The 136,754-nt window shown below is 55.3% G+C and overlaps 6 protein-coding genes and 1 non-coding gene across 13 annotated transcripts; 3 read left to right on the top strand and 4 right to left on the bottom strand.

Annotated features, from left to right (window-relative positions):
- The first annotated feature begins 17,340 nt into the window (after positions 1–17,340).
- L1CAM (L1 cell adhesion molecule) lies at positions 17,341–30,179 on the top strand. Of its 3 annotated transcripts, XM_063083409.1 has the most exons (28): positions 17,341–17,416; positions 20,355–20,369; positions 20,967–21,072; positions 21,288–21,490; positions 22,285–22,407; positions 22,501–22,671; positions 22,965–23,076; positions 23,234–23,418; positions 23,591–23,722; positions 23,844–23,987; positions 24,454–24,565; positions 24,662–24,828; positions 24,931–25,087; positions 25,308–25,432; positions 25,566–25,676; positions 25,939–26,136; positions 26,392–26,462; positions 26,641–26,863; positions 27,467–27,582; positions 27,780–27,981; positions 28,065–28,187; positions 28,274–28,444; positions 28,537–28,656; positions 28,759–28,914; positions 29,035–29,169; positions 29,316–29,388; positions 29,474–29,485; positions 29,951–30,179. In XM_063083409.1, the coding sequence occupies exons 1-28, from the start codon at positions 17,341–17,343 to the stop codon at positions 30,177–30,179; spliced, it is 3,768 nt and encodes a 1,255-aa protein (XP_062939479.1). The 3 variants fall into 3 exon arrangements, with proteins under 3 accessions (XP_062939479.1, XP_062939480.1, XP_062939481.1); XM_063083410.1 differs by lacking the exon at positions 29,474–29,485; XM_063083411.1 differs by lacking the exons at positions 20,355–20,369; positions 29,474–29,485.
- A 23,867-nt stretch (positions 30,180–54,046) lies between these two features.
- On the top strand, positions 54,047–79,219 carry PDZD4 (PDZ domain containing 4). 2 transcript variants are annotated; one of them, XM_063083597.1, is made up of 8 exons: positions 54,047–54,117; positions 73,195–73,430; positions 74,554–74,644; positions 75,074–75,172; positions 75,931–75,993; positions 76,455–76,556; positions 76,870–76,980; positions 77,129–79,219. In XM_063083597.1, exons 1-8 carry the CDS (start codon positions 54,058–54,060, stop codon positions 78,674–78,676), a joined length of 2,310 nt encoding a protein of 769 aa, XP_062939667.1. In that variant the 5' UTR covers positions 54,047–54,057; the 3' UTR covers positions 78,677–79,219. The 2 variants fall into 2 exon arrangements, with proteins under 2 accessions (XP_062939667.1, XP_062939668.1); XM_063083598.1 differs by lacking the exon at positions 54,047–54,117 and adding an exon at positions 59,147–59,191.
- TRNAI-GAU (transfer RNA isoleucine (anticodon GAU)) lies at positions 66,818–66,891 on the bottom strand. The gene has a single exon. It is a non-coding gene; the product is annotated as a tRNA-Ile (tRNA).
- A 3,713-nt stretch (positions 79,220–82,932) lies between the features above and the next one.
- On the bottom strand, positions 82,933–87,299 carry SSR4 (signal sequence receptor subunit 4). Of its 3 annotated transcripts, none has more exons than XM_063083236.1 (6): positions 87,220–87,299; positions 84,929–85,044; positions 84,028–84,102; positions 83,741–83,830; positions 83,322–83,387; positions 82,933–83,108 (listed from the first exon to the last, which is right to left on the bottom strand). In XM_063083236.1, the coding sequence occupies exons 1-6, from the start codon at positions 87,239–87,241 to the stop codon at positions 83,004–83,006; spliced, it is 474 nt and encodes a 157-aa protein (XP_062939306.1). In that variant the 5' UTR covers positions 87,242–87,299; the 3' UTR covers positions 82,933–83,003. The 3 variants fall into 3 exon arrangements, with proteins under 3 accessions (XP_062939306.1, XP_062939307.1, XP_062939305.1); XM_063083237.1 differs by lacking the exon at positions 87,220–87,299 and adding an exon at positions 86,823–87,125 and having other exon boundaries at positions 84,929–85,047; XM_063083235.1 differs by lacking the exon at positions 87,220–87,299 and adding an exon at positions 86,823–86,991.
- Positions 87,184–95,189, top strand: IDH3G (isocitrate dehydrogenase (NAD(+)) 3 non-catalytic subunit gamma). Of its 2 annotated transcripts, none has more exons than XM_063083233.1 (12): positions 87,184–87,320; positions 90,429–90,470; positions 90,983–91,080; positions 91,493–91,605; positions 92,795–92,855; positions 92,958–93,090; positions 93,370–93,503; positions 93,773–93,875; positions 93,978–94,124; positions 94,441–94,535; positions 94,616–94,676; positions 94,981–95,189. In XM_063083233.1, exons 1-12 carry the CDS (start codon positions 87,240–87,242, stop codon positions 95,080–95,082), a joined length of 1,170 nt encoding a protein of 389 aa, XP_062939303.1. In that variant the 5' UTR covers positions 87,184–87,239; the 3' UTR covers positions 95,083–95,189. The 2 variants fall into 2 exon arrangements, with proteins under 2 accessions (XP_062939303.1, XP_062939304.1); XM_063083234.1 differs by lacking the exon at positions 87,184–87,320 and adding an exon at positions 87,508–87,639.
- Positions 95,190–95,227: 38 nt separating this feature from the next.
- Positions 95,228–99,932, bottom strand: SRPK3 (SRSF protein kinase 3). Its single transcript, XM_063083232.1, has 15 exons — positions 99,816–99,932; positions 99,614–99,744; positions 99,322–99,430; positions 99,127–99,214; positions 98,766–98,853; positions 98,075–98,181; positions 97,836–98,001; positions 97,711–97,736; positions 97,071–97,194; positions 96,745–96,984; positions 96,553–96,653; positions 96,080–96,187; positions 95,943–96,012; positions 95,770–95,862; positions 95,228–95,626 (listed from the first exon to the last, which is right to left on the bottom strand). Exons 1-15 carry the CDS (start codon positions 99,872–99,874, stop codon positions 95,442–95,444), a joined length of 1,695 nt encoding a protein of 564 aa, XP_062939302.1. The 5' UTR covers positions 99,875–99,932; the 3' UTR covers positions 95,228–95,441.
- A 1,467-nt stretch (positions 99,933–101,399) lies between these two features.
- Positions 101,400–116,065, bottom strand: PLXNB3 (plexin B3; the record flags this gene model as incomplete). Its single annotated transcript, XM_063085061.1, has 35 exons — positions 101,400–101,731; positions 102,056–102,130; positions 102,257–102,332; positions 102,408–102,472; positions 102,617–102,764; positions 103,106–103,266; positions 103,427–103,605; positions 103,994–104,087; positions 104,191–104,294; positions 104,448–104,775; positions 105,145–105,211; positions 105,407–105,585; positions 105,744–105,967; positions 106,043–106,143; positions 106,260–106,411; positions 106,484–106,645; positions 106,735–106,974; positions 107,119–107,314; positions 107,412–107,588; positions 107,897–108,027; positions 108,740–108,845; positions 109,078–109,229; positions 109,446–109,615; positions 109,695–109,788; positions 110,060–110,176; positions 110,255–110,380; positions 110,521–110,635; positions 110,719–110,827; positions 110,915–111,071; positions 111,254–111,386; positions 111,979–112,079; positions 112,169–112,297; positions 113,005–113,184; positions 113,621–114,664; positions 116,033–116,065. Coding segments are annotated over 35 exons (5,730 nt in total), but the record flags the coding sequence as incomplete, so codon positions are not given.
- Between the last annotated feature and the right edge of the window lie 20,689 nt (positions 116,066–136,754).

Raw genomic sequence — 136,754 nt, 5'->3', positions numbered from 1 at the left:
AAGCAAGAAAAACGGACTAATACAGGAAACCAGTACCAGAGAAGTGGGGTGTTGCTTATAACAGATACTTGAAAGTATGGAAACGGCTTTGGAACTGGGTGCTGAGGAGAGAGGTTGGAGGAGTTTGGAGGACTCAGAAGAAGACAAAAAGATGAGGGAAAGTTTGGAATATCTTAGAGATGGTTACATGGTGGCTGGCAGAATGCTTATGGAAACATGGACTGTAAATATCATTCTAAGGAGGTCTCAGATGGAAATCAGAAGTTTTTCAGAAACTGGGGCAAAGATCAACCTTGCTATGAACTGGCAGGGAACTTGGCTGCATTGTGTCCATGCCCTAGGACTTTGTGGAAGTCAGAACTTAAGAGTTGTGCACCAGAGCATTTGGCGGAAGAAATTTCTAAGTAGCAAAAGAAGCTGCATTGGTACTCCTAACAGCCTACAATGTGTTATGGTGGCAAAGGCATGACATGAAGCCAGAATTTAAAAGGGAAGCAGAGTGTAAAGATTTGGAAAATTTGCAGCCTGGCCATGTGGTAGAGAAGCAGAGATTATTTTCAGAAGAAAAATCCAATGATGCTAAGATTAGTACAAAGGAAAGGGATTATCAAGAGAAGGGGAAAAGGGCCCTGAAGGCATTACAGAAGCCTCTGGGGCCAACCTTTCCATTTCAGGCCCAAAGGCCTAGGGAGACAGAATGGTCTTGGGGAACAGGCTTGAGGCTCCCTCCGTGGGCTCACTGCCCAGGACCACATTGGGAAGCTGCTTCTCACACCCCTGCTGCTCCAGCCTTGGCTAAATTGGCCTCAGGTGTGGCTGGACCCACAGCTTTGAAAGATACAAGCTGGAAGTCTTGGTGGCATCCATGTGTTGTTAAGTCTCTAGGCTGGCAGAATGCCAGAGCTGGGAAGGCATGGGATCCTCCACCCCAATTTCAAAGGATGTATGGAAAAAGCTGGGGGCCCAGGAAGAGATCTGTCGCAGGGGCAGATTCACTCCATAGAGCCTTCTCTAGAGCAATGCTGAGCAGAAATGGGGGTCAGAGTTGCAGCAGAGAAACCCCAACAGTGCCATGCTTAGTAGAGCCATGAGAATAGGGCCGCCATGGAGACCCCAGACCTGTCGAGCTACCAGAGTGGAACAATAGCCTGGGAGAGCTGAAGTGTGGCCTCAGTCCAGGAAGCCATAGGAGCAGAGCTGCCTGAGGACTTGGGGACAACCCCCCACACCAATGTGCAGAGGACACCGAACATGGAGTCAAGGTTCATGATTTGCCAGCTTTGAGATTTAATGCCTGTCCTGCTGGGTTTCAGACTTGTTTGGGACCTGTTACCCCTTTCTTTTGGCCTATTTCTCCCTTTTGGAATAGGAATATGTGCCCTCTGTTTGTCCCACCATTGTACCTTGGAAGTAGATAACTTGTTTTGACTTCACAGATGGGACTTTGAATTTTGGACTTTTGAGTTCAAATAAGTTAAGACTTTGGGGAAGAAATAAATGTATTTGCATGTGAAAAGACATGAATTTGGGGGGGCCAGGGGCAGAATGTAATGGATTGAATTATGTACCCCCAAACTCATTGAAGCTTGAATTGTGTCCTCCAAGTTTTATGTATTAGAAACTTGGCCCCCACTGTGACTGTTAAGAGGGTGGGAAATCCTATTAGGATAATTGAAAGGTAGAGCCTTGAAGAGGTGATTGGATTGTAGGACTGTGCAGTAGTGAATGGATTAAAGATGGTGGTCAGGGGCATGGTTCTGAGGGCTTTCAGTCTCTCTTTCTGCTCTCTCTGCCTTGCCATTTTGCAATGTGATATCCAGCTGTCACTGAAGTCACCACCAAAGAAAGCCTTCACCAAATGTGTTCGCTGGAGTTTGGACTTCCTAGCCTCAGAAACTATATGCAATGGATTTCACTTTCTTATAAATTACCCAGTTCCGTGTATTTTGTTATAAGCAACAGAAATGGACTAATACAACGTGGTTTTCTCCAGCTTGTGAGGGGCAGCAGAGAAGTCAAATGGGCAATTCTCGAAAGCCTGGGGCTTTGTAGGCTGAGTATAAAGATAAAACAGGAGAATAGATGACTTCAGTGTGGTGAGATAGGCCAGGCCAGACACAGTGCCTACCAAGACACAGCTGCCTGCTGCAAGAGTGCCACTAGCCAGTGACTCACACATAGACGGTGTCTTAGAATGCTTGGCTGCCATAACAAAATACACAGACTGGGAGGCTTAAACATTAGAAATAAATTTTCTCACAGTTCTGGAGGCCAGAAGTCCCAGATCAAGCAGGGTCAGGTTCTGGTGAGGGCTCTCTTCCTGGTTTGCAGACGGCTGCCTTCTAGCTGTGTCCTCACATGGAAGAGGGAGAGAGAGAAAATGAGCAAGGGTGTTCTGGTGTTTCTTATTAGTACACTAATCCTATGGGAATCAGAGCCCCACCCTTATGACTTCATTTAATCTTATGTACTTCTTTAGAGGCCCCTTCTCCAAGGATAGCCACATGGGCAGTTATGGCTTCAGCATATGAATTTGGGGGTAACACAAACATTCAGTCTATGACACAGGGCCATACTGTGTGTCCTCAGCTGTGTGGACCAGGAGCCAGCACCTGGCCAAGAACAGGCAGCCTATAGGCAGGTTTGTCACTTGACTATGAGGCTACCTGGCATGAAGGCTCCGCCCAAATAAGGATGGTGAGTATTTGGGCCAAGAAGCTTCTTTCTCTTGGAATTTGAATTGCAGTGAGGTTAGAAGCCAAAAGACACGTGCAAAAAAAGCAACGTGTATTTGTCATGAAACAGTAGAAGCCAACGGGAGGCAGAAACTAGGATTCAGCAGAAACAAAGTGATGAAGAAAAGGCAGACACAGAGGAGAGGGGAAGTACTTGGCTGGTGGGGACAGAAGCAGCGGGGCTGGTCATCATAATAGCTGCTCAGTCACGGGTGTGGATGAGAGAAGCTGGTCGCTAGAGCTGATCTAGCGGGCGAGTGAGCACTTCTCTGGGCCTCAGTTGCCTACTCTGCAAAGCCAGGGGACAAGAGAACCTACCTCAGATGGCTGGCATGTGATCTCAGGTACACGTTGTGTAGGACAAGAGAAGATAGATCTGTTGCTGTGAAACTAATTGCTCCAAAACCTAGTGGTTTAGAAAGCCAATAGCCATTTCTTATCTCACAATTTCCGTGGATCAGGGTTCAGGAGTGGCTTAGCTGGATAGCTCTAGCTCCAAGACTCTCACGTGCTTGCAGGAGGCATTTTGGGCAGGACTGAGTCATGTGCAGGCTTGGCTGGGCTGGAGGACCCATTTGCAAAATGGCGTACTCATGGTTGTTGGCAGGAGACCTCAGTTCTTCTCCATGTGAGCCCCTCCATGGGGCTGTAGAGTGTCCTTGCTATGTGGCAGCTGGCTTCTCCCAGAGAGAACAAGCGAAGAGAACGAGGAGGAAGCTGCAATGCCCCCAAAGTTACATACCATCTTCTGCTTTATTCTGTTGATTAGAAGCGAGTCACATAACACCAAGGTCCCGGCTTCAGTCCCTGTACCGGCTAGCCACCAAAAACAAACAAACAAAAGAAGCAAGTCACCAAGTTCGGCCCATACTGAGTAGGAGGGGAATTAGGCATCACCTCTTTGAGGAGAGGAGCATCACAGAATTTGTAGACCTGCATTACAACCACCAGAGCAGAGGTATTGATTAACTTTACGCTTTGTTAAGAATTCATGTTAAAACAGCTAGAGTAACGACCACTAAAAAATTCATACAGCACTTCTAAACAAACACAGGGAAAAATGACATGAGAAAATAAATTCAACTCACCTAAAAGGTGACCAAGGAAGGAGTGCATGCCTGGGCATGCCCACACGTCCTCCTGGTGTGCTTTGGTACTTACTACAGAGGCCAGATGTTTCCCAGAGACTTCCCTGCAGCTGGCTCTGGAAGGCAAATTCGGTTTTGCCAAGCAGGTGTGCGTGCTCATGTGAGATTGGGGCAGCTGAAGGAGGGGGAGGCCGTCCTTCTGCGGCTGGGGCTGTGCTTCTGCTGGGCTTCAAGGGGGTGGTTGCTGGGGGCAGAGGCTTCCTGTTCGTAGCTTGCTGATCCCTGGGTCATGACTATGGCAGTATCTTCTTGGACTCAAAGGTTACACTGGTGGCATCCCGATCCCCCATCTCATTGATAGCGGCAGAGGTAGCAGCTCCCTTGGGGTGGTTCTGTCTGCAGCAGGGTTCTGGAGACCCTGCCCAGAGCCCACTCGTCTGGCCCATCCAATGGTGGAGTAGGCACCTGATTCCCTGGACAAAACCCCTTTCTGTTTAGGATCCCTAGAGGGATTTCTGCTTCCCACCCTGAACCTTCACTGCTATAAAGTGGGTGTGGGGGACAGAAATTGTGAAAGCAGGGCAAATAGAAAGCACGTAATAAGCTGTCATAAGTAAGTCCAAATATACCAGCGGTCGTTCAGAATGTAATCAACTGAACTCTATGGTTAAAAGACAAAGATGGGTAAACATAAATTTGTCATATGACCCAGCAACCCACTCCTGCGTGCTGTCTTAGAGAAATGAAAATGTGCGCTCACGCAAAGGCCCGCACACGACTGCTTAGAGTGGCCCGGTTCATGGTTGCCCAAAGCTGGAAACAACCCAGACATCCTTCGACAGGCGAACGGCTGTGTAAACTATGAAATGCCCAACGATGGAATACTACTCCGCGACAAAAAGGAACAAACTATTGATACAGACACACATGGACATCACAGCATGGACGAATCTCCAAACCTATGCTGTGTGAAGGAAACCAGACAAAAGAACACATACATACTGCACGATTCTACTTGTCATAAGGTTTAGAAAAGGCAGAAAGCAGATCAGCAGTGGCTGGGGGCCAGGGGCAGGGAGGTTTGGCTGCAAAGGGGCATGAGGGTATTTGGGGAGGTGACGAAAATGTTCTGTAGCTTGATTTTGGTGGTGGTTACCCGGTATTTATCAAAACTCATTGAACCATGCACCTCAAAAGGGATGATTTTACTCTATGTAAATTATACTTCAATAAAGCTGACTTTTTAAAAAGACAGGAATTGTTAGACTGGATCAAACCAAACCCAAACCCAATTATATGTTGTTTCCAAGAGCTACACCTAAGGTATAAAGACACAGAAAGCTTGAAAGAAGACTAGAGAAAGATGTCAGGCCCCGGGCCCACTCTGCTGTCTGCTGTCACTTTCTTCCTGCCCTCCTGCTGGCTGGCTTCTGTGACTTCTGCCCCATCATCCCATGGGGGGTCTGGCAAGACTCTGGGGAGCTGCTCTTGTCCAGTCAACTGTGCCTAAGAGGGGTGGATCACAGGGAGTGGAGTGTGGCCCCCAAACTGCAGAGGCTGTGAGGAGCACTTGATGTGGAAGGGCCTGTAGGTGGGCAAGACACAGTCATCTCTCTGTCCAGTGTCCCCCCCACCACATCGAGCATGTGGCAATGGAGGGATGGCTCACGTCTTGCTCAAGGCCAATCCTTCCTGCTTCTCCTGGGACTTGTTTTGCCCATGGTCCTCTCTTACTCCTGCTCTGGCTCCCATTGGCCCCTTCACCTCAGCAGGAAGAATTGGGAGCATGGCCATCGCAGTCAGGCAGAAGTGACTTGAAATCCCAGTTCTGCCATTTACCTTCCAGGTGATCTTGGGAAAGTCACTTGACCCTTCTGAACCTCAGTTTTGTCATCTGTGAAATGGGGGCAATAAGAGTGCCTCCTTTGTAGAGAGGGGCTGAGGAGTAGGTGAGCACAGAATGCAGGGGGGATGCTCTGCACAGCGCCTCCTGGCTGCATGGCCGCCTCTCTCCCGAGGACCTCGGGCTCCTGACCTGGAGGGTGAGGATAAGAACAGAATCATGGGGTCATGTATGGATGCAATGAGCAAATGCAGAGAATGAGACTTCCTAGCCGCGCTCGCTGAGCGCATTCGTCAAGCTCTTTGGGCTTCAGTATCCCCATCTGTAATATGGGGCTAATGCTTGGGCAAAACTCTTCAGCTTGACGTGCAAAATACATGTGGTAATACTTGAAACATAACAGTGCCAGGTCCGTGCCCACTAAATGTGATTTCATGGAATAATAGTAGTTAATATTTTTATAATAAACGGAGGTGCATAATAAATGGGTTCGATTCCCTTCTTACTTCACTCCTGTCAGTGTCAGTGATCAGCCCTAGATTAGGTAAAGGATTTGCAGAAGCTGAGGCTTGTGGAAAAGGCTGGAAACTTCAGGGGATGGGTGGAGGCAGCAGCTGGAGAGGAGAGAGACCAGCGGCCAGCTTCTGCTCAGGCCTATCGGAGCTCCGATCAGCGCAGGCAGGGAGCCGACCACAGCTCAGTGCCTCATGGAAAATACCCCCCTCTCTGCCCAGCTCACGGGCCCCCTGGCCTTGTGACCCAGACGGGCTCAGTCTCCTCTGCTGTCTCCTGAAGATGACGAGCCCTGCCAGAACCCCCTCTCTGGGTCCACTGGAACCAAATGATGGGCGCCTGGAGCCCCCTTGGCTCCCCTCTCCCTAGGCCTCCACCTTCACCCAGGCACCTGGTTTTGTCCATCCTCCTCCTAAACATCCCTAAAAACATCGCATCCAGACCTTCTCTGACGCAGGTGGGGCCACCCCAATGCTCCCCTTCGAGGAGGACGTTAGCTGGCACCAAGTGATCAGACGGGGGTGGGGAATCCAGGTCAGGATGCCAGGGCCGCTCCCGTGAGGAGGAGGGTCCGGCACGACTGGGGGGTCTCGGGAGGCTGAGCTGAGGGCCCCCGCAATGCTTCACCGGGCAACAGGCATGCCCATAAAAATACCATGGCCACCAGGGCTGCAATCTGCCATCTGGGCCCTAGGCCTTCCTTGCCCTGCGGCTGCAGCCGGCTCGGCTCACTCCGGAATTCCTGGCCCCTCCGCCTCGCCTCGCCTCGCCTCGCCTCTCCCCGGAGGTCAGGGCCATGAGCCTAGGTGGGGGCGCTGGGGAGGAGCTCCGTGCTTCCCGACGCTTCCCGTTCAGGGCTGTGGGAGAGTGGGGCAGCGGGAAAGGTCGGGACGAGGTCAAACCAGAGGACAAAGAACTAAGACCCTGGGCCTGGCAAACCTGGCGGGAAGTCGGGGAAAGGTCTAGGAGCTGGGGGTGGCAGCTCGAGGGATGCTCCCTCTGCGACCCTCTGGCTCCAGGGTTCTGCTCCCGCCCCGCCGCCCGCCGGGGCTCCGGGGTGCGCAGGAGCCCGCGCCCCGCTGCGCCTTCCCGGCAGGCTGGGGATCGAGGCCTGCGCCTCCCTCACGGAAGGACGCGGACCGGAGGGATTCGGGAAAGGGCTCGGGGACACGGGAGTCCTGCCCCGGGTGCGTGCGGGGAGAGATGCGTCCAAACGCACGAGCAGCAGGGCGCGGCCGCACCGCGTTGAGCACGGTGCACATCCTGGCCGGCACCCTCGAGGGCCGGGTGAGCGCTGGGGGGCATCTTTTGCCCGCCCGACTCCTCTGTTCCCGACCCAGCCCCGGGCCCCCGGGAGCACCCCCGCCCCGCGATTCCCGCTCCGAGCCTCCCCGGTGGTCGGGCTGGGGGCGCTCCCTGGCCGGGGACTCCGGGGCTGCGGGTGCGGGTGCGGGGGGACCCGGCGACGGGGGCCGGGCTGGGCTGGCACGAGGGGCTGGGGCGCGGCGAGGCGGGGCCGCAGCGGGGAGGTGATCTCACTGCCCCCTCCCCCGCCTGCCCTGCGCTCCCCTCCCCCACCCTCCCCCTCCCGCCCGCGCGCCCGCCCCGCCCCGCCCCGCGCCGCCGCCGCCGCGGCATCAGCATCGGCGTCGCAGACGCGCTCGGGCGGCGGGTCCGAGGCCGGCGTGCGCGGAGGCTGGGTGGGCAGCCCGAGCGGCGGCCGCAGCGCAGGTAAGGCGGGCTGGCCTGCCCTTGCGCCCGGGCATCGGCTGCGACCCCCAGCGCCCCTGCCCCTGCCCCGGCCCGGGAGGGGAGAGGAGGGACCGCCACCCGGCCCGGCCCGCGGTAACCGGCGGCGCGGTCGGAGCCCCACCCATGCCGGGCACCCGGCCCTGGGCCCCGCGGACGGGAGCGGAGCGGGGGAAGGAGGCCGGGTGCCGGAGCCCGACAGGTGAGGGGTACCTGGGCGGCGTCCAAAATGCCGACCTGCGGAGGGACACGGTGTGGTGGTCGGCAGGGTCCATGTGGGCAGGTGGGGGCCGAAGTTAGCACGTCGCTGTGGGTTCCTGCCCGTGCGAGAGAGAAAGGAAACGAGATCGGGGTGAGTGCTCCCCCATCGACGCCGCGGGGTGTGATCCTGGGCGTGGCTGCCCCTCATCCCCAGTCGAGGGCCCCGTTGGCTGAAAACCCGGCCGCCAGGGCTGGGGTGGGGCAAGGGGCGGGAGATTGGGCTAAGCTGCCCCTGTCCTGGGGGGAGGGGACGGACCAGGGCTGGGCGCTGCCTGCCCCTCCGCCCAAAGTGGGGGGTGGGGGGTGCTTTGTTCTCTCCTTTTTCATTCTAAATTCCAGCCTGGGCTCCGCGGGGCTCCCCTTAAGCCTGCCGCAGAACCGGGGTCCCTCCCTGGAGGCCCAGGGCGGGTCTGGAGCCTGTTTCCACAGGCTCCGTGGCCAATAAAGGGTTCACTGGGTGAGGTGGGTTTGGGCAGCCCTGATGAGCCTGCCTCCTGTGCACACGGGCGGGCCTAGAATGTGGGTCCAAGGTAGGGGTGAGGGACAGAGGGAGGGCCTCATAGGCTCAAGGCCAGCGACGTCTGGAAAGCAAAATGCTTGGGCCTCTGTCCCTGCCCACTGCGGGGCTTTTGCACACGGCCACGTCTTCCTGTCTGTGTTCCATTATGGGAGGGTCTGCAATTACTGTTCCCTTTTCCTAGACAGCTTTTGGGGGTCTTTTGGTTGGCGAGGATGTCAAAGAATACCTAGTACAACCCGGTGCCCCGACACGGTCTCTGGAAACTCCTCCATAACTGCCAGTCTCAGGGGGGAAAGCCCACAGCCATCTGCGCGCCCCAAGGAGTGGGGCCTGGCACTCCCCTGCAGGTAGATGCCCTACTTTTGGTTAACGCCACCCAGAGAGCAGGGGCTTCTCTGCTGACTCATGTGGCCCTGATGGGTAATAAGCCCAGTCAGCCTTTCTTCCCATGGGAACTACTGCCCAGCCCCATCTTTCATGTCCCCTGTGGGGTGGCTGGAGCCGGGGCCTGCTCAGGGTCTCTCGCTTCTCATCTGCTCTTTGCTGCAGGTGGTGGGACTTGGCCTGGCCTCTCACCTGCCACAGCACCCTTGCAGCACCCACACATGCACACCCTCAGGCTCCTGAGCCTTCAGAGACTCTCCTTCTGGGACTCTCAACTGATTATGGCCACATGGAGAGTTCCTGGCAGGGTTGGGACTGGGACTGGGACCTCTCCACCTTCAGGCCATTTGCTGCCAGTCTCTCCCTCTCTCCATATTTATTTATGTTGTGAGTGTGCAATCCCAAAAGTCATCTTGTTATAGTACAATTGAAATGTACAGAAAAGAACAAAAGAGAGGAAGACTCGCTGGTGGTCTGATCAACAGGAGGCACGCCCCAGCCTCCCTGGTTTGCACAACCCACTTCTGAGAGGCTCCTCCCCAATGCACAGCCCCAGCCCATGCATAGCATCACAAGGGCACACAGCACCCAGGTCCCCTGCTCTGTGGCCAGGCATGGGGGCTGCTCTTGCAGCTAACTCCTCTGCCCAGGAACTCACTAGCCCACTGGCAGGCACACATTTGCTGGGCAGCTGCTCACTGCTAAGTGACTGCTTGAACCAGCTCTGGGCTGCCCATGGAAGAGCCAGTAACCAACTGGACCAACACTCCCGTCTGCATGGGGTGCGGACTCACTTTTTCTTTATGATTACCTGCAGGGGAAAGGGAGGCAGAGAGTGAGGAAGGGTCTTTTCTGAGGGCTCCTCCAGTGAGCAGTGGTGCTTGGGCTGTGCCCCAGATGGGCCTCCGCCAGGTCTGCTCTCTTTCCGCTGCTGGCCCAAGGGGCAAGTGCCTTCTGTGACACGTGCTTGGCCAAGATTGGCTGGTGGAGGGTCGAGGAGGCAGCCCCATGTGCCATATTGGCTATTACCTACCCAGCCAGTGACTTGGGACAGTCAGTCCCTTCCCTGCTTTGAGCTTCAGCTTTTTCTGCTGTCCCATGAGAGGCAGACCTGTTTATGTCCAAGGTCTCTTTGAAGGCAAACAGTCTCTGGTACCACTTGAAATGGCTGCAACTGAGTGACCGTCTGGGCAGTGACAGACATGTGGCCTTGCACAGCAGCCCAGACCGGCCACTGCAGTCACTGCCTGCAGCACAGGGCCAGGCTCCAGGGGGGCATGTTCTGGGGGAGAGAGTGCAGTAGAGGCGGGGTCCTGTGCAGAGGTCTGCCAGGATGGGGCTCCCTCTGTGGGTGTGAGTGGGGCCTTGGACCTGTGCTTTAGACCCGGGGGGGGGGGGGTGGAAAGCAGGCGGTCTGAAGGCCTCTAGGGTCCTGAGCGGGCTGCTGCCTTTGCCCTGCCCCTGCTCCCATGATTGGGAAGGCTGGGGTTAGGTCCCCAGATGGGGCCCCTGCCCCCCGAAATCTTTCTGTGTCCCCCTTGCTGTGATGTGGCCCATCCTAGACATCCCCCTTCTGCCTCCCCTAGCCCACTTGCTCTCTCCTCAGCCTCCCACGATGTGGGGGTGAGGGGCGCAGCACTCTGCCCCGCCCCTTCCCGGGCTCTGCCAGGTCTCTGCTTCCCCTTTTGTCTGTCTTCTATCTCTCTGTTCCTCTTCCCAACCCCCAGAGCCTCTCCTCTCAGGGCCCAGCTGCCCATGCCTTGCCCCTGATGGCCCCGAGTGTAAGCCTCAGCTCTCTGCTGCCCTGTCCCACAGCCACTCTGCACACTTCATCTGGGCTCCAGGCCTTTGGGTTGGGCCTGGACCCCCGTGGGGGCTGTGTCTGACCTGGAGGGTGGATAGGGGGTGCTGGTGGCCACCAGCCAGACAAGGACTGGGGGAGGTAACAAGCCCAGCCTGCCTTCTCCCCAGATATCAACAGGGTCTTTGTGGCTTCCTAAAGGCTGTGGTTGGAGAGAGAGGGAGGAGCTGGGGCAGGGTGGAGAGTTCCTTTGCAGGAGGAGGGTCTGGACTGCTGGTCTTTCTAGAAGCTTTTCTTTGTCCAGAGCCCCCCACCCAAGGCATCAGGAGCTTGCCTCAGCCCTTCTGTGTTCTCCCTACGTTGGAAAGCTGGAGAGGGATGCTAGCCACTGTCCCCTGCTTGGCAGCTCACGCTGGTCTCTGGCCCCTGAACTCAGCAGGGGCAGCTCTGAAGTCCAGGCATTGGGTGGGGCAGGAGGTGGCAGCATTCTGGGCTTCATGCACCTAGCCAGAGGGGACTTCTGAGCCCATCCATTTCAATGTCAGTCGGAGGATAGAGCTTGAAGGAAGTGGATGAGTCCCCAGGAGCCCCTCCGTCCCCAGCATCCAGTGCCAGGCAGATGTAGGGAGAGGGCAGCCCCAGTCCGGAGGTTTGCATGGGAGAGTTGGGTTGCTGGGAAGGCTTTGGGCGCGCGTGCGTGCGTGCGTGTGTGTGTGTGTGTGTGTGTGTGTGTGTGTAGCTTCCACTATGTATTCCTATTTGCCTGTGTGGGGCTCGTATATCTGGTTGCATGCATGCGTTCGTGTGTGTGTGGTCATGAGAGAGAGCACACATGCAGACATCCTCATGTGCCCACATGGGTCCCCTCCGATGCCCAACAGGTCCTATGCTGGGAAAGGGTGGGGCTGAGGATGGTGGCTGCAGTGGCTGGCATGTAGTGCTGCATGATACGGGGACAGGCTTGCGGCCCCCTCCCCTGGCTGTCTGCGTTCATGCCTTAGGAATGCTGAGGCCCTGGGGAGGACAGAGGCTCCATTGTCCACCCCCAGGCTTCCTGTGTCCCCTCCTGCCCCCTAACCCTTTGGGAATGGGGAGCCCCGAGGGGGCCGGTGGGGCCTGGCAATGTCTGAGACATTTCCAGGCACTGCCCCCCCAACACACTTGGGCCAGGTGTCCCAGGACTGGCCAATCTGAGCAGCAAACCCCAAGGCGTGGGCCAGGGTCCCTCCTTGCTCCAGGCTGGGCCCCTCTCTGCTTGGCACCCTCACCTGCTCCATGCTGCCTGCCTGTTCTGCAGCCCATAGCCCCAGGAGCAGGATGCACGAAGCCCCCTCTGGCCTGGCCCCTGATGCCCCCTCCAGTGCTGGGGTCATCCTAGCTCGCTGGGGGGCCCAGGGGCTTGGGAGGGGCCTGTTCCCCGCCGCTGCCTCATTTGTCTGAGTGCTCGGCTGGAGGCGTGGAGTAAAGTCCCACGGAGCCTCAGGCGAGGGGACCGCAGCTGAGGGGCAGGAGAGACTGCTTGGCGTCGGGTTCCTGCTCTTTGCTGAGACGTGATGTCGGTCACATCCTGCTTCCTCATGGCCTCCATCCCAAGGTCTTACTCCCCACCCCCCACATTTGCCTGCCATCTGCCTAGCAAATAGTTCCCTCCCGAGGGGGCCTGATGGCTTGGAGGCCATCCTCGTCCAGGCCCCTGACCCCCTGGGAGCCCAAGCAGGCACACGCGTCAGGGTGCCAAGGTCCTCTGCTCCCGGTGAGCGCCACCCCTGGGGAGCGCCAGCGCTAAGCCTTGCACGGAGCTCTCAGGTTCTCTGAGCTTCAGTTTCCTCATCTGTAAAATGGGGATAACGGTAGCACCTTGTTCATGGGGTAATTCTGAGGATTAAATGAGTCTGTGTGCAGAAAAGCGCTTAGAAAAGCCCTCGGTATGTGATAAGAGCGTCTGTGAGATCACGGGGGTGGGGAGCGGCCAGCCAGTGGTGACAGCCCTCCCTTCCTTCTCCAGTCGCCCACAAAGGGTTAAGCTCTGTCCACCCCCTACCCATCTTCTAAGCAGAATGGTCCCTTACAGGTGAGCTGTAGTTGCCTTGGAGACCAAAGCATCAGACAGGATGAATGGGCTGAGGGCGCAGCCTTGGGAGCCCCCCTTTGGGAGGGGTGAACCAGGGAGCACAGGGGACCACGCAGTAGCCCTTTAAGACTTCTGGGCCCCCAGGGTACCTGTGGGGCTCCTTGGAGCAGCCTCCTTTATGTCCTATCTAAATAACCCAATAGGCTACAGCAAGCCTTTCCTCTTGGCTTCCCCCACCTCTGCTAGGGAGGGAGTTGGGCTCCATCACCATAGCAACCCGCCAGCCACAGCCTGGGGGCGAGGGTGAGAGAGAGCCTTAAAGGGACATGGTGCATGGGGTGTGGGTGACACCCGCACCCTCATGTACACACTGACAGGCTCCAAGTCCCCTACACTCTCCCCAGGCCTACAGGGACATGGACCTGGCACCCACACTCTGACCCTCCCACGCACCCAGGTGCTGAGCCCCCAGCCCTGCCCCCACTCTGGCCTGCTAGTCCCCAGGCACTGCCATCCCTGTGTAGACACAGGGCAAGAGGGCCAGGAGGTTCTTTGCGCCTCCTCAGAAGGGCCCTCTTGTTGCCTGTCCTTTGAGAAGGACCTCAGGCAGGACCTGGGAGCTGGCGGGCATGGGTGCAGTGTGCACACAGGGCACCCTTGGAGGTTCCCAGGTGTGTGTGTGTGTGTGTGTGAGCTGGCGGGCATGGGTGCAGTGTGCACACAGGGCACCCTTGGGGGTTCCCACGGTGTGTGTGTGTGTGTGTGTGTGTTTCCTTGCTCAGGAAGGGAAGCAGCCAGCCCAGGTCTCAGCCAGGCTCCAGGACAAGCCGCTTCCAGACAGTGCTCTGCTCCCCAAGGGCCCTGGGTGGGGCTCGGGGGGGGCAGGGCTGCTCTGGGCCCTCGCTGAGCCCCTCCCTGTAGGCTGACTGGGTCTCCCTGGGTCTCCCCGGCCTTGTCCCTCTGGGTACCTGCCACGCCCTTTCTCTCCGCCTGTGCCCAGTGCGGGGTGGGGAGGGGGTGTCCGGGCTGGACTCACTCAGGAGCGGCCCCACCTTTGTCTCGCACACAGTCGTGCACACAGTCGTGCACGCGCATGCACACGCGCGGACGCACAACCGCTGTGGCGCCTGTGCGTGCGTGTCACCTCCCCCCAGCCAGGCGGCTGCTTACTCCGCGCCGCCGCAGCAATGTGGGAAGGATCTCCTGGGATCCTCTGGGTACTTCTCCCTCCCCCCAATCCTCTCCCTTGCAAGGCCCCCACCTGTTCCCTGGACTGCACAAGTTGGCCCGCAGTGGGTCATTTATCTTGTCTTACAACCGTCCCCTTGCTCCAGAGCCACAAGTGGGCAGGGATGTGCCGCTCTGTCGCTATAGGGCTTTGTCTGTCTCTCTGGCCCTAGCTCACAGCTTCTTCACTCTGTCCCTCCGCCCTGACCTCCAAGCCCAAGAAGCCCCCCTCCACTGACCCAGGCCCATGTTCCTTTCTTCCCCTCCCCTGGCACACCCCCAAGGGACAAGGACGCTGAGGAGGCGTCACTCTGCCTGCCTGCGCGCATGCGCGCACGCACAAACCCACCCCTCACCTTGCTCTTTCTGCCGTTTCTCAGCAGCGCTTTCTTTGCCTGTCTTGCCCTTTGTACTCCTTTTTCCTCTTCTCTCCCTCTGCCTGCTGCTCAGGTCTCTGTTTCTGGATTTCTCCGTCTCACTAACAGTCTCCATCTTGGTTATCGAGGTCTTCCAATGTCTGTCTTTGTCTCCAGTTCCTGGCCTCACTTCTCAGCCTCTCCTGCTCCCTCCTGCCTCTTTCTCACTCTGTCTGTCACCTTGGCAGATCCGGCCTTGACTCCATCTGTGGAACACTCCCCCCTTCCCCTGCTCCCTTGCCCTTGATGATGCTGATGGGGGATAGGGGCCTGCTGAGCTGACAACCCTAGCCGCTTGCTCTGTAATTGCCTGAGGAACGGTGAGAGATCAGAGGCCCAGCAGCAGTGGGAGGGGAGGAGGGGGAGCCCCCTCCCAGCTGTCAGGGGCCTCTCAGCCTTCTGGTTCCTTCCTGCCCATCTCTGAGTGCCCTGGGTAGTGGCGAGTTCAGTGGCAAATACCAGCAGACCAAAAAAGAGGTTGGATGTGAGGCTGTGGGGAGTTGGGATGGGGCTAGGATGGGGCAGAGAGTAGGGACCAGGGAGTTGGGAATATTGTGTTTCCTCTGCATGCACACCCCAGGTATACATGCCAAACACCGTCCAGGAACCTAGATTTGGAGGACAAATGGAAGAACCGGCATGGCAGAAATCATTCCAGCAGAGTAGCCAAGCCTCCCCATGTGCCGGAGGGTCCTTCTTTGAGCTTCCTCTTGCTCCAGTTTCCTTCCCCTCCCCCCTCAAGACCAGTGTTCAGAGCTCCCAAGGCTGCTGTTTGATCGTCTGCTCTCTGATCTGAGTCTCCTACTGCTTCCTACAGGCCTTGAAGTGGAGGCCAAGGCCGCCTGGGGCCCGCCCTGATCGCATTGGCTTTGTGGGAGGAGGGGTGGTGGTGGATCAGATCCACTGTTGCTCCTCCCGTCTGGGCCCCAGCTCAGCTCTTCCAGGCTGAGAAATGGCCGTTCATTCTCCACTTCTTACCCTCCAAGTCATTCTCTTGGCCTCCAGGCCATCCACACTGACCCATCCTGGTGCTTCTCTACCCCCCTCTCCAGCTTTGGGTGGGAGATTCAGAGAGCTCCCAGCTGACTGCTGTTGTCCATTCTCCCTGCCCAGTCCCCAGGCCATCTGCTGCATTCACCACTCTTCTTGAGTGACCCCCTGACACCAAACAGATTTGTGGCTCCTGGTTGCCTCTTGATAGAGTCCAGATGCCTTCGCGTGGCACTCCAGGCCTCTCTATCCACCCTTTTAGTGTTCTGGATGAGGCTCAGTCACCCTTTTGATAAGGTCCTGGCTTGGCACAGGCAGGATGCCCAGTATGGATTTGGTGAGGACCTCCAGACCGGGGCTCCAGCCTCCAAGCTCTCAGTCACCCAGCAACACACCCCTTGCCTCTCCTGCACTTTGACTGCTCACATCTCTCTCATGTCCCTTTCGGTTTGGAATCAAGAGTCTGTTTCCTGTTGTGGTCATTGTCAGAGGAGCCCCTCTCCCGGACCCTGAGTCTTTGGGGCCGCTTACATGCAGGCGGAATGTGGGCATGGCTGGCATTGCATGGGTTTGGGGTGGACACATCTAGCAGTTGAACCCTGAAGACTCAGAAAAAGACCCAGAAGCTGGGACTGTCAGAATCACTGTCTTGGGAAAAATCCCATAGCTTTCCCTGATCCCTGCCCTGACCCTGGCCTGGAGCATTTGAAAGGAGGGAGGACACAGTGACTTCTATTGCCCCCCAGGGGGCTGAGGGACAGCAGGGAGGTACTTTCTTCCTTCCCCATTCTTCCTTTTCCTGAACCTGTTCTGTGAAATGCAGCCATCTTGGGCCCATTTCCTCCCTTTACTATCCCACTTTCCAAGCTCCCCTCCCCCACCAGTCAGCTTTTTAGGCCTGAACAGCACCCAGGAATCAGTTGGCTCTGAAAGCCACAACAGTGAGGCTACGAGAATTCTTTTCTGCGGATGTGTGCGTGCACGCTTGTGTGTGCACACAGAGATAGCAGACTCGGGGATTCACTCCACACACATACATACAGCAGACACACAAGAAGACACACACACATACAGCTAACAGAACCATGTATTGATTCCCCCAGACACAGACACCAGCACACAGTCACTCGTGAGTGCACCCCTTCTCAGAGAAGTCACATACACACGTTCTCATGCATGCACGCACAGCGCTACATAAATACGCATGTGCACATTTGGCTCACTCCCCACATGCAGATCCACATCCACACACATGCCCACGGACACCTGCTCACAGGCACATTGAGACACACATGGGGATGGCATGCACAGAGCTTCCTGTGTCATGCACAGGGGAGCTGACTGGGGCAACAAGTTGGTGCTGGGGAAGCAACTGGCGGGGAAGGCGCAGACAGAGAGTAGGAAGGAAATGAAAGACAACCTGGAGGCCCAGCCAGGGCTGTCTCTTCCAGGTTTCTCTCTCCAAAGTGGTGGAGAGGGTGAGGAGGGAGGGACGGGGAAGCCAGCCGGCTGGGGGCGGGGCTGGGGCGGGGCCAGAAGCCCGGGCTCGCCCAAATGTTAGTCACTAACGTCCGTCCTTCTCTCCTCTCGCCTCTCCCCACCTTCCCTTTCCTCCTCCCCACTTCCAGTACGCCCCCCACCCCCCAGCTCCCGCCCCAAGCCGCCTACCAGTCCCCTTCCCTCCAGCCGGATCCTGAGCCGAGCCCGGCCGGCTGTGCCGCGCCGGCCGCCGAGCCGGGAAGATGGCCGTGGTGCTGCGGTACATGTGGCCTCTCCTCCTCTGCAGCCCCTGCCTGCTCATCCAGATCCCTGAGGAATGTGAGTAGCTGAAGGGAGCCTCGGCGCCTCCCTTCGCCGTTGTGCTGGGTCCCGTTTATCGTCTACCTCCGCATCTTCCTAGACCTGATCCTCACCTCTCACCCTCTCCTTTCCTGGGCACGGGTAGGCAGAAGGTACTCAGTACGCTGGGTACCTCTGGAAGAAAGGGTAGAGGGCGCGGGGTATGTCAGCACCACGGACAGGGACACGCGCGGGCGTCCCGGTGTTGTTTCAGCACCACGGACAGCGGGCCCGGCGCAGGGGCCGCCTTCTTGGGCCTCTTGTGTGCTCTCCCTTTGCCCGTCCCACCCCACTCCGACTCCTCTTTCACCCCCCAAAGGGGTGTGGCTGGCAGAAGAATGGGGCATCCCCAGTCCTCAGCTAGCTTGTGCAAAGGCCTGGATTCAAGTCTTGCCCCGAGTACACTTGGGTAATCCTGAGCTGGTTCTTTCCTATCGTGGGCCCTTGGTAGCCCTGTGTGAACTGAGACAGAAAGAGACACCTTGGAAACACCAGGCCCCCACCCAGCAGCCTTCTGGATCCTTTTTGATGTGTAGTTATTTGGTGAGGTTGGGCAGTGGGGCTGCAGGAGCACGTGTCTATGATTGCAACATTTGTGGGGGAAGTCACAGGTAGGTGTGGGGGTGTTGGGGAGTGTGGCTGTAGGGTTGTGACAGAACATGAGTATTTGTGTGAGCTTGTGAGTTGGGCAGACTGTATATTTGTGTGTGTGAATGTGTGTGATTGTGATTGACTAAGCATGGATATTTGTGAATGTGATTTTGATTTCCTATATGGGTAAGTTTGTGAGTCACTAATAGCTATTACTTATCGACCCAGTTGCTGAAGGTCTGGAGGTATTTGAGTGCAACATTTGATTATAGTGGTTGTATGTGTGAGTGGGGCTGAAACTGAGTACACGTTTGCACGTGGGGGGTGTTGTTACTGTGTGGTGTTTTCTCCTGACTGTAGGCAAGAATTGCCAATACGCTGCGCTAAGTGGCTGTTAGACTTTGTGAGTGGGCATTTCACAGGGTATCATGTGTGAGGGCATCTGTGTCTCTTTAGCTACGAGACTCCAATCCCTTCCCCACCTCACCTTGCCACCTTTGTCTCCCAGCCTGTACATGGAAGAGGTCAGTGTCACTGAGAGACAAGCTGGGGGCTAGGGTGGAGAAGACTGTGCCAGGAATGGAAGAGTGGCTGAGAGAGGTGGGTTCGGGAGGCACCTGGCATCAGGGGCAGTGAGGGTTTGGAGGAGGTAAAGAGGGGTTGACAGGACAGCTGTTGGGGATGCCGCCTTAAACATGCTCATAGAGGTCCACACAGTCACGCCCATGCAGACTCGCCCGCCACAGGTTCAAATGGACACACACGTTGGGGTGGACACAGATGAACCAGTCACCTTATCCAACCAGGTGCAGTGATATGAAAGGGGCAGAGACACTGAGGGGCCACACAAACAGAAACACACACAAGTGAGGTTTTTAGACACACAGGCCCAGAGGTGGATATACAGTAGAACGTTGGGCACTGCAAGGCAGGCTTACACGAACAGGCCAACAGATGTCCTCTGGCAAGTCATAACCACATGCAAACCCACTGGCGGATACTCACAGAGCCTGCTGCAGCACACCCCAGGGGGCCACGCAAGTGCCTGCACCCCCACTTTCGCACGTTCATAGACATGCACTCGTCCTCCTCCTCTCCCCGCCTCCTCTCACTTGCTTTTCAGGGCCTGCGTCCTGGTTTGCAATGCCAGGGCCTTACCCTGTGCATCAGCCTGTCCTACCAGGTGGGCTGGGCCTTCTTGACCAGTGTGTGTGTGTGTGGTGGGGGCAGGGAGAAATCAGAGAAAGATGGAGTGGGGAGAGAGAAATAGGCCCAAGACTACAGCAGCCCCGAGGCTGCCCCAGGCACTGACCAGCACCTGTTACAGACCCTGTAAGGTATAGTGGGCGGCTGCAGTGGCCGGAGGCCTCCTTGTTGGAACCCACCCTTCATCTCTCCCTCCCCAGCCACTCCAGCTCCTTTGTCTTTTTTCCTGCTTCCTCCACTGAGTTGATTTTCCACATCTTGTCTTCTCTGTCATTGTCTCTTGCTCTGCACTGGCCCCTCCCCAGCTCAAGGCCCACTGTAGTGTCCCCAGGGAGCCCCCTTTTCTCTCCCGGGGGTCCTTACACTGAGGTCTTCTGCAGAGACAAAGCATTCAGAGGCAGCCCACTGCTCCCCTCCCGTCCCTCCCGCACTCCCTCCCTCCTGGCCTGCCTTCCTCTGGGCCACCCTGGCCAGTGCTGGTCTGAGCCCTGGGGCTGGTGCAGTTTCTCTGGCCTCTGCCCCGGGGAGCTTGGTGGCTGCTGGGAGGAAGGAAGAAGGGCTGGTGCTGGCCCTGCGGGCTAGGGAAACTCAGATGCAGCAGGGACTTTGGGAGGGTTTGAGGGGGAGGGGCAGCTGGGCTCTGAAGGCCGGGCCTAGTAATTGAAAACACTGAGCTGTGCTAATTGGATTAGGAGGGAAGTGGGCTGGAGCAGGGGAGGCGTCCCAGGCGGTCTGCCTCCCAACCTTCCGAGGCATCCTGGGCGCTGTGGGGGTTGGTTCTGCAGGCCCTTGGCCCTGCCAGGGGGCTGCAGGGAAGCTCCTTGTTAAAGGCAAGGATTTCCCTCTGCCTGCACGCTGGAGCCCCGGCCTGGCTCCCCCTGAGCCTATAAGCCTTTGTCTCTCTCTGGGGAGCCCCTCTCCCTGGGCAGCGCCCTGCCCGAGGATGAGTTATCCAGGCTCTGTCCTGTGTCCCTGGGCTTGACCTGCCACTACTGCAGGCCCGCGTGTGCCCCTTGTTGCCAGCGTCGCAGCCTTCTCTCCCCTTTCCCTGCCATCGGCCCCAGGGGGCTGCCTTTCAGCATGTCTCTCCCTTCTCTCCCCCGCTGCCCGGATGCCTCAGATGAAGGATACCATGGTAAGTTGGGGGAGGGGTTGAGGGTTTTCCAGAAGGCCAAAGACAGGGAGTGGGCCCCTGGCCAAGCCCAGTTCAGCTTTCCCTGCATGCCGGGTACCGGGTGCTGCGTGCAGGCAGGGAGCTGGCTTTTCTGCCTCTTGGGTCCCTGTTCCAGCCATCTCAATCCTACGGCTCTTCCTCTCTGTCACCTGTGTGGGGCTCTTTGCTCTGTCTCTCCTCTCACCTGGCTTTGCTCGCCACTCTCTGTCCCTCAGTCCTCCTCTCTGGTCCCCTCTCTCCCTGTCAGGGCTTTGTCCTTCTTGGTTTTGTGTGTCTGGCTGTTACCCTCTCTTCTTTCTGTCACACCCTTCATCTCTCTCTCATGTGTCTTTCTTTGCAGCTTTTGCTGCTGTCTTCTCGTCCCTATCTCCTCCTACCTGTGTCCCTTTCTTGCTCCCTCTTTTCACATCCTGCAAGCCCTCCCTCCCTCCCTCCCCCCTATGGCCATGGGGCCTCTAAGGGCTGCAGACCCTGCTACCCTCATGAAGGGACAGGGGTCCAGGCCATGGTGCGAGCCAAGCACCATCCTCACCACCACTCTCCCCATCCTGTCCCCAGTGATGGAGCCACCCGTCATCACAGAACAGTCTCCACGGCGCCTGGTTGTCTTTCCCACAGATGACATCAGCCTCAAGTGTGAGGCCAGTGGCAAACCTGAAGTGCAGTGAGTGACCTCTGCCCTCTAAACCCTTGTTGCTGCCTGCTGACCTCAGCCTCCAGCCCTTACATCTCCCTGTGCCACCTAATTCTGAGCCCAGAAGCCCCAGACCTCCCTCAGCACCCAGTCCTTGCCCTCTCCTGGTCCCTCCACCAGGGCCCCCTGGCTGCTTCCAGTCCCTGTCCCGGGATCAAGGCCTCTGAGCCCTTTTCTGCCCACAGGTTCCGCTGGACAAAGGATGGCGTCCACTTCAAACCCAAGGAGGAACTGGGTGTGACCGTGCAACAGGCGCCTCACTCCGGCTCCTTCACCATCACTGGCAACAACACCAACTTTGCCCAGAGGTTCCAGGGCATCTATCGCTGCTTTGCCAGCAATAAGCTGGGCACTGCCATGTCGCACGAGATCCAGCTCATGGCCGAGGGTGCGCGGTGCTGCGGGGACCCGGGAGGGCCTGGGGCACATGAGACGCTCCCTCAGCTGGCTGCTTAGCATGCAAGGGGCCTGGGTGCCCTGCCAGCTCCCCCACTGTGCTCCCGGTCACCGCATCCCCTTCCCTCTCAGTCTTCCTCAGTGTCTGCCTCGCGGGAGCTGCAGCTGCGTGGGCTGGGGGCTGGCTAAATGGGCAGATGACTGGTTCAGGGCCTGCTTTGTCCCTCCCTCTGGCCAGCCCTGTCTGTCTGAGTCACTGCCCTGGCTTGGGCTTAGTGGCTTGTGTTTCTGTCCCCCTTTGCTTCTCCACCACTCTCGGGTCGCCTCTGTCCATGTGCCCCATTCATCTGACCCCTGTGCCCTCTGCCCTCCCACTCTCCGTCTCCCCGCACCCCTCTCCCCCGACTCTGCTTCTCTGTCCTTCTCGGCTCTGTCTTCCCTGGGGCTTTCCCTCCCCGTTCCATCCTCCCCGAGCTTTCTGCCTCCTGAGCGCCCTCCCCTCCTCTCCCCTCCCCGCCCCTCTGGTTACCTCGGGAACCGTTGCCTTGGTTTCCGTGTCAGGATGATGGAAGGGTCTGTGGCTCCCGCATCGTCCTCAGCTCCCCTCCCCCATTGCAGCACCTCCCCTCCCCCTACCCATTCTCCCCGCACCGTGGGGGGCTCTTCCTTCCTGGGAGCGCCAGACCTAGGCCCCTTGCCCCTCCCCAGGATCGCCTTCCTCCTCCTTTCTCCTGTCCTGCACTTCCTCTGCTGGGAGGAAAATGTCAGCCTTACTGTCCCTTCTAGGTGCCCCCAAGTGGCCAAAGGAGACGGTGAAACCAGTGGAAGTGGAGGAAGGGGAGTCGGTGGTCCTGCCTTGTCACCCTCCACCCAGCGCAGAGCCGCTCCGGATCTACTGGATGAACAGCAGTGGGTGCCGCCAGGGGCTGCTGCCTAGGGCCGGGCTGCCGGCGGGAGTCTTCCCACACGGGGGTCCTGGCCTCTGCCTCCTTGCCCCCACAGAGATCCTGCACATCAAACAGGATGAGCGGGTGACAATGGGCCAGAACGGCAACCTCTACTTTGCCAATGTGCTCACCTCGGACAACCACTCAGACTACATCTGTCACGCCCACTTCCCGGGCACCCGAACCATTATTCAAAAGGAACCCATTGACCTCCGGGTCAAGGCCAGTGAGTCCCGAAGGCTCTGACACCCCCCCACTCCTCTTTCACCCTCAGGCATGGCCCTTCCCACTATACCTCCCAATCTTCTTCCAGGACAGCTTGGCTCCTGCCTTGACCCCTGCCTTGACCCTGCCGTGACCCTTTTCCAGGCAGCAAGAGCAGAGATGGGGCATTCTCTTTAACAGAGGAGGAAACAGAGGCCCCAGGGCTTCACTGGGGTGTCCAGAGTCACCCAGCAGTGTGACTCCATGGGTGGAGGGAGAAGTGGGCCAGGCCACCCACCCCCTTTCTCCTGGCAGCCAACAGCATGATTGACAGGAAGCCACGCCTGCTCCTCCCCACCAACTCCAGCAGCCACCTGGTGGCCTTGCAGGGCCAGCCATTGGTCCTGGAGTGCATCGCCGAGGGCTTGTGAGTCTGGGCACCCAGGGCGAGGGAGGGTGAGGGTTAGGGCTGGGTGGCCCCAGCGGGGACTCGGGTCTCAGCTGGGGGGCTGGGGTGAGCAGCCTTGTCCTCTCTCTCCTCTGCTGTCTTCCCTTGGCCTCCCTGCACCATGGCCCCCGGGCAGCCCCACGCCCACCATCAAGTGGCTGCGCCCCAGCGGCCCCATGCCGGCCGACCGCATCACTTACCAGAACCACAACAGGACCCTGCAGCTGCAGAATGTGGGCGAGGAGGACGACGGCGAGTATCGCTGCTTGGCCGAGAACTCGCTGGGTAGTGCCCGGCACACCTACTACGTCACTGTGGAGGGTATGAAGCCTCTGCCAAGCATGCCTGCCCCCGGTTGCCCCAGGCTCCCCAGAATGATCTCCCGGGTTGGCTGCCTGTGACAGCCACTGGCACGGGGCAGGGCAGGGCCTGTGCTGAGGGCAAGAGCTAGCTGCATGCTGCGGGCTCAGGGCGGCTCTCCCCTTCTTCGCAGCTGCCCCGTACTGGCTGCACAAGCCCCAGAGCCACTTGTACGGGCCAGGAGAGACCGCCCGCCTAGACTGCCAAGTCCAGGGCAGACCCCAACCAGAGGTCACCTGGAGAATCAATGGGATCCCCGTGGAGGGTGAGCAGAGGCAGGGGCAGGGAGTGTGGTGACCCTGGGCACTGTGAGGGAAGAGGAAGAGGAGGCTGAGGAGGGGCCTCAGCGCAGCTCACCTCTGGGGCCCCACCTGCTGCACGCACAGAGCTGGCCAAAGATCAGAAGTACCGGATCCAGCGTGGCGCCCTGATCCTGAGCAACGTGCAGCCCAGTGACACGATGGTGACCCAGTGCGAGGCCCGCAACCGGCACGGGCTCCTGCTGGCCAATGCCTACATCTATGTTGTCCGTGAGTGCCAGCCACGCCGCCCTGACCCCCTGCCCGCTCTTAACTCCCAGTCGGTCTCTGCAGCCCACTGGGCAAAGCCACCGGAACGGCCCAGCCAGCAGCTGGTGTGTCCTCAGCCTACTGGGGCTGTCTCTCTCCTTGCTAAGACCTTTGTCCCCATCTCTCCCCAACCCTCTCACAGCTGGGGGAGGTGGAGGCAGGGCAGGGTCTTGTTGCCAGGATTGAGCCTCAGGGAAGACTAGGGGCTGGGCCGAGGCGGCTTTCTGGAAGAGGCAAAGTGCCAGCTGGGTCTTGGATAATTGGTAAAACTTGGATGGCTGGGACCAGAAGCACATCCACGGCCGAGGGGACAGGGCGTCTGAAGGCGGGAGCTGGGAGCAGGGAAGCAAGATGTGCCGGGCTCTGGGGGCCTGAGGATGCCGGGGGACAGTACTGGCTCCTGTCTCCTGAGGCCATTCCTCCCCAGAGCTGCCAGCCAAGATCCTGACGGGGAACAACCAGACGTACATGGCAGTCGAGGGCAGCACTGCCTACCTTCTGTGCAAGGCCTTCGGAGCCCCTGTGCCCAGCGTCCAGTGGTGAGCGCTCCATCCCAGTAGGGGGATCTCTCAGCCACATGTGGCCCAGGGAGCCCAGGCCAGTGGGTCTGAGCCAGGCCCACCCTGCTCATCTAGGCTGGACGAGGAAGGGACAACAGTGCTTCAGGATGAACGCTTCTTCCCCTATGCCAATGGGACCCTGGGCATCCGTGACCTCCAGGCCAATGACACTGGACGCTACTTCTGCCAAGCTGCCAATGACCAAAACAATGTGACCATCGTGGCTAACCTGCAGGTTAAAGGTCAGATGACTCCCCCCACATTACTGGCGGCACCTCTGGGAGGGAGGGTCAGGGTCTCTGGAGGATATCAGAGTGACCTTCCTTCCCTTTCACTTTCCTCAGATGCAACTCAGATCACACAGGGGCCCCTGAGTGCAATCGAGAAGAAAGGCTCAAGGGTGACATTCACGTGCCAGGCCTCCTTTGACCCCTCCTTGCAGCCCAGCATCACTTGGCGTGTGGATGGTCGAGACCTCCAGGAGCTTGGGGACAGTGACAAGTGAGGACCCAGCGCCAACCTGGGCTTGGTAGAAGGGGCAGAGTGGGAAAACCTGAAAGCGCCAGGCTTGTCCATGAGGGGAGCTCCCTGCTTTGAGGGGGAAGGTTCTGGCAGGAGGGGGAAAAGGAGGTAGGTGAGGAGGAGGGGAGAGGAGCCAAGCTGGCAGGGAAGTGATTGATGGCTCTGCTGGGAGCTGAAGGACAAACGTGGTCCCTCACAGGTACTTCATAGAGGACGGGCGCCTGGTCATCCACAGCCTGGACTACAGTGACCAGGGTAACTACAGCTGTGTGGCCAGCACCGAGCTGGACGCAGTGGAGAGCAGGGCACAGCTCTTGGTGGTGGGTAAGTCCTAGGATGGTGTGGGCGCACAGCCTGGGGGCATGAGGGGGCCCAGGCTCATATTGCCAGGCCCTTTCAAGTTGGGGGGGTATGGCTCTTGAGGGGGCCAGAGAATCCACCCTCCAATGGCCCTCAGGGAGCCCCGGGCCGGTGCCTCAGCTGGAGCTGTCTGATCGGCACCTGCTGAAGCAGAGCCAGATGCGCCTATCTTGGAGCCCCGCTGAAGACCACAATGCCCCCATCGAGAGTAAGAGACCTAAGTGTGGTGCCACCTCCCCCTTGTCACCACTGCCAGCCCTTCCTCCTCCCGAGTCCTCCATCCTGGGGTCGTGGCTTCAGGACTGCCCGCCATAGTGGACACGCTTGTGTTCAGGGGTTCATGGTTCCTCACGCGAGTCTGGAAATGCCAACTGGCTTAGGTGCCCACAGAGAGCCAGACTCGTACACCCCCACTACCCTTCCCCTAAGCCACATGCCGATTACTCCATTGCTGGTTCTCTTCTTGGCAGAGTATGACATTGAATTTGAGGACAAGGAAATGGCGCCTGAGAAATGGTACAGTCTGGGCAAGGTACCAGGGAACCAGACCTCTACCACCCTCAAGCTGTCGCCCTATGTCCACTACACCTTTAGGGTTACTGCCATCAACAAATACGGCCCCGGGGAGCCCAGCCCCGCCTCTGAGACTGTGGTCACACCTGAGGCAGGTGAGCCAGAGTGGTGGTCATTCCCGTGCCACCTGGAAGGGAGCACCAGTGGCCAGGGCCCCAGGCTCTGACGGGAGGGCCTAAAGAGGCGCTGTGTTCAAGCTCCAGGGGGAGTTGGGGGTGCTGGGCTCTCTTGGGGCTGTTGGTTCATGGCTTCCAGGGCCAGAATGGGCCATTTAATTGTTCCTTAGTCCTGGCCTTCGCAGCCCCTGGCAGGAGGCTGCAGTGTTGATGTGTTAACACGTTACTTTCCAGCCCCAGAGAAGAACCCTGTGGACGTGAAGGGGGAAGGGAATGAGACTAACAATATGGTCATCACGTGGAAGGTGAGGGTCCCTGGACGAGCTCGCCCCTGGACAGGAGGCCGGGACCCAGGTGTTTGCTGCTCCCCCCTGGCTGTGCTGAGGAGGCCGCCGATGACTGGGGATGCCAGTCAGGGCTGGGGGGTCACAGAAGGCGGGTGCTCTTGGCCAACCAACTGCTCTTCTGCTTGCCCCGCTTCAGCCGCTCCGGTGGATGGACTGGAACGCCCCCCAGGTTCAGTACCGCGTGCAGTGGCGCCCTCAGGGGACACGGGGGGCCTGGCAGGAACAGATTGTGAGCGACTCCTTCCTGGTGGTGTCCAACACGTCCACCTTTGTGCCCTATGAAATCAAAGTCCAGGCCGTCAACAGCCAGGGCAAGGGCCCTGAGCCCCAGGTCACCATTGGCTACTCCGGGGAGGACTGTGAGTATTGGGCCAGGCCCCGCCCCCGGCCCCGCCCCGCCCCGCCCACACCCAGACTGAGCCGCGGGGCGCACTGCTGTGTGCGCATGCGCGGCCCATGCCCGCCCAGCGCGCCAGCCCCCATCGCTGAATACTTCAGTGCGCATTTCCCGCGAATAAGGACATTCTCGTACATAACGGGAGTGACGCTTCACACCGACACAACACTTTTCCGTACCTGGCAGTCGCTATTCTCATGGTATCCACCGATGCCGTCTTCTACAGCATTCCCTCCCTGCGGCGCGGGGATCTAGTACAAGCATCTGGTGCTCTTGCCTCTTTTGTTTCCTTGAATCTGCAGCATTACCAGATGTGAACGTTGATCACCTGGTCAAGGTTTTGTCAGGTTTCTCCTTGGGGGTAGTTACTATTTTCACCTCTGCAGCTAATGAGCAGTCCAGGGAGAGACCTTGAGACCATGCAAACGTCCTGCTGCTCGTCAGACTGCCCCCACTCCCCGCATCCAAATCCAACCCGCAGTCCTTCCCCTGTGGGAGGCCTCGGGCTGGCCTCAGGGCCGGGGGAAGGGCCTGAGGCTCTCTCCAAGTCAGTGGCTGTTTCCAGACCCCCAGGCGAGCCCTGAGCTGGAAGGCATCAAGATCCTCAACTCAAGCACAGTGCTGGTCAGGTGGCGGCCTGTGGACCTGGCCCAGGTCAAGGGCCACCTCAGGGGATACAATGTAAGGGTCCAAGGGGTGGGGTGGGGAATCCCTGGGGTGAGTGACGGGAGTGGGGGCAGGGCTCTGCCACCTGCCCTGCTGGAAGTCTTGGGTTGGGAGGAAAGGGTCCCCATCGAGGGTGGTGGGGAGCACGCGCTGGGGGGCCCTACTGGACACCTTCTACTCCTACGTACGAGGTCTCCTGTCCACTTGTGCAGGTGACGTACTGGTGGGAGGGCAGTCAGAGGAAGCACAGCAAGAGGCACGTCCACAAAAACCATGTGGTGGTGCCCGCCAACACCACCAGCGTCATCCTTGGTGGCCTGAGGCCCTACAGCTCCTACCATCTGGAGGTGCAGGCCTTTAACGGGCGGGGGTTGGGACCCGCCAGCGAGTTAACCTTCAGCACCCCAGAGGGAGGTGAGTCCTGCCCCCCATGCCTCCATCCCTGGCCCCTCCTCCTGGACCTGGGCGAGGACCTGCCGCTCGTGTCTGCCCCGCAGTGCCTGGCCACCCCGAGGCGTTGCACGTGGAGTGCCAGTCGGACACCAGCCTCCTGCTGCACTGGCAGCCGCCTCTCAGCCACAACGGCGTGCTCACCGGCTACGTGCTGTCCTACCACCCTCGTGCGTGCAGTGGCCAGTGGCCAGGGCGAGGGGCGTGGGAGGGGCAGAGTTGGCAGCCAAGACCAACGCCCTGCCTGTCCCCGCAGTGGCTGAGGGGGGCAAGGAGCAGCTGTCCTTCGACCTTCCGGACCCCGAGCTTCGGACACACAACCTGACCAACCTCAGCCCCCACCTGCGCTACCAATTCCAGCTTCAGGCCACCACGAAGGAGGGCCCTGGCGAGGCCATTGTGCGGGAAGGAGGCACCATGGCCTTGGGTGAGCTGGAGGGAGGTCCTGCCGGGCCCAGGAGGGTGGGCCTGAGGCTGCCTGGTGGGCCGCACACCCTCCTTTCACCCCCGCTCCTCCAGGGATCCCGGATTTTGGCAACATCTCGGCCACGGCAGGTGAGAACTACAGCGTCGTCTCCTGGGTTCCCAAGGAGGGCCAGTGCAACTTCGGGTTCCACATCTGGTTCAAAGCCTTGGGAGGTGAGTACGAGAGGGGCCCGGTGGCGGCGGGCTCGGGGGTCTTGCCCGCCCGGCGGGGCCGCCCGCCCTCGCGCTCACCCCGGCTGCCCTCTCTCGGCGCAGAGGAGCCGGCGGGCGTCCCGCTGCGGCCGCAGTACGTCAGCTACAACCAGAGCTCGTACACGCAGTGGGACCTGCAGCCCGACACCGACTACGAGATCCGCCTGCTGCGGGAGCGGGTGCTCCTGCACCAGATGGCCGTCAAGACCAACGGCACGGGTGAGGCGCCTGCCCTGCGGGGTGGCCCCTGTCCCAGCACTGGTGCGCGAGTCTCACCCCGGCCCGCGAGTCTCACCCCGGCCCGGGCTCTGCGCCCTCTGCCCTCCCGTCCTCCCTCAGGCCGCACGAGACTCCCGGCCGCCGGCTTCACCAGCGAGGGCTGGTTCATCGGCTTCGTCAGCGCCGCCATCCTGCTGCTGCTCATCCTGCTCGCGCTCTGCTTCATCAAGCGCAGCAAGGGCGGCAAGTACTCGGGTACCTCCCGACCCCCAGGACGCGCGGGCAGGGCAGGCGGGCCGGGGGCCTCGGCTGGGCCATGGGGCCCACCCGGGAGGGCTTCTTGACCCCCCAGCCTCAGGCTGGGGAGGAGAGGAAGCTGGCCCCTCTCTGTGTGTCTCCAGTGAAGGACAAGGAGGACACCCAGGTGGACTCCGAGGCCCGACCCATGAAAGACGAGACGTTTGGGGAGTACAGGTGAGCGGGCGGGCGGGGCTGCGCGCGCCCCACCCTGACTTGTCACCTCACCCTCTCTCTCCTCTGTGCTGCCGGACGACGTCAGGTCCCTGGAGAGGTAAGGTGGGGATGGTGGCCGTGGGCTGTCAGACCCCGATGGCAGGGACCCCTGCGGACAGTGCATGCCTGAGAGTGCCCCTGTCCCCTGATTGCCTGGCAGCTCCCAACATGCCCCAGCTCCTCCCCACGCTGACATCCCAGCTTCTGGGCCCGCCTGTCCCCTTCCCAGCCCCCTCTCCCCAAGGGAGGCCCCAAACAGTGGGTACACTGCAAGGGCTGACAGCTGGCCTGGTGTCCCCGTCAGGATCACATATACATCTCCAGGGGACCAGGCAAGGAGCCTGGCTTCCCTGGTGGGTACATGTCGCCTGCCCTTCTGGGTATGTGTCAAGGATGAGACCCCTGGAGCTGCCCCTGGGGCCAGAGCACATGGAAGGCGGGTGGGAAACTGCCCTGCCCTGGCCAGGGCCCCTGCCCGGGCTCAGCAGCCCTCCCACAGCCACTGTGCCGTCTGCCCCTGCAGTGACAACGAGGAGAAGGCCTTCGGCAGCAGCCAGCCGTCTCTGAACGGAGACATCAAGCCGCTGGGAAGTGACGACAGCCTGGCCGATTACGGGGGCAGCGTGGACGTCCAGTTCAACGAGGATGGCTCCTTCATTGGCCAGTACAGTGGCAAGAAGGAGGAGGCGGCAGGAGGCAACGACAGCTCAGGAGCCACCTCCCCCATCAACCCTGCCGTGACCCTGGAATAGTGGGGTCCAGCCAGCTGTGCTGAGGCAGGGCTTGGCCCAGGGCCGGAGGCAAAGGAGAGCCAGAGGCCAAGACGCCCCAGCCTGCTGCCCGCGCTGCGCCCCTGACCTGGGGACGGAGGCCCCTCCCACTCCGGCAGGCCCCTGGGAGGCCTGAGTTGGAGCAGAGGAGAGGAAATCACTGCCTCTAATCCCCTTCTTACCACCCGGTCCCCACTTTATTGCCAAAACCCAGCTGCACCCCTTCCTGGGCACATGCTGCTTTGCCCCTGCTCTGGGGCAGATCACCCACACATCAGGGCCCTCGGGTGCTGCCTTGCCAGCCTGTTTGGGCAGAGGGGCTGTGGTGTGGGGCAGAGGAAGTAGGGGTGGCCTCCTCAGGACCAGGGTTGGTGCCTGCCCCTCCCCCAGCCCGTCCTTGGCCACCCTGGCTGGGACTGGGGAAAGAACTTGGTGTCCCCACCATCAGCTCCCTTTCCTTCGCCATCTCTACTCCAACCGGGATGAGAGCTGGGCAGGCTGGCCATGGGTGCAGGGGAGGCCATCCGGAGAGCCCAGAGTCCCTGCCCCCCAACATTACACCGGTTGACAACCTTCCTCCCACCGCCCACCCCGGCCCACGGCCGGCTTTCAGGAGCTCCATACACACGCTGCCTTCAGTGCCCGCCAGACAACATCCAAGTGGCCTCTGTCACCGCCGGGGTGCGGGGCGGGCACACCTCCTCCCACTGCCCACCGCATCCTGGGACCCTTTAGCAGCCCTGCCCGCCCCCAGCCGTCTGAACAGTTCTCTTCCTCAGTCTCCCCCGGCCCCCGCCTTGGGAATGTAAATACACCGTGACTTTGAAAGTTTGTCCCTTACCCTTTCCCCATATGCCACTAGTGTGTAGGCAGATGTCTGAGTCTCTAGGTGGTTTCTAGGTTTTCTAGCAATTAGCTTTGATGATCCCATCCCAGGAAAAATAAAAACAGACAAAAAAAAGATTGGTTCTCCCAGCACTGCTGTGCCCTGCCCAGCAGTTACGGCCTCCCCGTATGCCTTTGCTTGGTCTGTTGATAAGCCCTCTACAAAAAACAGAAGTATATATATATATGTACATAAATATCAGAATTATAACAGGCAAATAAAAACCTGGACATGAAGAGAACCTCTCGTCATCTTCCCGAGCACTTACTTCCCCCATCTATGTCCCACACTGGCAGGTGCTGGGAGCCAGGCTCTGTCCCTGCACAGGACAGGAGGCTCGTCCCTATGCAGGGGCCCCTGAGACCTGCTGCCAGCTGGCTCTGCAGGCCTGCCTGGTGTGGCCCAGCCCCACACTCCTGAGCCTGCCCTGCCCCTTCTGGAGGCCGGGCATTACTTCCACCTTGCCAGGCCTTGCTGTGTGTCCCCTCAGGTGTTGCTGTCACACTGTTGGTGGACCTCAGGGTCCTCTCATCCCTGGCAGCCACTGAGACCAAGCTCTGGCTCTCACCACCACAGTTGGGCCTCTCATTCCTGCAGGGGGCAGTCATGGGAGCACAGTGTGGCCGATGACCGCAGCCTGTTGGCCAGTGCCCAGGAGCCTCTTCCCTGTGTAACATGACAGCCACCTGCAGCCACCTGAGAGCATCGCCTGGCTCCCTGGTTCAACAGTAGTGCCATGAGGTGCCCTGGTGGAGTTGTCCTCCCTGGGGTACCTAGCCCTATAAACCAGTATGAAGCATTTTAAACTAATGACCACAGACCCCAGGTGGACACACAGGGTAGCCAGTGTTCCTCGGGAATTTCTGGAGTCCATTTCCTCCCAGCTCTCCAAAGTCTTGCACCTTCCCCCATCCCCCAGCCCCTGCACTCTCAGCTGAGGACTTTGTTTCATCTTTAACTGAACAAGTAGAAAACATCAAAAGAACTTTTTTCACCATGTTCCCACTGTCAAATCTGTCCACCCCCAGCCCCTACCGGGGGACAGCCCTCCATATGGGCACCAGCACCCGGCGCCCGTGACCCACTCAAACATTCTCCTGCCCAGTCTCGAATTCTCTTATCTATATCTCTCATGTTTCTGTACCCATCGAATCAGTCCCATCAGCATGCAAACACGCGGTGAGAGCTGCTATCGCTAGAAATGCCACGTGCCCCTCCAGCTCTCACCCTGTCCCTCTGCCCCGATTTACAGCAAAACCCCTCGAGGCTTGTCTACACTCATCGTCCCCACTTGATCTCCACCTGTGACTGCGTTTGCCTTTTGTTCCCCAACATCTGTTTTCCTGTTTGGGCTTGGGGACAGGGCAGCTCAGGTGCAGACCCACTGCCCAGCCTCCGGTGCATGGTCCAGGTGGGTGGCATGTGGGCCTCACAGGATAGAACATGCCTTTGTGGCCCCTTCCTGTCTCCTCCTCAGTCAGGACACACATGTGATGGTGGCGCCAGGACATTGAGGGAACCTGTGGGCCTGAGGATCCAGAGTTGCGGTGTCATCCTGGCTGCCTCGCCAGATTTTTAAAAATTAATAGACTTTGAGCAGAAAGTAGAGTTTTCATACACCCCTCCCTGCACCCCCCAGTCCCCCTTTTGTTAACATCTCGCGTGGGTGTGGCACAATTGTTACAACTGAGCCAGCAGGGAGATGTGGCTGTTGACTGAAGTCCACAGTTGACATATCCAATATTGCGCATTCTAGGGGTTTGGACAAATGTCTAATGGCCTGTATCCACCACTACGGTGTCATACAGAGTAGTATCACTACCCTAAAAAGCCGCTAGACAGGGCCGGCCTGTGGCCCACTTGAGAGAGTACGGTGCTGATAACACCAAGGCCGTGGGTATGGATCCCTGTATAGGGATGGCCGGTTCGCTCACTTGGAGAACATGGTGTTGACAACACCAAGTCAAGGGTTAAGATCCCCTTACAGGTCATCTCTAACAACAAAAAAAAAAGTCGCTAGACATGTCTCTGTTGAGGGTAAGTGTGCATGCAATAAAGCGCGCCCTGGCTCTTTTACCCGCATACCTGAGCAGGCACCCACTGCGCCACCAGGCCGCGGCGCCCTCCCCTCAGCCCCGGCTTTGTCATGTCCCCTTGTCTGTGAGACTCACCCATGCCGCCGTCTGGTCTGTGTCCGCTGTTCCCTCCCGTGCGTACCTGAGTGCTGACCATTGCACAGTGCACCACAAGGCACTTCTCCATTCTCCCGTGGGTGGACATGTGGGGTGTTGCCAGTTTTAGCCATCATGGATAAAGTGAACATATGCAATCATTTCTTGGGATCTGTGTCCTAGGAGGAGAACTGCTGGGTTGTAGAGTGGATGTGCCAACTCACTTGTCTGTCCTCTTCTTTTCATTTCTTTGGTGACTGGCCAGTATGGGGATCCAAACCCTTGACCTTGGTGTTAAAACACAACTGAGCTAACTGGCCAGCCCTGCTGTCTTCTTGGTGACACCAGACCAGGGATGTTCATACTTTGTCCCTGTCTCCCTCTTAGACTCTGCCAGCTGGGGGTGTTCCAGGGCTAGAAGGGAAGAAGGGGCTTGCTCCCTCCTGTAACTGCCACTCTGGCAAGGCTCCTTCACCCTAGCAGCAAGCAGCATATTTCCATGGCAGCAGCTGAATCCAATGTTCAGATTTTCCAACACTTGCAAAGCCCGCTTCATTGCAACACACCTGGGAGACACCAACACCAGGCACCCGGTACCCCCTGCTCAGAGGTCTGAGCATGAGGCAATCCTCTGGGTCAAGACCCCAGCACCAGCCAGCTGTCTGAAGAGGCCTGGGTCCCAGCCTCGCCGGTCCCTCTCCTGAGCTCAGTGACCCCAGCACCCCCACCCCAGAGACTGAGCTTCGGCTCTGGGGGCCCCTCCTCTACCCTTTCCCTTTGCTCCCCAGCCTTGGGGGTCTATCAGTTTGCTAGAGGTGACATAACAAAGTAGCAAGTGAGGAGCTTTAACAGCGCAAGTGGATCCTCCCCCAGTTCTGGAGGCCAGGGTGTTGGCATCAGGATGTTGGCAAGGTCGTGCTCTCTCTACAAACACTAGGGAAGGGGCTGTCAGCGCTCCCACTTCTTGATTGGATCCAGACTGATAAAGAAGTTGGTACCTGGGGTGGTATCAGGAATCATATTCTGAAAGATGGGGTTTGGGGATTGGCCAACATTTCACAAGAGACATGTGGCAAGGCTGGGAATTCAACTCTAACAAACAGTCTACTTGGTTGGTTGACTTAAACTTGAACTCAACTGTATCCTAAATTCAGTGATATCGAGATGCTGGAACAACCCTGGCCTGATGTAGAGGAACAAAGCCACAGTTCTAATTCTTAGGGGAGTTGCAGAGACAAATGCCTTGAACTTGAAAGTTGCAGGTGTGATATCTCTCATATGCCTTATTGTCTATTTGGCCCTGTGCAGAAGGTGGATGGCTGTTAGAGAGTGACCATGGGTTAATGTAAACTTAATCAGGCAGCGAGTCCAATCATAGCTGCACTTGCAGATGTAGTCTGTTCACCGAAGCAAGGCATCATGGCCTCCGGAACTGAGTATGCAGCTACTGCCCTGTCAAGTACTTGCACTCCATACCAATTTGCAAAGGCCACCAGAGCTCGCTTGTTCCCCCTGGCAGGGCCAGCAGCACACCTTCACAGTCTTGCCTCGGCTGTCGGCTCTCCTTCCCGACAGGCCACAGTACTTGCAGATTTTGATTGTCTTGACATTCCTTACAGCATTGCACTGCTCCCCGACACTGATGACATCACCCCGATCGGATCTGATGAGCAAGAAGTGAAAAGCACTTTAGGTGCCTTACCGAGGCATATGCAGACCGGAGGGTGGGAGATACACCCTGTGGAAGCATAGGGGCATCAAACCTCAGTGAAGTTTCTGGAAGGTCAGTGCTCTAAAGCATGTCAAAATATCCTCTTCAAGTTGCAAGACAGGGTCCTGCACCTTGTACCACCTGCCTCTGAAAACCGCGCTTGGTGGACGTTTCTGGGCTTTGGAATCTACATCACATAGGAGGCTGCCATGTTGGCCCATTCACTGCGCCTCTCATGAGGCTGCCGGCTTTGCATGGGGACCAGGGCGAGGGATAACTCTGCAGCAAGTCAGGCTGCAGGGCAAGCTGCTCTGCCGTTGTGACCCAGCAGATCTGGTAATACTCAAGGAAGGTGTCTTGTGTAAAAGGGTGGGATCCGGTGGAGCCTCTGGCAAGCACCAGTGGGGGAATCACTGTGTGGACCTCTAGGGTTTTGTAGAAAATTCGTGCCTTCTTCTCCTTCTGAGAAACACACTTGACTTGTTTTGAGGGCCTGGGGGAGACGGAACTCTGAAGACTGCAGAGACCACATGACCCGAGCTTTCTGACCCATCAAGCCACGGGCTGGGCATTTGTAGCAGCAGCAACAGCAGCAGCAGCAGCAGCAGCACCTCATCCAGTGGAAACAGGGTGACAGACAGCTCAGCTGCTTTCAGAGGCACCAACAGTTGGCACGAGCAAGCGGCTACGATTCCTTTGACACCAACTGGGAGACACAGCCTCCTCTCCCTCAGTCCCTGCCTATGGCTTTCTGGATGTTCAGTAGGACCAGTTGACTGGCTTATGGCTGGTGGCTCTGAAGGACAGAGGCAAAGGAAAAATCCTCCAAGTGCGCAGAACCTTGAGCTGCCCAGTGGATGGTTCTTTCTGATGGGACTGAGAGATGGCTGGAAGAAAGGATCTACATTCATTCATAGGACATTGTTGATGATTTGGCTGAATGAGTATGGACTTGGAAAAACAAGGTTGGCAGTTTGGTGACAGAAGGTTTGGGGAAGAGAAATGTGAATGGGCTGCTCAGAAGGGCGTGCACTGCAGAGGAGACTCTTGATAACCAGCGGACAAGAAGATGTGCTCTGTGGATGCCAGGTGGCTTCTTTCCCCAACCACGCCAGTGCTCAATGTGCCCATGAGCAAAGTGGCCATGGCAGCAGGGATGGGGCCATGAGTGGACTCCGCAACATGAACTTCCTCTCATCAAGGCCGACCTGGCTGTCACTGCTGCCTAATGAGCTGACAGCAAAGATTAATACTCTGGCCAGACAGGTGAGACAGTGCCCAGATAAGCAGGACCACGGAGGACTTGGGCCGTTTGGGAATGAAAGTTTGAGTCACCCCACCAGGTATAGAGAGCCCCAACCAGTGAAGGTGCCAGTTGAGGGCAAAAGAAATATGAAGAAAGTAGTTGTCTTAGACTGTTTTGTGTTGCTGCAACAGAATCCCACAGACTGGGTAATTTATAATGAACAGAAATTTATTTGGCTCACAGTTCTGGAGGCTGGGAAGTCCAAGATCAAGGGGATGTATCTAATGAGGGCCTTCACGTTGTGTCATAACATGGCAGAGGGCATCACATAGCCAGAAAGAAAAGAGAGTCGAACTAACTTTTATAACAAACTCAGTCTCGAGCTAGCAAACCCACTCCCGTGACAGCAACATTAATTAATTTATGAGAGCAGAGCCTTCATGGCCTAATCAGCTCTTAAAGGTCCCACCTCTCAACACTGTTGCATTGGGCATTAGGTCTCCAGCACATGAACTTTGAGGGATACATTCAAACCATAGCACTAGGAGAAGGAAATTATAAAAATCAATTTTGGGTTTCTGACCATTATAGAAATAAGCAGTGTTACAGGTATGTATAATTTCTTAATTATATTAGTGAAATATATATATAAAATATATATGATTGACTAATTTCTGCTCTCTTTTCTTCCTCTTATTACATTATGTAGCAATTGTTTTGATGGTTAACTTTACAATTTAGCATCTAGGTCACAGAATATTCAAGTGGGACTATAACCTTTTTTTGGTGGCTGGCCATTAGAGGGGAAATAAATATCATCAATATTGTGAGTGTCATTCCAAGATGATTACAAAGACTGTTGGGACTTTGTATCTCCCCTCTTGGGGAGAGGGTAGGAGCATATTTGTACGAAAGATACTGGCATCTTGTTAGGCAGAAGCATAAAGTTGTCATCACCACCAATGGAAGTTCAAATATATGTAGAAGGCTCTGAATTGATGCTGAGAAGCCAAAAGTGGTGGCGGGGGTGTGTAGCTCTGCTCTACTCTGTGGCGCTGGCACCGGGACACTGCACCCACATTTATCCTAGAAGGAGATGAAAGGCTGGGGAAGGAGAGAAGGGTCTTGCTCCTTCTTGTTTGCTTTCTAGTTCTGTTGCTGTAGTGCCAGCCTTGCCCCGTAGTCTAGCAGCATCAGTTTGTTTCAGTCTTCAGCTGATTTCAGCATTCTCAGAACTAGCCAAGTGACGCCCCCTCCTCAGAGGTCTGAGTCCAAGCTCTGTGCCCGTCCCTCCCTTCCCTGCACATGTTGGCAGCACAGCAGCAGCTGTTCCACACCCTCTCCCCAGAGGTCTGATTTCCAGCTCTGAGCTTCGGATTCTGATAACCAATATCTTCCTTTTCTTTTCCCAGTCCTAAAGGTGGTAGCTGCTTCCTGCTGTTAACACCTCTGTGTTATCTCACTTCTTCCAATGCTCAGTCTTCAACTGCCTGATTAACCAATTCTCTATATTAAATTCTCTCTGTTGAAATACTTCATGCAGTTTCTGTTCTCCTGGCTGGACCCTGACATATAGTGTACTTTAATTTAAAAAAAAAAAAAAAAAGGACAAAGCATATGAAGAGGGAGTTTACAGAAGAAAAATCCCAAATACCAAGAAGTACAAAAAGAGGATGCTAAAGCCCATTGATTATCAGAGAAATGAGAATTAAAACAGCAATGAGATATCACTTTACACGCATTAGATTGGAAAATACACACACACTCCTGTAGAGATGCAGGTGATAGCAAATGCTGACAGGGATGTGGGGATACAGGAGCGCTCAGGTACTGCTGGTGGGAATATAGACTGGCACAGCCATTCTGGGGAATATGTCAGTATCTAGTCAAATTAAATATACACTAGGTCTAGCCTAAGACTGTGATTCTGCTCTTAAGTATACGTCACAAAGAAATTTTTACACAAGGCATAGGTGGCCTTTGTGAAAAAGTTCATTGTGGCATTATTTGCAGTGACTGGGAGTTGAGGCAATCTAGATATCCATCACTGAGGAAGTAGGTAAAACATTAGGAGGCACTTTGCAGAACTTTCAAGAAAGATTATATGTAGACCCAGAAATATGGAGCCCCCAAACAAAGCGCTGAATGACTCTTGTGTCTAGTAATGATAAAGTAAGTAATTTGAACCACAGCTCCCACTGAGAACAAGACAAGCTCAACAAAATAGAAAAAAGATTTGATTGAAAATATCCAAGTGATAATAGGCAGCAAAACATTATAGGACCAAGATGTAAGAGAAAGAAGAAATGTTCTGAGAGGTGAGCTCAGCATTTAAGGCTGCTTATCCCCCAAGGCCACCTTCTAATTTCAAAAGAGGCAGTTGAGAGCCCGAGAAGCTGAACAGAGTGATTGACAGATTTACGAGGCAAGGGGTCAAAAATGGAGTTCAGGGTTGACCCAGAAGGAGGGCCCTGGTGAATCCCCCGTGCTTTGGGTTGGAAACTCAGAGGTCTAGGCGTAGGTGTAAACTGGAAATAGACTAGCCCTCTAAAGCACTGTAGTCCTGTCCCCTAAGGGGTTAATGTTCAAGATTTGATCTTTTTCAATCCCTGGCAACTGGATTAAGGTGACCCAGGATTTCTAGTGCTCCAACTGCCTGCCAGAAGGAAATGTAAATCTTCTTTGAAGGATGATAACATCGTCCTTGTCTTCAAATGATGTATAGTTTTCCATATACAATGTCCAGCACTTGATCAAAAATAACCAGGCTATAGGGAGAGAAGAAACATAATAAAACTAAAATTAGAAAAGCAACAGATAATAGAAACAGAGCCCACAGGGGACTCTAAATAATAGCATCATCAGACACAGACTTTAAAATAAATATATTTAATACATCCAAGGAAATAAAAGATAAAATTGAGAAATTCAGCAGACAATTTGAAACTGCAAAATGAATCTAATAAAAATTCTAGAAACACAAAATACAGTAATCAAAATTAAGAGCTCAATGAGTGAGTTACACAGGAGCTGAGGAGAGAATTAGTGAATTAGTTCACTGGAAGATAAGTCATAAGAAAATAACCAGAATAAAGCATGGAGAGGTAGAAAGATAGAAAAGACGGGGCCGACCCCGTGGCGCACTCGGGAGAGTGTAGCGCTCCCGCCGCGGGTTCAGATCCTATATAGGGATGGCTGGTGCACTCGGTGCGGCCGGTCACAAAAAAAGAAAGATAGAAAAGACAAGGTGAAAGGAGGTAAGAGACATAGGGGATGCAGAAATGATGTCTGTATATGTTTTTCCATTCCTGGCAGCATATCACTGTTTTTCTACCATAAGGTTTATTCAAACAAAACATTAAAATAGTTGAGATATACATTATCCTCTGTGAGCAACCTAAATTCAATAAGATAGCAAACAAGAAGCAAGATAATTTACCAAATTAAAAAACTTTAAATATTAGTACATATAGTATTCATTCAAAGTGCAGAAGTAGGGGGCCGGCCCATGGCTCACTCGGGAGAGTGCGGTGCTGATAACACCAAGGCCCCGGGTTCGGATCCCATATACGGATGGCCGGTTCGCTCATTGGCTGAGCGTGGTGCTGACAAAGTGCAGAAGTAGGTATTTAAAATGGTGCATTTCTATTTCATTCATCACTTTAAAAAACTAGACTATCTTTGAGAGCAGTTTTAGTTTCACAGCAAAACTGAGAGGAAGGTAGAGAGATTTCCCACATACCCGCTGCCCCACACATGCACAGCCTGTAAGAAAATAATCGAAGTGTGATCCATTTTCAGAAATAATTCAGGCCCAGCCCGAAAGTTGTCTGACTGGTCCAGGCCCTTTCTGGGGGGTCGCTGAATAGACAAAGCTCTCCCTGAGCTGGCAGTGAGTTACCAGTCCTTAACTGTTTACTTCCAATGGATAAAGTTGCCCTTGAGATGGTAATGAGTGAATAGCCCTTTATTGTTCTCCTCATTTCCTAACGTTTCTCCTTTCACAGGGTCTTGGGGGGCCTTTTTCGTGGGCTTGTCCTGAGCCCTCAGACAAAGATAATTTCTTACAAGGGGGTCATAAATCGGGGCAATCTTAGACATCATCTGACATCCCGCACCAGAGCGGTACATTTGTTACAACCAGTGAGCTTACACTGACACATCATTATCAACCAAAGTCTACAGTTGACATGAAGGTTCATTGTAATGTAGGGGACCTGGTGCCAGTTGGATTTCAAAAAACTAACACTTGTAAAAAGTAAGAGATTTTTGTCTATTATAGTGTGCCTGACATCTGGATGGCCTGAAGGCTTTCCCTCTTCAAAAGCCAATGCTGGGCTGGCCCGTTCTGGCCCGTTAGCTTACTTGGGAGAGTGTGGTGCTGCTAACACCAAGGTCATGGGTTCGGATCCCCCTACCAGTCAGCCACCAAGAAACAAAGAAGCAAAACAAAATAAAAGCCAATGCTCAGGCAGTGCGTGGTAGAGTGGTAAGGACTCTCTCAACAAACATGATTCCCACTTTGGAATACTCAGGGCATTTGAATCAGACAGAAAAAGTCATTTTATTTCTACTGTCATCTGGAAGGAAAAAAATGAACAAATTCATTACAAAATTAACAAATCCATTACGAAATTAACAAATCAAACTCAGAAAGACCCACGGGCTAAGATTCTACTATATTAAGATGGCCTAGAACTTCACCACTAGCTTTGTTAAACATTAAAGTGACCCTTTTAAGCAAGCGTGGTCTAGCTCCCTCTGGACTTATGTTTGGGAGTTCAAATGTAACTTGGGTGTGAGACCAAGTCCTGTGCCTGATTTACCTGAATCCTGCCATAATCATACTCAATACATAATAGGGCTTCTCTCTTCCTTAGAAACCACGGGGCTTAAAGTCAGAAGGATCTGGAAGGCTCCCTCCAAAGAAGTCTGCCAGCCCAATTGGCTGGGAGGTTTCCTCTGCATGGTACCCTTCTCCTGGGAAAGGCGGGCTGCCACTGTGCTGGGTGGGACCCTTTCAAATGTCACTGATCCCCCATACGGCCATCAGTGGGAAAGACCCAGTTGGATCCGTGCTTTCCCCGCGAAGCCAGCCCCTCTGGAGGGCTGGATTGTGGTTCCCATAAAAGACTTTTCTAAAGTAACTGATGTTGGTACTGAAGACAATGGAAAGAGGAGGTATTCTAGCGAATTTAAGATTGTTCTCATAGGCTGCCTGGCTGCCCTATTCACGGTAGTGGTTATTTGAATTACCGTAAAAAGAATCACATTTTACTAACAAACATGTTATTTGTTAAAGTTTGAAATTGGTCTGCTTGAAATAGTTTAATGCTGGGAAAAAATAATCCCATCAAACTCTCAGAGGCCCTCACTAGTATATTCCAGCAGCAATTAGCTATAAAATAGCTCTATGATAGCATCGCTAATTAAATATTACAGGATTATTCATGTTTAAGGAAATAGTGAGGTATTGGGACCATGACAACCTGAGTGAGATGAAAGGATCGTATAGAAAACAAAAGCATCTAATTAGTAGACAAATAGAAAGCTGGCCTTTACAGATGGAGACTGCAGAGGACAGGCATTATAACACCTGATTATCTTTGGAATGTGAGTTTTCTCCAGTACAAGAGTAGATGGATAAACAAAGGTTTTCTGTTACTCAGGGAGATTTAATTGGCTGTTTTAATGATATAACTATTGATTCGAACGGATGTCAGGAAAATTGGCTCATAGGATGGGTTTATCTCCAAGACTGAAAACAATAGGGCCATATATGTTAAACACGGGGAGTTCAATCTAGTATCAAGGTCTTATTTCTTTCGAGTTTTCAAGATCTTTTTTTTTTTTTTTTGGCGCCTGTCCTGGCCAGCTGCCAAAAAAAAAAAAAAAAAAAAAAAAATCGAAAACTCGAAAGAAATAAGACTTTGATACTAGGTAATTGCCATGGGTGTCTTTGGAATTCACATCGAGAAACACTATTTAGAGAGATGGAACAATTACCTGATTATCGAAGGGCCTAAATTACCATGTCAATAGGATGTTACTTACATATTTGATGAAAACCCAGGAAGTTCCTGGGGCCTTACAAGGGAAACTCCTAATTAAAAATTTAAATTATAAAACTCCAGAGTTAAGCTACTCCTGAGGTTTGGTTTGGGTAAGACTTTGTAAGGAACTACGGAATAACACTCAAATAGTTACCCATTTGAAACCTCAAGCAATAAAAATGTCACAACAGCTAGTAAAATCAACATATGATGAAGGAGAATGTTTGCATATTGCTTATCAAGACTCTGAATTAAACTCTCACCGCTGGCATGATATATTTAAAGGATGTCAGGTGATTAGAGTGCAGGGTTATAACACCAAGGTTAGGGGTTGGGATCCCTGCACCGGCCAGCCGGAAAGAATGAAAGGAAGGAAGGGAGGAAGCAAGCAAAGCTGTTCTCCGGAGGCAAATACGGGACTGAATTAAAAAAATTCATCCTACTGAAATTCTGATAATCGTTTCACTTTTCATTTTACTATGGACTTCCTGGATATTTAGGCATCTGCAACTTGCCCAGAAAAAGGTAAAAACAACAGTGGAGATAGTTAAATACTGTAGTGTTGCTATTTCACAGTAACCCAGGGAGAAGACAGTATGGGCAAATACCAATGGAAAACAAGAGGCTTAATTCTCTCTGCTGCAAATAAGGCAAGAGAATCCCCCTACCCCCTTCCCTTTTCTTTGGAAATTTCTTTCTCTGTCCTTTTCACATGTAGGTAACTTGCTTTTTCATGGCTAAAGAGGCTCTGGCTGTTCTCACAGCTCAGGAATGCTTCCCTTCCTCTGGAACCTGGGAGCTAGTGCTTTGAAATGTAATTCGCCATGCAGGAAGATAAGCGCCCACCTCCTGGTTTCCTGGGAGGAGAAAGGCCTAGCTTCAGCTTAACCCGCCTGCTGTGCTGGCTGTCCCCTCACCTATGTCGAAGAGTGGGACTTCCCTCTGTTTTAGCAATCCCTGCAGCAGATTGCCTGGGATGCGGGTCACAATCTGGTTTAATGCTTCTTCAGTAATAAAATTGTTTTCTTTCTCTTCTACCTTCTTGGAAAGGTTTTATGGGCTGGGAGAAGATTTTGTTTGTAATTATATTTCCCCCAAATCCTTCATTGTGATGGGGAAAGGACAACTTTTCAATAAATGGAGCTGTGTCCACTGAATATCCATGTAGAGAAAAATCATCTTTTAAGTAAACTTTTATTTAAGTATAACATACAGACCAAAACGCGCAAATGATAAAGATACAGCTTGATGAATTTTCACAGAGTGCACATAACCGCGTACCCAAGACCCCAGATCGAGAAACGAGATCGGCCCCTGGGGGTTATCGCCTCTTCCTAAGGCCCCAGATGCATTTGCAAAAGGCCTCTGCAGCAGCAGGGGTCACAGTCTGCAATTACTCCCGGAGGCCAGAGGCGACTGCGATCCCGCCCTGCCTGAGAATTACCAGTGACCCCCCATTACGATTTAAAAGTGCTCAAGTTCTAATATGTATAGGCAAATACCTCTGCCCTCAAAGGGAGTTGCATCTCAATGCCCTGTGGCTTTTAAATGAAGAGAGTGCTTTGGTCAGCTTCCTGGTGTTGTTTAGAAACAGCAGGACCCAAAGTGGACCTTGTAATGAGACCTGAGAGGATCTTCAAAATGGAAGAATGTTTTTTTTTTTTTAATTTAGAAAATGACATTTTGTCCACTGCCTGACACAATACATACAAATCAAAAATCAATTCCAAGTATAGTGTCAGTTAAAAATGAAAAGCAAAATAATAAAGCTGTAGAAGACAACAGGAGGATATCTTCAGGACCTCGAGGTTGGGAAAGATTTCCTAAACACGACACACCAAAAGTTAACCATGGGGAACAAGCACGGGCAAATTAGCGTCTTCTGAGCTCTGCCATCACCTGGCCAATTTGCTATTCTTCGCGGCTCTTCAGTGCACCGTCCCCTTCCCCGCCCCCAACCCCTGCTTTCTGCTTAATCCCCATTCACTCTACCCCAGATCTCACAGCTCCTGTTTTATGCAAAGCGTGTAGGATTATCACTCCAGGATGAGTCCTTTACTTGCACGAAGAATGCTTTGTTTCTGGTGTTTTCTGAGATTTGCTGCCCTTTGCCTATTTGCCTGATCTCTTCGTATTTTAATTGCACACATCCGTCATGTGGCTTCTGTTCCATCTCTTCCTGTCATCTCCCAGGTCCTATCGCTCTTGTTGTATGCAAGGAATATGGGTTATCGGTTCTGAGTAAACCCCATACTTAGTGGAAGGGCACTGGTGTGATCTGAGATATGCCTGGTGTGAGCCTGAGACGGCTCAGTCGTCACTCCCTGCGTCCCATCCCCGGGTGAAGTGACACTGCCTTCGGAATCCTTCCACTGTGCTGGAGCTGAGGCTGCGAGGCCTCTCCTTTTGCTGACCATGGGGGATTTTCCACGCACCCCATTGCTTTTGTGCGGAAGAGTGAAAGCGCTGTCTGTCTCTACCAACTTCCCGTGTTCTTATCCAGAGTCTCCTTTTAGAAGAGGTGTTCTTTGTCTTTTTCAAGGAATGCCTGTTAAATTGTATCAAATGCCTAATCAATACCTACTGATGTGATCGTGTGAGTTTCCTCCTTTAATGTGCTGACTAGTGAACTCTGTGGAAAGATTTCCTGACGTCGAATCACCCTTGTATTTCTGGAATAGGTCCTTCTAGGTCAGATATAATAGCTTATTCTTTTGCTAATCTCTTATTCAGAATATTTGCATTTGTATTCAAAACTGAGAGTTGTGCACAGGTTTCTTTTTGTAGGTTTGGGCAACTAGGGAGCTTTCCATGTTTTTCAATGCACTGGACTAGTTTAAATGATATTAGAATGATTTCTTCTTGAAAAGTTATATGGGACTTGACTTTGAAACTATCTAGGGTTGGTATCACTTTTGTGGAAAATTCCCTCTCCATTTTAAAATGGTAATTTGTCTACTCAAATTTCCTAGTTCTTGTTGGTTTTTCAGAGTTATATTTTGCTAGAAAATTATCAATCTCCTCTGTTGTTAAAGAACCAGCTTTTGGATTTCTTTATAATTTTTACTATTTAAAAAAATTTTTTATTCATCCCAGTTTTTATATTTATTCTCTTTCTGTTTCCCCTTTGGTTTCTTTTGTTGTTCCTTTTCTGGTTTTCTTTGACTTTTGATCTATCCTCCTTAATCATGAAGGTTCTAACTCTCCTTTGTGGGGAGCTTTAGTGGTGTCTAATGGTTTGCTGGGAAGCATTCCTCTTTTCATTATGTTCTCGAAGCTTGTCATTTCTCCATGGTTGCCTATTTAATCCAATAATTGCTTAAGATAGATTTATTTCTTTTCAACTCTTTATTTTGAAATTTTAAAAACCGACAGGAAAGACGTTGCAAGAACAGTACAATGATTTGCTATATCCATAAAATGGTATATTATTGGGCCATAAAAAGGAATGAAATACTGATCCATACTGCAACATGGATGAATCTTGAAAACATCGAGCTGAGTGAAAGAAGCCAAACACAAAAGGTCACATGTCATATAATGCCATTTACATAAAATGTTGAGAACAGACAAATCCGAAGTCACACAGTAGGTCGGTGGTTGCCAGGGGCTAGAGGGAGGGGATGGAGATTGGCAGCTAGCAGGTAAGGGGCTTCTTTTTGGGGTGATGAAAATGTTCTGGAATTAGGGGTGACAGTCGCACAACATGGTGAATATACTAACAACCCCGGAATTGTATGTACACTTTAAAGTGGCTAATACGATAACTTTTATGTGATGCGAATTTTATCTTAATGAAATACATTTTTTAAAAGAAAAAAGGAATGGGGCAACAAACACCTGTATAACTCGCATCTAGGCTCACCAATAGTCAACATGCTCCCGCATGTGCTTTATTCCTAGGATGTTTCATAGTTTCCGAGTAATTAAGATACATTTGTCGTCTTTTTTATTTTGCATATCTAATCTCAATGGATTATACTCAGAGAACATGGCCTACCAAAGGTATATTTTGAATTTGTTAGGATTTTCTTTTTGGCCAATTACAAAGAAAAATGCAGGTTCTAATGCAAATGGCTCTGCTGAGGATTTTCAGGCAGTTCAGAGGGTGCCATTCTCCTGCCACGTGGGTTTCACACTCAGGACTGACGGGAGGGCCCTGTTTCCCTGCCCTCCCAGGTTGAGAAGCTCCCTCACGGCCTGCCCTGGCATCGCTCTGACCGCCAGTCATATCTTCTGATTTTGCCTTTAGCGTCCTTTCCGACAGCTCCAGGGATCCCACCAGGAGGACAAAACAGACCTTCTGTCCAGGCGGCAGCTACTCACCTGGACCCTCCGTCCACGTTGTCTCTTCTTCCTAAATCAAGCCCGGAATTCCAAAAAGGGAAAAACTCATCGATCACATTTACTGCTTGTTCATTTTTACTTTTAAATTGTGAATTGGATTGTATCAAAATACAGAAAACATATATACACAGTTTAAAGGATAAAAATAAACCATCAACTACTGATGACTAAATGTAAAACAGCGCTAGCCAGTTAGCTCAGTTGGTTAGAGCGCGGTGTTATAAAATCAAGGTCAAAGGTTTGAATCCTCATAATGGCCAAAAAAAAAAAAAAAAGCAAACAGTCAAAATGGAAATAATATTATTTACTAAAAAAAGAAAGAAAGCCCTAGTAGTAGCAGTCGGAAAACTATTAAATAGATTGAAACGGTGGTTTAAAAATCTTCCACAAATGAAACACGAGGTCTGCATGGTTTTACAGACAAATTCTAGCAAACTTACAGACCCTTCAGAAAATTGAAAAGGAGGGACTATTACCCAATTTAATCTATAAGGCCAACAAAACCTTAATTAACTACACAAAGACAGAACAAGAAAGAAAAATTGTAGGTCCATTTCAGCTTTGAATACAGAGACAAAAGTCTTAAACAAAAATCTAAGCAAACCAAATCCAAACGTGTATAAAAGAAAATAACCAATAATGACCAAGTCAGTGAATGTCAGTGAAGCAAGGGTGATATTAAAATACATATATAAGGGCCAGCTTGTGGCTCACTTGGGTGAGCGTGGTGCTGACAACACCAAGTCAAGGGTTAAGATCCCCTTACCGGTCATCTTTAAAAATAAATTAAAACAAAAAAAATACATATACAATTGTATTAATAGGAAATTGTTAGAAGCATTTTTTACAAAACCAAAGACAAGGTGTGTGAGTCCACACCTTGCTACTCAGCACTGCTCTGGCAGCGCTAGCCCAGGTGGCCGGGCAAGAAAAGAAATCACAAGCACAGGGTTAGGGAGGTGGGAAGAAATGTCATTACTTCAGATGAAGTGACCTTCTGCAAAAAAAAAAAAAAAAAAAAAAAAATTCCCAAACCACATAAAGACAAATGACTAGAAAGAATAAAAGAGTTTAGCAAGCTGATTGGACATAATGATGAATATAATAAATCCAATCATATGTCTAAATGCCACCAACGAATATTTAGAAAATACACTTTTGTAAAAAGACTTCATTCACAACAGCAGCAAAAAGTTTAAAATACTCAGAAATAAGTAAGACGAAAGATGTGCAGAACATGACGAACACATTTTTCAAAGACCTAAATAAAATACCTAAATAAATTGTCAATTCTCCCCAAATCGAGCTCCAGATTCAGTAACATTTCCAATCAAAATCCCCACAGGATTTTTTTGAGAAATTGAAAAGTTAATTCTTTCAAAAAAAAGGAGAAGAAGAAAAGTTAATTCTAAAATGTAAATGATGTGACAGAGCAAAGATCAAGACTAGGTAATCCACCCCTGAACAACATGAATGCGGAGCTTGCTGGGCAAGTAGCAAGACCTATTTCCAAGCCATGATAGCTAACAAAGGCTGACCTTACTACGAGGGTAGGCAAACCGGCTAGTGGGACAAAATGAAGAGCCCTAAAGAGACCCCCACAAAAACAGGCCTTTAGTATATGACAAGGTGGCAAGACAGATCAGAGAGGAAAGCAGGGACTATTCCACGGATGGAGAAGGAGACAGAGGTGATTCAGATGGGGGAGGAGTGAAGTCGGGCCCTCCATCGCATCTTACACGAAAGCCATTTCCAGATGGGTTAAAGATTTAAAGGTCAAAAACCAAACTGTAAAATTATTAAAAGAAAATACAGGGAAGTATCTTTCTGACCTTGAAGTATGAAAGGATTTCTTAAACCAGATATAAAAAGCACTAATCAGGAAAAAAAAAAAAAAAAAAAAAGGTAAAATTACACTAGAATTAGGAACTTCTGTTTACTTCTGGCTCCTGAAGGAAAGTGAACAAGCAAGCCACGGATGAGAGATGCCTACAGTGCGTGTAACTGGCAAAGGACTAGTATCCACAATCTGTGAGTAATTCCTACAAACCAACAGGCAGAAGGGAAAGGAAAGCAATATACAAATAGGCAAAAGACATTGCCAGGCATCACTCAAAAGAGAAAACACACAGGGCCAAGAAACCACTGAAGAAAATATCAGCCTTGCTAGTGATCAGGGCGGACCACAGCGCTGCACCATTTCACCCTGGCAGAAATGGCGAGTCTGAGCATACCAGGAGCTGAAGAAGATGTAGATCAAAAAGGCTCTTTTACACATTGCTAGCAGGAGTGTGAGTTGGTACAACTGCTTTGGAAAACAATTAGGCCTTATCTGTTAAGTTGAACACTTGCTTATCTCACAGCCCAGTGGTTCCATTCTGTGGCATACATGCAAGAGAAACTTCTGTATGTTGCAATAGAACACATGTACACAACTGTTCACAGCAACGCTGTTTAATAGCAAAAATACTGGACAAAACCCAAGTGCCCTTCAGCAGGAACACGGTTAAACAAATTATGGAATATTATATATCAGTAAAAACAAATGAACTACAGCTACAAACGGCATCATGGAAAAAAATCTTAGGCTGAAGAGAAAAAAGAAAGTCCCAGAAGACTAAAGATAGAACACTTTTTGCATAAAGTTCAAAAATAAGTTAAACTAAAGAATATATAATTTTAGACATATGGGATAAAGCTATATTTAAAAAAAAAAAAAAGTGGAAACAACCCAAATATCCATTGACAGATGAATGTATGAACTAAATATGGTCTGTACACACAAAGACCCGCTTACGATTTGGCCATGAAAAGGAGTGCAGTGCTGGTACATGTTACAACACAGATGAACCTTGAAAGCATCATGCTAAGTCAAATAAGTCAGTCACAAAAGGACAAATATATGATTCCAGTTACATAGAATATCTAGAATGGGCAAATTCATAGAGACAGAAAGTAGATAGAGGCCACCAGGGCTGGGGGAGCAGCAAATGGGAAGCGATTGCTTAACAGATACAAAGTTTCTGTTTGGGGTGATGAAAGAGTTTTGAAATTAGTGGTGATGGTTGAAAGTTGTGAATATAATTAAGGCCACTGAAATGTACTTAATGGTTAAAATGGCAAATGCTGTGTTTCATATATTCCATCACAATTTTGAAAAGCAAGAGAATGATAAATACAAAATGCAGGATATTGGGTACCTTGGGGTGTGGGAAGCCGGGGTCAGGGTGGCAGCAGAGCTCCTGGGTATATGCAAGTTTTTGGCCACGTTTCCCTTCCTCAGTTGCTGGTGAATTCATAGGCATTAATTAGCTTATTTTCCAAATGAAAAATAAATAGAATAAGAGGGCCTTGGGTGGACAAATGTTGATGGATAATGAATAATCTGACTCTGTGCCTCTGAAGTTAAAAAAAAAAAAAAGACTGGAAAAGCAAACACCATGTTCCTACGAGCCAGCAGGGTGTGTTCTCATAAAGAGCATGAGAGACCCCAGAGGCCTCCCCCATTTGCTTCCTCTGTGCCATCAACAATGTTTTAGTTCTGAAGAATGGAGTAGCAACTGGTCTTTGCCCAGGGAGCAAAGGCGATTCAATGCAGAAAGGAGTCTTCTCAACAAATGGTGCTGGAACAATGAACATCCACAGGCCAGAGACTGAATCTGCACACGGACTGCTACGGTTTGCATATATGTATCCCTCCAAAATTCACATGTTGAAACCTGATGACCAAGGTGACGGTTACAAGGTGGGGTCTTTGGGTGGTGATCAGGTTGTGAGGGCCCCACCCTCGTGGGTGCAATTTGTGCTCTTATAAAAGAGGTTTCAGAGAGCTGCCTGGATCTTTGGCCTTTTCTGCCATGTGAGGATGCCATTAACAGAACAGGCCCTCAACAGACACCAAACCTGCTGGCACTGTGACCTTGGACTTCCCAGCCTCTTGAACTGTGAGAAATATATTTTTGTTTTTTGTACATTACCCAGTCTAAGGTATTTTGTTATAGCAGTAAAAACGGACTGAGACAGAGACCTTACACCCTTCACAAACATTAATTCAAGATGGATCATAGACCTAAATGTCAAACACAAAACTATAAAACCCTAGAAGATAACGTAGTGGAAAATCTAAGTGACCTTGGGTTTGGCCATGACTTCTTTAGATACGGTGGCAACAGCACAATCCATGAAAAATAGAGCAGCCAACACACAGCTTACAGAGCTGAGTAAGGAAAGGGCAACCCTGTCACTCTAGGGTCAAGGCTCCTGAGAGAGGGAAGGTGGACAGAGTTGCCGGGTCCTGGCCTGGCCTCAGCTTCCCTGAGAGCTCCCATGCTCACCTGGGCATTCTGTCTTCAGGTTAAAGAATGCTACAGAGGCCCAGGGGTTCATGGTGGTGACAGCCCTCACCATGCCTGTCCCTTGAGCACGGTGGGTGTTCTGCTGCAGCCTGGCTGCCATGCTGGGATGTTCCCATATCCTCACTGCAGAGCCTAGATCAAAGTAGCTGCCTCTGGATCAGCTGACTGTCTCTCATGTCCTTCCTCCCGCACTCTCCTAGGGCTTTGTATTTGTTAGCAGTTTCTGATTGCAGGAAGAAACCAACTCCAGCTTTAGCAAGAAAAGGGATTTATTTGGCATGATCCTAGGTAGATCACCGATTTGGTGGAATGTGCTCAAGGAGGCCTTGGGATGCACAGGTGTGAACAATTTTGAGTGGGGCCCTGAGCAAGAAAGGGCCCTGCAGAAGGGCCAGGCTGCAGCACAAGCTGCTCTGCCACTAGAGCCACAAGACCTAGCCAACCTAGTGGCGATGGAGGGAGGGATCTGTCCATGGTAGGTAAGGATGCTGTGTGGAGCTGTGGGGAAGCCTCAGTAGAAGGATCCCAACACAGTCCTGCAGAGGTTGGAAGCAGGGCCATACCTTCTGTGGCACAGCTACTAACTACTGAGAAAGCAGCTGCTGCCATGCTGGTAGAGATTTAGAACCTGACCAAAGGACATCAAGCGTCCATGTGAGAGGAGCTGCCCATCATCATAAGCTGAGCGTTGTCAGATCTGCTGAGTCATGACGCCAGGCAGGAGCAGCTGCAGTCCCATGGAAATGGTACTTTCAGGACCCTACCCAGCTGGGGCCAGAGGCACAAGTAAAGGATGTGAACAGGTAGTCCAGACCCTACGTCACCTGCTTCTCTCACATTGGTACTCTGCTCAGTTCACACCAATGGACTCACGGGCAGGGGGGCTCCCTGTGACTGACTCTGGAAAACATGCACACCAGTTCCTCAGTGGTTAATCATTATGTAGGTGCTAAGAAAAGTGACTGCTGCCACACTGCAGCCCACTCGGGGTGGTCCTGAGGGACAGGGGTGAAGAGAGGTCCTTCCAGTGAGCACTACCCTAGGTTGTCCACTTCATAGAGGAGAAATGGACTGAGATTAAGGTATCTGTGGCCATCTGGGCAGCGGAGAGCGACTTGGCTGATTGGGTGGAGACCCTAGCAGAGTAAGATGGGAAGGTGGGAGACAAGGTTTGGAGAAGTGTGTGTGGAACCCTGTGCTTCCCAGTCCCACCCTCAGGAATGGAGCGCAGCAAGCCCACGGACAGAAGGAACCATCTGAGCGAGGTCAGCCAGCTTCTTGCCATGGGGCAATGGACCAGTGCTGGCAGTGGTCATGGTGGAAGGGCTGGAGGCTCTGCATGGCTCCAACAACAAGGGCTTCCTTTCACCAGGGTTGATCTAGGTACTGCCGCTGCTCAAGGTCCGACTGCCAGCAGCAGAGATGGAAGCTGAGCCCTCGGTGTGACGCCATTCCTCAAGGAGACTGGGTGGCCGTTTGGTGGCAGGTTACAACCCGCCTGTACAGCAGCCCTCGTCCCAAGTTCTGCTTTCTGGGAGAAACCCCGGACAAGAAACTCACGTTCCTTCTCCAGATTCCAGGCAGGCCCACCATTCCTGACTCTTGTCCCCTACACCAGGAGTTAGGGAGGAAAGGAAGGGCTTTGGAAGTGCCTTCCCCAACTGCTGCTGTCTAATTAAACAGCCCTGTGTGGTTAACATTCCCGCGCTTGCCAAGCCTGGAAATGAAGCATGCAGCAATTTAATCAAGCGATCTTCCGCAGCCAGGGGGCATGGGCTCAGCAGCTCTTGCAGGAGCCCTCGGGAAACCCTCTGGGAACCCAGCCCTCAATCGGCTGTTGCTTTCCAGGCAAAGCTTGTCCACGAAGCGGGGACAGGTGGTGGGAGTGAAGAGGAAGAGATGGAGGGGCTGCTAAAGCTGTGGGCCAGAGTGCGGGCTGGGGCTGAGGAGCAGGTAGGCAGGGGACCCAGGCTGGCCAGTCCCGTGCGCCCGAGGGCCCCAAGGCATCAGCAGCTACTCCACGCTTTGCTTCTCTCTCTCTCTCTTTCCTTTTAACAAAGGTGTTCATTTCAAAGACAGCAAGGAAATGGCCGGGCTGAAGGAGGGAAGCAGTCAGTACAGAGCAGCCACAGGGAGAGTGGTGCAGCCGTGTCCCAGACCTGGGAAAGGGGCTGCGATCTCGTCCCCCTCCCCGGCCCCGAACTCTCTCTGGGGGATCCGGCTCCTCCACACAGCCCCTCTCTCTCGGAGCGGCACCTCGCGGGCGACACGTCGGGTGCCAAGAGCCAGGGGACCCGACGCCGGGGGTCGCTGGGTGCCAGGGACCCCCCTGCCCGCTTCCGTCCGGGCCCGCCCCCCCGCTTCCCGCGCGGGCTCTCGCGGCCCCCGCCCCACCCCCACCCCGCTCCCTCCCCCGCGCGCGTGCGCCCCGTCTCCGCGCCCCTCCCCCGCCGCCGCCGCCGCGCGCGCGCGCGCGTGCCCGTCGTCCCGGGCGGGAGCGGGAGACAACCGGCCGGCTGCGGACCAGACAGCGGGCGCCCCGAGCGCCGAGAGCGCGGCCGGGCCAGGCGGGAGCGCGGGCGCGGGCCTGGCCGCGGGCGGGGGCCGCCGCCGCGCCGCCGCTCCCCTGTCGGCGGCCCGGGCCGCGGCGCCGAGCGCGAGGGCCGGGCTCCCGGGGCCGGCGGCCATGGACGGGAGCCGGAGGCGGCAGCGGCAGCGGCGGGCCCCGCGGGCGGGGAGGCGCGCGGTCCGCGGCCCCTGACGGCTCCCGGCGGCCCGGCGCGCCCCCGCGCCTCCCGGGGGGCCGTAGCCAGGCAACGCCCGGCGCGCCCGCCCATCCCCCGCTGCCCTTTTTTTCTCGGCCGGGTGCGAGGGAGCATGCCCGCGCCTGGCCTCGGCCAGCGAAGAGTTAACCCGAGGGGCGTGGAGCTGCCCTCCCCTCGGGGGCGTGCCCCCCTCCCCCGCTAGGCGGCCCGCCCCCCGCGCTAGGATATGGCCCGCGGCCCCGGCCCGGGACCCGAGGTCCCGCGCTCGGGCCAGTGAAAGGCGTTTTCCCGTTCCCGCCTTCCTCTTCCCCTCGCCGGCCAGCACCATGGGATGTAATATGTGCGTGGTCCAGAAACCGGAGGAGCAGTACAAAGTGATGCTGCAGGTAGGGCGCCTGGGCCGCGGGGCGAGAAGGAGCAGGCACCGTGGGCAGGGCCAGGGGGAGGACGGGCCAGGCGTGGGAGGGCAGGAGGGCTTGACGAGGGGATGGTAGGGAGCCGTCCTCACCCTCCAATCCTGGGTTGCTAGGTGTTGGCGCTCCGTGGGAACTAGCCACGGATGGGGGTGTTGGGTGGGGGTGGGGGTTCGGGGCGCATGACTTGGGTGCCCGGAGTAGAGGGGGACCCGAGCCCTGCGTGCAGACCAGGCCGGGGTGGGAAGTTGGGGTCGGCGCGGGTGGGCCGCGCTTCCACCCCGGGCCCTGGAGCCGGGAGGCGCGGTGTGGCTGGCGCGGGCGCGGGATGGAGGTTGCATAGCAACGGGCTGGGTTGCCGGTACGAGCTCTCCCCGCTGGATCCGGGGCGGGGGAGGGAGCCGGGCGCCCGCAGTCTGGGGGGCAGCCGAATCCCGGTCCCCGCGGGCCAGGGGCGCAGGAGCGCGCGGACGGCCCGGGGACGGCGCGCTCCGGGGAGCTGTCGGCGTTCGGCCGGGAGCTGGGTGCGCGCTCCGACACCCAGTCTCCCGGGCCTAGCCCTGCCCGTACGGTGGGTTCCTGGGTCTTGGGCGCCTCGGGTGACTGGGCGCCGCCGGGATCGGCGGGAAGGTTCGTCTGTGCGCGGCGGAGTCCAGCCCGCACTCTGCCGGGCCCGGCCTTGGGGGGCGTGGGCCTGGCGGTGAGCCGCGGGGACTGGGGAGACGCCGGGCCGCGTGCTCGGACCCGGAGCGCAGCCCTGCGGCCCGGAGCGCGGTTTCCTTGCCTGTGCGTGGCGTGACTCCGTGAGTGCGTTCCTGTGCCCCGTCTGTGTGTGCGCGGAGGCTCCCCGGCCCCGCGCGTGTGTACTTTCTGTGTGTACCCTGGGAACTGTCTAGAGAAATGCCCCGGATGGTGCGGACTGAGACCCCTTACGGCTAAGTGGAAGGAGGTCAAGGTCAGAGGGAATCGGGATCCAGGAGCAGACAGGTATGCTTAGTTGCTCCGGCCTCAACTCCTGGGTTTATTGGTCAGGACTGGGGAGCAGTGCACGCAGGAGGGGCGTTTGCTGAGGAGAACAGAGGGGCTTCTAGACGAATGGGGGAACCCCTGCAGGCATCGGCGGAGGAAAAGAATCCGAAAGAATCAGGGGGCTAGGGTGGCCCCAGCTTTCGTGCTGTGAGCCGAGTTCCTACTGCCCACGTGGGCGGGAGGCGAGGCGAGGCGAGGCGCTGGCGGAGTGGGGCGCAAGTCTTGCCCCGGCCCAGCAGCGCTCGTGGTTCCTTCTCCGGGGCGCGTGGGGCTCTCCGCGTCTCCCTCTCGCTGCCCTCTGCTTTCTTTCCTCTGCCATCCTCGTCCCGGCTGCTGCTTCTTGTTTCTTGTTCCCGGTGTTTGGAAACCCTTCCTGGCCATTGCCATTACCCAAGTGGGATAGGGGTCTGGAGTGACCCAGGCTGGGGCCGAGAGGGCGTCCTGTGGAATATCTCAGTGTTGGATTCTGGGGCTGCGGGCAAGAGGCGGGCTGCGCTGGTTGGTGGATGGGGACTACGGATCCCATCCCTCCCGCTTTCTTTTCTGGAATCGTTCCAGCAAACGGCACGCGAGTCCAACGGGGCTGTCTTGACTTTCTTGGAGGAGGATTGGCATAGCGTTTCATTAAGGCCAACCTCGGGGGGACGTGGGGAAAGGGGAGCAACCTGAGCAGCACTACGGGCCTGAAACGAGCCAGAGGTGGGAGGCGACACCGGTAACCCTTGGGGCTCGCCTTGGCAGTCCGGGAAGTCCACCGCAGGTGCGGCTAGGGCTGGGGCTTCCTTTAGGAGGTTCCGCGTGGGAGGAGGGATTGAGGTGGGTGGGAAGGTCCTTGCGCTGCGCCTTAGTCCTGCTTAACCGAGAGAGCCCGAGCTCTCCCTATTGAAGGGACTTGCCCTTGGGGAAGAGTCAGCCGCCTCTGAACTCTTTCCTGGTGGGCTGAGGCCATCATTGATCAGCTCCCAGGGGACGCTGCTCCCTTTCAAAGATCCTGTGGAAGTTTGGATACAAACCTTTTTTTTTTTTTTTGCGGCTGTCCGGTAAGGGGATCCGAACCCTTAACCTCGTGTTATAACACCGCCCTGTAACCAACTGAGCTAACCGGCCAGACCCAAACCCTCACTTTTTTCATTCCTCCTTGGCACAGTTGGAGATGGGATGCAGGTTTAAAAACTAAGGGAAAATAAAAGGGGATTAACAAGTGAAAACCATTAGACTTCCGAGATGACCGCACTTTTGGGGGATGGATGCCCAGGCGCTGCAGGCCCGAACCTCTTCAAGGAGGAAAAGGTCCCAAAAGGCAAGTCAGCTTCTAGGGCCCCTCACCTGGCTCCCAAACTCTTTAAACGTAAAGGTTAACTTTATTTTATTTCATTTATTTATTTGTTTATTTATTTATTTGTTTATTTAGGCAGTTGGTCAGTCCAGGGATGTGAACCGTGACCTTGGTGTTATAAGGTTGCGGTCTTAACAAACTGATTTAAACTTAAAGGTGCTCCCCCATCTTCAACGTGTGCTTCTCCCTGTGTCTTCCTGAGTGACCTTGTCAGGGTGAGGGACCCTACCGAGACACAATGCAGCCCATGGGTCTGATTTTCAGAAAAATGCACATGTGCACCTGCAACACTTTCCATATATCTTCCTGGTCCCAGGGCTCCCTAGAACCCCTTCCTAGACCCACAGAGGTCTGTGACCCGCGGATTAAGAGCTCCCAAACCTCTGTCCTGGCCTTGAGTTCCAGACCCTTTTCTCCCAATGACTCACAAGCACTTAAAAAAAAGTACATCTTTATTGAGATATAATTCACATACTATGCAATTTACCCTTTCAACTTGTACAATTCAGTGGTTTTTAGTATATTCACATCACCACTATCTAATTCAGAACATTTTCATCACCTTAAAGAAAAACAGCTCATGCTCATTGGCAGTCATTTCCCCATTTCTCTCTTAAAACCTCCTAGCCCTGGCTACTTTCTGTCTGTATGGATTTGCTTTTTCTGGACATTTCACACAAATGGAACCATACAATATATGACCTTTTGTATCTGCCTTCTTTCATTTATCATAATGTTTTCAAGGTTCACCCCTGTTGCAGCATGTATCAGTACTAAATTTCTTTTTATTGCCAAATAATGTTCCATCGTATGATTATGCCACGTAATATTTATCCATTTATCAGTTGATGGCCATTTGGGTTGCTTCCACCTTTTGGCCATTATGAATAATCCTTCTATGAACATGGTTGTAGGAATATCTCTTTGTGACCCTGCTTTCAGTTCTTTTAAGTATCTACCCAGAAATGGAATTTCTGGATCATACTGCAATTCTGTTTAGTTTTTCGAGGAGCCCGTGAGCTGTTTCCACAGGGCTGCGCCTTACACGTTCCCACCAGCCAAGCCACCAGCCAAGCGTAAGGGATCCCATGTCTCCATGTCCTTGCCGACACTTTTTCTTTTTCCTTTTGTATTTTGTTATAGCTCTCCTAGTCAGTGTGAAGTGGTCATCTCATTGTCATTTTGACTTACATTTTCTGGTGGCTAAGTGATGTTGATTGAGCACCTCTTCATAGGCTTATGGCCCATCTGTGTGTCTCGTTTGGGGAAGTGTCTGTCCGTGTGCCGGTGCCACAGCGCTTTCATTACTGAGGTGGCTGGCCAGTGTGGGGATCTGAATCCTTGACCTCGGTGTTATCAGCACCACACTCTCCCAAGTCCTAACCGGCCAGCCCAATTACTGCAGTTTTGTATTAAGTTTTGAAATCAGCAAGTGTGAGTCCTCTAACTTTGTGCTTCTTTTTCAAGATTGTTTTATTCTCAGTCTCTTGAGTTTTCATATGAATTTTAGGGTCAGCTTGTCAGTTTCTGGAAAGAAGCCAGCTGGCATTTTGATAGAGACTGTATTCAATTTGTGGATCAATTTGAAGAGTGTTGAACATGGGAGTATTGAAAATGAACAGGGGATGTCTATTTATTTAAGTATTCTTTAATTTCTTTGAATGATGTCTTGCACTTCTCTTGGGAAACTTATTCCTGGGTATTTTGTTCTTCGTGGTGCTGTCGTAAATGGAATTGCTTTCCTGATTTCATTTCCGGCTTTCTCATTGCCACGGTGTGGAAATACAACTGCTTTTTGTACATTGATTCTGTACCCTGCAGCCTTACTGAACTCGGTTATTAGCTCTAATAGTTTTTCAGTGGATTCCCCACGAATTTGTACATATTACAACCGTATCATTGGCAAATAGAGATAGTTTTACTTCTTTTTTTCCAGTCTGGTTGCCTTTTATGTTTTTTTCTTGCCAATTTGCTCTGGCTAGAACCTCCAGTACAAGGTTGAACAGTACAAGGCGAGAGGGGGCATCCTTGCCTTGTTCCTGGTCTAAGACAGAAAAAGCTTCCAGTCTTTTGCCAGGAAGTATGATGTTAACTGTGGACTTTTCATAGATGCCTTTTATCAGATTGAGGAAGTTCCCCTCTATTCCTAGTTTGTTGAGTGTTTTTATCATGAAGGGTTGTTAGATTTAGTCAAATGCTTTTTCTGTGGCTATTGAGGTGCTCACGTGGTTTTGTTCCTGTATTCTACTAATCGGGTCTATCACAGGCACTTTCATGTGGCACGTCAGAACTTCCACCCCGTTTCTGTTATCCCAGTCACATCCTAGGACGCTTAACCAAGCAAGTGGGGGTGGGGTGGGAGGGGTCGGGCTTGGGAGGTCTGGGATGCCCCTAAAGGGGTGATGACTGTGTGTTGAGACAGGAGAAGGAAGCAGCCTGGTTACCAAGGGTGGGAAGGCAGGAAGCAGCCTGCACCTAGCACCGAGCTACAGGTCCCTTCCCAGAGCCTTTCTTGGTACCCTTGCTTGCCCAGTGTCCCTCTTCTCTGCCACCTTCGTCGCATACCTAATCATGTCCTGCACTCTGTTGAACTTGTCTCTTTGTCTTTTCCCTTTCAGACCAGTCAGTGCCCATTTGTTCGCGTGCCTGGCACGTGGCAGATGCTCAGTAAAGAACTCGCTGGTGAGTGGCACTGGCCTCTGGCCCACTCCACTCATCCTCCGGATGCCTGCGCGGCCTCGAGGAGAGTGAGTCAGGACCTCCTGTCTTCTCCCCTCTGTCCGCCACAGGAGAGGCTAAAGGACACCTCTCCAGCCCTTCTGGTTGTCCCCCAGGCGATCTTTCCTTCAGCACCTGCTTGCTGAGCCCCTGCTGTGCCAGCTACCTTTCTGGGTGCTGGCGATCCAGCAGGGAGACACCTTGCCCCCTCCCCCGGGGGGGTCTTTTTATAAGGGGGAGACCACCACGTACAAATAGGCAATTGTGGGGAAGAGAGAGGTGGGTGGTAGGCAGTGTCCCTCCCTCCACATCATCTTCCTCCACGACGGTGTTTCCCACTGCCGTGCTGGGTGGCCCAATGGCCTCTCCCTCCAGAGCAGGGATCTGGGGCTGTTCTTGCAAGGCTGTGACCGCGCCCCAGCAGCACACGGTAGGCGCTGGGGAAGTTGCTGTGGAGTGGATGATTGGAGGGGAGGAGGCACTGAATTCTGACAGCTGTCATCTGGACAGGATCACTCTGCTTTGTACTATTGTCACAAGATTTTAAAATGTCCTTTCCTTCCTTACTTCGGAGTTCCTGAGGACTGTCTGATCCATTGAAATAAAATTCTGAAGTGAAAGAAAGCAGCTCGGTGGTTGCAGGGACGGGCAGAAGGAGCACTAGCATGCTTTTGGGGGATGAGAGACATGGCCATTTTCTGGAAGGTGGCACGGTCTCCCAGGTGTTTGTGTACGATCTGTGAAAACTTTCAAGCTGTACGCTCTAACTGTGTGCAGTTTAACCCGTGGTGATTATACCTCACTAAAGCTTTGAGAACAGGAACCGTGCGCTCACACACGCACACCCCACAGGGCGGAGGCGGGTGCGAGCACTCGGCTCAGCGCGGGGGCCTAGTGGGGTGAGTGGGAGTCCTTTTCCTTCCTTCTACTTGGGGGTCCCTGCCGGGGAAGGTGGCGCGGTTTGGTGATAAGAGTAGAGGCAGCCTAGACTGAGAGCTGTGTGACTAGGGGCAAGTGACTGAACGGGCTCGGTGGCTCAGTGCCTCAGTGCCTCAGTTTCCTTTAAATAGGAGTGAAAAGAGCGCTTGCCTCCTAGGGTCGTTGTGATGAGGAGAGCAGACTGCATGTGCCCAGCATCATTCCCAGATCCACACTGGGCCCCCTGGGATCTCACTGGGGTGGAGGAGAGACTGAGAAGCCCGGGGCTGGGAGGCTGTGAGCTTGACAAGATAAGATGTCTTCCCTTTCATAGAGCATTCTGCCTGGTCCTCATGCCTGCTCGGAGCATTGGCAATGAGAAGCACTCCCCAGAGAATATCGTTTTGATTATTGCTAGATGTGGACCGTGCCCTTGGCATGGATATTCACCCGGTTAGCCCGAGGTGGGTGGGAGGATGTGTTTCCAGTTACTGGTCTGCGTGCCCCGGAAGCTGTGGACATGCACCCAAAGGTTGACCTTGATGATGCCTTCAGGAATTGGTTGGCTTTTCCACGTGCACGGTGTGGTGTGGGGCATCCCTTGTTCCTGTCCTTCTGAGGCAGGACTACAGAGCTGTCTGTGACAGGCCAGCTCTCCTGGAAACGCCGGGACCAGGTGGAATGATCAGATTTCAGCAGACCCTGAAATCAGCACTACCTACTCAGCAGCTTTGGGGCTGAAAGGGGGAGTGAGGTGGGAGAAGAGATGCTTGGAAACGCTTGCCTGGCGTTTAGGTGTGAAAGTCCTTCCTGGTTCCTCCTTTCCCACCACCCACACCCCTTCCAACATAGCGCAGCTCAAGTGGGCACCCAGACGTGTGCGTGCACACACACACCCCACTACCACCACCATCACCACCAGCAGACTACTGAAGAGGCCTTCAAATGAAGCCCTCCCGTGCTTCTCTCTCTTCTGCCGCTGGGCAGAAAAAGTGGGCACAGAGTTCTAGGGGTGAGTGGCATGGTTTGTCCAAGCAGCCGCAGTTGGGGGCAGTGAGCAGCCACGCCATTTGCTGGGCCAGTCAGATGCTGGCAAGTGTGGTACTGTGTTCCTGCTAGAATTCTTAGAACAAATTAGTTAAGGCATTTTGCAGCCATCAATGCAATAAATTAATTCAGGCAAGGATCATCACTGGACTGTAAAACCATTAGATGGACTATTGTTGGGGGACAGGATATTCACTAAGTCCCCAATTATTACCCCAAATTACTTGTGAATTAGGAAGAGAAGATGCACCTTACAAGGGAGAGATCTGGCAGCCAGCATCTTAACCAAACTGAGCATCCCCAACAGAGGGACGGCCTGATCCCCCCTCCTCCCAACCACGTACCTCCTGATGGGGGTGGGGGGTACATCATCCACTGGGTGGCAGTCTTGTTGAAAAGCTCAACCTGAAGGCAAATCCAGACTCTGGGACTTTCTTTCTTTCTTTCTTTCTTTCTTTCTTTCTTTTTTTTTTAAAGATGAACGGTAGGGCCGGCCTGTGGCTCACTCGGGAGAGTGATGTTGTCAGCACCACGCTCAGCCAGTGAGCGAACCGGCCATCCCTATATGGGATCCGAACCCGTGGCCTTGGTGTTATCAGCACCGCACTCTCCCGAGTGAGCTACGGCCGGTCCTAAGACTCTGGGATTTTCTACAAGGCAACTATCCTGGACTCTTCCAAGAGGTCAGTGTGATGAAAGTAAAAAAAAAGTGGATAGATTGTTCTAGATTAAAGGAGACAAAATTAGAAACATTACCAAACGTAATATGGGTGCTTCTTGATTGGATTCTGGATCAAAAACACAGTGGGAGATGTGAGGGTGACTAATCGTATCCGTGCTAAGTTCCATGGTGAGGGCGTTGGGGTTTCACAGACACGGGAGTCAGGGCATCTTGTTCCGAATGCTCCTGTGCTAACGCCTGTGTAGAAAGCAGCAGTGCAGGTGCGCGCTGGAGTGTGCGCTCGGAGGAGATCTGGGTGAAGGGAATATGCAGATGTTTCAATATGCCTGTGCGCGGACAATTTTCAAAATCTAGAGTTGGAGAAACATGAATGGGGACTTCTGCTGGGCCATTGAAAAGGCGTGCAGAGAGCCTGCCGCCCGGCTCAGGCTGCTCTTCTCTGGGCTTCTCCTTTCTCCTCGATGCTCCGCCCGTTTGGGGATCTCTATAACACGTGTCTGGGGCTGGGGAGCTAGAGTCACATGTGTTTCCAAGGTGTCCTCTAGATATGGCTAACGGCAGAGCTGAGAGCCAACAGGTCGGTCGAACTCAGGGCCCCGGGGCAGAGAGCCACGTCCCCTTTCTGTTCTTCCCCAGCCCGAGTTGTTAATCTGCAGAGTGGGGTGAGGAGAGTGTGAACGTGGAAGTCCTGGGGGCCCCTAGACATGATGGAGCTTCCGCCCCCACCCCTCGCGTTACAAAGGAGAGTGGGAGAGACCTTCCCCAGGCCGCACCGGGGGTCGGGACTGCGGAGTGGGGGTCTCCCCCTCCTGCGCGCGCGGCCGCGGGGTGCGCGAGGGGCCTTGGAACCGGAGCGCAGCCCGGGCGGGGGCGGCGGGGACAGGACCCGCGCCCGCCGCCGCCGCCGCCGCCGCCGCGCGCTCTTTGTCTGCGGTTGCGGCTGCGGCTGCGGCTCGGCCCGGGGGCGGGGCGGGCTCTCCGGGGGCCCGCGAGCAGCTGCTCCTCCCCCAGGGCCCGCCACTCCCCATCCCGTCGCGACCCCACCGCCACCGCCTGTTCCGCGCCTGCGAGCCGCGCTCTCCCTCGCCCGTCCCTTGTCCCCTCGCCTTCTCAAGGGCTCGGCTCCTGTCCTTTCCTTGGCTCTCTTGGGTCTTAGGCATTTTTCCTCTGCTGCACCTGTCCCCACGGCGCTCTGGTGTCACCCGCGGGAAAACCCAGGAGGAGCGCTGTCCCACGACCTCGAGCCCCGGCCCGCTGTCTGCAGGCCGAGCCTCTGCCGTCCTGCCTGCCTCACCCCGTCCCCGCAGCGCTGTCCTACCCCCAGCGCCCGCCTGTGACATCCGTCTTGGCCCTCCCCATCCGCGACTTCCCTTCTCTCCTGACTGCGAGCTCCCGGCCTCCTTGGCCTCTTTTCTTGTCTCCACTCACTCCGCACGTAACCTCGTCCATCTCATGATTTTTTGTTTGTTTGCTTTTTTCGTCTTTTTCGTGACCGGCACTCAGCCAGTGAGCACACTGGCCATTCCTATATAGGATCCGAACCCGGGGCGGGAGCGTCGCCGCGCTCCCAGCGCCGCACTCTCCCGAGTGCGCCACGGGGTCGGCCCCATCTCATGATTTTAAATCGAGAACAATTCCTAGGTGAATTCAACAACAATGGTCTCATGACACCTGGTTGGGTGGCCTGGGTTGGGGACAGATGTAGGTGGAGTGGCGCACTGGAGATGTCTGCAGGTCTTAGGAACGTTAAGCTGGAGTTCAAACTTGTATTGAATGAAACATTCCCATTTCCCGTTTCTGCCCCATCCCGAGTCCTCCCCCGCAGTCTTCCTCCCTTCTGTCCCATGTTCACCTCAAAACGGAACCGTGCCCACTGAGCAGTCGCTCCCCACTCCCACCTGCTCCTGCAGCCACTAAGCTGCCTTCTGCATCTGTGCATTCGCCTATTCTGGACATTTCGTGTCAGTGAAGTCACACACTATGTGCCCTTCTGCGTCTGCCTTCACGCAGATAGACTCTCCGAGATCTGCGTGCGCCGCAGCATGAACCGGCACCTCACTGCTCCTTATGGCCGGGGCATACTCCCCTGCATGGGTGCATGCATCGATGTTTGCCCGCGCATCTGTTGCTGAGCACTTGGGTTGCTTCCAAGTCTTGGATATTATGAATAGTGCTGCTATGAACATTTGTGTACACATTTTTGTTTGAATGCCTGTTTTCAGTTCTTTGGGGATTGCTGTGTCACATGCATAAACTCTATGTCTAACCTTTGCAGGGATGAGCCGCCAGACTTCTCCACCGCGGCTGTATCATTGTACTTTGCCGCCAGCAATGTGTGAAGGTTCCAGTGTCTCCACAGCTTCCACAGCACTGGTTATTTTCATTTTGTTGATTCCAGCCATCCTGGTGGGTGTGAGGTGTGGTATCTCATTGGGGTTTTGATCTGCATTTTCTTCCTTTTTCTTTTAAACATGACCAGAAAGGGGATCTTAACTCTTGACCTGGTGTTGTCAGCACCACGCTGTCCCAAGTGAGCTAACCGGCCCTCCCTATACAGGGATCCGAACCCATGGCCTTGGTGTTATCAGCACCACACTCTCCCTCTCCCGAGTGAGCCACAGGCCAGCCTTGATTTGCATTTTCTTGATGACTAGAGATGTTGAGTGTCTTTTCATGTGCTTGTTGGGTGTCATTTTCGAGCCCTTCCTGTCGCTTGCCCCCAGCCCAGCAGCAGGTCCTGGCAGCCTACCTCTAGAACACAAGCTGACTCTGAGCACATCCTGCCACCGCCACTGCCACCCGTGGGGCAAGCCCCCATCCTCTGTGGCCTGGACTACTGCAGTCTGCTCTCATGAGGCCAGAGCCGTTGCCTGCCTTTTCTGGGTGCTCATTGTACTCCAGCAGGCACCCTTGGGCTTAGCACTGGCTGCTGCCACTGCCTGGAATATTCTTTGCAGTCCCTAGTATGCCTGGCTCCTTGTCATCATTCAGTCTCAGTTTAAGTGTCACCTCCCCAGAGAGGCTGTCCCTGACCACTCTATCCACTGCTGGCATTTTCCATGTAGTAACTTGACTCCCTGAACGCAATCCGAAGTGACCTGATTGGCTTGTTTCTTACCTGGGTTCTACCCCTACACAAGCCTCCCCAGCATGGGGTCATGTCTGTCGTGTCCAAGACTGGACCCCTTGTTCTGCTAGTATTCAGACCAGCTTCTGCTCTGAGAGGACAGCAGGCCTGCCATGTTCAGGTGGTTCCCAACTGGCTGGGGACTGGAAGGGTCACTGCAGACCTCATCTCCTGCAGCCCCACTGGTGGGGGTGATGGTGGCTCTCGTGGGCATTCTGGCATGGGCTGTGGGGTGCAGAAAGGGCATGGGCTCCCTCCAAAGGCAGGCCAACCAGGATCCTGGGGCTCTGCCTCTCCTCCTCATCGGCTGGGATCTGGGGGGAGTCAGTGTGTCCCCAGCCCCCATCCTCTTCTGCTCAGACACTGAGCTGGGGGAGATCAGGGCCCACACCTTGGCCACCCCCAGAGCCCTTTCTACAAGTCTTAGAGGGACCAGTTGGGGGGGGGCAGAGAGGGCTGCCCCTGGCCTGAGGCCTGCCCAGCCTAACTGGCCTGCCACCCTATGGCCAGGCCCTTCTCCAGCCTTCCAGAAAGAACCAGCTTCCCAGTGCTCCCTGGGGAAGGCGTGGGGCTGGCTCCTCTGGGGGTGGGGGCTGTGCTTGGTTCCCTGTTCCCCTTCCAGGCTGGCAGGTCCTGGGGTGAAGGCCCTTCCCCAGTTGGATTGCATATGCAGGGCCCCTCCCACGCCCCACCTCTAATATGACTTCATCGCCATTGCTGTACCTTGAACCAGCACCCAAGGTGCCTGAGCCTAGCCTAGGGTGACCAGGAATACAAACTGGTTGATTGCCACTGAGTCCTGGGGCCTCGGAAAAACTGAGCAAAACTCAGAGCATATTGTGAGCTAGATTGGTTTTATGTATTTTCTTTCTGATTATAAAAGTAGTGTTCATTATAGAAAACTCTATAAAGAAGGGGCTGGCCGGGTAGCTCAGATGGTTAGAGCACAGCCTTATAACACCAAGGTCGAGGCCTCAGTTCCCCTGCTGGCCAGCTCCCCACCTCCCTCCCTGCCAAAAAAATGCTGTAAAGAATAAAAATCTCCCAGAGATAAGCACTGCTAAGATTTTTACATTTTTATGAAGTTCTTTCCAGTCTGTAAGGAAAGTAATATTTGATACATACACACCAATGAATATTCATAACATGAGTCAACGAAAAATAGTTTAAAAAACCCACGAGCCCTCGGTGCATCCCGAGCTGGAGCATTTGCAGAAGCACGAAGCTCCAGTGCCCCGCCCTGCCACAGGGCCAGGCTGCCTCCCACGCCTGCTGAGATTTCTCCTCCCCAAATTGGGATCACACTCATTTAAGTGAGACTTTTTTTTTTTTTTTTTTTTTTTGTCTTTTTTGTGACCGGTAAGGGGATCACAACCCTTGGCTTGGCATTGCCCGCACCGCGCTCAGCCAGTGAGCGCACCGGCCATCCCCATATAGGGTCCGAACCCGCGGCTGGAGCGCTGCTGCGCTCCCAGCGCCGCACTCTCCCGAGTGAGCCACCGAGTCTGCCCAAAGTGGGACTTTTTGCTTACTGTTTTATTATGAGAATTTTCTGATGATGCTATTCTTATTTGAAGTTTGTAAACATTTATTTTTTCAAAAAACAATGTAGCCTTTTTATATAAAGTTTGGAAAACAGGAAAAAAAATCTCTGAGATTTTCGTTTCCCTTGCTCGATGATTGTACATGTTCTTTCCCAGCCTCTTTCCATGTATGTACATATATGTTTCATATGGTCATTGTCATAGTTCACATGCCACTTTATGTCTTTGAGAAACAGGCTTTTTTTTTTTTTTTTCTTTTTCTTTTTGGCTGCTGGCCAGTACAGGGATCGAACCCTGGACCTTGGTGTTATCAGCACCACGCTCTAACCAACTGAGCTAACCGGCCACCCCCCAGCAGGCTTGTTCTGAAGACCTCGTGAGAGGGCAGTTGTACACTTCAATTAGTTAGACACTTATGGTTAAGACTGTTGCTAAGTTTTTGGTGTTAAATATAATGCTGGTATCTCAATAAGTTAGATATAGGATTACCATATGGCCTAGCAACTCCACTCCGAGGTATACAGCCACAAGAACTGAAAACAGGGATTCAAAACAAACACTTGGACAGCAGTGTTCATAGCAGCATTACTCACAGTAGCCGGAAGATGGAAACAACCCGAATGTCTTATCAACTGATGAGTGGATAAACAAAATGGTCTGTCCGTACCACAGAATGGTGTGGGCACAGTGGGACAGCATTCCACCGTGGAGGGTGCTGAGCCATGCTGTCACAGGATAGACCTTGAGAACATGCTCAGTGAAAGAGGCCGGACACAGAAGGCCCACATTGCATGATTCCAAGTCTGTGGCATGTCCAGATAGGCAAATCCGTGGAGACAGAACGCAGACGGGTTGCTCGGGGCTGGGGCTGGGGCTGGGGCTGGGGGAATGGGCAGTGACTGCTTTATGGGTATAGGGTCCCCTGGTCCCCTTTTGGGGTGATGAAAATGTTCTGGAATTACGTAGTGGGGATGGTTGCACAGCATTGTGAATGTGCTAAATGCCACTGAGTTGTACATTTTAAGGTGGTTAATTTTACATTAGATGTATTTTACTACAATAAAAAAATAATGCTGCTGTGAACATCCTTGTAATTAAACTCATGTACTATCCATTATTATTACTATTTTAGATAAGATTACTTAGAGCAAATTTATTGGATCAAAGCATATGATGAACCTTTACAAGGATCTTTATAGTTATTGACAAATTACTCTCCCCAAAGTTGGCCATTTTACACTCTGGGGGGAGCTGCAGACTGAGAGAGTGTCCAGACAGTGATGTGGTTGGCTAGGAGTCCACAGGGTCTGGAGGTGGCCACTGCTCTTGGGACCCATGGAGACTAGGCTTACAGGGGACTCAGGCAGTGAGTGTTCCTGGTGTGCAAGTGGGACTCAGGCCGTCCCCAAACAGTGTGAGGGCCACTTGGGTCACATTCGGGAAGAGGAGCCCCACTAAGGCTTAAGTCCCCTGTGCAGGGCAGGGCTTCCACCTCAACTGGGGTTGGGGTTGGAGCTGCAGTGCTAGGACCAGCCCGCTCGGGCCCATCTTGGGAGCAAGTCAGGAAGGAAACAGACCCAAGTGCTGAAGAATGGCTCAGGGGAGCCAGCAAGTCCTGGGCCAGGATGGCGGTGCCCTGGTGGCTGCCTGCTTTTTCCTGGCAGCGGGTTGCCAGGGACATTTGTTTTGATCCTTGTGCTCCTCCGTCTCCTCGGTGTGGGGCTTTGAGCACTTTTATTATTTGAAAGGAAATGCCATAGATGTGTACAAACTGCACTGTTCCATTACAAGGCGGAGGGGCAGTCTGCGTGAACAAGCTTCGAGGGTTTTGCTTGACTGCAAGCTCACTACGAAAGCAACAGGGTTGGCTGCCAAAAGGTAGTTCAGTTTCTAGCTAAGGTGAAGAATCATGCCCAGCTCGGGGTAAGGCCAGCTAGAGATGATGAGAGTCACTGGGAACCAGGACAAGGGGGGACAAGGGACATTCGGGTGGGCTTTCAGGTGTGTAAAGTGTTAGAAAATAAAATGTATTTCTTCCGGATTGTTCTCAGGGAGGTAGGTTTGCACTCGATGAAGGAAACAGTTTTTAAATAGAGTTTTCAGACAACCAGCCAGGCAGCAAGTCCCACTTTCCCCTCACTGGATGTGCCCCAGGAGGACCTGCCGGCCAGCTGTCTGCCCGGCCACGATCCCAACTGCAGATTCCTTCTGGATATAAAAGGAGCCAGGCCTCTGCCCTCAGGTGCCCCTGGCCTGGTGTGGGGACATATATAGAACAGAGCTGAGGTAGGTGAGAAGAGCCACCCTCAGCTGGCGTGGGCCCAGGCTGGGGCGAGGACCTTGCCCGGGAGCACTGAGAAGCTGGGTGCAGAGCCCTCGTGGCGCTGTGCTGGCAGGCTGCTCCTCGCCACGCTATCCTTAGCACCCTGACCTTTGGGCCCTCGCAGGTCAGAAAGCTTAGTGTGGTGTGACTGTATGTGGCCAGTCTTTGGATGACTTGTCTTGCAGACAGCTTCCAGAGCCTGATGGAAGTCAAATCACTGGGGCTGTTACAACGCACCTGCGTGTGCAGTCTGGCGAGCCTCCATTGGTGCCACGCACATGATACTTTTTTTTTTTTTTGCTGTGGCTTTGCTGGTGGCTCCTGCCGGCGCCACAGCTCGGGCAGGGACTGGGCGTGTGTGTGTGCACGAGTGTGGAGCTTTAGCTGGGATGGACGTGCCTGGGTGCCTGGCTGAGAGCGGGTGTAGCTGCTGCTTGTGTGGATGAGTCTTTCATTTGGTGCACCAAGTGGGCCTTTTGTCCCCTGAGGTCTTGGGATGGCTCTTCACTTTGTGACTGTGCACGTGATGAGCTCCTCATTTGTTTTAGTGCTCCTGGGACAAAGTGTGGGCCCTGCAGCCCTTCAGGTGACAGACAGGTTACAATGGGACAGTTGGCAGTCCCCCCTTACTTTCAGATGCTGCATGAGGCAGGCAGGAAGGGACAAGCAGTTGCTGAGGAAGCCCAGATCAAGAAGGAAAGATGCATACAGGTTGCTCTGCCGGAGAAAGGGGCAGGGAGAGCGCCGACAGGGAGGGACAGAGGGACGGAGGACAGCCACGCCACAGAGGCAATCGGCATGGCACCGAGAGGGAGGAGACAGGAGGGGAATGACACATGCTGACTCTGGAAGGAGAAGAGGGTTCACTGCCGCCCCCACCCACACAATCCACCCACTCCAGACCCCACTCCCCTTCCACACACACCTGAACTTTGCCCAGTCCATACCCCCGGAGCCCCACACCTCACCCTCACTCCCACCCCCACGTGGTACCTGCCTCCTGTGTGCCCCCAGTCCTTCCTATAGGCAGGAGGGGCTCCCCCGGCTGCAAGATCCTTCCAGCACAGTGAGCAGAGGCGGAACTCGGGCCTGGGTGTCCTGAGGCCTCCCAGACTTGCTCCAGCACCAGGAAAATACCGACATCATTTTAGCATTCTGTGCGCGCTGCCGCCTGGCCTGGATTTGGGCCCCGTTGGCCTCAGAGATTTTCCTTTAAGAAGGTATGGAAGGCAGATTTGAAGCCACCCGTGTGCACCCATCCCTGCCCCCTCCTCGCCTTCCCTCTCTGCAGGGATTTGGTGTTTGTTATTCTGATGCATGTTTTCTACTATTCATGCTATTAATAAGCGTGTGTGTGCGTGCCCGAAGACCGCATGCACGAGTATGCCAGGTTTTTAATCCATTCTACTGTTGACAGGCCTTTGGGCTGTTTCCAGCGTTTGGCTGTGATGACCGTCGCACACATCCTCTTGGTCCTCTTGGTCACGCAGTGTGAGCTGTTTTAACTCGCTCAGTTCCAGGGTCCTGAAGGGCATGCGGTCTCCTTGCATCAATCCATGTGCTCTTGGGTTGGTCTGGGCTCCCTTTTCCCTGAATGTCTGGTGACAGATATCCTTTGCCCATTGTCCTACTGTGTTGTTTGTGTTTTCTTGGTGTTTTGTAGGAATTCTTTGTATATTCTGGTTAATCTGCTGTCAGCTCTATGCATTGTTAAGGATCTTCTCCTAGCCCATCTTTTTACTGTGTTTACGAGGTCTCCTGTTGCCCAGAAGTTTTACATCTTTTCCATTATTGTTGGCCCATTTTCATCTGAAGAAATCTCTTTTCTATCCCGACACCATACAGGTGGTGTTCTCTCCTCTCCAGGGTAGGCAGTTTTGCTTTGTCCATTTAGGGGCTTGACCCATTGGGAAGTGCTTGGTGGGGCTTGGACCGGTGTCAGGAGGGAGGTGTGAGTGCAGAGGGCACTGGTATCTGGTGTGCGAGCCCCCGTGTGTGCAAGCACATGCATGCGGGGCTGGAGCAGGATTCTGGGGGGCTGCAGGCCTGGGTTTGGACGTGTTGCATTCGATGCACCTTTTAGAGACTGGAGTGGTCTAGTAGGCAGTCTGAAGGTCGGGGACATTTCAGTGGTGGCTTTACCAGTTTGCCTCCTTGTGACAGTTGGGGGTGGGACCGGGCAGGTCTCCGGGCAGGAGTGAAGAGCTGCTGCCATCGGACGGAGGGCCCTGTGCGGCTGCTTACCATGTGCCTGGCTCTGTGCTTCTTTCATCGCCCACATTTTTCTGTCTTGTTGCAGCCCCCCAGAGGGGGCTCACTTCCTCCTGGTCACAGCTTGTCTCTGCCCGCCCCCCCCCCCCCCCCATTAGTTCTTGAGGCCCTCCATGACCTGATGACGAGAGAGAGGAGGCTGAAGGAGCCCATGGTGCTCGGCTGCAGAAGAGGTCCCCCTGCTGGGCTGTCACAGGCAATCTTTCTGATGGCCCCTGATCTGAGGTGCTGAGGCTGTGTGAGCGCCCATCCCCCCTCTGACATTCCAGCCCCCAACAGCCTGCCCTGCACGCTCCTCTCAGTGCCTGGGCCTGGTTTCCATAGCAACACTGCTGCTGGGTAACGATTCCAGGGAGAAAGACATTCCTGCGGTTGCCAGTGTCACCTGAGTGTCCCACAGCATGCTTGCTGCCCTGCTTGTTTCGGGGAGACGCCTCTCCCACAGGAATCCTGAAGACAGCTCCAAGCCCTTCTGCTTCCGTGCTTGCGTCCCGGCTAGAGCAGCAGTGAGCTGCTGAACGTTCCCAAACACAAGGCCCTGATTCGGAGCATTTGCCGATTTCCGTGGTGTAAATACTCCCACAGCAGGCGATTTCAAAGCATCACCAAACATACAGTTAGGGGCAGATGTGTGGCCACACGCTGTCATGAAGTATTTCCACCTTCCAGACACAAAAGATGTAAATAACCCCAAGAGTACAGATAACAGTAACGTGTAGTAAAATAATTAGAAAGTGATGGGGAGTCCATGCCAGTCCCCATGAGTGCTGCCTCCTCCAGGAGGGACCTTCCGATTCCTCCTCACTGGCCCCGTGACACGTGCCTGAATTCTGATGGTGGTGGTCCTGTCTCCATTTGCCTCCCCCCACCAAGGAGGAACTCAAGGTCATACATAGCATCCCGTCCCAGAGCCCGGTGTGGGCTGGGTGCTGCAGAAACTGGTGGCTGGGCTGGGGCCGGCCTTCTACCTGCAGGTGCCTTGAGGGCCCCCCTTGCTCCACCCAGCTGGGCCACCCAGTAGCAGTAACGTGCTTGCTTCCTTAGCCCCTGTCCTCCTCCCGGTACCATTCTGCTCTTCCTCAAAGCTGTTCAAGTCCTGCTTCTTCCTTGGGCCCTGGCCTGCGATGACCTCCTCCTCCTCCATCTCCCATTCTGACCGCTGTAGTCTGTCCTGGCTCATGACCTTGATTCAGTCCCTTCGTCTTGCTGAGCCTCAGTTTCCTCATCTGCAAAATGGAGACAATAATGGCATTCTCCCTCAAGATTGCTGTGGGCTCAGGATTCGGTGGCAACCCACATCAGGCACCCTACCTGGGACCTGGCGCATACCAGGTGTCCAAGAAATGATGGTGGCTTTATAATGGCCACTTCCTTGGCACCTGTCTTAGGCCACCTTGCCATTCTAGGAGATTTCTTGTGTGTCGCCTCCATGAGGACACAGACCATGTCATTATGCATCCCCACCCAACCCTGACGCTCCCCAGTGAGTAGACATTTGTTGACAGACCTCGGGAGAGAAGTCAAGGTCATCTTGCTGCCTTGATGCTGGATGAGCACAACACAGATGCTCACTGAGGGTTGGCTGGTATGGCTCAGTCATTGGCAAGGGGCTCTCTGGAACTTTCTAGATGCTAGCTCTGGCCTTAATGCTACCTGAAGGAGAAGCAGGTCCTGCTGGGAGAGAGAACAGAAGAGTTGTGGATGGACGGCTCCTGCTGAAGGAGGGACTGAAGGATGTTCTAGGGCAGGGGCAGAGCCTCCAGATGCAGTGTGCAGACACCGCAGTGTGCAGACACCCTGCCTCCTTGGCCCTTGGTGTGGCCCAGCGACCCCCAGACAGCACTCCATGGAGTGGAGACTGAGAAGTGGGGTTTGCCTGGGAAGGAGGGCACCAAGGAGAGCTGGGGCTGTGGATGGAGAGCGGATTCCTTGGTTGAGTGAATTGGGGGTGCTGGTTGGCGGCTGAGGGGCTTGCTGTCCAGGGCCTCTGTCTTCTCCTCCAGAGGGGAGGAGCTGGCCCGTGAGGGTTCTCACAGAGGCGTGTCTCCGCTGCAGGTGAACGGAAAGGAGCTCTCCAAGCTGTCTCAGGAGCAAACCCTGGAGGCCCTGCGCTCCTCCAAGGAGCCCCTGGTGATCCAGGTGCTGAGACGCAGCCCCCGCCTCCGGGGGGACAGCTCCTGCCACGACCTGCAGCTGGTGGACAGTGGCACTCAGACCGACATCACCTTCGAGCATATCATGGCGCTGGGCAAGCTGCGCCCACCCACCCCACCCATGGTCATCCTGGAGCCGTACGTCCTCTCTGAGCTGTGAGTCGTCCTCAGGAGGGCCCCGGGCCCTGCCTCCAGAGAGGGCATGCCACCTGGGGCAGCCATCTCCACGCCATCCAGAGTCTGCATCGGTGCAGCTGTGGGCGTGGCAGGGAAACCCTGAACCAGCCGGCCTCTCCTTGGCCTCCAGAGCTGACCATGGCACCTGAGGGCTCAGAAACCTCCAGGCGTCTAGCCTTAAGCTGGGCACCAGAGGTGAAGGGGGCCAAAGGGAGGCTTGCACGCAGGCCCCCCATTGTGTCTACCCCAGGACCGAGGGAACACTGTCCTGTCCTGGGACTTTGCTGCTGGAAATGCAGCTTCTCTCAAGGCCCAGCTGGCCATGGTCGAGGTCCCCCACCCCTCCCCACCCTCCTGTGCCACCTCACCGTCTCCTGCCTCACAAGCATCACTCCTTGAATCTTCTTGCACTCTTTGCCTGTCCCATCCCTCTGCGTGCTCTGACTTTCCTCCATCTTTTTGGCTTCTTTCTTTGGCCTGCTCAGAAGAAGGGCCTTCCATCCAGGCCTGGCGGCTCATGATCATGAGCACTGACTCATTCTGCTACTCTTAGCCAGGCTGCAGGGAGGAGGTCCTGGGATCCCCCTCCTCTGCATGGAGGTAGGCCGCAGGGCCATGAGCAGCCAGTCTTAGTTGTGGGGCAAGGAGGGCAGCCCCTGGAGGTAGAGTGGATTTCCCTCTGCTCTGCAGAAGTCTTCCAGGGCCTGGATAACTCCTGGGGACGTTGCATGAGTGGGGCCAGCACCGGGCGGGTGGGTGGGCACCTGGAGCTTTGGAGAAGTCGGTCCCTGCTGGCTGGCGTGACTGTAGGAGTCTAGCCTGGGGGATGGGGCAGGAGAGCTAGGCACGCCTGGGGCCTCAGTGTGGACCCCTGCACACTCCCATTCAAGAAGCGTTCCTGGTCTTTGCATGGATGCATGTTGTGCAGGAGGGACTCTAGAGGAGGCAGCAGGCCACCTACCCTCTAGAGCGCACCCGGAGCGGGGCTCCATGCTGAGCGGAGTGGGGCCAGCCAGCTCAGGAGCTGGGGCTAGGGCATGAGAGTAGCAGACGGCTGGCCTGACCCCCACCTTCTCCTGGGCAGCCCCCCCATCAGCCATGAGTATTATGACCCAGCGGAGTTCATGGAGGGCGGCCCGCAGGAGGCAGACCGTATGGATGAACTGGAGTATGAGGTGAGCCGGGCGGCCAGGCCACAGCCCGCAGCCAGCCCCGGGAGCTGGCCCAGGACGCTGTCTGCGGCCCTGTTCAGGCCTGGCTCCTGCTGCCCCCAGGCGGCTGGGCCTCGTGGCCCTTCCCGGCACACATCTGGCTGGCAGGGAGGGCGCGGGTGAGGTTGTGCATCCCGTCCATGTTGGTGAGTCCATGTCCCACGCATGTCTGTGTCCTGTGTGTCTTGTGTGTGTCTTGGGCATTTCCTGGTAGGGGAGACCATTGAACACATGCGCCATCTGGGATGGTAAGAGAAACCCTCCGAGCCGGGGGCTGGAAACTCAGCTCAGGTGTGGAGGGGAAGGTGAGCTGCTGCCGGTGCAGTGCGGGGGGCTGGGCTGAAGCTGCCCCCATCAGCACGCCTCCTCGCTCACGTGCTTCCCCTGTGGCAGGAGGTGGAGCTGTATAAAAGCAGCCACCAAGACAAGCTGGGCCTGATGGTTTGCTACCGCACGGACGACGAGGAGGACCTGGGCATCTATGTTGGCGAGGTATGGAGGCAGACGCTGAGGCCAGGGAGGTGCCCCCACTCCGTCCTCACCACACAGCCCTCCCAGGGCTCGGAGGCTGCCCATAAGGTCCCTGCCAGCTGCCAGGGATAGGGCATCACAAATAAGCTGCTGGGTGCTGGGTGGCAAGGCCAGGACAGCCGATGGCTCCATTGTGTCCAGCGAGGCAGTTGTACAGAAGGAGACCTGAGCCTGGGGTGGGACAGCAGACAGGCTTTTTGTTCTCTCCTGCATCCTGCAGCTAGCCCCCCTAGACTCAACAGGGGGTCCCCTTCTCCCCTCCCTGACTTGGGCAGATGTCTGTGTACTCACGGGAGGGCGAATGGCTCCCCAGCTGTCCTCCATGCTAGCAGTATCCTTCAGCCCATCAGGTCCTAGGGCTGATCTTTTTCAGTAGGGGGAAGCATCCAGCTTCCTGCTTTTGCCCAATCCCTGACAAAAAAGAACAGGTTTCTGTGCAAAAGAGCATAGGTGTGGCAGGGGCAGGGCACAGGGTGGTGGGCAGGGGCTGGGGAGCTCTGGTCGGCAAGTTGGCATGTGCTCTCCCTGGGGAGAGGCAGGTAGTCCAGGGACCACTGCCTTCGGCCCCTACTTTTCGGGGCTCAGAAGCCGCTGCTCTGAGCTGGAGTGAGAGCCAGAGAGAGTTTCAGTTTGCTTTGGGGGTCCCTGAGGTGAGGCTGCCCCTTCCTACTGAAAGGGTACCCTAGGCATCAAGTCCCCAAAATGTGTGTGTCCTGCAGGTAAATCCCAACAGCATTGCAGCCAAAGACGGCCGGATCCGCGAGGGAGACCGCATCGTCCAGGTGAGCACTGGCAGAGCCAGCAGGACTGACTGCCGCCCACTGTGCCCGCAGCCCCAGCCCCACCCTCAGCTGATCCCTCGCTGGGGCCCACTAAGAGCCTCGCTTGCTGCCAGGTGGCCTGCTGGCCCCAAACCTGGGTGAAGTCTCTTCTTTCTCCTGCTCAGCCGGCTCGAGTGGCTCCCTGGTGCAGGTGGGATCGGCTGGCACCCAGGGCCCTCACTGCTCTGGCACCTCTCCTGCCTCAGCACCCTCCTTTCTCTCTCCCCACTCCTGTCCTCTGAGCCCACACGTCCTCTAACATGGGTCATAGTGTCCTCTCCCTGGCATTTTACGTTTACTCACATCCTACCAGAGCTCAAGAGCCTGCCCCAGCCCAGCGTGCTTGGGCTCTCTGTGGCCCACCCAGAGCCTGCCTGGGCCAGCCCTAGCATCCTTAGTGATTGTCCCCTGGTCTGCTGCAGATTAATGGTGTGGACGTCCAGAACCGGGAAGAGGCGGTGGCCATCCTGAGCCAGGAGGAGAACACCAACATCTCCCTGCTGGTGGCCCGGCCTGAGAGCCAGGTTTGTGTGCTCGGCAGGGTGACCTGGGGCCCCTGACATCAGGCTCTCTCTCTCTCTCTTGAAAGCTGCTGATCCGTGACAATGGCACAGACATGCCAACAACCTGGAGTTGATGCAGGGCAGGCGGGCAGGGGTATCCCAGGACCCCTTTCTCCTTCCAGCCTCTGGTGGCTGAGTGGGCTGGGACCACCCCCTTTCTTGTGTTATTCAACTTCACCGACACCAGGAGGCTGGTTGTCAGGCCTAGAGGGACTGGAGGAATGTCTGAGCAGGTCCTTGAAGTGGTGGGAACAGCATGGGCTTGTCTCTCCAGCTGGCGAAGCAGTGGAAGGACAGTGACCGGGATGACTTCCTGGATGCCTTTGCCTCTGAGAATGAGGGGGACCTGCATGCTCAGAAGCTGAAATCGCCCCCTGCCCAACAGGTGAGGAAGGAGGAAGGGTGGCAGCTGGGGAGGGCAAGAGGGAGGGAAGAGGAGGAAGGGGCTAGGGGTATGTAGAGTCTCCCAGCCTTGGCCGGGAAACGAACCAAGCCAGCAGCCCCTTTCGATCCCCCTTGTCTTTCTGCCCCAGGTTGGAAACGAAGAGGAGAAGGGGGCTCCTGATGGGGGCCAAGGCCTGAGCAACAGCCAGGAGCTGGACAGTGGAGTGGGCCGGACCGATGAGAGCACGCGCAATGAAGAGAGCTCTGAACACGACCTGCTGGGGGACGAGCCCCCGAGCACCACCAACACCCCCGGGAGCCTGCGCAAGTTCGGCCTGCAAGGGGATGCCCTGCAGAGCCGGGACTTCCACTTCAGCATGGACTCGCTGCTGGCTGAGGGGGCGGGGCTGGGAGGGGGCGACGTCCCGGGCCTCACCGACGAGGAGTACGAGCGCTACCGCGAGCTGCTGGAGATTAAGTGCCACCTGGAGAACGGCAACCAGCTGGGTCTCCTCTTCTCCCGGGCCTCCAGCGGCAACAATGCCCTGGACGTCAACCGCAACGAGAGCCTGGGCCATGAGATGGCCATGCTGGAGGAGGAGCTGCGGCACCTGGAGTTCAAGTGCCGCAACATCCTGCGGGCGCAGAAGATGCAGCAGCTGCGGGAGCGCTGCATGAAGGCCTGGCTGCTGGAGGAGGAGAGCCTGTACGACCTGGCGGCCAGTGAGCCCAAGAAGCATGAGCTGTCCGACATCTCCGAGCTGCCCGAGAAGTCGGACAAGGACAGCACCAGCGCCTACAACACAGGGGAGAGCTGTCGTAGCACCCCATTGCTTGCGGAGCCCCTGCTGGAGAGCCCCCTGAAGCGGGCTGCTGCTGGCAACTCCAACTTGAACCGGACCCCTCCTGGCCCCCCTGTCACCACCCCCTCGAAGGTGCCTCCTCCTCAGGGGAGCCCTGCCAAGTTCCAATCCCTCTCCCGGGATCCCGAGGTGGGCCGGAGACAGCACGCAGAGGAGCGCATCCGCCGCAACCCCAAGATGGGGGTGACGCTGGAGCGAGTGGGCCCTGAAGGCAGCCATTACCTCTCACGGCGCCACCGCGGCCAGGGCCAGGAGAGCGAGCACTACCAGAGCTGCATGCAGCTGGCCCCGGCGCGAGGCCTGGAGGAGCTGGGCCACGGCCCCTTGAGTTTGGCCGGTGGCCCGCGGGTGGGTGGGATGGCGGCCGTGGCCACCGAAGCGCCCCGCATGGAGTGGAAGGTGAAGGTGCGCAGTGACGGGACCCGCTATGTGGCCAAGCGGCCCGTGCGGGATCGGCTGCTGAAGGCCCGGGCGCTGAAGATCCGGGAGGAGCGCAGCGGCATGACCACCGATGACGACGCGGTGAGCGAGATGAAGATGGGCCGCTACTGGAGCAAGGAGGAGCGCAAGCAGCACCTGATCCGGGCCCGGGAGCAGCGGAAGCGGCGCGAGTTCATGATGCAGAGCCGGCTGGAGTGCCTGAGGGAGCAGCAGAGTGGCGACAGCAAGGCCGAGCTCAACATCATTGCCCTGAGCCACCGCAAGACCATGAAGAAGCGGAACAAGAAGATCCTGGACAACTGGATCACCATCCAGGAGATGCTGGCGCACGGTGCACGCTCGGCCGACGGCAAGCGGGTCTACAACCCTCTGCTCTCGGTCACCACCGTGTGAGCCGCCCCGGCCAGAGCATGGCCCAGGCCCAGGCCCAGGCCCAGGGCACCTCCTGGGGCCCCGGCCCTTCCTCTCCCTTAGGATCTAGTGTGTGTCTGTGTGTATGTGCTCGTGCGCACACCTACCTGTCTTCGTGTGTGTGTGCACAGACTTTGTTAACGGAGAGAAGCCCTGGAGAAGGGACACTTCTTTTCCCTCACCTACTTCCTTCTCCCCAAGGAAAGCGACGTGTCGACGACTGGCATTGGGAGCACACGTGTAACGGGCACCCCTTCAGCCATCTGTGTGTCTCTCGATGTGTGTGCTTGGAGACGTGGAAGTGGAGCTGCGGAGGAATGGCAAGGACTGTCCTAAGCACAAGAAAACGTCCAGCTTCACCGGAGAGGCAGAGCGCAGTCTCTCCTGCCACTGAGAGCCACAGCCACTTGTAGACGAAGGCAACCCTGATTTTGTGGTTTTTCTCCCTTTCTGTGCTTGCCAATAATTGTTTTGTTTTGTGGACCTGCCGTGGGGGCTGGCAGCTCCTTCAGGCAGTCTGACCAAGGTGGAACCCCCCACCCCTGAGCTATGGCTGGGAAGGAGGTGGGAGAGGAGGAGAGGGAGGGCTGGGGAGGGCAGGGGAGGGGAGGGAGGGAGGGGAGGCGGGAGGATGGATGGGAAGCAGCTGTCCTGGCTGGTGGCCTCCACTCTGAGGCGTGGGGAGGGGGAGCCTCTGCTGTGGCTTTGGAGGTTCACCCCTGGGGGCCACCTCCTTCTCCAGTGACGAAGGGAGAGGAAGACTGCAGGGACTGAGGGGCAGTGTCCACCCAAGAAGAAATGACTGAGCCTGGGTCTGTGCCCGATGCCATCTGGAGCGGGGGATTCTCTTCTGAGTGGCCCGAGGGTGCTTAGACGTTGAGCCCCACGACCACAGTGGGAAGCCTGGATGATTCCCACGGCCTGGCCCGAGTGGGGCGAGTGGGCTGGCTGGGAGGGAGATGCTCCAACCTCCTTGGGTTTTGTGAGTGTGGACTGGGCTGCCTGTGGGGAGCCCCTCAGGCTTGGAGAGCCCCAGACTGGAGGCAGACAGGCTGCCCCGCCCTGCCCCCTGCGTCTCGAGAATAAAGCGAGCTGCCTTTTACTCTGTTGAAATCGCGGCCTGCCCGTACTTGTTCTCATCGAGCTGTTTGTGCTGGGGGAAGAGATGCCAGTTTTGGGTGAGAGAAGGCGGGGGACTGGGCTATGGTCAACTGAAAGACATGCTACAGCTGTCACCGTTGGAGCTGAGGGACAGAGAGGTCCTCTGAAGTCACTGGCCTCCTGTGGGAAATTGCGTGGTATTCTGGAAGGAGATACATCAGAGTCTCCTGAGTCATTGTAGGAGAATGGCAGAAGGCTGGGTTCCACTGGCACGTGAATGAGGCTGGCACTAGTGTCAGAGAAGGGGTGGAACCCATTCTCCGATACCCCATTCTTCCTCTGGTAGGGTGCCCTCCAGTGCTCATGGGATGTGGGCCAAGATTGGCCGGGAGCTAACCCTCCCCTCTTGCCCAGGAAGAGTCCTAGCAGAGGCAAGGAACCGCAAGCTTCTGCAAGGCAGACGCTACCCTCCCCATTTGGGGACCACACAGTGCCTAGCATGGTGCCAGGCACATAGAAGGTGCTGGGGAGTGTCTGACCAGATAGATGAATACTTGGGTGGCTGTGAGTGCCCTTCTGTCTCAGGAACTGTCAAAGAGGCTGCCAAGTGCCAAATGCCCACAGTTCCATTCAGCAAAGTAAAGCATTGGGCATCTGCTAAGTGCTGGGTGGGTGTTAAGAGTTCCAAAGATAACTCCAGGGGCAACATGGGAAGGGCCTGGCGCCCCCAGGAGCAGGCAGTGCTGCCCTGAAGGAACTCAGTCTCCTGAGCAGACACAAGCTGAAGTGGGTGAGGACGCATCAGAGGTGAGAAGATGCTGCAGTGGGGGCGGGTGAGTGTCCGTCCCCAGAAGCCCAGCCCTGGAATCCTGCTGCCGGGAAGGCTGAGTCATAAGGGCCGATAAGGGCCGCACCTCACTGCCACACCGAGCGTGTCACGTGGCAGTCTGGACCAGGAAAAGCAGCGAGCAGGGAGGGAAGCAGGGGCTTGTTGGTCAGGTGGCAGGAACGGGAGCAGGAGGCAGGGGCTAGAGATCTTTGCTTCCTTCCACTAACCCTTCTCAGGACCTCCCAACTCTTATGACCAGCTCCCTGCCACTTGGAAAGGACACTCGGCCCACAGAGATCCCCATCAAGGAGGTCCTGGGCCCTGCCTCAGAGAACTGGCTGGAACTGATTGGAGACCAGACTGAGGCAAACTTCCCTTGGCTTCTCTCCAGCTGCTGGGGGCTCACTCTGATGGCTTTTGAGGCACCCTTCTTTCTCTGGTGGGGTGCCCTCCAGTGCTCATGGGATGTGGGCCAAGATGGGCCCAGAGCCAGAAGTCCTTTGGCTGGCCCAGGGGGAGGCAGCGCCAGGAGGGCTGGCAACACTTTGCTACTGATGCCCTGGAACAGCGACTTCACACTTGGGTTCCACTGCCACCAGGTTGGGTGGGGGAGCCAGACCCAAAAAGAGTTACTGGACGGCTGACAGCTGCCACTGTGCCATGCTGTTTTGTTGTTCCAACCTTCCACCTGGTAGGCTCTGACCACCCACCCCACACAGGCTGTGTACAGAATGCACAGAATGGTCTTCGTCTACCCCTTAGCAGTGAGGGGGCAGCTATTGCCACTGCCGCTGCTTTCTTTCCAGAATCCAGAAATCCCAGCAGCTGGCACAGCTACTATGGCCTGGTTCTCGGGGGACTCTCTTGTTGTACCTCATTTTGGGGTGAGGATCCAGCTCTTCTCGGGGCCTCCCCTTTCTTGAGAGTCATCCTCAGCCCAGGCCACCTCCCAAGAACAGGGGGTGGGAAGCAGGGCTCCCCTCTAGTCTGAGGACCCCCTCTCCTCAGCTTGGCAGACAGACTCATGTCAAAAGCCGCTCTCACACCCCCGCCGCTGCTGGCCCCTCTCACTGCCGCGCTGGCAGAGCCCAGGCGAGGCAGCCAGCCTGGGTACTGAGGAGCCCCCGCCCTCCTGGGTAGGTTTTGGGTCTCCCCTCTTTTTCTCTAGAGAGTTCTACGTTCCTATCCAGTAACAGCCAATGGTGATTGAGCACCCAGGTGCCAAGACTTTGCCAGCTGATCCTAAAGACCCCTCATGACACCCTGGAGTAGGCGCTGTCACCACATCACAGCTGAGCAAACGACTTGGGTCAAGGGGCTGGGAAGGGCTTGCCTGAAACTTGCACCCAGCCCCTCACTTCCTCACCAGTGGCAGGCGGCACTGAGGAACACCATTCAAGTGGCTGGTGCCCAGCACACACCAAACCTGGGGGCTGGGCTGGTGGGAGGCCTGAGTGAGATGGAGCATGTGCAGGGTGTCTGTCTGCCCTCTGCCCGGAGGGCTCAGGTTTGAGAGGGGTCACGAGGAGGGAGCAATAGGCTCCTCAGAGGTGTAGGAATCTGTTTTTTTCCAAGCATTCCAGGGTACAGCTGACGTCGCCAAGTGGATGCACACTGGGCAGTAACATGGAGTGGTCGGGCTATAGGGTTTGGAGGGACTGACCCCCTGGCAGCTGTGCACTGCAGGCAGCTCCTGCATGTATCAGCTTCAGCTGCACTAGCAAGATGTGAAGCCGAACAAGAGTGCTCTCTGTGCTCAGCAGCCAAGCCTAGGAAGTACTTTGGTGTGAGGCTCATGCCCAGGGCTCCAAACACAGATCCAAACGTGGGTCTCCACGTGGGACCTGTGCTGCTGACTCTGCATTTGGGGGAAGCTGGGAAGGGCCCCCACCTTCTCCGGCCAGGCCAGATACGATTCGTAATGGCAGGAGCAGCCCTTCTCCCCGCTCTCCAGCTCCTGGCAGGCCAGGAAGGTCAAAGGGCCCCTCCCTAGGCTGGCCGTGGGAAGACTCACCTCCAACAGGATGGATGGAGACACCCCGCTGTGCCACAGGGACCAGGGGAAGGCAGAAGAGAACAAGGTAGAGCTGTGTTTGCTGGAAGAGGTCATGTGCTGGGAAGGAGGGTACGACACCCATGCCCCCACCCTCAAACCATGCAGGCAACCAGGAAACACAGAGAAGGTGGACACAGGGCTCCGTGGGGACCACAGGGAAGGCTTAACTGGGGGGCGGGAGGGGGTTCCAGACTGAAGCCAGCCTCTTCCCCCTGTGGGAAAGGCCCAGCAATGCCAGCAAGGAGACCTGTGTCCTGAGTGTGCTCGTGAAGGCCAGCGAGTGTTTATTGAAAAGAATCGAGGGAAGGCTGGGGGCACCACCCTCAGGCCTGGATGTGGCTCTTTGCGCTGAAGGCCAAGTAGTAGATCACTAGGCCGATTGCTGCGGCCAGCACCTCAGTGGAGACCCAGGGCCCATTCCACGTGCCCTACAAGAAACAAAGTTAAAAGCCAGCTTGGAAGGTGGAGAGGAGGCAAGTGGACAAGCCAGCTTCGGTCACCCAACGTGAGGGACCCAAAGACACACTGGCCAATCATGGCCCAGTAGGCAGAGAGGACGAGAACCTTCACTCAGCCTTGACCCCCCCAAAACAGAAGAGGTGTGCTGTGTGTTCCTGTTCCCCTGGGACCAGGCCACTCACCCGATGGTCCACGCTGACCGTGAATAGGGGTGGGATGATCGAAATGTCCTCATTATTTCTCTGAGCCTGGAAGGGAGGTGCTGGGGTCAGGAGGCACCGAATGGGCAGCCTGGGTGGGGTGGGAAGGGGTGGGAGAGGCAGGAACACTGGCCCAAGCCACGGAAAAGGAAAGGAGAGAGATGTGCAAGAGACAAATGAGGAAGGGACAGGGGGGGCGGGAGCACAGGAAAGTTGCTGCCTGGCTGGTGAGTTGCTGCCAGAGCCTCCACGACCTGGCCCATCCTGCTCTACGTGAGTGCGGCCCCTAGTGGGCCAGAGCTCCAGGGAGGGGACCACAGGGTGAGCAGGGTAGAGATCGCTGCAGGCACAGGGGTGCCCCTCCTCCTTCGAGCTTCGGAGGGCCTCCAGGCAATCCTCACCTTCCTTAGGAGGCTGTAGGACTCCTCGTCGAAGAATCTGACCTCATACGTGCCCGCATGGGCGCTCTTGTGGTCCAGGCTCCAGGACACCTGGGTTGGGTGTATTTGGCAGGGGGTGGGCATGGTGGACGCGAGAGGACGCCCTGCCAGCACTGACACAGTTACCACTACCAGTAGCCCCTGAGTCCATGAACCCTGACCCTGCTCAACTGGGCCACCCCAAGGCTTCCAGTCATGCCCATGGACAGGTAGCCTCCCCCAGTAACCCCAAACTGGGCATCCCTTACCTGATAACGCCCCACATCCTGACCCCGGGTGACAGGGAATTGTTTTCCACTGACGTCAGCATAAAGAGCCATGTTCTGAGTGAGGAGACAAAGGGAGAGTCACCTTCTTCCCTCTCTGGGCATGGGCTGAGGCCCCACTGTGCTGCCCATAGCAGCGCTAGGGCAGGGAGGCCAGGCCCAGTTGGAGGCTGCAGTGCCTGGCAAGGGACACCGTGCAAGAGCTACAAAGGACGGCCAGCCAACACCCAGAGCTGTGCTAGGGAACCAACACCCCTGACGCATCACTGTCTCTTCTGGTAGGGGGATAGGGTCAGATTCCCCTATGGCCTGACCCAACTTGACCCACAGCAAGCCTGTTAACTGTGAACAGAGGTGGGATGATCAAAATGTCCTTCTTGTTTTTCTTAGCCTGCAAAGGGGGTGCTGGGGTCAGGGGGTGCCAAATGAGCTGCCCAAGGGGTGTTTCATCAAAAGAGTGCTGTACCCAAGAAAGGCTGAACTTCCTGCCAGATGCCGAGGCCATGACTCCTCAATCTTGAACTTACAAAACCCCCACATAGATACACACTCTGGCAAACAGCAGCCAGAAAAGGGATGGAGGAGTCGGGGGGCTGACCCCAGCCCTTTCTCACCTTCCACAGACACTCACTCAGGAAACAGCAGGGTGTCTACCCAGTGTTCCTGCATGTAGGCAAAGCATACCGAGCAGGTTAGGAAAATGATCTTCGAACACTTTCTAGAATCTGGGCTTGCTGGGCCCTGACCTCTCCTGCATCCTGTGAAGTGGAATCCTTATTATCCCTCTGTTGACACAGGCCCTTGGGTCTGTCAACTGCCAGTGAGGTGCACCCATGCCCACCTCTCACCTGGTACTGTCCTGGCTGAACCCCTACTGCCTCACCTGGACCCTGTTCTTGCATGTCAGGGAGATCTCCACGATGAAGACAGTCTCAGTGGAAATGACGGCGTCCGAGGTGGTGTAGTAGGAAGGGGTGATCTGGGGCTCCATGCAGGCCTCTGCTGCGGGGAGGAGGTAGAGAGATGCCTGGGCAAAGCTGGCTTGTGCCTTATGTGTGCTGGGCTGAGGGCAGAAGGGACTGCCCTGGCCCCACCTCCCAGACCCTGTTGAGTAAGGACACACAGGGTCCTTCTGCCCCTGCCAGGTGCGGTCTGGGAGACAGAGCCAAATGCTCAGTCAGAATTGCAGTGGCAAGGGGGTGGAGGGACAGGCATGAAGGCAGGCTGGGGAGGGGCAGGGCAGGCTTCATAGAGGCAGGACCTCGACGCAGTGGGGAAGGAAGAGCAAGCGAGTCTGTGGGGTGGGTGTCAGTGCCTGGATGTACCACAGGGAAGCCACACGACAGCCTGGGGCACCCCAGAAGCCCAGGGGGCCAGGCCAGCCTCAATTCAGAGCCATGCACATCCCAGTTTACTGAAGGTGTCTTCAGGAGAGACACCGAGAGAGTCTTTCAATGAGGGAAAGGGTCTCTGCCCCAGCGTTTCCCAAGGGAAGTAAATGGGAGAGGCTCTGTATCCAGAAGCACAACTTGTCCCCTTCAGTTGGGTAGCCCTGAGAGAAAGGACCCTGCCTGAGGCATCTCCATGCCCGCAGAGGGCCACAGGAAAGGAAGGGTGCCACCTAATCAGGGGGCGTGAAGCAAGTGCTACCCCAAGCGGGAAAGTCCTCAGCCAACTGCTCTTCGAAAGTGGTGTCCTGGCAGAGTGACGGCTCAAGCTGAGGAAGTCAGAGAAGGCTGTGGGTCTGGGCAGCAGGAGGAAGGTGCCAGGGAACGGCGCTGGGGGCGGTTCTCAGAGGCCAGATCCCTCAGGCCCTTCTGTGCCCTAAGCTGGGCCTTTTTCCTGTGGACAGTGTGGAGCCCTGGAGGGTTGACAGCCACGTTTGTCCTTTCGAAACCTCCCTGGCTACAGCGCGGGGAAATCCTGTGGGGTGGGCGACAAGGGTGCAGAGGCAGGGAGGCCAGTTAGGCTGGCAAACTGTTCCAGGCACCAAGGGCGGTGGCCTGAAGTAGGCAGGAAAATGAATGTGCAGCCCCTGCCCAGTCCAGGCCCCCAGACCTGGTGCTGGCTGCTGCAACAACCTCCTAAACATAAACACACTTCTGGACTCCAGTCAGCGCTCGACCCCACCACCAGGTGTTGAGAATCTGTCTAGAATGGAAATCGATGGGACTATGGCTCAACTCTGCCAGGACCCTGGTAAGGATAGGCCAGGGCCTCAAGAAAAAGCAAGTCTTCGGCGTGGCACCCAAGCCCCGCTCCGCTCCTTGGCTCCCTAAGGCCCGGCTCTCGCTCTCCGCCCCTCTGTACGGAACATCCTGCTCCTCTCATCCTTAACTCTCACTTGCCAGGGAAGCCTGGCCCGCAACGCCCCGGCTCAGGTGGCTCCTCTCCGCCAGCCCTGTTTCTTGGGGCTGTAGAGCTTTGCTACCGGTCCGACCCTCCTCCGGGCCCAGGACTGGGACGAGGGACTTGTGTCACCTTCCCTACTGGTACTGGGGCAGAGAGCACGGTAGAGGCTCTGAGACTCTTCTTCGCACAAGCAGCCAAGGGAAAGATTTGGCTGTTTCTTCCAGCAGCCTGACTGCTGGGTAAACGTGCGTGTGATGCTTTGGTCGCCGCGCCCCGAGCCACCTGCCTCTCGAAGGAAGGCCTGGCCCGCAGCGACGGGCCCCGGGAGGGGTCAGACCTCCGCTTCGCCAGCACCACTCCTCCCCCCAGAACCACCTGCCGTGGGACAAAGGCTCGCCAGAAACAAGCTCCGGCCAGGCCGCTACCTGAACAGCAGGAGAGGCCAGACAGCAGGAGTAGCGCCAGGGCGCCGAGAGATCCCATCGCCACCATTGCCTCTTCTCTGCCGAGGGGACAAGAGAGCGAGCTCCCGCGAACACGAGGGGCAGACGAGGAAGCGCGACGCGTAAGAGGATGCGGCAGCCAATTGTGCGCCGGCCGGCCGCGCCGGCCTCGTGACGTCGCTGGCGGCACTGACGTGTCCCCTCCCCGAGCCCGGGCTCCAGTTCGTCGCACCTCCCCCAAGATGGCGGCGGCGCTCGAGGCGCCGGAAGAGGGCCTGGGAACCCGTGCGGCCGCGCGCGTGCGCAGTGCCGGGCTCACGCCTGCCCCCGGGACTTCGCCGAACTCTCGCGATACCGGTGTCTGCTTGTGGGGACGTACGGCGGCTCCTACTTTCCGTCATGGCGCTGAAGGTGGTGATGGCCGCCGGCGGCGCTATGAAGGCAGTGCTCAGGCCAGCCGTCCTCTGCCGCCCTTGGGAGGTGAGGGGGAAGCAGGCCACGGGATGGCCGCAGCGCTCGCTGAGGGGCGGTGGGGCAGCCACTCCTGGAGCAGCCTGGAGTCCTATTGGCTGTGGGTCCCACGAGGGGCGGGGAGAGGGGCTCACGCCGGGGTTGATTGGCCGCCTCCGCGGTGAGGGAGAGTGGCCGAAGTGGGCCGGGGCAGGCTCCCCCAGGGGTCTGCATCTGGTGGCGGGGGATTCCGGACAGGCCAGGAGGGTGGGCCGCGGCGGCCGGGTGCCACCTCCCTGGTGTCCTTGTGGGAGCCCTCCTGAGGCTGTCACGTGTTCCGGCCAGCCAGGTTCCTAGCGCCTCGCGAATCCCGTTCCCAGACTCAATTTCTCCTCGGGTTTCCTTTTCGTGGACCGCTTTGCCACCTTTCTCGGGGCAGGTGGAGAATCGGATTTTGCCAGTCACCCTTGATCCCTCCCATATTCTTAGAGTCCCTGGTGCTTTCCCCCCAGGCGCCTGGAATTAGAGGCTGGCAGGGGAGGGAGGCCGCGGGACCTTTGATTCTGCAATTCTCTGTATGGGGTCTTGGTTATTCAGGTTCGATTCCTCTCTCCTTACACACATTTAAGACGAGGATAACTTAGGTCCTGGGTGGGTTGTAAGCTATCTGAAGCAGCAGCGAGCCAGCACTGGTCCTGGGGCCGAAGCCTGCTCCTGCAGGCTTTTGGTGAAGACATTTGTCTTCTCCCTGACGTCTATGTGTGTGCTTGTGTGTGTACAGCGTTGGGGCAGGAGTGGGCTGCAGTGAACAGTTGGTAGCCAGGCGCTGTCTTGCCCTGAGACTGATTGTCCTAGCTATGGGAGCCCTTAGAGAGGAGCCCCATAGATTGGATCCTGCTAGTTGGGACCTCATGGTAAAGCACGCAGCTACCATTGGCACATGATCCGACAGAGCTGTGCCAAAGAAAGAAGCCTCAGTAAGATGGAGTGTAGGAGCCCCTCAACGGGAGCTCTTACCACCCTGGACCGCTTTGTTTTTGTGGAACTAACAAAGGATGATGGATGATGCAGACCCGTGCATATCTCTTCCTGCCTCATACCGGGCTCCTTGGATTGGTATCTCACTGGGGTGTGAGGCAGAGCCTTTGGAACCCAATGCAGGAAGGGGCCTGCATGTGTACAGCAAGGTCAGGGAAGTCTCTATCTGGACGTGTCTCTGGGTCTTTGGCCGAAACCTGAAAGAACATCTGGCAGAGGGACCAGGTGTGGGAGAGGTTCAGCCCTGGTGGAATTACTGCTGGGAGCTGCAGGAGTCAGCCCTGCTTCCCCCAGGGATGCCAGCCTTAAACTCCGACCTGAGGGGCTGATGTGGTGAGGGGGCTGCATGCTTTAGCACAGCCTGTCAGCCCTGCTAGGGACTATGCACAGCTTGCGTGCCTCCTCTTGCTTAATCTTTCCAACAGTCACATAATAAAGTAGGTGCCTCTATTTTGTGCATTTCAGATGAGGACATGAAGCCATCCCGAGTAGTGGATGGTGGATTTGGACTGAGGTCTCCCTGGTCGCCCTGTCTTTCTTCATATTCTGATGTGCTTCACTCAGGAAATGTTCCTTTTGTCCCAGCTCTGGCTGGTTTTGGGGTGTCAGCGGAGGACCAGACAGACACGGCCTCTGCTCTCAGGGGCATAGGGATTGGGGAGAGAGCAGGGCAGCAGTAACCTAGGGAGATGTCCCTAGATGGTAGGGGGCAGGGAGTGGGTGGGTAGGGCCTTGGGAGCCCAGCTCAGCAGCCTTAGGGGGTCAGGGAAGGCTTCCTGGAGGAAGGGCTGTCTAAGCCACCTTCTATGAACTTGTGTAGAGAGCCTACAAATAAGATAAATCCAGATACTGGTAAGTGCTAGAAAGAAGACAGAAAAGTCCCAAGTGTGCCTGTGGCTGCAGGTCCAGGTGCCACATAGATCAGCTGAGGTACCCTGGGGGCTCTGCCCCCAGTGGCCACCCCCTTGTAGCCCCTCGCTTGGGCCAGTGAGTGGCACACCTGCCCTGCCAGCACACAGGCAAGTGGGCTCCTCATGAGTACCAGCCAGGCAGACCCAGACCAGGAATGGTCAGCCTCCACCTGAGCCTTCTGGACTTGTCCCGGGAAGGCCCTGCTCTTTGTAAACTGGCCATAGTGCCGCTGCTTTTGTTTGGCTGGAACGCTCTGCAGCTGCCTAGTGGGCAGGTGGACCTTGGCTCTGCCACTACTTCCTCGGGTGTGTTCCTAGGTGGGCACAGCAGGGAGGGGAGGAAAGCCCTCCTGCAGAGGGACCTGGGACACAGGCTCTTTGCTCCAGGACAGTGGGTCACTCTCAGCACCTGGCACCTTTGGCTCAGGCAGCTTTTGCTCTGAAGCTGTCAGGTGTGGCACGGCGTGACTAAACAAGGCTGTTTCCCAGTCAGGGGGTTGGGGACGTTCATTGTCCATCTAGGTCACGAAGCAGTTTTGCTGTCCTTTATGAAAACCCTCCTACAGGTTGATGTCTGTTATCAATCTTCCAGAAATGGCTGGATTTCCCTAAATGTGTGCTTTTGATTTCCAACTCTGAAGGGCTGTTCCCCAGGGCCCGGCAGTGCTTGTCTCCGGGAGGCCAGGAGCTATCTTCTTATCTCCCTGTTCTGCTTTTTCCACAGTGACCTTATGCTGCTTTTGTAGTAAGAAAAAATGATAAACGATAAAATGATCATTGTCTTAGACCAGTGGTTATAATTATTTTCCTATTGTACCATGTTTAGTTTGCTAATTTTTTCGTATTACAAACATTGCTGAGCAGGAATAATTGGCCCCAAAAGAATAAGAAGTGGAAAAAACCAAAAACGAGTGGGGGACACAAAAGCATTTCAATAAAGTGCCTAAGAACTGGAGGAGCAGAAAGGGTTGGAACAGCCTTCAGTGGTTCATCCGTGGGCCAGTCCTGGGACACAGAGGCTGTGCAGCCATTTGTTGGGTGCTGTTCACTGGGGGGTGGTGCACGGGTAGGGGCCTGGCTGGGCTCGATGGGGACAGTCCCTCTTCCCTGCGGAGAGCTCTGCCAGCTCTTGCCAACATCACTTTTTGGGCTGGATGACAAACACTGGCATTTGGCTTCTCTTTGCCAGGTTCTAGGTGCCCACGAGGCCCCCCGGAGGAGCATCTACTCAGTAAGTACCTGGCCGTGTGTGTGCTCGTGCATGTGTGCGCGTGCATGTCTGTGTGTGTTCACGTGTGTGTGTGCACGCACCTCCGCCTCTTTGCTCCTGGCCCTCCGGGTCCTCCCCTCTGAAGCATGGTCTCTAGAGGTCACCCGCCCCTGGCCCTTCCCTTGTGCCCCAACCTTGGCTGATCCGTGTCTTCTTCCTTTCTGTCCCCTCTAGCAACAAACAATTGTGAGTATTCTTCTCCTCCTCTGCCTGTTAGATTCAGGGGGCTCGGAGTTGCTTTGAGGTTGACTCAAGTCCAGGTGGGAGTGGGGGCTGCTGCAACCAGGGAGCCCCTGATGAGCAGCCCTGTCTGGGATGGCAGTGTCCAGAGCTGTCATCTCTTGACTGGTCAGCCTGTGGGATCAATGCTGGTGGGAAGAAGGGAACCAGCTTGAGCTCCTGGGTAACGAGCTGGGGAACATGTGCAGATACCAGAAGGTGTGCCCTCCCCTTCCCCTTCCTCCTCCTTTTAGCCTCCGTCAGCTAAGTATGGTGGGCGGCACACTGTGACTATGATCCCAGGGGACGGCATTGGGCCAGAGCTGATGTTGCATGTCAAGTCTGTGTTCAGGTATGGAGCCCCTGGGCCCACTTCCCTTTGCCTCACCCCGTAGGGAAGGTTGTGCCCTGGGCCCAGCCAGGGGGGCCCTGAGAACTGTGTGTTAAGAGGAACAGTGAGCCCAGAAGCCCACCAGCGGGTGCTGTGCCCGAGCACCTGATGAGGTGGTGGCAGGAGGGACTGTAAGCCTAAGCCTTCTGTCCCAGTTCCTCTGACCCCTCCTGGGCTGGCCTGGGCACAGGGAAGTTGGCATCTATCCTACTAATAGCGTGCATTGAGGAGTTCAAGTGCATCCCCGTCAGTTGGTGCAGATGGGCCCAGTCTCTAAGCCAGAGCTGGGTCAGAGCGGGCAGCAGCCTGGCAGGCCTCTTAGAGGAGGTGCAGGGGAGACCTTGGGCCAACCCCTGACCTGGCTCTGCCCCAGACATGCGTGTGTGCCGGTGGACTTTGAAGAGGTGCACGTGACCTCCAATGGTGATGAAGAGGACATCCGCAATGCCATCATGGCCATCCGTCGGAACCGTGTGGCCCTGAAGGGTGAGCTTGGGGACTGGGGGCCAGGATGGGGCACTGTGCATGATTCCTGTCACCTCCAAGTTGACTCTTGTGGGGCCCCATGGCTCCGATTTCAGGGCTTTTCTGGCTAGAGAGGACCCCTGTATTGGAGACTGGGCGGAAGCTTCTGTGGGACTGTTCACGCTATGATTCTGAGGTCTTGGTGGCAGTAGGCTGTGTGTGAGCCTGTCCAGGGACAGGCTGCCTCCTGCTCCTCCTTCCTTCCTGAGGCAGCCTCTCTGTTGGGGTCAGCTTTGCCCCCCGCCCAAGTCTTTCTCCACAAACCAGCCGTCACAGAGACGTAGTGCTGCCCCTCTGCCTGCCCCCTCTGCCTGAGTTTGTCTTGGTCTGCTCCAGGTTGGTAAACTGCCTCCGTCCTTCACCCTGCACTCTTCAGCCACTCACTCGCTTTGTGGGAGGAGCGTGTGAGCAAAGGCGAGCCCAGGTAGGGCCCCAGGTCCCCGTAGTCACGAGGGGTCTACCTGCCGGCCACAGGGTGCCCTAGGCACTCTGGGCGAAGGCAGTGTGGCAGGGTGGAGGTCAGAGGGGCAGGCAGCCCTCTGGGCTGCTGAGAAAGGCCTCTCCGCCTGGCACCTTCTGACCACCTTCTCCCAGTGGCTATTGGGCCCCTGCTTCCCTTCCTCTGGGTGCCCTGGCAGGGCCATGTGGCCTTTTCCAGGCAGCCCCTGCCCACACCTGGGCTGGGCTCACGTGGCGCTCAACACAAGGCCTGGCAGTAACCCTGGCCAAGGTCACCTTGCTGGCGCTGGCCTGACCAGCCAGCCTGTTAATAAGCAGGAGTGGTTTCTTTCTGTCAAGCCAGACCCTGGGCATGGAATGGCAGGGTCTCCTGGCCAGCTGCCAACCGTCATTCACGCATTCATTTGTTCACTCACTCATTCAGTGAACATTGATTGAGTGCCTGCTGTGTCCCAGGGCTCTTCTAGGTCCTTGAAACCCATCAGTGAGCACACACACCTTTCTTCCCTAATGGGATGTATGTTGGAAGTTACATTCTAGTGTCCCATGAAGTGTTTTTGCTGCTGAAAGCCATCCTCTGCTATTAGAACAGCCCTTGGTGCACATTCCTGGGGTCAGGAAAGGGAGTACAGCAGCACGGGTGAGCCTGGGGGCCTGTCTCCAGCCAACTTGTCTTGTTTCTGTTCCCTAGGCAACATTGAAACAAATCATAACCTGCCACCGTCCCACAAATCCCGAAACAACATCCTTCGGTGAGAGCCGAGTGCACGAGGCAGTGGCTTTGTGGAGGCCAGGGTGGGATGTGCCAGCTGCCAGTCAGGCCTAGCCTACCTCTTTCTCTGTTTCCCTCCCAGCACCAGCCTGGACCTCTACGCCAATGTCATCCACTGTAAGAGCCTGCCAGGAGTAGTGACCCGGCACAAGAACATCGACATCCTCATCGTCCGGGAAAACACCGAAGGCGAGTACAGCAGCCTGGAGCATGAGGTGGGCAAGTCCTGGGTGACCCTCTTGGGTTACGGGGCACTGAGATGAGCTTGGCCAGGGTCAGTGTTGAGGGGAGGCCTTAAGGAACCAGTAGAAGAGGTGTACCCCCAAGGGCAGGGGGCCGTGCCCAAGGGAGAAGCTGGAAATACTCAGAGACAGGGCTGCTTCCCTCTGTGACCCTGTCACACCAGCTTGCTCAGCCAGCTTGGCTCTCCAGTGGGCTCCCTGAGGATAGGCTTTGACAGGACACGGGTGTCTTGTCCTTTGTCCCCTTGTCAGAGTGTGGCAGGAGTGGTGGAGAGCCTGAAGATCATCACGAAGGCCAAGTCCCTGCGCATTGCCGAGTACGCCTTCAAGCTGGCCCAGGAGAGCGGGCGCAAGAAAGTGACGGCCGTGCACAAGGCCAACATCATGTATGTCCCCTCCCTCCCACCCTCTCTGCAAGCAGCCTGCGTGGGCCTGCTCTCAGGGACTTGAGGTCTAGGACCCTGGCCACCTATCAGTGGGGCCACACCCAGGTGTGTGCCCTGCTGCCTCTGAGGGAAGGTGGAACAGGATTATGCTTGTCCTGCCCTGAGGGACACCTTAGAAGTTAGACCTCAGCCTTCCACAGTCCTCTGCACGCCCTGTCCCTCCAACTGCCTATTGCGATGGGTCCAGCCAATGTCCCATGTCCCCTCAGGAAACTGGGTGATGGGCTCTTCCTCCAGTGCTGCAGGGAAGTGGCAGCTCGCTACCCCCAGATCACCTTTGAGAACATGATTGTGGACAACACCACCATGCAGGTAGTTAGCCCGCCTGGCTCTCTCACCTCCCGTCGTGGGTGCCCTGGGCTTCTTGCACCGGTGCTCCCAAGTCTGCTCCTCAGCCCCCTCCTTGTCCTGCAGCTGGTGTCCCGGCCCCAGCAGTTTGATGTCATGGTGATGCCCAATCTCTACGGCAACATCGTCAACAACGTCTGCGCAGGGCTGGTCGGGGGCCCAGGCCTCGTGGCCGGGGCCAACTATGGCCACGTGTATGCGGTGTTTGAGACAGTGAGTGCCACCTCCACCGTGCCACGTGGGACAGCCCTGCCGTCTGTCTCCTTAACAGCCCTTGGGAGGTGCCCTTCGTGTACTGTGCTGCTCCCCGTTCCCAGTGCACTCGGTGGTTTTTAGGATATCCAGAGTCATGCAGCCATCACCTCTATCCAAGTCCAGAATGTTTTTGTCACCCCGAAAGGAAACCCCATAGCGGTTAGCAGTCTCTCCCCCTGCCCCTCCCCAGCCCCCAGCACCCCTCCTCTGCTGTCTGTCCTGGACACTTCACATGAGTGGAACCACCCCCCGTCCTTCGTCCTGCCTTTTCCAGGCTACAAGGAACACAGGCAAGAGTATTGCCAATAAGAACATCGCCAACCCCACGGCTACGTTGCTGGCAAGCTGCATGATGCTCGACCACCTCAAGTGAGTGGCTCTGGTGCCCGGCCGCTGGCCCCTGGCCAGCCCTAGGCCCCGAGGACTGAAGGCTGTTTTCTCTCCTCTAGGCTCCACTCCTATGCGTCGTCCATCCGCAAGGCCGTCTTGGCGTCTATGGACAATGAAAACGTGAGGCTCCTCTGGTCCTCCTCCTGCCCCCTCCACCCCCGCCTCCCTTTCTCTCGCCCATGTTGAGCTAGTGCGACCAGTCTGAGGGGCTGGAGCTGGCAACCCAGCACTGACTGCAGCCCCAAGGGAGGGTGGTACCAGGTAAGGCAGGGCTTCTGGCCTTAGCTGGTACCACTGCCCTTCTGGTGGCAGTTCCAGCCCCTGCAAGCCATGGGAGACCGTGAACAGCCATGGGCCACTTATGGGGTAGGGGTGGGTGATTGGCGGGGCCTGGGATGTGCCCGAGCTTGCCCTTCTCCTACAGATGCACACCCCAGACATCGGGGGCCAGGGCACTACGTCCGAAGCCATCCAGGACATCATCCGCCACATCCGCATCATTAATGGCCGGGCTGTGGAGGCCTAGGTTGGCCCTGGGACCGTGGAAACCCACTCCCAGAACCCCCCTTCTCACTCCAGCACTCTGGTCAGTGCGGTAGGCAGACCCCAGAATAAACGAGCTTTTACCCTGGACCTCTGTCACATGCCTCCCTCAGTCCAGGACGGTGGTGTTCCAGTTCACACTTTATTAAGAAAGAACCACACACACTTTCCCACTCAGAGGACCCTCGAGGAGGATGTTGGGCACAACAAATTCTGAGAGATGGGCCTGGCCCCGGCATCGATCTGCTTAGCCATGGGGAGGAGGGGGCTGGCTTCCCCTCAAGGCACTGAGAGCGGGGGGCAGAGCCTGGCCTGCCCTAAGCTGCCCAAAGCCATGTGGGGCTAGGGGTTGAGCCAGGGGTGCTGGAGACAGTCGGCCGCGCTGGCCCGCTTCTCGGGGATGTACTCCATCATGGGCAGCAGGAAGGCGCTGAACTGCGTGGCCTGCTCCAGGGGCCACTCGTACTTCTCCATGAGCACCTCGTACAGGCCCCAGTGCTTGAGGTTGTGGATGTGCCGCAGCTCTCCTGGGGGCAGGGGAGGCGGCGTCAGGCTCTGCACGCCTGCCTGCACTTGGCTGCTGGGACCCAGCGTACCCTCTATTTCAGAATCTGAGGTCCCCGCCCCAACCTCCCCATAGCCAGGTGGCTTGAGCCTGCTCGGCCCACACCTCTGCGGTTGAAGAACTCTCGGGAGTAGCGGCCTGAGAGGGCGAAGGCCGGGGGGATGTCCCCCAGGAGCTCCACGATGTGAGCGATGTGGTCTGTGGGCAGAGAGGGGTTGGGAGGCCTGTGGGAGGCTGGGAGGCCCCAGGGCTGCGCAGGGCCTGCCGCTCCCTCCTACCCTCATCACGACTGTAGTCTTCTCCAGAGTGGGGCTCAAACAGGTAGTCGCCGGTGGCCAGCTCGAAGGCCTGGAAGCGGGAGAGGGTGAGGCTGTGGCAGGCAGGCCGGCCCTAGGCGGGGGGCAGGCGGGCCTACCATGCACGCTGTGCTCCAGATGTCTGCGGGGGGGCCGTACTCGGCGCCGATCAGAACCTCCACGGCCCGGTACTGCCGTGTCTGGATGTCTTCGGTGAAGTGCTTGTGCTGGAGGCAAGGGGAGTCCTGGGGACAGCATCCGGGGCCGAGCCTGGCCTATCCCGCCGACCCCCACTCCTGCCGTGCACCTTCGTTTGTGCACCCAAGGAGCTCGGCGGGGCTTGCTCTCATGTCCTCAGAGGGGCTGGCCCCTTCCCACTGGTCCCCTGCCCCTAGCCATGGCTCACTTCGGTGGTTTGGGCCCATGGCATGCAGCAGACCGCAGCTCTGATCAAGTGGGCCGCTGAATGAGCCTTGGCTGAGCCACTGGGTCGTGTGCACTCTAGGCCCGGGGAGGGGCTCCCCAAGAGCAGGCCTGAGCCTCCACCCTCAGACCAGGGTCCCCAACTGTGCTCTCCAAGGCTTGCTCATACCACCCAGCAGGCGTTCCCCAGGTCTGCGATCTTGATCTTGATCTTGTCTGCATTTTGGGGCTCCAGGGGGTTCACCAGGAGGTTTGAGGCACCAAATGGTGCTGGGGAGGGAAGAGAAGGGAGAGTGCCTGAGGCGGCCTGGCTTCTCTCAGGCCGGCCCGCCCGCCGCCCGCCATCTGCCACCCAACTCACTGCTGGGTGAGAGGAGGCCCCCGGTCTCGCGCTGATTGGACGAGCCTGAGAGGATGGAGCACGAGGCGGGAGAGAAAAGGGAGCCCGAGAAGCCTGAGGTCTGTGAGCTGGGGCTGAGGCTGCGGTTGCCCCCTGGGGCTGGGGAGGACGACGCAGGGGAGGGGCCTGACCGGGTCCCCTCGGGGTGGCAGCCCGAAGAGGAGGTGGAGCCGCTGCCCCCCTCTAGTCTGGAGCCAGAGTCTGGGGAGATGGGGAGGAGGAGGCGTGTGAGCAGACGCCCCTGCGGCCGCATGTGCGTTGGCAGCCCGGCGCGCCCCTGCCCTCACCCTCGGCCTGTGCCTCCATGGCCTCCAGCCTGTGCAGGTCCCGCAGCCGCTCCTCCAGCAGCCGCTTCTGCTGCTTCCGTTTACGCCTCAGCTTCTTCCTCTTGTTTTTGGACAGCTTACCGGTCTGCCGTCAGAGCCAGGGTCACCCCAGGGTTCCTGTCGCCCTCCCCAGTCAGCCTTTGCCATGGCCTGCACACCTCACAAGTGACAAGGCCTCCAGACCCCAGGGCTCCCATGGATGCCGGAATGTGGCGCCACCACTGTGGCCCGCCTCTTGGTACCAGCCCCTCACCCATCTCCCTGCCTCACCTCCTGTCCCTCTACTCTCTAAAGGTCTGCTTCAGACGGCCCCCTGTCCCCTCACAGCCCCAGCTGAGGCGACCTGAAGTAACCGTCAGGGGAAGACACACATCCTTCCACTGAGGGGTGAGCCCAGTGGCCACCAGGGGTATTTCGAGGTGCGTGACCCACCCTACATATCACCCTCATCTGAACCACCCAGAAGTGCCACCACAGGTGACCCATGGAGGTGGGGAGGGGCGGAACCAGTGTGGCTGAGGAGGTGAGCTCTGCGGAGATGGCCTCCAGCTGACTCAGATGGGGACAGGAGACAAAGGCAAAAAGGGGTGCCCCAACTTACCAGGACCTCCTGGGGGGCAGTGCTGACTGGGGTGCAGGTGGGGGATGGGGAGAGAAAAGAGTGGAGACTCAGGCAGGGGCAGAGGCCCAGAGGCCCCAGCCCAGCCCCACACAGGCTCCTAGTACCTGTGGAGCGGGACGGGGGTGGCGCCCCTGACTGCTGCCACTCTGTGGCCTCAGCAGCCAGGCGCCTGATGTAGGCGTCACCCACACACAGCAGAATGTTCTCGGGCTTGATGTCTGTGTGGATGATCTTGCACTTGGTGTGGAGGTAGTCCAGGCCACGCAGCACCTGAGAAGAGCCACACCTGAACTCCAGCGGCTCCACCCAGGCTGGGCTGGGATGCCTGGTGGGCAGCACTCACCTGCCTCATGATGCTCTTCACGCAGGGCACAGGCAGGCCCTGGTAGTTGGACTTGATGATCCACTTGAGGAGTTGGTGGCCCAGGACCTCCAGCACCATGCACACATCTGTGGCTTGGAGTGAAGGGTGGCCGGTGGGAGCGTAGCTGGGTCACAGTCCCGCCCACCCTCGGGGGGCGTCAACAAGGCTTGGGCAGTGAAGAGGTGGGGGAGGCAGGGCTTGCCCTGAGCAGTCCTGGTGGTCACCACTGTCCTAGCGTCCTTATTTAGAGTGTCCCTATCACTCTCAGAAGCATACCAACTGGGATCGTACATTTCGTGGTCATGGTAGAGACAGGGCACTGGAGAAACAGACATAGAGGCCTCTCAGGCCAGCCCCACTCCTATGCCCAGCTATGCTCAGGGGCCTCTTGGCAGTCCCCAAAGGGAAGGCACTGCCATGGAGGCACCCCTGCCTTCTGGGGGTAACTCAGCAACATCGACGGATAACCACTGCCAACCTGGTTACCCACTCCTTGCCTCCACTCCTGTTAACACCAATCCCCAAAGGGATGGGGTCATTTCATAGACTAGTGTTACTGGAAGGGATAAAGCCCCATTGTGCAGATGAGCAAACTGAGGCCCTAGTAGCTAGGAAGGCATGAGTTGGCCCCTTTGCTGTCACACTGCTTTGTTCATCCTGCAAAGGATACGGACTCCATTAACCCCTGAAATCCTGAAGTCATCAATGAGCTGGACAATGGTCTCTCTTTTGGGGTCACTGGGGTCACTGTCCCGGACCTGGAGCAAAAGCCAAGGGGCCACAGATGGCTCCAACCTGCCCCTCACCAGCTGCTCCCCTCATTGTCCCCTGAAGTACTTCTGCACCCCCCCAGTCCGGCTCCAGCTGGGCCCTGCTGGAAGGAAGGCTGCCGGCCCCTCCCACCCCTCCAGGCCCTCCCCCTCGGGCTGAGCCAGCTGGAGCCTGCCCCTCCGGAGCCCCGCGGGCCCTGCACCCCATCGCCAGGCCCCAGGACTGCGGGGAGCCGGGAGCGGGCAGGGGAGGCGCCTCACACATTTCAGGAGCCTGATCTCATCCACAGCTGTCTCTGTGTAGTGCCCCGCGCTCTTCACCACTTTCAGGGCCACGAAGCGCTTGCGCCTGCAATACCAAAACCCTTGCGGGCTGCGGGCCCTGGCCAGACCCACAGGGGCAGGATCCCAGCCAGCGCTGGGCCCGGGGATGGGGGGTGGGAAGGGGGCACTCACTGGATGTCCCAGCAGAGCCAGACGGTGGAGAAGTGGCCCCAGCCCAGCTTGCGCACCACGTGGTACCGCCCATTGAACAGGTCGCCGATCTTCACAGGGTAGTAGCCGCCTGCGGAAGGAAGCTGCTAGGTCACGATGGGGGCGTCTCCCGTGCTCCCTGTCCCCCGGGACAGCTCAGCCCTGCTGGCCATCTGGCCCACATGGGCCCGGGCTCCAGGCACCCTCCTCTTCCTGGGCTGTCCCGAGCCTCTGTAGTGGCCCTCTGGCCGCATGCGCCAAGGCCAGGCCTCACCCTTGCAGTAGTCCTTGGGGTCTTCCTGTTCCTCATCATCGGAGCCCAGGAGCCCCTGCAGCATCCGAGGCGCTGGCGTGGCCAGAGCTAGTTCGGAGCCCGAGGACTCGGGCCCGCAGGAGGCCTGTGAGCTGCGGGTGGGGTGGGCGGGCAGTGAGCACGCGAGGCACCAGGGGCCCCGGGCGCCCGGGCCGGGCCCTACCTGCTGCTGCTACCGCTGCTGTCGCCGCCGCCGCCGCCGCCGCCCGTGCTGGCGCTCATCCTGGCCCCGTGGCCCGCAGCTCCGGCGCCCCGGGCGGCTGCTCCTGTGGGGCCCGGCCGTGGCCCGTGCATTTATAGCCTCGGCCGCTGATCTCACCCGCCTTTATAAATAGCCTCCCAGCTGCTCAGCTGTGGGCAAGGTATACAGCGCGGGGAGGGGGCGGCGCGGAGACTGCAGCCCTGGAGAGCCCGGCCCCCAGGCCAAGCCTCCCCCCCCCCCGCTGTGTCCCCGCCCCAGGGCTGGCGGAGGGGGCCACCGCTTGGGATCAGACCCTAGGCTGAGCCTGCACCCCAGGATCGGGATGACACGTACACGGGACAAAACAACCCAGAACCCAGGGGTGACTGCGGGGGCCACCCATGAAAGGATGTAGTCGACATGGCGACCATGTCCTTAGGCGGGGGCCCCTCTGTGCCCCAGGACACAAGCACCCCTTTTGGAATATTCTCAAACTTCCCACTTAGTCCTGTGGGAGTCCTCCTGGAGGTGACCCCTCCCATTCCCATTGGAACCCCATTCCCAACTCGGTTCCTGCTTTTCCTGTGGCTCATCGACCCCTAAGACAGGTGGGAGTTAAGCACCCTCCCTGAATGTGGTGTCATTGGGGACCCCCTGGCCGAGCAGGTGTCAGGGATGTGAGCTGAGGGCCACTCATTCCTCCCAGCAGAGGTGCCAGGCCCACCAAGTGGAAGATTCCTGCTACTGGACCCGATTGGCCTCCCCCTAGCTCGTGGGCTTCCTTGCCCGGCTCCGCTCATTGTCTCCACCAACACCAGGCACCCCTGGGGAACAAGCAAGTCCACAGCCACTGCCCCTTGAGCAGGCTGATGACAGAGGGAATCTGCGAACTTGGGGCTGCATCCTGAGAGACCAGGGGGAATTGGGTCCCCAGAAGCATCCAGGGCAGCACAGGGCACTGCTGGGGCTGAGGACTGCAGGATGTGGTTGAGACCTCCACATGCTGGCCCTGGCTGCAGCATGGTTGCCGGGGGGGGAAGCGAGAGGCCTCGAGCAGGCAAAGGGGCCCCACTGGTGTCTGAGGGTACTGGTGTGGAGTTCCAGTGGAGGCAGATGAGCAATTTGCTCTTAGGAGATCACGCTGGCTGCTTTGAGGAGAAGGGCATGGAGCTAGGAGGCCAGTTGGGGGAATCCAAATGAAGTGGATAGGGCTTGGCAGTGACAGTGATTATCCCAAGATGGGAGACACTTGGTCCAGTGTCCCTATGCCAGGGAAGAACTGGTAGCGGCGGGGCAGACATAGATGGAGGGGGGCAGCTTTCCTGTGGGGCCAGGGGAGGCCGGGGAAGGTACAGCCTGGGGGTGCCTGATGGCCTCTTTTTCCTTGGGTGGCAGGTCACAGCCATGAGGCCAAGTGTCTCCCAGACCTGGGGGCGAGCACCAAGTCGACTCTTGCAGGAGAAGGCAAAAGCTGGGGACTGGGCCTTTTCTAAAAAGATGTATTTCTGTTTCATTTCCAGATGTGATTCTCTAGCAAGCAAATAAATACAGTGGGGGGCGGGGGTGGTGGAAGGGCAGGGACTGTTATAAATTAGAAACAAGCCCAGGTGGGGAAAGGCTGGTGGGCTGGGGTGGGAGGCGGCCTGCAGGGAGCCCACTGCTGGGCATGGCGCCTGGCTGTACACCGGCACCTCCAGGCTCTGCTGGCCCCTCCTTGGTCGCTGGCTCAGTCCAGGGGTCATAAGGCACTGCGGTGGCAGTTCCTGCTTGCTGCTTTCTAAGCTGGCCCAAGCTCACAGATCGGTCACTTTGTTCTCTACCAGGGCGGCAACCTGCTGCAGGCGGCAGGCCAGCTGCATCTTCTGGCCCACAGGGTCCTCCTCTAGGGCACTAATGATCTGCCAGGGCAGACGAAGGTACCGCCTGAGGTCCCACCCCTCTGCCCGCTGGCCCAGGGCCACTTAGCCCTGCTTCTATCTCAGGAAGGGCCTGAGGATACAGCTGGGACTGGAGTATTGCTTGCTGGAGAATCACATCTGGGGCCTCTCTGGGGAATCCAGCTGGAAACTAAGCCCCAACCTAGGCCCTTCCAGCACAGGCAGGCATGCTTCCTCCCCTCTGCCTGGATTGGGCCACCCCTGGGGAAATTCCACAGGCCTCCTTCTTTGCTCCACCTCGCTATAGGTGCCCGCCCCTCCCATCCGGAGTGCCCCTGGCCTCACCTGGTCGTAATACCTGTGAATGTGATTGTAAAGTTCTTGCAGAGCCTCCAGACAGTGGGGAGCAGAGGTGTAGTTCTGGGGGCAGCACATGGGGGAGGGGTGAGGCCCCAGCCCGGGCTGCAAGCCCCAAGGTTTCCCCCTCCACTCTGCCAGTCTTTCCCCCCATATGTGAAGGAGAGTGCCCCCTGGGCCATGCCTCACCCCAGAGAGCTCAGCCAGAGCAGAGTTCATCTCCTGGTAGCTGGCTGGAGAGCTCTGGCGAATGTCTGCGTAGTACCTGGAGGAGTGGACAGAGTCAGGGATAGGGCAAGGCAGCCCCATCCCCCACAGCCCTGACGGCTTTGACACCTACTTCTCCACCATCTGCTTGTAGCGAGGGATCTCCCGGGCGTAGAGCAATTTGTTCACTGGGGAGTCCTGCTCCAGGTGGGGGAGGTGCTAGGCATGAGCTAGGAGGTGGAAGAGCCACCAGTGTCCCCACCTCCTGGACCCCATTATACCCACCCCCAGCCAGGCTCTGCGCAGAGCCCCCGTGGCTTCCCCCACAAGTTCAGCTCTCACCCGGCCCACTTTATGCTCTGAGATGGTGCAGGAGTCGATGAAAGTCTGGGCAATGACTGCAAGGATGGCGTCCACGTTGTCCGACACCCGCACATCGAAGACGAGCTGTGGGTTCTTCAAGGCATTCACCCAGAACCGCAGCAGCAGGCTGGGGACACGGGCTGGAAGTGGGCAGAGGCCCTGGCCCACCATGGTAACTTCCTCCCACCCCTGCCACATGCACGTCTGGTCTACTGGAGGCGGCAATCTCAGGCAGCATGATTTCCACTGGCCCTGATTTCCACTGGGAGCTGTCCTCATGGACCAGGTGATCTGGGCCCCAGATATTTCTGTGAGTTCATGCTGGGAGGCCCACAAACCCAGGGTAGGTGCCACAAAGCCTGGGCTCCTGCCTTGGACCTGCCACCTCTGCCCTGGGAATGTCCTTGTCCCTATGGGACTCAGTGGACCATCTGCACAGCTGGGGGCAGGGGGAAACAGGAAAGGCACCTGTTAGTCTTCCAGATGTGCAGCGTCTCCGGGTCCTCGATGCCATGCTTCTCTGCCAGCTCATCCAGGAAGTCAAACAGGTACTTGATGGCGATGGGCACGGGCCGGTTCACACTGAGGATGGCCTGGAAGGTGTCATCCACAAACTTCTGCAGTGTGCCCTGCAAAACAGGGGCGAGGGCTGTGTGGAGGGCAGGAGGTGGGGACCGGCAGCTAGCGGGGCTGCCCCTCTGCCCCTCTAGGACCCTGTCCACTCCCCAGCTCAGTCAGGGACCCCTTGGTGAGCCTCCGCCAGGGCCTGGCTCCCCCGGTTGCACCGACCTTCATGGAGAGCAGGCGGGTGAGGTAGATTTCTGGAATGGCCTTGGCCCGCACCCTTTCCCGCTCCCGCTCCCGCAGGCTGCTGCGCCGTGCCTTGGCCACTTCTGGCTCCTCGGTGGCCTTCACCAGGTGCCAGAGGCGGACCCCGCCCTCCTCGCCGTCCTCCAGCATGGGGATGTCTGAGGGCGTGGGAGCCCGGCCTCAGTCCTGTGCCCCTGCTACCCACCCTACGCCACTGGCCTGGGATGCCCAGTTCACTCTCTCCACAGGGCAGGGTGGGGGCACGGAGGAAAGGAGGGCAGATGGGGAGAGAAGGGGAGAGAAGGGCGGCAGCCCAGGGGCTCACTCACACCAACACCACATGGCTCCGGAGCCCCAGGCCTTTGGCTCTGCCTGGAGCTCTGCCTTGCCCGCTGGCAAGGTGGGGTGGGCGACGCGGGCAAGGCAGATGGTGTTACCAGGACTTCTGCCTGCCCAGCCTCAGGCTCTGGTGAGTGTGGCCCAGGGCCGGTGCCAGCCCTGCTCGAGCTCCAGGGGCAGATGGGCATCTGAGCTGGAGTGACTCACTGTCTCCGGAGGGGCAGCTCTGGGCCAGGCTCTGGGAGATGGCACTGCTGTTGTGCAGCTGAGGGATGAGCCCCACTGTGGCTCCATCTGGGACCTGGCGGGAGGCGGGGGAGCAGAGTCTGGCCCCCTTCTCTGGCTGATCCCCCAGACAGGGGGCTGTCCCCTGCTCCCACCCTCCCCACCCATCCGCCCAGCACCTTGTAGTGCTGCAGGGTGTTGAGTTTCTTCCAGTGGTTCTGGGTCAGCGAGGTCAAGTCCTCATCTGACAAGGTTAGGTGACCAGCTAGGCCTGAGCGCCACTCTGGAGGGATCCAGGAAAGCCAATCAACCCACAGCCTGTTCCCCAAGTCCCCCATGCATAGCAAGGCAGAGGTGAGCATCTATGGACTGAGGGGCTGGGCAAAGGTCCCTGGGGTGGGTGGACAGGCAGGTGGGGCGGGGTTGGCTCTCTCACCAAGGTCTAGGGCATGCACTGAGGGCCTCTGGGAGAAGGGGGTGCCCTTGTAGACTTGATCCAACACCTTCTCCTTGACCTGGGTGATGGTGTCCGTGTCGAGCACCCGGGCCGGCACGCGCTGCACCTCGCTGCTCCCTGCAGCCCCGCCAGCCCCAGGGCCCACCAGCACCATCAGGGTCAGGGGCCGGAATTCCACGTCCTCCCGCAGCAGTCGGCTGTCATTCAGCGTTCGTTTTGCCTTGCCTGTCACAGCATCCACGGGACCCTTGTCCACCTGGTACTGGATGGCCCGGAAGAGCAGGTACAGTGGCTCACCAGCCACCTCCTGCAACCATCAAGATGGGCCAGTGTTGGCCATGGGGGCCATTGTGCCTGCTGGATGAGGCCCAGAGGAGGGTGTGGTGGGGGTGGGGAGGGGCACAGAGCCAGGACGCATGGATGACAGCAACCAGTGCGGGCCTCTGGATGGGGGCTCCGAGCCCTCCCCTTCCCAATGCCCCCTCTTGCTGGGCCTCACAGTGAGCCTGCGGGACAGGGAGATGGCTCTCATTATCCTCTTTTCATGGCCTGCCCAAGGCCCTCAGGGGAATTGGTGTGCAGGTCAGAGAGGCCACAGGCAGGCAGCAGCCCGCACATGGTGGGAGAGGAGAAGAGTGCCATCCAGGGCCGAGGCAGGCTGGGCAGTGCCCCTCACCCTCAGGAACGCATAGAGGCAGATGGACAGCCAGTTGGTGAGCAGCTTCTCCACCATGGTCTCTGTCCTGTAGGGAGTAGCCACAGGTCCATCAGCCCTTGTGCGCAAGTCCCCAGTGAGCACGCCCCTCCACTTCCCTTCCAACCTGCTCCTGGGGGCTCCTGGCCCCGCTCACTCAAGGGGGAGAGCCTGCCCAAGGTGGGGCACGGACAGGTCAGTGGTAAGCCCCCACCCCTGCTGCCATACCCAGGTCAAGGCCAACCTGCGCAGCATGAGCTTGGGGTTCTTGTGCACGTAATGGGCCGCTAGGTCACCAAGCAGAGTCCTCATGATGTTGGTCAGGTACTCAAGTTTGCCGTGCAGAGCCAGGGACAGCAGTGAAGCCACATGGCAGCGGTCCCTCTGGGAGAAGCTGGGCTGCTCCTCCAGGGTGTGGATAAGCTGGGCAGGGGGCTGGTGCTCACTCTGGGAAGCCCCATGCACCCCCCACCTTTGTACTCACACCTCTGGCCCGGCTGGCCCTGTCCCCATCTCCACCTTTTTGCCCACTGAGGCCCCTGCCCTGCCTGACGCCTGCTGAGTGCCCACAAGGTCCTCACCGTGAGGAGGAAGAGCTTGCTGTTGAGCAGGTGGGAGAGCTGCGTGAGGCCCTGGTGCACGGTGGCACGGCGGCCCTCTTCCCCGGGCCCTTGGAGCTCGGGCTGCAGCGGGCAGCCTCCACGGCCAGGGAAAAAGGCACGCTCGGCATAAGTGCAGTAGTCCAGGAAGGGGATCCCGCTGGCCTCCAGGTCGCTGCTGAGGTCGGTCATCTCGGTCATCAGGTCTGTGGGTCGGGAGCCGCCGAGTGTGAGCTCAGGCCGGGCAAGCCCTCTGTCCCCACGCCCATCCCCCGCCCCACCTGTGAACTCCTTGCGGCACTGGTCGCCCACACCGGTCTCCAGGTTCTCTAGCTGCACCAGCACCTTCTGGTAGTCCCGTAGGGCCTGCTTGCTCTTGTGCCTGCAGCCAGGGACCAGGCGTTAGCCACACGCCCAGGCCAGGAGGGCTGCCAGCCCAGGGGCCTGCCGTGGGCCACCCTTCCCAATAGTCAAGAGGGCGGAAGGGAGACCCCTCACCTGTACATGAGGGTGAGGAGGAGCACGGCGGCGATCAGCACGGCAGCGCCCATGCCCAGGCCCACCTGGGCCTCCACGGGGAAGGCAGACAGCGTAGGCTCGGCCTCGTACTGGACGGGGCCCAGGGCCAGCCTCACGTTGCCCATCTGCACCTGGGGGCAGGGCTCCTGAGTGTGGGCCTGCAGCGCCAGCCCTCCCACCTGCCCGCCCGGGCGCAGACTCACCACGAACTGTGGCAGGGCACTGGAGCTGTTGACAGGCTGGGGGGCGCGCGGGGGCGGCTGGCAGTACAGGTGGGTGAGCGTGAGCGTCTTCACCAGGCATTCGCCAATGCCGATGTGCACACGCACCTCCTCCTTGCTGATCCCCAAGTTGAGGCCCTCGCCCTGGGAAACACCAGGAGCCTGAGCTGGTCCAGCCCCCCACAGAGGTGACCCGAGTGCCCTGGCGGTGCTGGGCTGCTGACGGCCCTCACCTCCACATCCAGGACGTGGCCTGGCTTGAGGCGGTAGGGGCGGGCGAGCCCCTCGCGACTGAGGGGGGCCAGGCGGGGGTTGGGCTGGTACAGGAAGGCCTGGCCCCCACTGGCGCTGGTGAAGTCCACGTGCACGTTGTCTAGGGCGAAGAAGACCCGCTGTGGGCGGGCCTCGTCTGGCACAGCAGGGCTTCGGCACAGGAGGAGGGTAGACGAGTTGACAGAGCAGACGGTGGAGCACTGTGGGGGTAGCCAGGGCCGGCGCCATAGGTGGGGTGAACTGGGGCTTCCCTGCTCGCTCCTGGGGACACGGCGCACCCCCCCATCCCTCCTCACTGAGCACAGCCTGGGGGCAGCCCTGGCACCTGCTGGTTGGGTGCTTACCTGCAGCAAGCCCCCCCCGAGCTGGACGCAAGCCTGGGGGTCTGCAGCAGGGACCCCACAACTCCTCATCGGGTTTGGGTCCTGGGGCTGGGTCCCCGAAGCCTGCAACTCTGCCTCAGCCTCCAGCCACACAGACAGCAGGGGCCGCTGCACCACGTCCAGGCCCGTGCCCCTGACACGGATCAGCCGCCCACCCCTGTGCCAGGACGGCAGTCAGAGGGGCGGGCGGGCAGTGGGCAGCCCAGCCCCACTCCCTGCCTTCCCTCTGGCATGGTGCCCAGGCTGCTCCTCACCCCCGGAAGCTGACGCTGGGCTCCGCTGCCACGAGCTGGGGATTGGCAGTGTAGTGGAAGGTGCTGGCGAGCAGCGTGCGCTGGGCATGGCCAAAGACCACAAGGACCACCGCCTCTCCTGGGGCAGCCTGGGGCATGGTGCGGCAGACGATGGCCTCAGGACACACTGGCTCCTGGCTGCAGGGTGGGCAGAGGGGTCTTTCATCTGGGGCTTGACTGCTGCCCTTCGGCCCTAGCCCTGGCCCAGTCCCCCACGAGAGGACCACTTTGCCTCCCTCAGTGAGGGCAGAGACCCCTAGGGTGGGCACAGCAGCCATTTGTCTTGGCTTTGATGGGGATCTTAGGGAGCCTGACTCCGCTGCTCCCGCTGTGTGGAAGGGGGCACTGAGGCCTGCAGGGAGTGCCCCCTACACAACAGCAGCCAGACCCAAACCAGAAGGGGAGCAGCCTCTGCCCCTGGTGGGCAGGCAGGGCCGGATACTCACATGGGACAGGGCTGGCCGCCCACAAAGGCGCTGATGTTGCCTCCTATCTGCAGGTGCTGCCCGTGGATGGTGAGCTGGGTGCCCCCTGCCTGAGGGCCCCACCGAGGACTCAGGCTCAGCAGGACAGGGTCCTGGGGAACAGGGCAGGCTGGGGCAGGTGTAGCAGCCTGGCCAGGTGCTTCCGCACCTTGGGCCCATCCCCGAGGCCTGCAGGCTTCGAGGTGCAGGCCCGAATGTTGACTTCGCCCCCCCCCTCCGGGCCACAGCCGACCACACCCCCCTTCCAGAAGCGCTGTGCCTGAGCCTCTGCAGCTCCCCGCCGCCAGCTCTCCCTTTGGGACGGCCTCCTCTCCACCACAGCTTGCACCCCCAGCCCCCCGAGCTCTAACCCTGAGATCCAGTTGCCACCTTGGGGTGCTGCATGTTCCAGCAGAGCTCCTGACGCTAACACAACCCTGCCTTCTACTGCTGCCACCCTGGGCTTCCCGTATCAGAAATGGCCCCACCAGGTGCCCAGGGCTGAGGCTTGTGCCTGGAGAGGCTCCCACTCTCCCCTTTGCCCCCGCGCCTGCCAGCAGCCAGGCCCGCAGCAAGTCCTGACAACTCCGTGTTCCAGAATGGCGTGGCTGCCCGCTGCTCACTGCTTCCGCTGCCTGCCTCCCTCCTGGGTGGCTGCCAGCAGCAGTGTCCCCGCTGTCCCGCCACTGCCCCAGCCTGCCTCCACTCAGATCACGTGGCTTCCCTCCCTCAGATCCAGTCTGACATCCTCGCCTAGGTGCCTGCCCCTCCTGGCCCGCCCTCCCACCACCCCTGCATTGGGACCACCGCAGGGTAGGCACTGACCAGGTAGGTGAAGTGCTGGGTCGAGAGGCCTGGCGGTCGACTCTTAATGGCCACTTGGACGGGTCCGGTGGTGCCGTTGGGGGCGGGAGATGTCACACACACAATCCTGAGGAGCCGAGGCCCGGGAGTTGTTCAGGGCCCCATGGGAGCCATGGGCAGCCTGCCAGCTACTGCCGGGAGCCCGTTCCCTTCCCCTCCCCCGTTTATTTTCCTTTTGTGCTCTGACCCAGGGCCCCACACGTTTTGGCCACACGCCTCCCTTCTCTCTGGGTGGCTGGTTTCTGAGGGCCTCCTTAGGAGGGTGTCCCCTCCTGCACCCGCCCACCTGGGCGCCTCACCGGGCCGAGGTGCGGTAGAGAGAGGGGTCGGGGCTGCAGGGCCGGCCAGCCACGCTCACAGCATCCCGCACGTCGGCAAAGGCCCGGCCCAGGTTGGAGCCCACGATGGTGAGGGCCAAGCCACCCTCTGGTGGGCCAGTCAGGGGCTCAATCTGTAGCAGAGAGGGATGGAAGATGGGGTCCCCCAAGCCCACACCCCACTGTGTAGTGGGGGGCACATGGCTAGCCAAGCAGCCTGAGGCCGGGCCAAGCTGCTGGGGTTCGGGGCCTGAGGCAGGGCTGGTCTGAGCTGGGAGAGGATAGGACAGTAGGAGGCATCGAGGGGTGGCGGGCTGGGCAGTGAGGGCCCGGCAGGAGGGTTCGATCACCTCATCAATGCTGGGCATGGGGCACAGCAGCTCCACGGCCTCTGGTGGGCACAGTGGCCCGTAGCGACAGGCAGGCTGGCCATCCCTGCACCACAGGCAGCCCAGGCTCCCATTGGCCGCCTGGCAGTGGCTACAGTCAGGGTGGCCCACGGCGCAGTCATACAGGGTCACTAGGGAGGGTCAGGCAGTGAGCTAAGGCGCCTCCCCCAGTGCGTGCCCTGCCCGCCCCTGCCTGGCTGCCCGGCTCACCATGAAGAGTTCGGGTGTTGTCCAGCCTCTGGGTCTCACCCCGGGTGACGTAGATGGGGACTGGGAGCTCCCGCTGGGACATGGAGGGGTGGAACTGGAGGTGGAGAGTAGGGTCGGGCTTGGCCTCTACTTGGGTCACCCCTGCCTCCTGCCTCCTCCAGGACACCCCCCAGAATGAGTGTGATTGTTCCCTGCATCTCCCGCCAGACTGGGAGCCCAGGGACAGAGGCTCTCTTGAATGACAACAGGATAGAAGCAAGCCCGAGGGCCTGGGAAAAGCAGACGGAGGGAGGGGAGCGAAATGGGATGTCCGAGGGCTGCAGAAGGTGCCTAGCGGCCGGCGAGGCTGCGGGGTGGCCACCCACCTGTTGGGCCTGGCACTGGATGACGCCCATGTCCCCGGCTGTCTCCTCCAGGGAGGCTGGCAGCATCTGCAGTTCTCCGGGCAGCTGCAGCCAGCAGTGGTAGGAGGCAGGCAGGCCCTGTGGAGGACACTGTCATGACCCTGGACACTGTCAGCACTCCCCTCCACCGGCCCTGCTGCCCGCCCCGTTGCTCACTCGAAAATGTTGAAGGTTCTGCACATGCAGGGCCAAATGGCTCTCCCAGCCCACAGGCACCAGGCGGGGACCTGCCAGGCCCTCGACCTGGGGGCAAGCCCCTGGGCCGCGCACCTGGAAATCCACCTGGGAAAATGAGACCCCTTAGCCCTTCAGAACCCAAGAAGCCTGCTCCCCGGGCAGGCCTGGGCAGGGGGCAGTGCCTGTGGGCAGCTGTGGGGGGCCCAGCAGGTGAAGGGAGCCCCGCGGGTGTGGGGCCCACCCACCTCCTGGGCACTGTAGATGGTCCTCTCACCCTCTGGGCAGTGCTCACCATACACACAGTGGCTGCTCTGGGGGCACCAGTGGCACCGCCAGAGGCTGCCCACACAGGCGCGGCACCTGGAGAGGCGGGGGACTGCTCAGGCTGGGTGCCGTTTGGGGTCGTCACCCCTACCCAGCAGGAGCCAGGCCCAGAAACTCACGGGGCATCCGCCTCCAAGGCCTGGACAGCGCTGCAGTCGTAGAAGGAGAAGTTGGCAACAGCCACAGCCACGTCCTCGAACATCAGGGCCAGGGGCAAGGTGACGTGGTCTGGGAGGGGCGGCGGCGGCAGGGCACATCATGCGGCTCCTGCCCGCTCCAGCTTCCACCCAGCCCCTACCCCAGGGGGGCCCTCACCTGTGCCTGGAGGGGTAAGCGGCACCTGGTCTTGGGGAGGGGTGACGCAGGCCACGTGGGGCCCTTCCACGTGAGCCAAGGTCTCGTAGTCCCCAAAAGCGCAATGGAAGTATTCATCCATAGCCAAGGTGGGCAGGTGGGGGACAGACAAGGTGACCTGGGGCACGTGTGAGAGAAACAGGGAGTTGGAGCCAGAGCACAGTGGGGCAGTGGGCAAGCCGGGCAGGCAAGGGCACTGCTGGGGGTGGGAGCAGAGGCAGCGGGAGAGGAAGAGGACAGGAGGCAGCCCGGGGTTGTGGCCACACTGCCTGGGGGGCCCTTTGGTGGCGGGTGCCCTACCTGGCCCTGCTCCTGGCGGGGGTGGTGGGCCGGCAGCAGGCTCTGGATGTGCAGGCAGCGGCTGTGCTCCACGTAGCTCCACAGCCACTGGTTCTGCTGGGCTGCCCGCTCGCACTGGCCCTTCCAGGTACACCTGCCGGCAGGGGCCCACCGGGTCACCGTGTGAGTCTCGGGCTCCCCAGGTGACCAGTAGTAGGGGATTGGGAGGCTGGCCCTGTTAGAGCACAGTGGGTGGGGGGAGTGAAGGGGCCTGTGCTGAGAGAGGAGTGGGCTGGGCACATGGCGCTTCGTGGCTGAGGCGCAGGCTTTGGGCTTGATTGTGAGTGACAGGGAGCCGCCTCGGATGGGGGCGGGGCACGAGGGTCTGACTTAGGGTTGCCATAAGAGATTCCTGGGGCTGCTGCATACAGCATGGGCTGGAGGGGAGCTGGAGTGGGCCAGGGGACACCGGCAGCTGTGCAGGGGTCCTGGGAGAGGTGACAGAGGCCTGGAAGTGGGGTGGAGCTGCTGGAATAAGAAGTGAACAGATTGGGCAGTGATGGGATGGGGGTGGCGACCAACTTCACAGCTCGGTTGGGTGTGGCAGGATGGGGGACTTTAGCAATGAGCAGGGCTGGCCTCCAGGCACACCTAGAGCTACTTCCAGGTGAAGCTTCCTGGCGCACACCACCTATTGGCCCAAGCCTGGCCATAGGCCCAAGCCTGGCCATAGGCCCTGTGCTCACCTGCCCTGGAGGACGCACCAGCCGCACAGTGGGTCCTGGGCCTGGAGGCAGCTGGTGCAGTCCGGAAACTGGAGGCAGGCTGCCACGGGTACTCGGTCCACCTAGGAGGGAGGTCCGCGGGGGAGAGAGGCAGTTGGTACAGAGACTAGGGCCGTGTGTGGCTGGCCCCCAACCCTTGGGATAGCCTCACCTGCTGGGCAGTCAGGACATAGAGGTGGCCACCACTGCTGTCCACTAGCAGGTCTGGGCTGATGGCCGAGCCCGGAGGCCCCACTTGCTGGGAGTGGTACACCTGGCCTTGGGAGCCATTGAGAAAGACCTAGGTGGGGGGACAAGGACAGGGCTGGGCCACCCTGCCAAGCCAAGGCCAGCTCTCCAGATGGCCAAAGGCTGATTGTTCAGGACACGTGCTCTCCTCCCGGTGGGGGCTCCTTTTCAGGAACATAAAGGCTTCCAGGGAGCACCTTGTCCCTCAACAGCTGGCCCCCTTCCTGTCAAGCCATCGAGGGAGGCACACATTGCTTCCCCATTCAGCACCCTCAGGGCCAGGACGTTCTACAGGGGGCTGCAGCACTGGGGCAGAAGGGGCACCCTGGGTGAGGCCCTTGGATGCCAAGGGCTGTTCTGCCAGGTGCGAGGGCAGCTATAGGGGGACAAGCAGGTCACCAGGAGGCCAGAGCTTGCCTTGGAGAGATTTATGAGGCCAGGCTGGCTCTGAGCACCAGTCCCTGCTCACCCTGCCCACCTAGACCAACTGTGAGCTCCCATCAACCGGAGAAGGTGGGACTGCTTCAGGAGGCTCCTGGGCAGTCATTCTAAGCCACCCATGTGGAAGCCAGAGTAGCAGGTGGCACTCAGCCCCCCATCAATGTGTGGTGAGGCCTTCTGACCCACCAGCAAGTGGAGGGTGCTGGGGGCATCCCTGAGCCATCTCAGGCATGGGTGCATGTGGATAGGCAGAAAGTCTAGGCCCAGCCTGGCAGTGTGGAAGACATGCTAGCACCGCCCCCCCCATCAGGCCCTCACCTTATGTAGCTGGCCCTGGGTGTCCCCCAGGAAGGCTATCATGTGCCCGTCTGCCTGGAGGGCTGCTACGGCACTGATGGGCTGCCCAAGCTGCAGCACGGGCTGGGCCTCCAGGGGCTGGCAGCCAGCAATGGGGCTGGGAGTGTGCTCGTCACCACAGGGGTATGACTCAGGGGAGTCCTACATGGGCAGGGAGAGGAGACTCAGCTCCCTGAAGAGCCAGTCAGTGGGGAATGCCCAGGCAGCCCCTGGGAAGAGAGCCTGGCAGGCTGGGGGGCAAGGCCAGGGGACCCAAGGGCAGAGCAATCAGAGCTGGGGGGCCAGGAGGCTGGGTCCCCAATCCCCATGGTAGGACGAGCATGCAGCACAGAGAGATGGGAAGAAACAGGCTGAGAGCAGGTAGGAGGCTAGGAGACCAAGCCAGTCCCTCCTTGACATCCCAGCCAAGGGGCCAGTGAGAGATGATCGTGGCAGAGCACCCATGCCCGCGTTGAGGGATGCCCCCATCCCCGGAGGGAGAGGCAGGGCAAACAAGATGAGGGGCATCGGGCAGAGGTGCAGAGAGAGAATGCAGCACCCGCTGCCAGGATCTGGGAGCCAAGTCCTGGCCACTCACAGGGGGCAGGGTGACACAGCGCGACGTGACGCCATACTCCACGGTGGCTTCCTCCGTGCCACTGGGGCCCCGGCCGCCTGCTGTGTAGCAAAGCCTCCGTGCCTGCTCCATGCTCCTGTCCAGCTGGGCCAGAGGAAAGGTGCACAGGGCCGCCTGTGCCCCCCTCAGGCCTGCAGCAAATGCCCCTAGCAAGGTGCCCGGGGCAAGGGAGGCAGCCTGGATGAGGCCCTGGCCCCGGCAGGTGAGGGGCACCTCCACGTAGGAGTAAAGGTTGGTGTCCCCCAGGCAGACGCGGGCCACGTAGGAGTGGTAGTCGGCCTGGGCCCGGGCCCCACGGCGGTGGAAGACGAAGTAGGCGAAGCGGGCGTCGGCAAAGGCCCCCACGTAGCTGTTGTTGTAGTCGGAGAAGTCGCCCACCACCAGGCGGCCCAGGCCCTCGCTGGAAAAGGGCTGCAGCCCGGCCAGCTGGCGCACGGTCAGGGGCGGCACCCCGGCCGACAGCTTGCCCGCCAGGCCTCTGGCCACAAGCAGGAGGTCCCGACCTGGCAAGGGCACCACCAGGCCCACTGTGGCCACTCCCGGAGCATTGGCAGCCACAAACTGCCCGTCGCCAGGGTCCTCGGCCTGGTACAGCACCTCAGCCACGTCCCCAAGGCGCCGCTTCTCGCACACACCCTGCCTCACCTGCCCACAGGCCACCAGCTCCCGGGCCCGGCTGCTCACGAGCAGTAGCTGGTTGGCATTATCAGTGAGCCGGGCCTGCGGGCACTCGGCCGGGTCACGGAAAGGCACGCAGTCGGGACTATCGATGACAGGGCCAGTGACAGCCACAGCCTCAAGCTGCAGCTCGGGGCTGAGCTGGAAGAGGCGGTTGACTGCGCCAACGTAGAGCGTGCCCTGGCCCGGCTCCAGTGCCAAGTGGTTGAAGGTGGTGTTGGGTGCGGAAAAGCGATGGACCCAAGTCGAGGACAGTGGCGGTGGGGACAGCAGCAGCAGCAGCAGGAGGTGGAGGCCCAGGGGGGCCCAGGGAGCCATCACTGGGGCCTGGGGGAGAGCCGAGTGGTGTGAGGGCAGAGACGGAGCAGAGCAGGGTTGGGTGGAGAGGGCCAGAGAGGGAGGGAGATGGGGACAGGGACAGGGAGAAGCAAAGAGAGGGACAGACAGAAACAGAGGGTGCATAGAGAGAGGAGGACAGAAAGAGGGACAAAGAGAGCGTCCAAGAATTGGAGAAAGATGAGGGTGGGGGTGGGGAGGGGGCGCGCGCACCTGCACACGCAAGAAAGACTCTTTACTCTTCCACTTTATATGCATCTAGATTGTTGAACAGGGGCAGACCCTGAAAAGCCACAAGAGCACGAACAGAGGGATGCGAAGTGACAGAGGGGCAGGGATGGCGGGAGGAGAGACCACGGAGGGCAGGGGAGGGGAGGGAGAGAGCTGAGGCTGAGCCCCGAGACACCCTGGAAGACATGGGAGAAGGGAGGCTGGTGGAAGCCACGTGGCGGCGTGACCCTGCACCCGCCACCCAGGCAAGAGAGATGGCACGGGGGCAAGAAGAGTGAGGCTGCCACACAGCAAGGGGGCACACCCATGGCATGAGGACAGGGAGGGAAAACTCGCCCTGGGCAGTCAGGGCCAGCTGCAAAGAGGGACCCTCACCAGCCGGGGGAGAGAGCCAGGGAGAAACTGAGGCAGCCAGGGGGCCCCAGACCAAGATGCAGCCAGACACTGCTGTGGCCTGTCCCAAAGATGGCAAGGAGCAGGTGGCTAGGGCCATGCCACAGAGGGCCTTAGCCCAGCTGGGTTGGTCAGGGCAGAGGTGGGGGAGGCTGGGCGTGGGTGTTGATGTGGAGGGGGCTGCATGAGAAGAGGGAGGAAGGGGAGCAAGCCAGAAAGAGCTGAACAGTGGGGCTGGGGTGGGGATACACTTGCCTAGGGGGGCCTAGGCTGAGTCCTGAGGGCGAGGGTGGGGACTCTGAGTGCAGCCGGCCGCCCAGGTGGCAGACACAGAGAGAGATGTGACCCTGGGCAGAGCCCCTGGGAAGGCGCAGAAGCTGGAGGCAGGGCCCGAGGCCCGAGTCCTGAGTTGAGCTGGGGTCTGCGCAGCCGCGGCCAAGCGGGTGGGCACGTGCCAGCTGGGAGCGGGCCCGCTGGCACGCAGAGCCAGAGCAGGGCTGGAGAAGGGCCCAGGGCCCCTTATCTCAGGGCCACAGGCAGGAAGGGCAGGGGCACTTCCTCCAGAGCCCGGGATATCTGCGCCAGTGCTGGGTGGGGGTGGGGGCAGAGGGGCTGCAGCCCGGGGAAGCGCCGGACGTTGGAGCCCCTGTGTGTCCTGAGCCCTGGCCTGTGCTATTTTACTCCATCCCAGCCCTCCCAGGGACATCTTTGGGGACCTGGGGCCCAGGCACTTACCGCCACACAGGGGTGCAGTGCAGAGCGGTCCTGGGTGGCGTGGCACATCTCAGCTCAGCTGCCTGGGGGCAGTGGCGACGGGCACAGACTGGCTGTGGGGGCATTGTCCTGACTGGGAGGGAGACAGTCGAGGCTCGGCCCCATTCACGCCGGCCCTGGGGGAGGAGGGGGGCGGGTGTGCGGGCAGGGGCCTGGAGACCAGGCTCCACCACAGCTGGCAGCTTTGTCAATAGTGGCTGAGCCAAGGCAGCCCTGCCTCCACCCCAACAATGTCCCCTCTGTCCAGAGGCCCAGGCCAGGGACCCACTATCTGGTGCTCTTACCCCCACCGGGGCTGTTCTGAACAGGGGGCTCCCTGCCACTCCCCGCCCCCAGAGAGACACCCCCTGGGATCTGGGGACAAAGGGACACGGTTTCCTTCAACTAATCCTCCCCATCTGGCCCCACAACCCGTGTGCCAGCCAAGTGTGCCCCTCCCTGCATCCCCCAGGGTCCCTGTGAAGGGCACAGGGTAGGCTTCAGAGCCCCCACAGCAGGGTCAGAGGTAGCCTTGGTGCCCCGCTGAAGTGCCAGTCCTAGCCCTCAATGCTGCCTTTGTCCGGGCTGGGGGCAGAGGAGGTGCTGACAAAGGCGGCCCATCCAGAAGAGCTTCTCCCCCAAGAAGACTGGCCAGAGAGCAAGCAGCCAGGCTGTCCCTACCCAGTCCTGCCCCCGGGGACTGGCAAAGTCGTGCCAGGTGCAGCATGGTGGTAGTGGGTAGTGCCAGCAGAGGATGCTGCTTGAGAGGGGCTGAGGCAAAGAGGGGCCACAGGAGAGGGGGTGAGGGGCTCAGCCACCAGGAACCCAGCCAGTAGCTTCAGGCATGGCAACTGGTTGCCGGCTCCCTGCCCTCCACCCCAGGGAAACACCATCCCAGGATGGGCCTAGACACCACCTCCCTGCATGGGGTGGCTCCCCTACCACTCTGACAGGGCACCCTGGGGCCACTAGCCTCAGGGCCTATGGCACAGGGGCAGGTGCACTTGGGTTAGGGTCTCTGCCTTCCCCATGGAGCAGCACAGGCCACCCGGCTGTGGGGGTGGGGAGCCAGGCGAGCAGCCTCCCTCCCCTGCCCCCTGTCCCAGGTTGGCGGCAGCTCTCTCATTTAGGGGCAGAAGCCCCGGTTCCTCACCTCCTAACTCCACAGCCAGCCCCTCGGGGGGCATCGTGCCCCCAGGCATCAAGAGGTGCCGTTGCAGGGTTGGGGCTGGCGCCTGAGGGCCTTTGCCTGACCCCAGCTAGTCGGCCCTGCGGACCCTGGCTTCTCCCTGGCCTGCGCATGCCCCAAGACGGCGCCCCTCTGCCCAGTGGCCCCTACACCCCGCACCCACGCCACACCCGGCTCCTGCCTACCTGGGCGGGCCACCAGCGGGGGCCGAGGAGCAGCTGGCGTTGCCAGGAGTGCATCCCAGTGGAGCCCAGCCTCCCTCCCCACAATGCAATCGCCCAGCCCGACTCATCCTGGCGGGCGGCCAGGCAGCCCAGCCCCTCCCCGCCCGCCCCGTTGGGCACTGCTGCCCTCTGCTGGCCTCGGTGTGCATGGCGGAGGGCGGGGGGTGGGCACCTGGCTGGAGCAGGTGAGAGTGGGCAGTGCCCTCCGATCCGTTGAGCATGCAGGCATTCCATAACCTTCCACGAAGTGCCTACCTGGTGCCAGGCTTGGGCTTGGTACTGGTGCCATTCTGAGACGAGACATTCTGTGGGTGTTCACACATTTAGTCCTCCCAGTGACCCCAGGAGGGGGTATAGTTATTTTCCCTGGTTCCCAGGTGGGGAAGCTGAGGCACAGGAGGTTAGGGAACTTGCACAAAGTCACACAGCTTGTAAGTGGCAAGGCTAAGAATCAACCACAGGGCCCTTGCACGTAACCATCAGGCTACATGGCCTTGAACCATGAACTGTGGTAGGCATTGGGCAGGAAGGGAGATGGAGCCTGCCTGCAGTTCACATGCCCACGTGGTGTGGAGGAAACCACCAGTGTTTCCCCCTGCCTGGAGCATAAGGTTGGTCAAGGGTGGGCTGCGAGGGCGGGGAGGCCAGCAAATCAGGAAGGGTCTCAGCAGCCAGGCTCCAGCACTCGGGCTTGCCTCTCCATGGCCTCATAAACAGCTTTGCATTTGGGCAAGAGCAAGCTGGTGGCCCTGGGGTGGGGAACGTGGGAAGCCTGGGCCAGGGGTGGCTGTGGGCCTGGAGAGAGGCGAGTGCATTCCAGATATGCACTGGGGGCTGGATCCAGGAGATGGTGTTGGATGGGGTGGAGGAGGTGATGGCAGGAGAATCCAGGAGACTTTGGGTCCTTTCTGCTGGGTCATCATTTTTTGCGGGGCAGGGTCGCCAATGGAGTGGCGGACAGCAGGAGAGGATGGTAAGATTGAGGGGCCCACAGGCAGGAGGAAATGGACAGTGGGGCCATTGGGGTCTTGGGGCGAGAAACCCGGCTTACGGTGACCGGAGCACTGGGAGTGGGTGAAGATTGCTAGAAGGGACTTGCAAGGGAGGCCAGGGGTGTGGCTGACAGTGATTGTCCCAGAGCCTGAAGGCTCAGCAGATGTGGAGGGCAAGAGCTCACTGTGTTACTGCCTCTGTCTATGCACCTGCCCAACAGGTATCTGTCCTGTCGAGCACACATGGAGAAGAAATGGGGCACAGAGGCAGGTGACTGCCCAAGGCCATGGCCACGCTTCCGACTGCTGAGCTCCAGAGCCTCTCACCTGTGGTTCCGAGGACATGAAGGTAAACCAGACAGGCCTGGCCTGCTCTCCTGAGGGGAGGGACCAACTGCAAGTGAGCGAGCCAGCACGTGTGCTATGGCAGCTGGCCAGGGGTCTCTTCCCCGAGGGGGAGGCCAGGCGGGTATGAAAGGGACAGGAGGGATCTAGAGGCTCCAGGAGGGTCAGGCTTGGGGGGAGGGGCTCTGAGCAGCAGGACTGAAAGGACTGTCCCTCAGGCACACCTCCCCCCATAGCTAGCAGGCCTGTCTCTGGCCTTCTCTCCCACCCCCACCCCAAAACACGCAGATATATTCTTGGTGGCCTCAGGAAAGACAGACACCTTCAATCTGGCACTGGGAATGTTTTTCCTACCTTTCCACAGAAGAAAATCAATTCATCCACAGGAATACATCTTCATAAACATGTGTGTCTACGGCCTGCAAGGGCACCACCGCACACCCTTTCTGAGCACACAACAGGCACAGCTAAAGCAGCACCTAGTGTGAGGCCAGCGGTGACCATGAAGGACCCATGCTGGTTCTGGGAGCGTGAACATCTTATACGAGGGGAGTCGTGCTGGGCCTACCCTGTGAGTGGCTTGTTCCCTCGCCACCATACTTTGCAGATATGGCCGCCCTGCCCCACACGGATCTTCCATTTGGGCAGCTGTACAGGACTCTGTTTATTGGTTTCCCTACTAAGGGGCGGAGAGGTGGCCTCGACTGATCAGCTGCTGTCTTCTTGCTGTGTGCCGGGTTCGCTAGATGCCAGAAGGGGCTCGCTGGGTCAGAGGGGTGTGAGCTTCACATTTGCTAGGCCTGGAGAAGTCGCTTTCCACGCTGGCACCCCACCCAGCACTCCCAGTGCCACTGTATGCACATTGCTTCTGCTTCTCCACATCTTTGCCAACACTGGCCAGCAGACTCGGTACTTCTTGCCAGTACAATGGGTGTAAAATGGTATCTTGCTGGGCTCTGACTTGGCATTCCCTGATTACTAGTAATATTGAACCTCTTTTTGTTTCTTCTTCTGTGAAACACCTGCGTGTGTCTTTTGCCAATATTTCTATGTAGGTTGTCGTTTCCTTATTATTTTGTAGGCATTCTTTACATATTCTAGGTACCAGTCCTTGGGCGGTTATGTCTTCTTCCCACCTGCTACTTGTCTTCTCAGTTTGCTTACGGTATCATTTGAGGAATAGAAGGTCTTAATGTTCATATAACAGTGTTTATCAATCTTATCTCCTATGGCTTGTAATTTTTGTCTTGTTTAAGAAATTTTCTCCTGGCACCATTTATTGAAGAGGCAGTCTTTTCCCCAATGTATGTTCTTGGTGCCTTTGTCAAAGATCAGTTGGCTGTAAATATGTGGGTTGATTTCTGGGTTCTCTATGCTGTTGCATTGATTTCTATGCCAGTACCATGCTGTTTTGGTTACTATGGCTTTGCAGTATAATTTGAAGTCAGGTAATGTTATGCCTCCAGCTTTATTTCTTTTTTTGCTCAGGATTGCTTTGGCTATTCAGGGTCTTTTGTTGTTGCATACGAATGCTAGGATTGTTTTTTCTATTTCTGTGAAGAATATCATTGGTGTATTGACAGGGATTGCATTGAATCTGTAGATAGCTTTGGGTAGTATGGACATTTTCAATATGTTAATTCTTCCAATCCAAGAACATGGAATGTCTTTCCATTTTTTTGTGTCCCCTTTAATTTCTTTCAGTGGTGTTTTGTACTTCTCATTGTAGAGATCTTTTACCTCCTTGGTTAAATTGATTCCTAGGTATTTTATTTTTTTGGTGACTATTGAAAATTGGACATCCATATGCAGAAGAATGAAACTAGATCTGCACCTCTTGCCATATATCAAAATCAACTCAAAATGGATTAAAGACTTAAGTATAAGGCCTGAAATGATAGTTATTATAGGAAAACATAGGGAAAATACTTCAGGAAGCAGGACTAGACAAAGACTTTATGAATAAGACCCCAAAAGCACAAACAACAAAAGAAAAAATAAAGAAATTGGATTATATCAAACTAAAAACCTTCTTCACAGCAAAGGAAACAATCAACAGAGTGAAAAGACAACCACAGAATGGGAGAAAATATTTGCAAACTATACATCTGACAAGGGATTAATATCCAGAACTCAAACAACTACACAGTTAAAAAAATTTTTTTTTTTTTTAAAAGATGACCGGTAAGGGGATCTTAACCCTTGGCTTGGTGTTGTCAGCACCACGCTCAACTAGTGAGCTAACCGGCCATCCCTGTATAGGATCTGAACCCGGGGCCTTGGTGTTCTGAGCACCACACTCTCCCAAGTGAGCCACAGACCGGCCCCTAAAAAAAATTTTTTTTTAAATGGGTAAAGGAGCTGAACAGACATTTTTTGAAGTAAGGAAGACATACAAATGGCCAACAGGTACATGAAAAAATGCTCAACATCACTAATCATCCAGGAAATGCAAATCAAAACCACAATGAGATATCATCTCACCCCATTTAGATTGGCCAGTATTAAAAAGACAGAATAACAAATGCTGGCAAGGATGTGGAGAGAGGGGAACCTTCCTACATTGTTGGTGGGACTGTAAATTAGCACAGCCATTATGGAAAACATTATGGAGGTTTCTCAAACAACTACAGATCTTCCATATGATCCAGCAATCCCACTGCTGGGTATATACCCAAAGGCATGGAAATCATCACGTCAAAGGGACACCTGCACTCCCATGTTCATCACAGCTCTACTCACAAAAGGCAAGATATGGAACTAACCTAAATGTCCATTGATGGATGAATAGATAAGGAAACTGTGGTATATATCCACCATGGAATACTACTCTGCCATAAAAAAGAATGAAATTCTCCCATTTGCAACAACATGGATGAATCTGGAGAAACTTGAGTTGAGTGAAATAAGCAAAGCACAGAGGGACAAATACTGCATGTCTTCACCCATAAGTGGGAGCCAATAGAGAAAGAAGGAAGGAAGACCACAGTGGTGTGTTGGACTTGCAGAGGGGGAAAACAGACCCAGGGTTGCTGGGGCTGGAAGGGGGGAGGGGGAGGGAGGTTAGGGAGAAGTTGGGTGGGGGACACGGGGAATAATTGCACTTTGTGGTAATGGTGTAATGCCGATAGTATTGATTTGTGCCCCACGAACATACATAATCAATAAAAAAATAAAGAAAAAAGAAAAAGACATCCTCTCCTACCCAAGATCATAAAGATTTTCTCCTGTATCTTCTTTTGAAATATTTTTTACAAGTTTTCACATTCAGGTCTTCAATCCATCTACAAGGAATTTATTTGTATATGGTGTGAGGTAGAGATCTAGTTGTATCTTTTTCCACATGGTGTTTCTTGTCTCAGCCCCACGATTTAGCCCATCCTCTCCGTTGCTGCGTGCTGTGCCCATGGTCACATGCCATGCCCCACACCTATGTGGGTGCAGGCTCTCTCATCTTTAAAGTAGATCTTGATACTCGGGAGTCACTTTTTCTTCTTTCTCTCTTTCTCCTTTTCCTCCTCGTTGCTCTCCCCTCCTTCTGTTGCTCCTCCTCCTTGAATTTTTATAAAATGCTTTTTCTAATTGCGTTGAGATGATCACAGGATTTTCCTCCTCTAATCTGTTAATGTGCTAAGTTATGTTAATTGACTTTCTTTTTTTTCTTTTCTTTTTTTTTTTAAAGATGACCGGTGAGGGGATCTTAACCCTTGACTTGGTGTTGTCAGCACCACGCTCACCCAAGTGAGCTAACCAGCCATCCCTATATGGGATCCAAACCTGTGGCCTTGGTGTTATCAGCACCACACTCTCCTGAGTGAGCCACAGGCTGGTCCTTGTTAATTGATTTTCTAATGTTAAACCACCCTTGCATTTTATGGGTTAAACTCAGCTTTGTCATGATACATATTTTTTTGTATACAATTCTGGATTGGCTTTTTAGCTTTGTATTATCCTTATCTGGTTTTGGTATAATGACATTACAAAATGATTTGGGAGAGTATTTCCTCCTTTGCTGTTCCCTGGAAAATTTATCTAAGATAGAGATTATCAGTTACTTGAAGGCTAGATAGAATTCATCTGCAAAACCATCCAGACCTTCCTTGTAGTTTTTGTAGACTTCTGTCCCGGCCCCCCACGGATTTTAAACTACTGATCCAATTTCTTTAATAATTATGGGACTGTTCAGGTTTTCTGTTTCTTCTTGAGTCAATTTTTTTTATTGTAGTTAGAAAACTTAACATAAAATTTACCATCTTAACCATTTTTAACTGTACATTCAGTAGTGTTAAGTATATTCACATTGTTGTGAAACAGATCTGCAGAACTTTTTATCCTGCAAATATGAAACTCTGTACCCATTAAACAACTCCCCTTTTCTTCCTCCCCTAAGCACTGGTAACCATCATTGTGCTTTCTGTCTCTACAAATCGGACCACTCATATAAGTGGAATCATACAGTGTTTGTCCATTTGTGTCTAGCTTCTTTTATTTAGCATAATGTCCTCAAAGTTCATTCATGTTGTAGCATGTGACAGAAATTCCTTCCTTTTTAAGACTGAATAATATTCCATTACAGATTTATGCCACATTTTGTTCACCCACTCATCTGTTGACAGACACTTGGGTTGCTTCCACCTCTCGGCTATTGTGTATCATGCTGCTATGAACATGGGTGTGTGGATATCCCTGCTTTCAGTTCTTTTGGATATATACCCAGAAGTGAGATTGCTAGATCTTATGGTAGTTCTATTTTTAAGTTTTTGAACAATCTTCATGCTGTTTTCCATAGCAGTTGCACCACTTTACAATCTCACCAACAGTGCGCAAGGGTTCCAATTTCTCCACATCCTCTACAACACGTGTTATTTTCTACTTTTTTGGTAGTAATCATCTTAATGGGTGTGAGGTGGTATCTCATGGTGGTTTTGGTTTGCATTTCTCTGATGATTAGTGATGTTGAGAATCTTCTACATGCTTGTTTGCCATTTGTAGATCATCTTTGGTGAAATGTGTATTCAAGACCTTTGCTCATTTTTTAATTGGGCTATTATTTTGTTGTTGTTGTTGAGTTGTAGTTCTTTATATATGCTGAATATTAATACCTTATCAAGTATAAAATTTGCAAATATTTGTTCCCATTCTGTTGCCTTTTCACTCTATTGATTGTGTCCTTTGATGTACAAAGTTTTTAAGTTTGATGTAGTCCCATTTGTCTATTTTTGCTTTTGTTGACTGCAATTTTGGTGTCATATCTAAAAAAATCATTACCAAGTCCAAGGTTATAAAGTTTCCTCCTATGTTTTCTTCGAGGAGTTTTATAATTTTAGGTCTTATGTTTAGGTCTTTTATCCATTTTGAGTTAATTTTTATATATATTGTATGGTAAGGGTCCAACTTCATTCTTTTGCATGTGGATACCATTTGTTATAAAAGACCGTCCTTTCTCCAATTTGTAGCCTTGACACTCTTTTCAAAGATCACCTGATCATGTACTGGAGAGTTTACTTCTGGGCTCTTTATTCTATTCCATTGGTCTATCTGCCTGTCTTTATGCCAGCACCACACTGTCATATGTTATGTTTTACTTTGCAATCTCTTGAAACCAGGAAGTGTGGGTCCTTCAAATTCGTTCTTTTTCAAAGTTGTTTTGAGTATTTGGAGTCCCTTGAGATTCCATATGAATTTTAGGACGAATTGTTCTATTTTGAATCTATTTTTGGTAAACAGTATTTTTCTAGGCCATGCCTGTTTTGTTGACGTTTTTGAATGTATTAGCATACAGGGTTTTTTTGTTGTTTTATCTTATTAATTTAATTATTATGAAATTTAGTAGGTCAAAACCAGGTGAAAATGCTTAGTATTAAGCTATTTTTGACCTACTAAACTGGTAGTTTCGTCTTGTTCAACCTAATATGTATAAAAGAGTACATGCCACACATCTGTCCCCACCATCAGCTGGAGAATGGCATTCCCAAATGCCCTTGAAGCAACCATGTACCCTTCTTTCTCCCTTCACAGAGTCAACTCCTATCCTTTCCCTGCTTTTCATGATACTTGTCCCAAATATTAATAATCCCTAAACAATATATTATTTAGTTTTGCAGCAATGTTTTTTTTAAAAAAAATTATTATTAACTATAGTCACCAGGCTGCACAATAGAGAGCTCTAGAAATTATTTATCTTATAACTGGAACTTTGTATCCTTTGAAACATCCCCCCATTCCTCCCATCCCCACTCCAGCCCCTGGCAACCACTGACCTATTCTCTGCTTCTAGGAGGTCGTCTTTTTAAAATTCCATATATAAGTGAGGTCATGCGGTATTTTTCTTTATGTGCCTGCCTTATTTCACTTAGCATAATGTCCTCTAGGTTCATCCATGTTGTCGCAAGTGACCAGATCTCCTTCTTTTCTAAGGCTGAATAATATTTCATTGTGTATATACATCACATTTTCTTGATCCATTCATCTGCTGATGGGTACGTAGGCTGCTTCCGTATCTTGGCTATTGTGAATAGTGCTGCAATAAACACGGGAGTGCAGAAATCTCTTCGACATGATGATTTTATTTCCTTTGGTTATATATCCTGTAGTGGAATTTCCGGATCATACGGTAATTCTATTTTAATATCTTTAAATTAATTTTTTTATTGAAACATAATTGATTGTACATATCTGTGGGGTGCAGCGTTGAATATCAACACCTGTGTGCAATATGTGATGCTATTTTAATTTTTTGAGGAATGTCCACACTGTTTTCCATGATAGCTGTACTAATTTACACTCCATCAACACTGTGCAGGGCTCCCTTTTCTCTGCATTTCCTCCCCAGCACTTGTGATCTTTTGTCTTTTTGATAACAGCCATTCTAACAGGTGTGAGGTGATAGCTCACTGTGGTTTCGATTTGCATTTCCCTGATGATTAGTGATGTTGAGCAGTTTTTCTTATACGTTGGCCATTTGTTATGTCTTCTTTTGAGAAAATGTCTATTCAGGTTCTTTGGCCATTTTTTAATCAGGTTATTTGTTTTCTTGCTGTGGAGTTGAGTTCCTTACATATTTTGAATATTAACCCCTTATTAGATGTATAGTTTGCAAATATTTTCTCCCATTTTGTATCTCTTCACTCTGTTGATTCTTTCCTTTGCTGTGCAGAAGCTTTTTAGTTTGGTGTAGTCCCATTTATCTATTTTTTGCTTTTGTTGTCTGTGCTTTTGGTGTCATATCCAAAAAATCTTTGCCCAGACCACTGTCAAGAGCTTTTTCCTTAGGGCTGGCCGGTTAGCTCAGTTGGTTAGAGTGCAGCCTTGTAACACTAAGGTCACAGGTTCCAGTCCCTGAACTGGCCAGTGCCAAACAATAAAACAAAAGAAGAAGCTTTTCCCCTATGTTTTCCTGTAGTAGTTTTATGGTTTCAGGTATTATGTTAAGTCTTTAACCCATTTTGAGTTGATTTCTGTATACGGTGTGAGAATGATCCAATTTCATTATTCTGCATGTGGATATCCAGTTGTTCCAACATCATTTATTGAAGAGACTGTCCTTTCCCCATTGTGTGTTCTTGTCACCTTTGTTAAATAATTGACCGTAAATGCTTGGATTTATTTCTGGGGTCTCTATTCTGCTCTGTTGGTCTATGTGTCTGTTTTTATGCTAGTACCATGCTCTTTTGATCACTGTAGCTTTGTAGTATATTTTGAGATCAGGTAGAGTGATGTGTCCAGCTTTGTTCTTTTTCCTTAGGTTTGCTTTGTCTATTTGGGGTCTTCTGTGATTCTATACAAATTTTAGGATTGTTTTTTCTATTTCTGTAAAAATGTCATTAGAATTTTGATAGGAATTGCATTGAATCTGTACATAACTTTGGGTAGTGCAAACATTTTAACACTATTAATTCTTCTAATCCATGAACATGGGATATCTTTCCATTTATGTGGGTCTTGTTCAGTTTTTTTTTAATCAATGTTTTATAGTTTTCAGTGTATAGATCTTTCACCTCCCTGGTTAAATTTGTTCCTAAATGTTTTAACTTTTTGTGGTTATTGTAAATGGGATTTTCTTTTATTTTTTAAAATTTTTATTGAATCAAAATTGATTATGCATATTTTGGGGGTTCGATATTGAGATATGTTGATCAAATCGATATTACTAGCATATATATTGTTACAAATCATAATTATTCTTTATGCCCCTTGTCCAATGTCTCCCCATCCCCCTCTCCCTCCCCGCTCCCCCTCTAATTACCCTAGATTTCCTCTCTTCTGAAAGAATAATGGTTACTCTGTCAATTTGTTGCCTTGATGATCTGTCCAATGCTAAGAGGTGTGGTCAGGTCCCCCAAAATTATCATACAGCAGATGCTGCTTCTGTCACTCTGGAATGGGCTTTGTGTAGAGAGACATCCTCTTCTTTTCTTTATCTCTGCTGGTGACTTTCCTTGTGTCAATGCACTCCAGTAGCTAGTGGACCATCTGTGTGGAGGTCGTGGCATCTAGCTGCTTTCATGGCAGACATGGTTATGGTGTTGGCCGTGGTGGGCCACCCACATGGAGGTGATGTTTTTGGCATGCTCCTTGGCACTGGCAGTGTGCCTGGTTGTGGGGAGTGTCTGGTCCCGAACTCCATGCCTCAGGTCCATGAGCATGCCCTGAGACACTGGTGTGACATGCCTGGTTGAGGGAGGGGGGTCCAGTCCCCTTTTCCATGCCTTGGGTCCCCGGGTAAGCCCCAAGGTGCTGGCATGGTGTGCCTGGTGTGGGAGGGGGGTCTGATCCCCTTCTCCAGGCCTCAGGTCTGTGGGCAGGCCCTGAGGCACTAGTGTGGTGTGCCTGGTTGTGTGTGGGGGGTCTGGTCCACTTCTCCATGGCTTGGGTTCCCTGGCAGGCCCCGAGGCACTTGCAATGTGCCTGGATGTGGGAGTGGGGTCCAGTCCCAGGCTCCATGCCTCATGTCCCCCTGGCAGGCCCTGAGGCACTGGTGGTGTGCCTGGGCTAGAACTTATTTTTTGTCCTTTGCTTACTTTTTAAACGGGGGAACTTCCTGTGGGGAACAGTACTTGAGCTCTGTGGTTGTTTAAATTGTTGCTTTGCTGCTGTTTCCCTAGGGAAGGCTTTTTGTGCAGCTCAGGGTTTAATGGTTGATCTTATAGGTACTTCCAGCTCTCCAGAGACCCGATGCACCTGGGTTTTGTAGAAACTCTGATCTGGGTCTGAGTTTTTTCATCAAACTGCACCCCATGCAATTCTACATTCCCAACCAGTCTCCTCTGAGTAGTCCTGTGCTGACTGGGGGACAGATTGGCTGTCCTTGCTGTGCCCCAGTGTTCTCCAGGTGGGCCCATCTCCCCCACTGCCCATGCTCCAAACACTTCCCAAGGAATGGTACCTTGCAATGACTTACCGGCCTCCGAATGGCTCCTCTTTTACAGCTGTTCTGGCTCCTTGCTCCTGCATGGGTCCACAGGAACCCTATTAGTAATCTTGCTGTCCTGGGGGTCACCAAGGCCCTCTTCTCCCCTGCTGCCTCCAAGTAACGCCATCTGAAGGGCACAGCTGAGGCTTCTGCCGGCTCCTGATCTGTGTGCTCAGTAGCTCCAGCCTTAAAGTGGCCGTGGCCCGAAACACTCAGAGCAGGTTTTTCTTTCTCTCATTATAGTTTCTCCCACCTTCATGAACTCTATAGGTCTCCCTTCTCTTCCCCTGAGCTCCGGTGGCCCCAGCTTGGGTTGTTACATTTTTATAGTTGTAAATTGGTCGATTTGTGGGAGAGAGTGAGGCTGGGGACCGTCTATTCCACCATCTTGGCCAGAACCTCATAAATGGGATTTTCTTGATCTCTTTTTTGGATAGTTCATTGTTAGCGTATAGAAATGCTACTGATTTTTTTTTCATTTTTGGTGACTGGCTGGTATGGGGATCTAAACCCTTGACCTTGGTGTTCTAACACCACGTTCTAACTAATTAAGCTAACTGGTTAGCCCTACTACTGATTTTTGTATGTTGATTTTGAATCCTAAAACTTTACTGAATTCATTTATTAGTTCTAAAAGTTTTTTAGTGGAGTCTTTAAGGTTTCAATATATAAGATCATGTCATCTGCAAACAGTGGCAATTTTACTTCTTCTTTTCCAATTTGGATGCCTTAAAAAAAATGTATATATATAGTATAGAAGCAGCAAGAGTTGGCATCCTTGTTTTGTTCCTGATCCTAGAGGGAAAGATTTTTCAGTCTTCTCCCACTGAGTATGACGTTAGCCGTGGGCTTATCATAGATGGCCTTTGTATGTTGAGGCACATTCCTTCTATACCTAATTTGTTGGGAGTTTTTCTTTTTTTATCAGAAAAGGATGTTGAATTTTGTTAAATGCTTTTTCTGCATCAAGATGGTCATATGATTTTTATCCTTCATTCTGTTAATATGATGTATCACATTTATTTTTTTAGTTCAGAATTTAGTTTAGTTCACTTAAATAAAGCAGCTGAGTGGATTTTTATCTTCTTTGCTGAAATTCCATTTTAAATGTGTGTATGAAAACCAATTAAAAACCAGCATTGAATAAATTATTGAAAAACATCAGTATAAAACATATGTAGAGAATATGATACGTCATTCCTAGTTCAGAATTTTGTTTCATACACTTCACTGAAGCAGCTGAAAGTGAGTCATTTATCTAACTTACTAAAATTCAAATTTTAAATGCATACAAGAAAACTTATTGATTAGCAGCATAAAGAAATGATTTCGAAACATAGTATAAAACTTATGTGATGGACAATGGTACCTCATTCCTAGTTGTGAATTTAGATTAATTCACCAAAATTAAGTACCTAAAAATGCATCTTTTATCTACCTTGCTGAAATAATGATTTTAAATGTGTGTTTGAAAACTCATTGAAAAGCAGCATTAAAGGATGATCTGAAAACATCAGTATAAATCTCATTTAAAAGAAAATGATACACCATTCTTGGTTCAGAATTTAGTTTAATTCACTGAAATCTGGCAGCTGAAAATGCATCTCTCATCTATCTTGCTGAAATTCTGATATTAAATGCAGATATGAAAACCCATTGAAAACCAGCATTGGAAAAAAGTTCCAGAAACATCTAACCTATGTAAAACTCAATGATACATCATTTTTAGTTCAGTTTTTTTTTTAATCAAAAAAATGAAATTTATTGCTTACATTTTTAGAGGCAAGGAAGTCCAAAGTCCAGGGAAGGCATCTGGTGAGGGTCTTCTTTAGTGATGGGTTTACTGCAATGCAGGGGTCTCACATGGCAGAAAATGGCAGAGCAGAGAGAGAGAGAGAGAGAGAGAGAGAGCTCCTCGTGCCCTCTCCTTTTAAAGCCCTCAGAACCACACTCATGACCACCATTAAACCATTCATTATTGGGTCTGGCCCTTGGCTCACTCGGTACAGTGTGGTGCTGATAACACCAAGGCCATGGGTTCGGATCCCATATAGGGATGGCCGGTTAGCTCACTGGGTGAGCGTGGTGCTGACAACACCAAGTCAAGGGTTGAGATCCCCTTACTGGTCATCTTTTAAAAACAACCCCCCCCCCCAAAAAAATCCCATTCATTATGGCAGAGTCCTCACAATCCAATCACCTCTTCAAGGCTCCACCTTTCAGTTACCATAATAGGATTTCCCACCCTCAACAGTCACAGTGGGGGCTAAGTTTCTAATACATAAAACTTGGGGGACACAATTCAAGCTTCAGTGAGTTTTGGGGGGACATAATTCAATCCACTACATTCCATCCCTGGCCCCCCAGAACTCATGTCCTTTTCACATGCAGATACATTCATTTCTTCCCCAAAGTCTTAACTTGTTTCAACTCAAAGGTCTAAAGTCCAAAGTCTCATTTGTGAATTAAAAACAAGTTATCTACTTCCAAGATACAATGGTGGGACAAGCATAGGGTACATATTCCCTTTCAAAAAGGGAGAAACAGGCCAAAAGAAAGGGGTAACAGGTCCCAAACAAGTCAGAAACCCAGCAGGGCAGGCATTAAATCTTAGAGCTGGTGAATCGTGTACCCTGACTCTGTTCGGCATCCTCTGTACGGTGGTGCAGGGGTTGGGTCCCTAAGTCCTCAGGCAGCTCTGCTCGTATGGCTTTCCTGGTCTCAGGTGATGCTTCAGCTCCTGCAGGCTGGCATTGCATGCTGGTAGCTCCACAACTCTGGGGTCTCCATGGCAGTCCCGCTCTCATGGCTATACGAGGCATAGCCTTGGAGGGGTTTCTGTGCTGCAGCTCTAACCCCACATTTCCTCTCAGCATTGCTTTAGGGAAGACTTTATGCAGTGACTCCACCCCTGCGACAAATCTCTTCTTACATCCCCAGGCTTTTCCATACATCCTCTGAAATCGGGGTGGAGGCTCCCAAGCCTCCACACCTCTGGCATTCTGTGAGCCTGAAGACTTAACAACATGTGGATGTCACCAAGGATTCTGGCTTGTAGCTTCCAAAGCTGCAGGTCCAGCCACACTTGGAGCCAATTTAGCCATGGCTGGAGCAGTCAAAGCAGCTGGGGTGCTGGTGCTGGAAGCAGCTTCCCGAGGTGGCCCTGGGCAGCGAGCCAATGGAGGGAGCCTCAGGCCTGTTCCCCAAGACCATTCTGTCTTCCTAGGCCTTTGGGCTTGAAATGTAAGGGTCAGCCCCAGAGGCTTCTGCAGTGCCTTCAGGGCCTTTCCCTTTCTCTTGATAATCCCGTTCTTTTGTACCAATCTTCTTAGCACCATTGTATTCTCTCCTGAAAACGCTCTCTGCTTCTCTACCACATGGCCAGGCTGCAGATTTTCCAAATCTTTACACTCTGCTTCCCTTTTAAAATCTTGATGTATCTACATTTATTGATTTGCATATGTGGAACCATCCTTGCATCCCAGGGATGAATCCCACTTGATCATGGTGAATGATCCTTTTAATGTCCTGTTGAATTCAGTTTGCTAGCATTTTGTTTGAAAATTTTTGTATCTATATTCTTCAGGGATACTGGCCTGTGCTTTTCTTTTCTTATAGCATCCTTGTCTGGCTTAGGTATCTGGGAAATGCTGGCCTCGTAAAATGAGTTTGGAAGTGTTCTCTCCTCTTCAGTTTTCTGGAAGAGTTTGAGAAAGGTTGTCATTAGTTCTTTTTTAAATGTTTGTTAGAATTCACCAGTGAAGCCATCAGGTCCTGGGCTTTTCTTCATTGAGAAGTGTTTGATTACTGATTCTGTCTCCTTACTCTTTATTGGTTTGTTTGGATTTTCTGTGTCTTCTTCAGTCAGTCTTGGTATGTTTCTAGGAATTTATCCATTTCTTCTCCAACAATTATCTTGTTGGAGTGTGATTGTTCATAGTTGTCTCTTATGATTGTATTTCTGTGGTATCAGTTGTGATGTCTTCTCTTTCATTTCTGACTTATTTGAATTTTCTCTTTTTTTTCTTAGTCTACCTAAAGGTTTGTTGATTTTATCTTTTCAAAAAAACCAAGTCTTAGTTTTATTGCTCTTTTCTGTTGTTTTTTAATCTCTGATTTCTTTCTGCTCTGATCTTTATTGCATTCCTTCTATTGACTTTGGGCTTAGGTTATTATTTTTTTCTCTAGTTCCTTGAGGTGTAAAGTCAGAACTCTTTCTTTTTTCTTAATGTAAGCATTTATCATTATAAACTTTCCTCTTAGAACTGCTGTTGCTGCATTCCCTAATTTTGGTATGTTGTGTTTCCATTTTCATTTGTCTCAAGATATTTTTTGATTTCCCTCTTTTTTTTTTTTTTCTGTCTTTTTTTTGTGACCGGTACTCAGCCAGGGAGTTCACCGGCCATTCCTATATATGATCCGAACCCGCGGCGGGAGCGTCGCCGCGCTCCCAGCGCTGCGCTCTCCCGAGTGCGCCACGGGCTTGGCCCTGATTTCCCTCTTGATTTTTTCTTTGACCCATTGGTTGTTCAGAAGGGTGTTGTTTAATTTCAACGTATTTGTGAATTTTCCAATTTTCCTCCTGTTATTAATTTCTAGTTTCATACCAGTGTGGTCAGGAAAGATGCTTAATACTATTTCAGCCTTCTCGAATTGGCTGAGACTTGTTTTGTGGCTTGCATATGATCTCTCCTGGAGAATGTCCTGTGTGCTCTTGAAAAGAGTGTGTATTTTGCTGCTGTTGGATGGAATGTTCTGCATGTGTCTATGAGGTTAATTTGGTCTATAGTGTTGTTGAAGTTGTGCAAGAATGTTTTTTAAATTTATATAAATGAAATCATACTGGATATATTTGTCTGTAACTTGTTTTTTTTTTTTAAAGATGACTGGTAAGGGGATCTTAACCCTTGACTTGGTGTTGTCAGCACCACACTCAGCCAGTGAGCGAACCGGCCCTCCGTATATGGGATCCGAACCTGGGCCCTTGGTGTTATCAGCACCGCACTCTCCCGAGTGAGCCACGGGCCGGCCCTGTAACTTGTTGTTTTCACTCCACATTACATTTGTGACAGACATCCAAGTTGATGCATGTAACTGTAGTTTATTCATGTTTATTGCTGTATAGTATTTCATTGTATGACTCTAACATAGATCATTTACCTATTCTCCTGCTAATGGACACTTGGGTTGTCTCTGGCTTTTGCCTATTGTAAACAATGCTGCTGTGCGCGATTTTGTATACGTAATGTGGTGTCTTTGCGAAAGTCCTTTTCTAGGGTCATGCCTAGGAGTGAAATTGTTAGGTCATAAATACGCATGTCTTCAACTCTGCTAGATACTGCCAGTTGTTTTCCAAAGTGGTTGTCTGTTTATACCCCTCAGCAGTAGTGAGTTCCTTATGCCCCACATCACTGCTAACACGGTATTGTCAGACTTTTTTTAAAAAAAGATGACCGGTAGGGGGATCCCAACCCTTGACTTGGTGTTGTCAGCACCACTCTCTCCCATGAGCTAACCGGCCATCCCTACATAGGGATCCGAACACATGGCCTTGGTGTTATCAGCACCACATTCTTCCAAGTGAGCCAACCGGCCATCCCTATATAGGATCCGAACCTGTGGCCTTGGTGTTATCAGCACCGCACTCTCCCTAGCGAACCACGGGCCGGCCCCCACTGTGGCTTTAATTTGCATTTCCACAGACCTTCTGTTCCACCTCTAGACTTCCGCATGAGGCAGGAGAGAGATGTGGACATCTAGCAGCTTCTTACACAGACTTTCAGTCAATCCTCTTGTTCTACAACCCTGCCCCCACACACTCTTTTCTGAGCTATCTGCTGCCTCCAATTCTTGTGCAAACCGACCTCTGCCTCTGGCTGCTTCCCACCACTGGAAACAGATGCAGAGTCCCACAGTGCATCCTCCCTATTTTCTGGCTGCAGAATTAGAGCATTCCAAACAGATGACAATTCATCGCTTACTGAGCACAGCCAGCATGTGACCTAAGTAGTGTCATTCTTTGACTTCACTGATAGACATTGAGCACCTACTGTGTCAGGCACTGTACTGCTAGGCACTGAGAATTCAGTGTTCAACAAGAGGAACTTTGGGGCCTGAGTCAGTTAGGACATGGGGTGCTGGACAAGAGGATAATGAAGGAAGAGGGAGTCAGAGGGTCTAAGATGATCCCCACAGTTCTGTTTGCGGCACCTGAAGGGAAATCAGAAAAGAAGCCAGGTTGGACAGAGATGACCATGAACTTGGTCTCTGGTCTGCGGGACAGGGATACCTGGGGCATTCCAGGTTAGGGGCACGCGGCTCCTTGGGCGTGGGTTTAATTGGACAATGCTACCAATCATAGTTCATTATCTTTTCTCAAAATTGAAATGCAGAGAACACTCATTGAGCGTGCGTTTTATGCCATGTGGTGTGCAAGTTTTGGGGGTTTCAAAGAGGAAGGGCTCTCCCTGGTCTCCCGAAGCTCACAGGCTAGCAGACGAGGCAGACGTATAAGAGAAGGGAAAATAGGTGCATCCCTGAAGAGCAGGCTTGGGTTCGGCTCTTAAGCCAGACCTGGGCCTGGGAGTGGAGCTGGCCCTGGCCTGGCCCAGCCAAACCCAATGGAAGAAGATAGCAGAGAGAGTGAGAGAGTTGATCTAATTTGATGCTCTAATTTGACAGATAAATATCGAGGCAGTTTCTCCCAGTGCTGACATTCAGGCACTGCTGATACCCGAGGGACTTCTTTTGCATGTCCTGCGCATTCTTCAGCTGAGAACAGCACTAAGCCACCGAGAAACACTGGGACCTGGCACCCAGAGATGAAAGGTCACCTCTCTCCAGCGGCACAGAGGGCTTTGCGGGAGCCACTGTGCTTGTGGTCCACCAGTGCAGGGAGAACCCAGGCTATTTTCTGGAAAGTTTTCTAAAGTCACCTTAACCACTCTCCATATCTGGCAATGGGGGTCTCATAAGAGAATATTCCTCATTTAAGTGTAGACTATGTTTTTGCTAAAAGGAAGTGCAGCACCTTCATCTAGAACAAATCCGTCTTTCAAGGCAGGAGGTGACGAACAGAAGTTGCCACAGCTTCTGTGGGTCTGAGCTCAAAGCAGCCCGGCTCTGGCTTGGGGGGTCCACCCGAGGCCAGCAGGTCGGCTCTGGCTGGTTCTGGAAGGCTGACGTTCCTCCCCGCGTGGGCCCCTCTGTGTAGGTGGCTTGGGTGGCCTTACGCCATGGCACTGCCTTCCCCTTCTGGAACTGGAACGAGACGAGGATGTCTGCTGTCACTGCTTCTTCTTCCAGCGCGGTGGTGGCCTGACGGTTCTGCAGGCTGGAAGTGCAGGATTGAGGTGCCAGCAGGGCTGCTTTCTGCTGGGGCCCCTCTCCTTGGCCGTGGCCTCACGCGGTCTCTCCCTTGCCGCCTCCCACTTTTTCCAAGTTTGCTCTGATCTCCTAAATCAGTTCCTGCTCCTACGCTTGTTTTCCAGCTCCACAAACTTTCTGGGCACGTCCTCCTCTCATTTTCTGTTGTGAATTTATCCCCCGTTGCATCTCTAATCCCCCGGCTCTCATTTTGGCGGTGCTGGAGAGGCGAGGGCTAAGTGTGTTCGGGCTCCCATAGGCCACCCAAAGGTGCCCCTGGTGTGTGAGATCGTGGTGGTACCAGTAGTTAGACCCCCTTTTCCTTCCCAGTAGTGTTTATTTGTATCTTTCTCTCTCCTTCCATTCTTTCCGTGTCATTTATTTCTGCTGTCTTTGTGGTTTCCTTCCTTCTACTTTCTTTGGGTTTATTTTATGGTGGTTAGAAAAACTTGCTGCTTATTTGTTTTGAGGCGATAAATTCTCTCATAACTTCTTGCACTGTTTTCGTATGTGGCGTTTTCACTGTCTTTTGGTTCTAAATGTTTCTTGATTTTCATTATAATTCTTCTGGGACCAATGAATTATTTGGAAGTATATTTTTAAATCTAAATTCCCAAATGCATGATAAGACTTAATTTTACTTTTTAAAATCAATTTATGATTTTATTCTGTTGCAGTTCGAGAACACGGTCTGTATGATTCTTTTACTATTTGTTGAGATCTGTTTTCTGACCTAGGACATGGTGAGTTTTCAAGTTCGAGGTGAACTTGAAAAGAATGTGTAGTCTCTAGTTTTTGAATGTTTATTTTTTTTATTTTTTTATTTTTTTGTCCTTTTCGTGACCGGCACTCGGCCAGTCCTATATAGGATCCGAACCCGCGGCGGGAGCGTCGCAGCGCTCCCAGCGCCGCACTCTACCAAGTGCGCCACGGGCTCGGCCCAAGTTTTTGAATGTTTATTAAATCAGGCTGTTCAAGGACTGGCCCGTGGCTCACTCGGGAGAGTGTGGTGCTGATAACACCAAGGCCACAGGTTCGGATCCCTAAATAGGGATGGCCGGTTAGCTCACTTGGGAGAGCGTGGTGCTGACGACACCAAGTCAAGGGTTAAGATCCCCTTACCGGTCATCTTTAAAAAAAAAAAAGAAATCAGGCTGTTCAATCTTTCTATATTCTT

Source organism: Cynocephalus volans, chromosome X, assembly GCF_027409185.1.
Source record: "Cynocephalus volans isolate mCynVol1 chromosome X, mCynVol1.pri, whole genome shotgun sequence".
In the NCBI taxonomy this organism is placed as follows: Eukaryota; Metazoa; Chordata; class Mammalia; order Dermoptera; family Cynocephalidae; genus Cynocephalus; species Cynocephalus volans.
The sequence above is the reverse complement of the archived record's forward strand: the minus strand, read 5'-3'. Positions and strand labels throughout refer to the sequence as shown.

What these genes read in the sequence shown, in the direction of transcription:
- L1CAM (XM_063083409.1), top strand. Translation starts at nt 17,341, where the DNA reads ATGGCCGTGGTGCTGCGGTACATGTGGCCTCTCCTCCTCTGCAGCCCC. An exon ending in TGCCTACATCTATGTTGTCC is followed by an intron (nt 23,988 to 24,453) that starts GTGAGTGCCAGC and finishes ATTCCTCCCCAG; the next exon opens with AGCTGCCAGCCAAGATCCTG. An exon ending in GAGCTTGGGGACAGTGACAA is followed by an intron (nt 25,088 to 25,307) that starts GTGAGGACCCAG and finishes GGTCCCTCACAG; the next exon opens with GTACTTCATAGAGGACGGGC.
- PDZD4 (XM_063083597.1), top strand. Translation starts at nt 54,058, where the DNA reads ATGGGATGTAATATGTGCGTGGTCCAGAAACCGGAGGAGCAGTACAAA. An exon ending in TGGGCATCTATGTTGGCGAG is followed by an intron (nt 75,173 to 75,930) that starts GTATGGAGGCAG and finishes TGTGTCCTGCAG; the next exon opens with GTAAATCCCAACAGCATTGC. An exon ending in AGGGAGACCGCATCGTCCAG is followed by an intron (nt 75,994 to 76,454) that starts GTGAGCACTGGC and finishes GGTCTGCTGCAG; the next exon opens with ATTAATGGTGTGGACGTCCA.
- SSR4 (XM_063083237.1), bottom strand. Translation starts at nt 86,889, where the DNA reads ATGGTGGCGATGGGATCTCTCGGCGCCCTGGCGCTACTCCTGCTGTCT. An exon ending in CATGCAAGAACAGGGTCCAG is followed by an intron (nt 84,103 to 84,928) that starts GTGAGGCAGTAG and finishes CTCCTCACTCAG; the next exon opens with AACATGGCTCTTTATGCTGA. An exon ending in AGGATGTGGGGCGTTATCAG is followed by an intron (nt 83,831 to 84,027) that starts GTAAGGGATGCC and finishes CACCCAACCCAG; the next exon opens with GTGTCCTGGAGCCTGGACCA.
- IDH3G (XM_063083233.1), top strand. Translation starts at nt 87,240, where the DNA reads ATGGCGCTGAAGGTGGTGATGGCCGCCGGCGGCGCTATGAAGGCAGTG. An exon ending in ATGATGCTCGACCACCTCAA is followed by an intron (nt 94,536 to 94,615) that starts GTGAGTGGCTCT and finishes TCTCTCCTCTAG; the next exon opens with GCTCCACTCCTATGCGTCGT. An exon ending in CGTCTATGGACAATGAAAAC is followed by an intron (nt 94,677 to 94,980) that starts GTGAGGCTCCTC and finishes CTTCTCCTACAG; the next exon opens with ATGCACACCCCAGACATCGG.
- SRPK3 (XM_063083232.1), bottom strand. Translation starts at nt 99,874, where the DNA reads ATGAGCGCCAGCACGGGCGGCGGCGGCGGCGGCGGCGACAGCAGCGGT. An exon ending in CCCCAAGGACTACTGCAAGG is followed by an intron (nt 99,431 to 99,613) that starts GTGAGGCCTGGC and finishes TTCCTTCCGCAG; the next exon opens with GCGGCTACTACCCTGTGAAG. An exon ending in TCTGGAGCACAGCGTGCATG is followed by an intron (nt 96,013 to 96,079) that starts GTAGGCCCGCCT and finishes TCCCGCTTCCAG; the next exon opens with GCCTTCGAGCTGGCCACCGG.